At 38.3% G+C, this 118,397-nt stretch overlaps 2 protein-coding genes across 5 annotated transcripts; both read right to left on the bottom strand.

Moving 5' to 3' along the window:
* Window positions 1-273: 273 nt before the first annotated feature.
* Window positions 274-72,080, bottom strand: UBAP1 (ubiquitin associated protein 1). 4 transcript variants are annotated; one of them, XM_056805987.1, is made up of 8 exons: window positions 71,826-72,036; window positions 57,150-57,259; window positions 29,952-29,992; window positions 23,962-24,086; window positions 16,023-16,949; window positions 3,079-3,279; window positions 2,408-2,509; window positions 274-1,557 (listed from the first exon to the last, which is right to left on the bottom strand). In XM_056805987.1, the coding sequence occupies exons 3-8, from the start codon at window positions 29,983-29,985 to the stop codon at window positions 1,417-1,419; spliced, it is 1,530 nt and encodes a 509-aa protein (XP_056661965.1). In that variant the 5' UTR covers window positions 29,986-29,992; window positions 57,150-57,259; window positions 71,826-72,036; the 3' UTR covers window positions 274-1,416. The 4 variants fall into 4 exon arrangements, with proteins under 4 accessions (XP_056661965.1, XP_056661966.1, XP_056661967.1 ...); XM_056805988.1 differs by lacking the exon at window positions 57,150-57,259 and having other exon boundaries at window positions 71,826-72,080; XM_056805989.1 differs by lacking the exons at window positions 57,150-57,259; window positions 71,826-72,036 and adding an exon at window positions 63,182-63,524.
* Window positions 72,081-111,488: 39,408 nt separating this feature from the next.
* LOC100619937 (cysteine-rich and transmembrane domain-containing protein 1-like) lies at window positions 111,489-111,881 on the bottom strand. The gene has a single exon (XM_056804448.1). The coding sequence runs from the start codon at window positions 111,814-111,816 to the stop codon at window positions 111,496-111,498; it is 321 nt and encodes a 106-aa protein (XP_056660426.1). The 5' UTR covers window positions 111,817-111,881; the 3' UTR covers window positions 111,489-111,495.
* Between the last annotated feature and the right edge of the window lie 6,516 nt (window positions 111,882-118,397).

Below are 118,397 nucleotides of genomic sequence, written 5' to 3'. Positions count from 1 at the left end.
TTCTCTCATCAAGGCTGCCAACCTTACCCAAGAAAATGCCAGTGAGTTGGGTGGGACTGGAAGCCTCTGGGGACAGACTATATACATTTTCACTTCAACAGTCAGGAATGAAAGACTAGAGGAATGCTAGACCTTGGCCATCTATGAATAGGAGGGGGGAGGGGAGCCCTACAGAGTATGGGCAGAACCAAAGAACAACAGTTCTTTACCTGGCAGACCTATAGGTTTAAAAAAAAAAAACACCAACCTGAGGAAACCAATTCAACAGAAAGAAACCTTTTAAACTTTTTATTAGTAGTTGTTTCCGAAGAATCAAAATAGTTAGCAAATTACTTTAGATTCATCAAGACTGTATTTTTTTGTATTTAGAGCTTTAACAATGTACAACATAATACAAAATAAACCAAAGAGATGGATTTCTATTCCTAGATGTTATCAGATGTATCATTCTAAAGTAGTGAATCTATACCCCAAGAATGATGCAGAAAGTAAAACTGAAAAGAATTTGTGAGTTAGGGCTGGGCCAATGGATTGTGAGCTCATTCCCCCAACCCTATTTGAAAGTGCTTGCAAAGGGTTTCTTGTTTCACACTGAATATTAAAATGTCAATTGAATAGTTTCCTAGAACCAACAAGATCCAGGATTTAGCCAAGACTTGCGAGTGGGTAAGTAGAATTGCTGCCTGACAGAAAGGGCAGAACAAAGCCCAAACTCAACGGCATTCTTCACGCCTTTAAAAGTTTAGGAACCAGTGTTACACTAAGTTAGAGTCTAACATGGAGCTCATTTTTAAGAGGAGAAAAAAAAGTAAAATCAAATAAACACCCTAAAAACCCTTTCCATTGCACTAGACGTGGATTCAGTTCAGCCAGTCTAACAGTGAGGGATGGGTGAGGGTTGAACACACAACATTCAAAGCAGCACTGACAACCTAAGAGTCTCTTCCCTCCACAACACCCACAGATCCCCTACCCATGGCAAGGGTGAGAATACCAACAAAGTTTGGTCTTGAATATATATATATACAATTCCCCAGAATCACCAGGGCCAAGCTGGGAAGGGCACTTCTTAAAATACAAATAAAATTGGATGGGGGGGGGGGGGGGGGGGAGAACAGGACTTATTTGAGGTCCCAACATTCCTAGGGCTTTACCATCCTCCTCCCCATCTCCCACAGATCAATGTGTGGCAATAGGCCTTCATGAGGTACAGAAAATACCTCTTCCTGTCTCTTCCCCTCCCACCCCCAACAATAATATCAACAAACCCAAACAACATTCTCTCTTCTTCCTAAGGAGGGTGGGAAGCCACCAGAGTGGGAGGGGGCCTCCAGAGACTGATGGGAATACTTGGGGCCTCCCAGAGGAAGAGATGCTCCGTGGCAGGGTGGATGGAGGTGGGCAGGGAGCCTGTTCTCAGCTGGCTCCTGCCCGAGCCATAAGGTCTTCCAATGCATTGTCCTGGTCGTTGTTGTGTAATAATAAAACTTCCTTAATGTCTTTCAGTTCAAAGCCCATTTCCTTAAATTTGCTCATTAACTGAAGAAATTCGGTTGTCTGAAAGAGAAATGGGAGAAGGGAAGAAAATGAAAGGTTAGAAGAGCCCAACAACATATCCCAGAGGGAGCATCAAAATAAGCTCTGGAAGTACATCTTTGTTTATGGGACAGTCGGGGAAGTGACATCACCTAAGAGTTCTAACAGATTCTGTGGCTCCAGTTAAAGTCAGGAAAGTAAAGGAGCCTCAAAAGTAGGAGTGGTTAGACAAAGTGACTCAGGAGGGTGGCCAAAGCTAGCCCAAGTTCATCATCTCCCTTAGCTACCAAGGTCTTCAGCATCCCTCTGAGGCTCTCTTACAACTTGTAGGCCCCAGTCATAAAGACACAACATAAATGAGGCTCACACTTATAGATAGCCACAAACTGCTGCTACTGGGACATTTCTCAGAATACCCAGCAAGGCAGTTTCCCACAGTCTCCTTCAAGCCTTTTCAGTTACCCATACCACCCCCAAATCAACTGCAGCTCTGCCCAAGTCTACTGGCAAAGATACCTCATTTTTAAACCTTGGAAATAATAAACAACCTTGCGAAGCCACATAATTCTCAGTTCTGTCATGACAGAAACATAACTTGCTAGAGGGAAGCTGCAGGGAAGGACTGAGGTGGCTTTTACTTACACCTCAGCCTTATCTACCCCATCATCCCTTTGGCAAACCATTGAATCAGTGTCTCTAACTGCCAAAAGGGGAAGAAAAGTGGTGAGAAGGTCCGACTTCAAGGACTGTAGTGGTTGGGACTATAATAGAATGAATTCCAGGAATTCCTAGTTCCTGGGAAGACCAGTCTAACATCTCTCTACTGGACTCTCTTATCTTTGCCCCAAATCCCACAAACTGGCAGCCTCACCTTTTCCTCTGAACACTGGTACATTTCCAAAGCTTCTTCTACCAGAATGGGGTCAAAGCCCTTTTCACAGAGCTGTCCATGTGCAAACAAATAGTCAAGAACCTAAAAAAAACCAACAAAAAAGTCAATTCTCCTCCTTGAGCAGACCTTGAGGTTTTGCAATCATTCAGAATGGCTCAATCCAATCTGAGAGTTCCCAAAAGAAGCACAGAAAACAAAGTAGGGAGTATGAAAGTCCACTCAATACACACCTCTAACCACCATGAATTTAAAGACTAGCTTTGCTGGAGGAAGAAGCTGTGATTACTCAAGAAAGTTAACACTACCTGGAGCCTTGCCCAACTGGAAACACAAACCAGTCTATCCCAGCATTCCCACTTCCTACAGGAGTATTTCCCACAAACATGCATATTTTGATGAGGCTGGAAGTAGAATGGAGTTGTTGGTGCCTATCTGTATCCCACTTATATTTTCCTGAAGTATTAGGGGGGTTCGAGGAGGGTTGGGGAGGAAAGAGTGAGGGAGAGGGGGAGGGGGGTGAAGAACCTGCCTGTTTCAGTCTGTGGTTCCAGACAGAGCAGTGACAGAAGATCAGTTAACAAGGACCCTGCCATCTGCAAGAATAAGTCCTACCCACTTCCTTCTCCCTTTCCTATGCTCCAGCCTCTCACCTGCTCTATATTTTCTCCTTTCTTCTTCATGGCTTTCAAGACACTATCATAGGAGTAGCCCATGTTGACCACAGTCTCCACACACTGCCGCTCGCTGGGGGACAGTGCTTGCAGGTCCGAATAAGTTGGTGTAGTTGAAGAACCCGGGGGACAGCTGGGGGTGTTGGGCACTTGCGTTGTCCTGACATCGTGAGGCATGACCTGGTGGTGGAGACACATGCAGGGTTATGCTACATCAACACTCTGGACAAAGAGAAGGACATGGAAGGGACGCCATGCTCTACCTTTACCCCAAGGCCTATGACCAAGTCTGCAGTTACTGTAGTGTCAGCTCAGGGAGAACATCCAATCTATATATACAGCTGAATCCAGCCAAGAGAAGGCAGATGGTTCAAGTGGAAAACTTCAGCTTCATGCTGAGCTAACTTATCCTATCCTCCCAGGGACTGCAAATAAGACAAAGTAACAGGGAAGAAATCATGGGACCATAGAGCGTATTTATAATGAAAACACATCTTAGTGGTGGTGAACTTTCCCAAAAGGCAGATTTTTACATTTCTATTAGTCATCTGGCTCCTATTTCAAGTGAGCTAACACTATTTTCAGTTGGAAGTGATTTTATAATGAGTAATATTATCAAATGTTTGCTCCCTGGCATCCAAATGTTTTACAAACTGCAGTTTATTAAAGACTGACAGAGACTTCCGGTCAAGATGGCGGCTTAGAGAAAGCTAAAGTTCAGATCTCCGGAAAACCCTTCCCGACCGATCTCAAACTATAAGCTCCTAAGGCGCCGAAATTCAAAACGATCAACAGCACAGACCCTGGGAATCCTCCTCCTGGACCTGGACCCGGATCAAAAGGTACGGCCCCCCTCAAAAGCCAGAACCCCACATCACTCGGACCTAAGGGGTAGGAGCGCAGAGTCCAAAGCTCTGGGAAGCCGCGGCCCCGCCCCCCTCAGAGAGCAGGGTCATCTGAAACAACAGCAACCCTCAGGGCAGGCAAGACAGCCGCACGGGCCAGATTCTTCTATCCAAGTCTCAGTGAAAGTCACTGCCCTCAGAGCTCCGGGAAGCTGCGGCCCCTAACCCGCAGAGAGCAGGGTCCTCTGAAACAAGAGCAACCCTCAGGGCCGACAAAACTGCCTCAAGGCCAGCTATTCTGAAGGCAACTTCCGGAAAGCAACCCGACCCAGTCGAGGGGGCACCTTAGCAGCAGGGAAACGGAGAGAACCGGGGTAAAGTGTGGCCCCCTGGTCCGACCCTTCCATTCCAGTTCCAGTGAAAGTCATTGCCTGAAGGCATATTCAGTTTAACCCAGGGAAAGCTTATAGAACCGACAATCTGCCCAAGACTAAAGCCTCTGAACACCAGACAGAGATAAGAAAAGCTAATCCTCCCCATTCAGAGATGGCAAACTCAACAGAGGCACAGAAACCCCAAAATCCCAAGAAAAATAAGAAGAAAGGGGCAACTTTGGACACATTCTATGGAACCAAAATACAAAATACAGAGGAGATAGAAGACGATGAACAAGAAAATGCTCCGAAACCTTCCAAAGGAAATGGAAACTCTCCACAAACACATGAAGAATTTGAATCAGAAATGACCAAAAAGATGGAAGCCTTCTGGAAGGAAAAGTGGGAAATAATGCAAAAGAAATTCACGCATCTACAAAACCAGTTTGACCAAAGTGAAAAGGAAAACCAGGCTTTAAAGGCCAGAATCAGGCAGCTGGAAGACAATGATCGTGTAAAAGAGCAAGAATTAATAAAGCAAAGCCAAAATACCAAGAAATTAGAAGAGAACATAAAATATCTCACCGACAAGGTGACAGATCTGGAAAATAGAGGGAGAAGAGATAATTTAAGAATAATTGGACTTCCAGAAAAGCCAGAAATAAACACCACACTCGACATCGTGATACAAGATATAATCAAAGAAAATTGCCCAGAGATTCTAGAACAAGGGGGTAATACAGCCACTGACAGAGCTCACAGAACACCTTCTACACTAAACCCCCAAAAGACGACTCCCAGGAATGTAATTGCCAAATACCAAAGCTCTCAAACAAAAGAAAAAATCCTACAGGAAGCCAGAAAAAGACAATTTAGATATAAAGGAATGCCAATCAGGGTCACACAAGACCTTGCAAGTTCTACTCTGAATGATCGTAAGGCATGGAACATGATCTTCAGAAAGGCAAGAGAGCAGGGTCTTCAACCAAGAATCAGCTACCCAGCAAAACTGACTATATACTTCCAAGGGAAAGTATGGGCATTCAACAAAATAGAAGACTTCCAACTTTTTGCAAAGAAAAGACCAGAGCTCTGTGGAAAGTTTGATACCGAAAATCAAAGAGCAAGGAATACCTGAAAAGGTAAATATTAAGGAAAGGGGAAAGGAGAAAAATGTTATCTTCTTGTTTACTCAAACTCTCTTCTATAAGGACTACATTTCTATCAATCTATGTATACTAACATGTGGGGAAAATGTAATGTATAAATAGGGGGTAAAGAAAGACCAAATAGAATAATCGTTCTCACACAAAGATTCACATGGGAAGGGGAGGGGAAGAAAACTCCTATAAGAAGGAGAGGAAGAGAGGGTTTTTTACTTAAACCTTAATCTCAGGGAAATCAACTCTGAGAGGGAAAAACATCCAGATCCATTGGGATCTTGAATTCTATCTCACCCAACAAGGGTAGGGAGAAGGGAAAACCAAGGGGGGGAGGGGGAGAGGGAAAACAAAAAGGGAGGGAAAGAGAGGGGGGAGGGGGAGGGAACAAAAAGGGAGGGACTAAAAAGGGAAACATCAAGGGAGGGGACAAGGGGGACTGATTCAAAGTAAATCACTGGACTAAAAGGTAGAGCCGAAGAAGAAAAGGTTAGACTTAGAGAAGGATATCAAAATGCCAGGGAGTCCACAAATGACAATCATAACTTTGAATGTGAATGGGATGAACTAACCCATAAAACGTAGATGAATAGCAGAATGGATTAGAATCCAAAACCCTACCATATGTTGTCTTCAAGAAACACACATGAGATGGGTTGACACCCACAAGGTCAGAATTAAAGGATGGAGTAAGACCTTCTGGGCCTCAACTGACAGAAAGAAGGCAGGAGTGGTAATCATGATATCTGATAAAGCCAAAGCAAAAATAGACCTGATCAAAAGGGATAGGGAAGGTAATTATATTTTGTTAAAAGGGACTTTAGACAATGAGGAAATATCATTAATCAACATGTATGCACCAAATAATATAGCACCCAAATTTCTAATGGAGAAACTAGGAGAATTGAAGGAAGAAATAGACAGTAAAACCATATTAGTGGGAGACTTAAACCAATCATTATCAAATTTAGATAAATCAAATCAAAAAATAAATAAGAAAGAGGTAAAAGAAGTGAATGAAATCTTAGAAAAATTAGAATTAATAGACATATGGAGAAAAATAAATAGGGATAAAAAGGAATACACCTTCTTCTCAGCACCACATGGCACATTCACAAAAATTGACCATACATTAGGTCACAGAAACATAGCACACAAATACAGAAAAGCAGAAATAATGAATGCAGCCTTCTCAGATCACAAGGCAATAAAAATAATGATTAGTAATGGTACATGGAAAACCAAATCTAAAACCAATTGGAAATTAAACAATATGATACTCCAAAATCGTTTAGTTAAAGAAGAAATCATAGAAACAATTAATAATTTCATCGAGGAAAATGACAATGGCGAGACATCCTTTCAAACCTTTTGGGATGCAGCCAAAGCGGTAATCAGAGGTAAATTCATATCCCTGAATGCTTATATCAACAAACTAGGGAGAGCAGAGATCAATCAATTGGAAATGCAAATGAAAAAACTCAAAAGCGATCAAATTAAAACCCCCCAGCAGAAAACCAAACTAGAAATCCTAAAAATTAAGGGAGAAATTAATAAAATCGAAAGTGATAGAACTATTGATTTAATAAATAAGACAAGAAGCTGGTACTTTGAAAAAACAAACAAAATAGACAAAGTACTGGTCAATCTAATTAAAAAAAGGAAGGAAGAAAAGCAAATTCACAGCATTAAAGATGAAAAGGGGGACAGCACCTCTGATGAAGAGGAAATTAAGGCAATCATTAGAAATTACTTTGCCCAATTATATGGCAATAAATACACTAATTTAGGGGATATGGATGAATATATACAAAAATACAAACTGCCTAGACTAACAGAAGAGGAAATAGAATTCTTAAATAACCCCATATCAGAAAATGAAATCCAACAAGCCATCAAAGAACTTCGTAAGAAAAAATCCCCAGGGCCAGATGGATTCACCAGTGAATTCTATCAAACATTCAGAGAACAGTTAATCCCAATACTATACAAACTATTTGACATAATAAGCAAAGAGGGAGTTCTACCAAACTCCTTTTACGACCCAAACATGGTACTGATTCCAAAACCAGGCAGGTCAAAAACAGAGAAAGAAAACTATAGACCAATCTCCCTAATGAATATAGATGCAAAAATCTTAAATAGGATACTAGCAAAAAGACTCCAGCAAGTGATCAGAAGGATCATCCACCATGATCAAGTAGGATTTATACCAGGGATGCAGGGCTGGTTCAATATTAGGAAAACCATCCACATAATTGACCATGTCAACAAGCAAACCAGCAAGAATCACATGATTATCTCAATAGACGCAGAAAAAGCATTTGATAAAATACAACACCCATTCCTATTAAAAACACTAGAAAGCATAGGAATAGAAGGGTCATTCCTAAAAATAATAAACAGTATATATCTAAAACCATCAGCTAATATCATCTGCAATGGGGATAAACTAGACGCATTCCCAATAAGATCAGGAGTGAAACAAGGATGCCCATTAGCACCTCTACTATTTGACATTGTACTAGAAACACTAGCAGTTGCAATTAGAAGAAAAAGAAATTGAAGGCATCAAAATAGACAAGGAGGAGACCAAGTTATCACTCTTTGCGGATGACATGATGGTCTACTTAAAGAATCCTAGAGATTCAACCAAAAAGCTAATTGAAATAATCAACAACTTTAGCAAAGTTGCAGGATACAAAATAAACCCACATAAATCATCAACTTTTCTATATATCTCCAACACAGCTCAGCAGCAAGAACTAGAAAGAGAAATCCCATTCAAAATCACCTAAGACAAAATAAAATACCTAGGAATCTACCTCCCAAGACAAACACAGGAACTATATGAACACAACTACAAAACGCTCTCCACACAACTAAAACTAGACTTGAGCAATTGGAAAAACATTAACTGCTCATGGATAGGACGAGCCAATATAATAAAAATGACCATCCTACCCAAACTTATTTATCTATTTAGTGCCATACCCATTGAACTACCAAAATACTTCTTCACTGATTTAGAAAAAACCATAACAAAGTTCATTTGGAAGAACAAAAGATCAAGGATATCCAGGGAAATAATGAAAAAAAAAACACATATGATGGGGGCCTTGCAGTCCCTGACCTTAAACTATATTACAAAGCAGCAGTCATCAAAACAATTTTGTACTGGCTAAGAAACAGAAAGGAAGATCAGTGGAATAGACTGGGGGAAAGCGACCTCAGCAAGACAGTATACGATAAATCCAAAGATCCCAGCTTTTGGGACAAAAATCCACTATTCAATAAAAACTGTTGGGAAAATTGGAAGACAGTGTGGAAGAGACTAGGAATAGATCAACACCTCACACCCTACACCAAGATAAATTCAAAATGGGTGAGTGACTTAAACATAAAGAAGGAAACCATAAGTAAATTGGGTAAACACAGAATAGTATACATGTCAGACCTTTGGGAGGGGAAAGACTTTAAAACCAAGCAAGACATAGAAAGAATCACAAAATGTAAAATAAATAATTTTGACTACATCAAATTTAAAAAGCTTTTGCACAAACAAAACCAATGTAACTAAAATCAGAAGGAAAACAACAAACTGGGAAAAAATCTTCATAGAAACCTCTGACAAAGGTTTAATTACTCAAATTTATAAAGAGCTAAATCAACTGTACAAAAAATCAAGCCATTCTCCAATTGATAAATGGGCAAGGGACATGGATAGGCAGTTCTCAGATAAAGAAATCAAAACTATTAATAAGCACATGAAGAAGTGTTCTAAATCTCTTATAATCAGAGAGATGCAAATAAAAACAACTCTGAGGCATCACCTCACACCTAGCAGATTGGCTAACATAACAGCAAAGGAAAGTAATGAATTTTGGAGGGGATGTGGCAAAGTGGGGACATTAATTCATTGCTGGTGGAGTTGTGAACTGATCCAACCATTCTGGAGGGCAATTTGGAACTATGCCCAAAGGGTGACAAAAGAATATGTACCCTTTGATCCAGCCATAGCACTGCTGGGTCTATACCCCAAAGAGATAATGGACAAAAAGACTTGTACAAAAATATTCATAGCAGCACTCTTTGTGGTGGCCCAAAACTGGAAAACGAGGGGATGCCCATCAATTGGGGAATGGCTGAGCAAATTGTGGTATATGTTGGTGATGGAATACTATTGTGCTAAAAGGAATAATAAAGTGGAGGAGTTCCATGGAGAATGGAACAACCTCCAGGAAGTGATGCAGAGCGAGAGGAGCAGAACCAGGAGAACATTGTACACAGAGACTGTACACTGTGGTATAATCGAACTTAATGGACTTCTCCATTAGTGGCGGTGTAATGTCCCTGAACAATTTGCAGGGATCTAGGAGAAAAAAACACTATTCATGAGCAAAGGATAAACTATGGGAGTAGAAACACCGAGGAAAAGCAACTGCCTGAATACAGCGGTTGAGGGGACATGACAGAGGAGAGACTCTAAATGAACACTCTAATGCAAATATTATCAACATAGCAATGGGTTCAAATCAAGAAAACATGTAATGCCCAGTGGATTTACGCGTCAGCTATGGGGGAAGGGGGAGAGGAAAAGAAAATGATCTATGTCTTTAACGAATAATGCTTGGAAATGATCAAATAAAATATAAAAAAAAAAGACTGACAGAATTTTCAGGTAAAAGTTTACGGCTCCAAAGTGATTAACTGGAACAAGAACTATACTGACTAAGAATTGGAAAGGAACTCAGCAGCAGCCATCTAGTCCAACCATCAACCATACAAGAAAGGAATCCCCACTACAGCATACTCAAAAAATGGTTAACTGAGTCTCTGCTCAAAAAACTTCCAAGAAGAGGGAACCCAGCACTTCTCTACACAACACATTCAACTTTATTTTTTTTTAAACCCTTACCTTCCATCTTAGAATTAATACTGTGTATTGGTTCCAAGGCAGAAGAGTGGTAAGGGCTAGGCAATGGGGGTCAAGTGACTTGCCCAGGGTCACACAGCTGGGAAGGGTCTGAGGGCAGATTTGAACCTAGGACCTACCATCTCTAGGCCTGACTCTCAGTTCACTGAGCTACCCAGCTGCCAACACATTCCACATTTATACTTTTCTGCTAACAAATTTTTGAGAAACTGAGCCTAAATTTTCCTCATTAAAGCTCCCACCCACTAGTCCAGATTCCGTCCTTTGAGGACAAAAAGAATAAATTTAGTCCCTTTCTCTACATTACAGCCCTTCAGATATTTGAGGACAGTGGTTGTGCCCTTCCTCATCCCCATGTTTTCTCTTCAGGCTAAAATTCTCCAATTCCTTTGCTAGGGTAAAAAAGATGCCATCATCTGGCTAAATTCCTACTGGCTCTTAAAATAATCTCTGTCCCAATTTGTACAGGTACAACTCTAGCTGAGGCTGAGGAAAATCTCTCAGGATGAAGACTCCCAGACTTCAAAAGTGAGCATCACTCCATCAACTTAAGTCACACAGACACATAGTAGACTGTTACCTCAGAACTTATGTTTAACCCTTGAAAGACTGATCTGGCCCACAACAAACTTGAGCAATAGGACTGGGAGGACAAAGTAGTGTTCTATCTGGCAGGGACTGGACTATGAGCTCCTCAGACTCTGGTTCTGTCCTACTCCCTGGCAGGACTTCAAGGCCCCCAGAAATGACCAGTGTTCTCTGTGCTACTACCATTTAGACTATTCATGACTTTCACGTACACAAGAAGGATAGCTCAATAACCAGTATGTTATACTGATTTAATTCAATTCATTCCTTCATAAAACATGTACTTTAGGACTTGTATGCAAAGATTGTGCTACATGGAAGGGGAAAGACATGTATAGCCAGTACAACTACTCTCCAACAACATCCCTCTGTCTCTGGTTCTGTTAAGGCTAATGACCCTCACCCACAAATGTAATTACTTAAAAGTCTCATTCATGCAACAAGAGTCTACTACCTTAAATATACAAGTCCCTCTAGAAGAATTTAGGAGTCTCCTTTAAGATGCTTCTCCTTCAATAAGCTACTTTCACCCTAAATGCCTCTCCTCTTTTTTTTAAGCCCTTACCTTCCACCTTAGAATCAATACTGTGTATCGATTCCAAGGCAAAAGAGTGGTATGGGCGAGGCAATGTGGGTGACTTGCCCAGTATCACACAGCTAGGAAGTGCCTGAGGCCAGATTTGAACCTAGGACCTCCTGTCTCTCAGGTCTGGCTCTCAATCCACTGAGCCACCCAGCAGCCCTTGCCCATCCTCCTTTTTATGCCACCCTACCAAAAGCAAATAGAGGAGCAGATATATATAGTTTGAATTTTCATTCCCTCCCTCAGCCTAATTCAGTAAATGCCTTCATGAGATCAAAACATATCTTTTCCTCTCACCAATGTGACCTGAAGTACTACCTCAAAATGCTTGTTTAACTTTATTTACTAGGAGGGGGGAAAGTTCCAATAATGGTAATTCCTGTGAAGGGGGATCAAGGACTACAGACAGCACATACCAACTGAACCATTACTGTTCCTTTTATTCCTGAATCACAAAGACTCGGTGCTAAAAAAAACCAATAAACTACTTCTGAGGTCAACCTAAGTTAATTCTTTGGCAGCTGGGACTATGACTACTCGTGACTGTAGGTCCCATATATGTCTCAAACTCCTGTCCAATACAAGTCACTATCTTTTCTCCTCAATCTCATTTTTCTTCCAACTTTATTTCTCTCTAGGATGTCTTCCCAGACATTCAGGTTCACAACACTGCTCTTAGTTCAGTTCTCAAATTCCTATTCCTCAAGTCATACCTAATCAGCTACCAAATCTTGTCATTTCCACCAACCCAACCTGTTTCTCATCTATCTCCTTAACCTCAAAGAACAACAATCTTTGAGCATGACTGGAATACTTAAGTTCCTCTGCTTTAAGTGTCTCACTGTTCTAATCCATCTTCTATACATCCCCCAAAGTAGTTTTCCTAAAGTACAATCAACAGGTAATTTATTAAGCACCTATTTCTTGCCAGGCATCGTGCTAAGTCCTAAGGGCAAAATATCTGCACATAAAAGTCTCATTGTTCTACCAAGGGATAGAGCATGTGCATATATATCAATATATACAAAATGAACAAATGGTAATCATATGAAAGAGAAGGCACTAGAAGCTAAAACATTTCAAAAAAGTCTTTTTGTAGAAGATATTTGAAATGTCAAAGAAAAATAGGAGTACCAAGAAGCGGAGGTAAAAAGAGAAGTAAGTACTCTAGGAATAAGAGATAGCCAATACAAAGGCCAGAAAAAGACTGGAGGGTTATGGGTAATATACAGCAAGTGGAGGGGGGAAAGACTAAAAAGACAGAAAAAAGGCCAAGCTGTTAAGTGCTTGAAATACCAAATATAGAAGTTTATATTTGATCCTAGAAGAGATAATAAGCCAATGGAGTTTACTGAAGAGGTGCAGGAGGTAACATGGTCAGACTAGCACTTTAATCACTTTGGTGGTTGTGCAGAGGACAGCCTGGAATGAGAAAAGATTTGATATAGGAAAACTAATATTCCAGACAAGAAGTGTTGAGGACCCAAAATATGGTAGTGATTGTAAATAGAGAAAAGAGAATGTAAAATAAAGAGATTCTCAAAGCTATCAATAAGCAGATGAAAACATGTTCTAAATCTCTATAATTAGAGAGGTGCAAATCAAAACAACTCTGAGGTACCAACTCACACCTAGCAGATTGGCCAAAATGACAGTAAAGGAAAATAATAAATGTTGGGGGGATGTGGCAAAATCGGGACACTAATGCATTGCTGGTGGAGTTGTAAATTGATCCAACCATTCTGGAAGGCAATTTGGAACTATGCCCAAAGGGCTTTAAAAGAATGCCTACCCTTTGATCCAGAAATACCAAAACTACTAAGTTTGTACCCTAAAAGAGATAATAATGAAAACCATTTGTACAAAAATATTCATGGCTGTGCTTTGTGGTGGCAAAAAAATGGAAAATGAGGGGGTGTCCCTTGATTGGGGAATGGCTAAACAAATTGTGGAATGTGATAGTGATGGAATGCTACTGTGCTGTAAGGAATGAAGAACTTGATGATTTCTATATGAACTTGGAGAACCTCCAGGAACTGATGCAGCAAAGTAAAATGAGCAGAGCTAAGAGAACATTATACACAGAAAGTAAAACACTATAACAATGCAATGCAATAGACTTTGCTAATACAAGACAATCCCAAGGGACTTACGAGAAAGAAAGCTATCCACATTGAGAGAAAGAACTGTGGGAGTAGAAACACAAGAAAAACAAATAACATCATTTGTTTGTATGGGTAAATGATTTGGGTGTTTGGTTTTAAAAGATTGCTCTATTGAAAAAATGAATAATATGGAAATAGGTATAATTGATAACATTTTTATAACCCAGTAGAAGTGTTTGTTTGATCCAGGAAGGGGAAGGGTAGAGGGGAGGGAAAGAAAATTTAATATGTAAACACAGGAAAATATTTTTTCATTTACTTAACTAATTCATGGAAAAATACTTAAAAAAAATTTTTTTAATAAAAAACTTTTTTTTAAAATTCTGTGGAGTTTATAGAACCTATACGATTTGGCAAGAGAATGAATATAAGGGGTGAAAATGAGGAAACCAAAACAACATAAAGTTTGTGAACCTGGGTGGTCCTGACAGTAACAGGGAAATTAAAGAAAAGGGTGGTTCTAGGGGGAAATATAACGAGTTCTATTCTGGACATGTCAAGTTTAGGGTATCTCCAGGATATTTAGTTTGAAAGGTCCAACAGGCAGCTTGTAGGTCACAGGACTAGAGACTGAAATGCTTGGTTCTGATATATATATATATATATATATATATATATATATATATATATATATATATATATATATATATATAAGATGATCATATACAGAAATGACCAGGTGAGAGTGTATAGAGAAAAGAGACAAGGGGCCCAGGATGGCCAATACACCCCCCCAATTTAAGGGAGCATGATGTGGATGAAGATCCAACAAGACACAGTGAGAAGGGTTAGTCTGACCAAATGTAGTTTTACAAATTGTGGTCAACAGTGTCAAATGTGGCAGAGAATTAAGACACTAAATTGGATCATTAATAGAAGATTAGAAACTTTAGAGAAAGTAATTTCAACTAAATGACATCATCATAAGCCAGATTAAAAGGGGGTTAGAAAAAGTAAGCAAAGGAAGTGGATGGAGGCACAGAATGTAGACAGCTTTTTCCAAGGATTCTGGCAGAGAAAGAGGAGGGAAAGATATAGGATAGCTAACAGAAGCAACAGATTTTCTAAAGATTGTTTAAAGATAGAGGAAACCACTTAGACATGTCTGAAGGCAGCAGCAAAGGTCAAGCAGAAATAAGGATCAGAAAAAGGTGAAGAATGATGATGACAGGAATCTACTAAAGATAAGATGGGATAAGGGCTCAATTTTGACAAGGAAATCCATCTCTTCCATCAGGATATAGTGAGGCTGAAAGAAAAGAGCAAACGTGACAAGTAACTATCTCATTCCTTTATCCAAGAAACTCCAGTGACTCCCAATTATCTCTAGATTCAAATATCTGTCATTTAAAGTCCTTTAAACACACACATTTCTAGTTCAAAATTAGTAAGACCTTGTTCTATTAAGTATTTTCCCTGTTGATAGCCTAAGGAAAAGGCAACACACAAAGATGCTTCTCAGAACATACCTAAACTCAAGTTAATCAAAAGATCCACAAAAGAGGAAATCATGCCTAGGAAAATCAAGACAGGAAATGAGTTGAAAGAATGCCAAAAGATGATAGAAAAAATGGAAAGGATATGTATGAAAAAAGGGAAAAAATAAAGGTTAACCTTGCAAAAAGCAAAGAAATTCTTATATTTACCAGAGGACAAACAATGCAAATAAAGGAATATACTGGGCACCAAAGTGGCAGGGTACCCACAGATAGCCTCAATCCAGAATATGCCTGATTCAGAATAGTGGTCAAGGTTAACACAAAACTGAGAATGAAATTGATCCCAAATGCTCTCATCCTCACAAACCATCTCAGAAAAATCATAACCCTTCTTAATGTCACCCCTACAAGCTCAAAACTAATTCCTGTGGACTTTATGAGAAAGAATGCTATCCACATCCAGAGAAAGGGAGTAGAAATACAGAAGAAAAACAACTGCTTGATCACATGGGTCGATAGGGATATGATTGGGAATGTAGACTCTAAACGATCACTCTAGTGCAAATACTAATAATTTGGATATAGTTCTTGTTCAATGACACATGCAAAACCCAGTGGAATTGCTCATTGGCTACAGGGGAGTGGAGGGGGGAGGGGAGAACATAATCCATGTAACTATGGAAAAATATTCTAAATCAATTAATTAAATAAACTAAAAAAAAAAACCCTAATTCCTGTGGTTCCTTACTCTCACAGGAAAGGTAGAAGTAGAAAAGTGTTCATTTATTAATCTTTTTTGGGCCTTGTCTTAAAAACAATCAAAAAACTCTCACCGTCAGCACTGTATTTGGAGGTGATGACTCTTCTGTACATACTGACAAAACAGACAAGGAAGGCAGCTGGGATGAGGGGGATAGTGCTGGTGTCTCCTTGCCACTGTCCAAGTTTAAAGCTGAAAGTCCCACCCCAAGGTATCCATTGAGTTCACTAGCATTGTTCTGGGAGCAGGGCTTTAAAGAATTCAAGAAAGTGCCATTGCGGAGGCAGGTGGTGCTGTGAAAAGTGCTTGCGAGTTTTGCTGTCTTCTGCTCACTGTCATCGGAGTCAAGTTTGGGGAAGGAAAGAGACTTGATATTGCTCACAGCAGTGACAGGAGGGAGGGACACTTTGGAAGACAGTGACATCTTTTCACAGTTACCTAACTGTGGTAAAGTAATAAAGCCATTGGGTTTGTGAAGGGGCTTGAAATCCAGTGCAGCCCGTTCCAGAGATGCCAAGACTTCCTGGTCCTGTAACACAGACCCAGACCCTCCTTTGGGCAAGTTATTATCTAGGATCTGGGCCACAATAGGCCCAGTTGTACCAACAAGAATGTTTCTCAGTTCTTCCTTTTCATCAATAGTTTTTAATTCCATGTTATCAAATGGGTCCTCTTCACATTCAAAGTCAGCGGGATTGAAGTCTGCCTTTGTATGGGGGGGGCTGAGAACGTTCTGTTTTATGGCACTGCTGCTGACACGGGTTGGGGTGAGAATATTGTTGTGCTGTAAGCTGGCAAGGATGGGGTTAATGGGAGGTGGCATTGTGGTTGGGCAATGTGTCTTTGAGAAACCCATATTGCTGTCACCCTCTGGGCCACTTTTGGAATTCACTTTGGCTTCTGTTTCTTCAGCCTTTTGCTCAGCTTCCCGTTGAGCTTCTTGGATTTTCTTAAGGTCTTCTGCCCACTCAATTGTTTTTCTTTCCAAGGAAAAGTCATACTGCAAAACATTTATATATAAAATGAGAAAGACATCAAAAGTATATGAATATCATTCTTCCATTCTTTAGACACAGTTTTAACTGACAGCTTTGATACCAACACTCCATCATACACTCTTTCCTTTCATATAGTATGATACCTGGATTGGTGATGTAAAAAGCAAGATTAGTTTCTTTCCTATATACAAACAGATTATGACATCAAATTCTTTTATATTACTTGACCAAATAAATTTTTGTATTCCTTCCAGAAAATCCTACTATAAACAAGAACTCTACTGTCATTATCATATACCATAAAATTGATCTTACTGTTACCCAAAACACTGTGCCTGTTCACAATATTTCCCCTGAATGAAACAAACTCCACATTTCTTTCCTGTCCTTTGAGGCCTGGATCAGGTTTAACACACGTCTTCCATAATAAAGCCTTCCAAACTACCCTAACTCCTATGTATAATCATCTCCTTCTTTGAACCTATTGTCTGTATCACTTATCTGACACTTAACACATGCAGTTTTAGACTGCTACTTGCTTTTTTGTATACATAACTCAGAATGGGGCAGGGGAAAGAGTGTTGAACTAGAGTCAAAAGACCAGTGTTTGAATGTACTACTTCCTACAGATGTGACCTTGGTCAAGACACCTAATATCCAATAAAATCAAGGATCTCTTAATCTCTTTTAGGTCTAAGTGTATAATTTCTAAGTCTTGTACCTCCTACTAGAATTGAAGCTCTTCAAGAGTACAAACTGTAATTTGTTTCCTAGTATCCCCAATATCTGTCAGATAATACATGGTCAACAAAATAAAGAGTATCTACTGATGATGCTAATCAGTTCACCTTTTATAAATAGAGATCTACTTTTACTTTTAAAAAAATTAATGTATACAGATCAGAATTTAAAAACAAACTTAAAAGTAATTGTTCATATCACAAATGGACTTATTTCAGGGTTCTCTTCAACATAAAGGTCTACTAGTGTATTTTAAATGATTTGTGTTGCAAAGATTAAATTCACAAATGATTTTTCAAGAAAACATATTATGTGAACTGGCAGAATTCCAAATGAACTGGAACGACCTCCAAGAATTGATCAGAGTGAAGGGAGCAAAACCAAGAGAACCTTGTACACAGAGAGGGATACACTGTGACACAATTGAATGTAATGGACTTTTCTACTAGGAGCAGTGCAATGATCCAGGGCAATTCTGAGAGATTTATGAGAAAGAACACTATCCACATTCAGAGAAAGAACTGTGGGAGTAGAAACAAGAAAAGCATGATTGATCACATGGGTCGCTGTGAGACATGACTGGGGATATAGACTCTAAATGATCACTCTAGTGCAAATATTAAATATATGAAAATAGTTCTTGATCAGTGGCACATGTGAAACCCAGTGGAATTGCTCATTGGCTACAGGAGGGGGTGGGAGGAGGGGAGGGAAAGAACATGATTCATCTAACCATGGGAAAATACCCAATTAATTAAATAAACTTAAATAACATTTAAAAACATTATGTTAAGAGGTTTACCTTGAATAATATATAATAAAAGTCATTAATATCCTTGGTAAAACCAAGATTAGGCAAATGATTTGTGTCCACTACTGATATATCTTTTAAGATTAAAAGGGAAAAGGAAAACAGAAAGACAATATATGGCCTAAGGAAATGAAAGAGATTAAGGGATGGTCTCCTGGAATACTGGAACAAAGGACTAGAGTAACAGAGAACTGAACTGGTTCCTATGCTGAGTCTAGTATGAATTACCCCATCTTGACTTTTTCAGCTCTGAGAAAAGCTTGTACATAGATGGAAGATATATTCCCAAAACAATAAAGTCTTTTATCTTGAGAAGAATCCTAAAACCCTAGCTGAAGAAATATATTTGACTTTATATATATTCATGATCCATATTACTGGTAGAATTAAAATTAGGTTTTAGATCTCTACTCACTGAAACGTGGCAGGCAAGTTGAATATTTTAAACACAATGACCTATTCTAAAAAGTGCAGGCTCTCTATGAAATATAAAATAAATATTAAAACTAATGCTTCTTGGAAGCAATTTTGAACTTTGCAAGCAAAAATGACTAAAATGTCTATACCTTTTGACCCAGAAATTGCACTAATAGGTTATACCCCCAGGAGAACATTTTTACATTGTATTGTCCCTATACACAAAAATGGGGCAGCTAGGAGATGGAGTGGATGTAATACTGCACCGTTAGATTTATCTAGGCAAGTCATTTAACCCTGTTTGCCTAAGTTTCCTCAATCTGTAAAATGAGCTGTAAAATGAAGGAAATGGCAAATTACTCCAGAATCTCTGCCAAGAAAACCCCAAATGGCACAAAGACTCAAATATGACTATAATAACCAAACAACAACAAAAACACTAAAATATTGATAGCAGTACTTGATGAGGTAGCAAAGAATGGGATCTTAAGACTACTGTACAATGCTATAAAATAATGTACAGTGAGTTTTATTTGTTGTACTTAATGTTGGTAATGTCTTCCTATGTGCTTACTTTGTTAAACTCTATTATATGTATATATGTTCAAGAAAATAATGTTATATTTGGAGTCAGTAGGTGTTCCCTTTTAGCCATCCATGGTGGATCTTGGATATCCCCCAAGGATTTGAAGGTCCTACTGTACATTAATATAATGAAATATTACTATGCTGCAAGAAATAATATACTACTATGCTGATCTGATATATAGCAAAATGAACTAGAGTCAAGAAAATAATACACAAAATTATTATAGTAATGTAAACAGAAGGACAAGTATAAAACAATCAAAAGAGAATGCTGCAAAATTACAAAAAAATAAGCATGACTCCAAAGAAACGCCATAAGATGACAACCACCCCAATTCCTTGTATAGGTAGGAGGCTCCATGGATATAAATGCGTTCCACATATTTTCTGCCTTTTGAAGTACTGATCACTTTTATGAGTTTTTTCTCTTTTGTTTTTCTTTGCAATTAAAAAAAATCCTTGCCAACTGTCTCAGAATGAATACTAAATACTGCTTTCTAAAGCAGAAGAAGATCAGTAAGGGCTAAGCAACTGGGATTAAATGACTTGCCCAGGATCACACAGCTAGAAAGTATCTGAGGCCACATTTGAACTCAAGACTTCCTATCTCCAGGCCTGACTATTTACTGAGCCATCTAGCTTCCCCTTTATAAATTATTTTTAACCTAGGAAGTAAATGGGAAGGGTTGGGGTTACTTTTTTAAAGAAATAATTTTTTTAACTCAGCCTTCATTCATTTTCAGCAGAAAATAATCTGCCAGCACAAGTTTCTTAATGTAGGTAATCTATGCACAGGGAAGTGACCCTGGAAAAATCCATGCTTAAGGAGAGACTCATGACACAGGAAGATCTAAAAAGATGAAAATACTTTCTAGGAAAACTACTGAATGACCCCAAAGTCTAAAGCCTCATCACTCCAATATGCAATAAATATATATCACAGTCCAAAGGCAATGAATTCAAATTAAGCAAGTTTGTAGTCACCTCCCCAAAAATGTAAATTCCCAAACTATCTTGCTATGCATCAGAAGTACAATAGTTTCTTTTCCTTTTAATTAATGAAAGTAAGTAAAAATATTCTGTCACTTTACTGAAACTCAGTTAGGGAGAAAATAAAATATAGTAATTTAGTTTCTATTCCTCCCCTCTCCCACAAACCCAAAATGGCAAAAAAAAAAAAAATCTATGCAAGATAGGCAACATTACTTTTCTCCTGAAAATAAATGAACACAGATATTAAGTCAAACAGAAAATTGGTGTGGAAAACTAGGTAACTTTCAAATTTCAGGATGTAGCCTCCTGTGGGGCAGGTGCTCTGTGTCTATTACAGTTAGTTTTGTCTCTTTATATAGGAAGATAACATTACTGACCCACAATCATCAAGGGACATGGTTCTGAAGTGCTTTCCCTTTAGTGAGGATTGGTTGCACTGATGTTTCCCTCTTGTTCCAGGCAGGGTAAGCTTACTATCTGTAGCCAAAAAACAGAGTAAAGCTAACTAGTATGTACATGAATTGAATAATCATGTCCTCATTAGCACCATGGCCTAATCCCAAGAGCTAACCAACTATATTTTGATAAAATAAATGAAGCACCATATCATGCACTTAAGTACAAAGCTAAGTACTACAACTACTACATGATGACTGAAAAACCACTGGATCAGGCTTGTAATTTTCTTCTTAAGTTAAATTAGTTAACAAAATAACTGGTTTTATGGTTGTGTCTAGTATATTTAGTAAACATTTGTAGCTCTGCTACTAATTAAAAAGTGGCTATGCAACTCTAAGGGCAATTTGTTTTGTAGATAAATACTTATTTCTGTATTAAGTTGTCTTCTCCAATAGAATATAAGCTCCTTGAGGGCAGGGACTGTTTCATTTTTGATTGTTACCCCAGTTCCAAGCATAGGGCTTACTACATATAGCTGAGTAATGAAAGTTTGTTGATTGACAAATAAAGGGAATTTTCATTTTAATCTTAAATCTATAAAATACTGAACAAATGAGATGATAAAGGTCTATCACTGAGAAAATTTTATAAGGTAAATTTACTTCCTTTCTGATTCCTAAAACCTATGCCTCAAAGAGAAACCAAAGGGAACTGAAAAACTCTTATCTCAGAGTCATTGCTCAACTCTACCAATGAGACCATTTACTATTATTAAGCTTTAGTTAGTAATAATGAAATGAAAGAGGCCTATCTTACAGAAAAAGTATCATGGTACCAAGATTAACAAATGAAAACTCTTTTATAATAAAGTTATTGCTTCCAAAATAAATTAAAAACGCATGTGTACACAGACACATATGCACAGTCTCATAAATGAGAGGAGAAAATAGATGGTCAATATCGGTATTTAACCTCTTTAAGTAGCAGTTTATAAAATTTAACTGAAAGGCTGCTAAAATAGTTTTTAAGAACATAGATTAATGGGAACATGGACCTGAAAAGGACTTTAGAGAAGACTTGCCTGCTTCATTTTACAAATAAGGAAACTTTGACTCAGAAATGCAGGAAATAACTTGCTCAAGATCACATAGATAATTTGAACACAGTTAACAAGATCATAGCCCTACAGCTAAAAGGGATCTCAAAGACTATCATTTTGCAGAAAAGAACACAAAAGTCGAAAGTCTATGAAGGTCAAATGACTTGCCCAAAGTTACCCAGGAAGTAAACATCAGAGATGGGATTTAGATGGAAGAACTCAAGCCTCTTTCCACCATACTATGTCATTGACATTCACTATCCAACACTTTCTTGCTATTTGACATGAGCATTTTTACATTTTTATACCATCTCAGGCTTCAATGGCAAGGAAGCTGAGAAATTTGTTTTCTGCCTCCACCTGCCTTCAACCACAAGTAGAGTAGTTAAATCTTAGGCAATGTGTCTATCTCAAAAGTAGCCTGACTGGGGGCAGCTGGGTAGTTCAGTGGATTGAGAGCCAGGTCTAGAGACAGGAGATCCTAGGTTCAAATCTGGCCTCAGACACTTCCTAGCTATGTGACCCTGGGCAAGTTACTTAACCCCCATAACACTCTTCTGCCTTGGAATCAATATATATAGTATTGATCCCAAACTGGAAGGTAAGGGTTTTTAAATTAAAAAAAAAAGTAGCTTGACTACATAATACAAAAAAGGAGATGTGAAGTAAACACTCTGGAATGTTACTACTAATATATTTTACTCAAAGGAAAAGTTCTGTTATGGTTTGGGTGTTTTTTGGCTTAAATTTCAAATATCATACTGAGATATATTATACTCTTGTTCAAACTTCTAGAATTGTGCAGAACTGCCTTCCACATCAACTTCTCCCAAACTGGCACTATTTTCTTACTTCTAACATAGTTCTTATCTTTACTCTATATACCTTTTAAAATGTTGTTCTTTCCTCCCTGTCCCTCTCTAAAACCTCACTTCTTTATAGGTTAAGATTTGAACTTTGATCCTCCGACTATTTATCTATTATAATACGATGGTACTCTCTATAGTAATATGTACATAAACAGGGATGATGGTACAAATATCAAAGCTTTTTTTTAATTATAGGAAAAGGGGGCAGCTGGGTGGCTCAGTGGATTGAGAGCCAGGCCCAGAGATAAGAGGTCCTGGGTTCAAATCTGGCCTCAGATACTTCCTAGCTGTGTGACCCTGGGCAAGTCACATAACCCCCATTGCCTAGCCCTTACCACTCTTCTGCCTTGGAGCCAATACACAGTATTGATTCTAAGACGGAAAGTAAGGGTTTCTAATAATAATAATAATTATAATTAATTAAATTATAGGAAAAGCACTGGCCTACAAGTTAGAACATTTAAGTTCCAGTCTTTATTCTATTATTCATATAACCTTAAGCAATTAACATATCAATGAATTTTTCATAAATATCTTCCAGCTGGAATTGGTAGCCTCAGATGAATCTAAAGCAAACCATATTATAGGCACATACTTCTCAATAGAATGACTAGCTCAGATTCAAATCTAGGCTATATAGAATAATAAAAATAATTTATTTGTAAAGCATATGATGATTATAAACACATTTTCTTTTGTGAGCCTCATAACTACCTTAGGAGAAAGGATGCACAAGTATTACTATCAACATTTTATAAAACTAAGTTTTAAAGAGAAATTAAAATTATTTGCCTGAGGCCACCTAAACTTTACCAGTGGTAAAGTTAGGATTTATTATTAAGGACACTTGGATAAAGATAGGGAAAATGCAGACTGAAAGAGGTAAGGTGTATTGTATAATCCTCCAAATCAACTGTAGGATCCAGTAGCTATTTCTTGAAACTTAGAAAAATTATAAAGAGCTGAATTTAACTCAAAGCTAGAAAGTACTTACGATTATGGCAGAAATAAATAAAAATTTCCCATTTTGTCATATAATATTAAAAAGTTTAAATCCTGAAACCCAGCAACAAAATGTACAAAAAAGAAATACTTACTTGTGTTTCCCTGACAGCTTGTAAACTATCAGGCAAGGAGAATCCAATAGGCAGACCAACTTTAGCTGGTGTTTTGAATTTGTCTCCTATCTTAAATGGGACATCATCAAGGTAACTGAAAGTCCCTACAATGAAAAATTAAGTAAAAAAATTAATTCATTTCTTCTGCCATTATCTCATCTGTGCTAATCAAAAGCAAATTAATTCTTGATCATTCAAAGATTATTTGTGACAAGAAGCTACATTTTAAAGGGCTTATCTACCATTTATTTTAATATCTCCTTGACTGACTGCTCCCTCTGTTCCTAAATTCTAAGCAAAGCAGGAGACAAAGGTTTTCTCAAAATTCCAAATTATATCTGTATCTAATCAATAGAGGTCTAATCTTCAACAGGTATTGGACTCACAAAAGAAAATCCTCTAACTAAAGGCTATACCTTTCTAGTTGAAATCAAGTTTATACAACAACAACAAAAAAAAAATCAGAAAAGATACCATATTTTATTTCTGGTACAAATGTAGATTTTTCAAAAGGTAAAGTAAGTTATAAGAAGGGAAAGATAAAGCAAAATCATTGAAATAAATGCAAAATTGTGGAAGATATTCGGTTTCACTGAACTCATTATAGACTATTATTCAGGGTTTGTTTTGGTTGCTGATGACTGTAAGTTAAACTATACCACATTTTGTACCTGACCTGCTAATTTCAAAGGCTGGGGGGGGGGGGGGGGGGGGGGCCTAAAAACATTTTCATTATCTCCTGATAGTAAGAAGTAAATTGTTAAATAAGACCAAATAGAATCTTCAAGGTCTAAACTAAATACCACAGCCAATTTTTTTAGGGTCAGATTAGTGAAAGTTTGCCTACTAACAAAAAAATATTAATGTAGTGGCTGAAAAACAGTTTAGTTATCCACTGCTATTGAGAAATTATTCCAGCTGAGTCATGGGTAAGAAGATCTAAAAGTTGTAAATCACTGTGCTTCTTATAGACCATTTTACCTGAATGGTCTAAACTAAATCATGGTCATTTTTTGTTGAAAAATATTTTAGTTATAGGCTGCTAGTAAAAAGTTATGTTGAATATTCATAGCTGTACTCTTTGTGGTGGCCAAAAATTGGAAAATTAAGGGATGCCCTTCAATTGGGGAATGGCTGAACAAATTGTGGTATATGTTGATGATGGAATGCTATTGTGCTAAAAGGAATAATAAAGTGGAAGAGTTCCATGGAGACTGGAACAACCTCCAGGAGGTGATGCAGAGCTAAAGGAGCAGAACCAGGAAAACATTGTACACAGAGACTGATACATTGTGGTACAATCAAAGGTAATGGACTTCTCCATTGGTGTCAATGCAATGTCCCTGAACAATCTGCAGGGATCTAAAAAACACTATCCACAAGCAGAAGATAAACTGTGGGAGTAAAAATACCGATGTAAAGCAACTGCTTGATTACAGGGGTGGAGGGGATATGACTGAGGAGAGACTCTAAATGAACACTCTAATGCAAATACCAACAACATGGAAATGGGTTTGAATCAAGAACACATGTGATACCCAGTGGAATCACGCGTCAGCTATGGGAGGGGTGGTGGGAGGGAGGGGAGGGAAGAAAAGAAAATGATCTTTGTTTCCAATGAATAATGTTTGGAAATGACCAAATAAAATTAAAAATAAATAAAAATAATGAATGAATGAATGAATGAATGAATGAATGAATGAATAAAAAGTTGTGTTGTTCCCTCTGAATGTTAGGAGGGAGGGAAGATGGTAAAGAATGTACTGAACAAGGAATAAGTGTGTATGTGTGTGTTTTCATATTCCAGTACACAATGATCCCATCCTTCCCTGAATTTCTACTAAAGAATTTGTACTATACAGCGTAGCATTTTCTTATAATACTTTGCATTGTTTACTACTTAATAAGTGCAAGTTGTTTCCCTAATTGGCCATATTCTTTTTGCTGTTTTGTATTTCCTGGCACAATTTTTTAAAAAAACTTTTTGGGCTGAGTGAATTTGTTCAGGTGCCAAGTCCATTAAGGATTTTTATCATCAAGCATTGGTACTGGTCCAGTGTTTCCCCATATTGCAATAATTTAGGGTACAACCTAAATCATCAATACATTTTACATACAAAAGGTCACAGAAGCACAAACTTCTTGGAAATAACACCCAAAAAAGAAGCAGTCTAGTATTTCCTTTACTAATTTTTAAATTTCAACTAAAATATTCTAGGAATTTATTTTTCTAACTTAATAAAAAGAACTGAATAGGTTACAGTGTCTGCTGGTCATCCATCTGAATATTCATTCTGATAATAGAGTGGTATAAGAAACTGGGTATAAAAAAATCTGAGCTAGGAATTTCCTATTTTTGCCTAAAATCATTTCTCTAAGAGCCTTTCTTAGGATTTGTCTCTTTCCTGATTAAAAAAAAAAGGCAAACTGGGCAGTGGCAAAATTACAGCTAAGATTTACATTTTGAAAGTATCTACCTAACTGAAGTTTTCTTTGTTTCCTACAGCATTTAAACAGATTGTAGAGGAATGAGACTTATTAATGAGATGCCACAGAGCAATGTGATATAGTGGAAAGACACTAGAACCAAAAGACCTGGTTTAAATTCCAAATATGCTACCTACTTACTATCCACTTGATTTGAATCTTTTTTTTTTTAACCCTTTATCTTCTATCTCAGAATCAATACTGTATATTAGTTCTAAGGCAGAAAAATGGTAAGGGCTAGGCAATTGGGGGCAGGGGTGACTTGCTCAGGGTCACACAGCTAGGAAGTGTCTGAGATCAGATTTGAACCTAGGACCTCTCATCTCTAGGCCTGGCTCTGAATCCAATGAGCCACCTCAGCTGTCTCTATCAAGTTGAATCTTGAGCAAAATAAATTACTTCTAGTTTTCCCTTCCTGAGGTTCACAATTGAGGTCCAAAGTTATGTAGTTATATTCTGAAGCACATAATTTAAGATTATTTGTATAACTATGGGTACTTTAGCCTCTTGGATAGTTTTCCTCATATCAAAAATGATGGGGGTTAAACTAATATGGTTATTTCAAGCTCTGACTAATTTTTAAGAGATTAAGACCCACCAATCAAGACACTTTCTTAAATCTATAAACCAGATGCCACCTGCAAAAGTGTGTGTGTGTGGGGGGGGGGCATTAAATCATGTTAAATGAGCAATTAATGATTAATAAGGGGGAAATCACAATACACATGAAAACAGCTCCCAGTAGGCAATTGGTATAGTATGTCAATTGAAAAGGGGTTTTTAATTACATACAAATTTTTAAACTATTTAGATTTCAGGACATATTTCTCTCAAGTTATAAAAATGAATTTTCAATTATGTAAATGCTGGGCATAAGGTAGTACAATAAAAAGCCAAGTATTTTTTCCAACCAGAAAAACCAGCATTTCTGACAGCAATCCCCCATTACAAATATTCACTCTATTAACCTGAAGAATTTCATTAAAAGTCAGCATTACTCCAAAAGAGGACAAATAAAAATGCAAAGCCAAGGTTGCATCTGGTGATAACCCCTCAAAATTTTGTAAAATTAAGAAAGCAAAAAGCTTTGGAAGCCCATGACACTAAAATGGTTCTGAAAAGCAAGGGGATTTTTTTTTTTAAGGATTTGCCATCTCCTATCTCCATGCCTTTGCACTGGCTAGCCCCCATATGTAATAGAGAGGGAATCTGCTCCCTTCTTATCCCTATATCTCAAAATCCCTTTCTTCTCTTAAAATAAAGTTCCACTTTCTAAATTTAGCCTTTCTTGATTTCCTCCCAACTGTTGGGTCTTACTCTCCCCCATTACTTCATATTTAATTATCTTGTATTTATTATGTATATATTTATACATGGTATAACTTGTTTCCCTTGAAAATAGATTGTTTTAAGTGGATCTCATTGCCTATAGCACTACATGCTTTTAAAATGCTTGCTGATTTCCAAGAAAGCTTGGAAAGGTTACCTAGAAAATCTCAAGTTACGCCTCTGGATTGCTTAAACTGACAAAATAAAAGCAGAATGTGGATTATTTTCTCTTAGCTCTCCTCTTTTATTTTCTCTACAGTTTCAATGAGATGAAAGCACCAAATTGTAAAACCTAGCTTCTGGTCTTTTTGAAGGGTACAAGTTCAAAGTTTTTACATTTACTAGGTTATCTTTCTTTACTCCTTTTCCTTTTTCTATCATCCATCATGTAAAATGGAGATTTGAACCCCAGACTTCAATTCCCAGAAGTCCTTGGTAGTTCCCAGAATTCCCTATAATATCCCCCTGACTCCTCACCTGAGTGAGAGAACACAATTTGTATTTAAACTGACTCTCCACCTACTTCGCCCCTCTCCCTGCTTCTGCTTCTAAGCACACGTGTCTCTCAAGATGTAGTAAGTGAAATTGAATGGGATTTTCAGCCCTCCTAGACACGTGATTTTCTTATTTTGTATCTTCTTTATTTCTTAATCTTTAAGAAATCTCACAAAAATATAATACTTTTGGCAGAGAAACTAAATTTAACTGTTACAATCATTACTCTTTTTTAAGGTTTGATTGACCTAGGCTCAAGTATCCTAGCTAAGAGATCCAAAGGCAATTTCAAATATCTACTTATCATTCTTTCTCTAGGCCTGACTTAACATTTACTTTTCAACCTCACTATAGTAATTCACAGAGCAAAAAAATTTTTTTAATAGTAGGGGGTTACAAGTACACCAACCTATTCATTTTAAAAATGGCATAAGGCAAATTAAATGGCTTGCCCCAAATCACACAATATCCAGGTCCTCAACTCCAAATCCAGTACTCTTTCCAGCACTACATACTTTTTTCCTATGGAAAGTATATTCCTATTCCTAGACAACTTTATTCCCATCATAGAGGATAGCAAAATTGTCTCTACTGCTTTTCAAGTTTTAAGTCTTCCCCTTAAAAGCTGTATAATGTTAAGCAAATACTTTGTAGCACGCTTAAAGCCCAGGCTCCTTATCTATAAAATGGGATTAATAAAAAAATAATAAAAATATATTACCTTCCTCACAGGTTTAGTGAGGATTAAATACTTATATATAAAGCTCTCTGTAAATCATATAAGTTTAGAAGCTACTGTCATCATTATTAGCCATAATTAAGTAAACCAATGGGCAAAACACTAAGATACAAACTGGTTAGTATGTTTCTATATAATTCTTTTGACATTTATTTAGCATAATTAGATAACCATTATTAATTTAATCATTATTAAATCAATTTAATTATTTTATTAACTTTTTTAAATTTATTACTTTGCTATATCAAGAGATATGGCCCTGGAGTTAGGAAGACTAAATCCTCAGACACTTATTAACTTGTGTGACATTGGGGCAAGTCACTTAATTTGTTTCCCTTGATTTTCTCATCTGTAAAATGGGAATAATAAAGCATATCTTGCAGGGTTGTTATGAATATCAAATATTATAATAATTGTTGTGAATTTCACATAGTACCTAGCACATAGCAAGTAGTATAGTAGTGTTAGCCATCATTACATTAATTTAATTATTTATTTTGCTTGTTGTATCAGAACAGTATGAGATTTAATCAAGTGAAAATTCATAATATAGATTACAGTGGAAAATATTTTACAGAATGTGTAGTACTTGTGAAGGAAAGCTGGAGAACCAGTTGTGAATAAAACCATTCACTTAAAAAAACAAGATTTAATGTTGAACATTGACCAAAAACATTTACTTCCACCCCATGTCTAAGTTTCACATATCAAATGCCCAAAATTAAGTAGATATATTCTGAGGCAAAAAAAGCAGACTCTGAGGGAATAAGTATCTCTAATTTGTTTTATGTTACTGGGTGAAACTTCCCATTTTTCAAACTATCTCTTTTAAAGAAAACAGAAAAATAACTGAACTATATATACTAAATAATTACAAAATCTCTGACCAACTCAAGGTAGAAATAAAAATCCCACTTACCATGAAAATCTGAACCCGACTTCTTAGAAGCCATTTAGAATCTGAAAAACAAAAATTAAGCATATTATACACTTAAATATATAAATATACAATAGGATATCTAAATATAGTTTGTAAGAGAAATCAAGACATCAAAAAGAAAGCAAATAGGAAAACAGGTTCTCATCAAAGACAACAATCCCTGTTAATGAGTTAATAAGGCACAACCTGCCAAGCAAAAAATAAATAAATAAATCTTGGACTATAGACGGGGAGGTCCTAGGTTCAAATCTGAACTCAAGACACTTCCTAGGTGGGTGACCCTGAGCAAGTCACTTAACCCTCACTGCCTAGCCCTTATCACTCTTCTGCCTTGGAACCAAGATGGAAGGTATTGGGGGGGGGGGGGGGCAGCGGGGGGGGAGAGACAGAGACAGAGACAGAGAGAGACAGAGAGACAGAGAGAAAGAGAGAGACAGAGAGACAAAGAGACAGAGAGACAGAGAGACTAGGCCTAGGGATAAAAATATGCATTAAAAAAATTCCACATGCTTTGAAATAAAAATAATATCTAGCATATACATAGCACAGTTTGAGAGATACTTTGCATATTATCTCATGACTTGATACTCTAAACAACCCTATAAAGGTAGGTGCTAATTATCCTCTTCATCTTAACAAATGAGCCTGAGAGAATTTATGTCTTAGTCAGTCCTTCATCACAGCTACTAAATGTCCAAGTCAGAATTTGATCTCTGGTCATTCTGACTCCAAATCCAGCATCTTATCACCCTACCACATAGCTACTTATTAATAATTAAGCATCTGCAGAGCACATTATCCATACATGGACAAATATCTATCGTCAATATCTAAAGGAAGATTTCATTTATTGGCATATGGCTATTTTTAAAGCTTAAATTGCAGTTATTTCATTCTGAATTTGAAAACCTAATTTAGTTTGTTAAGAAATATACGTAAGTAGAAGATCTTCAATCCTTACTAACAGTTTATTAAAAATGAAATTTCTTCAGCAGGAAATTAACAGGTATGTAACACTATAAAAATAGGTAGCTCACTAAGGATCTGAGTGCATTCAAATCCTGGAAGTAAGCAGGTACAAAGTCCTTTCCTACACAAATAAAATCAGTTCAGATTTCACTAAAGATGTTTACTTCTTGCACACTTCCTAATTTACCAGAGCAAGAAACTTTAATCAAACCACCTGATCATTCTACAAATCTGTTCAGTTCTCTCAGTTCTAAATCAATGTATTAATATACTTTAGCCTGAAACAATTCAATTTTCTTCAAGAAATATCATTTGTTACAAGATTAACAAATTGAAGACATACAGTTTAATAAGAAATTTCTGGTTAATAATTCACTTTCTCCTACTCATACCTACCTCAAACCATTATTTACTTCATTCTACATCTTTCACTAATACTGTATCACACAAACTCACAGGTTTAAAAATTGTCTTTGCTATATTCTCTTACCATTAGTCAGACATCCCCCAAATTCAGAACAGGTCTGTACACTTCTCTTTAGAGCTATAGGACTCTAAAATGATTTAGGTTTGAAATACACCTGAAACATCACATAGGCCATCCCCAACTCCCTTCGCCTTTCCAGAGATTTTTGAAGAGAGAACAAAGGTGACACAGTAAAAGTAGCACAGTTGGAATATGAGCCCAGGTTCTCTGAGATAACAAATCCATCATTCTCAGCCATAGATGCTGAACAAATACTATAGAATGAATTTAAGATTAACATGGATACAAAACTTGCATACAGTTCATCCTATGTGCAAAGTAATGGAAATATGAAGATGAAAATCAAATAGTCCATGCCTTTGAGAATACATTGTCTTTGACAGCTATAACATGTGTATAGATAAGAAACTGAATTTTAATTTTTTTTTTAAAGCCTAAACCTGTGTTTTCATCAGTGTAGCAGATTCGTGGTGAAAAAACTCTCTTGATCAATATAGATCTGCAACTGTTTTGTAACTCAAGTCTTGGATGGCACCAATGGGTTGTGACTTGCCTCAAGTCACAAAGTCAGGATAAAGCAATAGCCAGACAACCTGGTTGTTTTGACTCCAAAGCTAGTCCTTTATCCACTATGCCATGTTGTCTCTCACTTAACAAATACAAAGGCCATGTAGCATTGAGGAGAGTGCTGGTCTTAGAGGCAGGATAGCCTTGGTGAAAATCCTGGCTGACTAGTTGTTTATATGCTTCATGCAACCCCCTGGAACTTATTAAGTCTTAGGTGGGTTTCTGGTGTGCTTTGGTGAAAGGAGAATATAAACTCTTGGAGGGTATGTTATTTTTATATTTGTATCCCCCCTGAACCTAGCACAGTAATTGACATACACATAATAGATCCTTCACAAATGTTTATAGATTATTTACACGTCATACTAGCAATCCCTTAGTCCAATTTAGAATCTTTCATTTATTTCATATCTTATGTGCACTAACAATTTAGGGGGTTAAGAAAAGGATCCTTGAGATTGGCCACGAGGGGAGCAAGATTCTAAGAGATGTTAGGGTTAGAATCATAAGAAAGGGAACAATCTATACAAGATTTGAGCTTGAAGGGCCCTTAGAGGTTATCTAGCCCAACTCTAACTTTACAGAGGAGGAAACCAAGACAGAAAAAGATAAGAGACTTGTTCAATGTCACAGAAGAGAGAGTGAGTACCAGAAGCACAGGAAAACATAGAACAGATACAGACGAAAATAAGTAAACCAGAAAAACAATATATACAATAATCACAATGGAAATGGAAAGAACAGTAACAACAAAAATCTCATTATTTAATCATAATAACCAAGTCTGACACCAAAGAAGAGATGTGAGAATGAACCTCCTTCCTCCATTTGCAGAGGTGATGTGAAGTGATTATGGAGGTAAAATATAATATATATACCATTGGACTTAATTGATTCTTGTTATTATTATTCAGTCACTTTAGTCATTTTCAACTCTGACTGCATTTGGCATTTTCATAATCAAAAATACTGGAATGGTTTGAAATTTCCTTCTCCAGTTTATTTTACAGATGAGGAAACTGGGGCAAACAGAGTTTAATGACTTGTCCAAAGTCATCTAGCTAGTAAGTATCTGAAACTAGACTTTCATTCAGGTCTTCCTGACTCCAGGCTTGGTAGTCTGTCCATTGTACCACCCAGTTGTCCCCTGGGATTTGACTAATATTGCCTGTTTTTACCTCATCTTTTCTTTTTTTATTCTTGAGGGGAGAGGATATGTTGGAAAACAAAGGGGTTATGAAACAAATTATTTCAATAAAAATGCTTTTTAAGAGCAAGAATAACATTAACTGCTCATGGGTAGGACGAGCCAATATAATAAAAATGAACATCCTACCCAAACTCATTTATCTATTTAGTGTCATACCCATTGAACGTCCAAAAATTTTTTTTACTGAATTAGGAAAAAAAAAACTTCATTTGGAAGGACAAAGGATCAAGGATATCCAGGGAAATAATGAAAAAGATACAAAGGAAGGAGGCCTTGTAGTCCCAGATCTCAAACTATACTATAAAGCAGTGGTCATCAAAACAATTTAGTACTGGCTAAGAGACAGAAAGGAGGATCAGTGGAATAGACTTGGGGTAAATGACCTCAGCAAGACAGTCTATGACAAACCCAAAGACCCCAGCTTTTGGGACAATCCACTATTTGACAAAAACTGCTGGGAAAACTGGAAGACAGTGTGGGAGAGATTAGGTCTGGATCAACACCTCACACCCTACACCAAGATAAACTCAGAATGGGTGAATGACCTGAATATAAAGAAGGAAACTATTAGTAAATTAGGTGAACACAGAATAATATACATGTCAGACCTTTGAGAAGGGAAAGATTTTAAAACCAAGCAAGACATAGAAAAAGTCACAAAATGTAAAATGAATAATTTTGACAAATCAAATTAAAAAGGTTTTGTACAAACAAAACCAATATAACCAAAATGAGAAGGGAAGCAATCTTCATAGCAAAAACCTCTGACAAAGGTCTAATTACTCAAATTTACAAAGAGCTAAATCAATTGTACAAAAAATCAAGCCATTCTCCAATTGATAAATGGGCAAGGGACATGGATAGGCAGTTTTCAGCCAAAGAAATCAAAACTATTAATAAGCACATGAAAAAGTGTTCTAAATCTCTGATAATCAGCGAAGATGCAAATCAAAACAACTCTGAGGTATCACTTCACACCCAGCAGATTGGTTAACATGACAGTGAAGGAAAGTAATGAATGCTGGAGGGGATGTGGCCAAATAGGGACATTAATTCATTGCTGGTGGAGTTGTGAACTGATCCAACCATTCTGGAGGGCAATTTGGAACTATGCCCAAAGGGCGCTAAAAGACTGTCTGCCCTTTGATCCAGCCAAAACACTGCTGGGTTTGTACCCCAAAGAAATAATAAGGGAAAAGACTTGTACAAGAATATTCATAGCAGCGCTCTTTGTGGTGGCCAAAAATTTGAAAATGAGGGGCTGCCCTTCAATTGGGGAATGGCTGAATAAATTGTGGTATCTGTTGGTGATGGAATACTATTGTGCTCAAAGGAATAATAAAGTGGAGGAATTCCATGGAGACTGGAACAACCTCCAGGAAGTGATGCAGAGCTAAAGGAACAGAACCAGGAAAACATTGTACACAGAGACTGATACATTGTGGTACAATCAAAGGTAATGGACTTCTCCATTGGTGTCAATACAGTGTCCCTGAACAATCTGCAGGGATCTAAAAAACACTATCCACAAGCAGAAGATAAACTGTGGGAGTAAAAATACCGATGAATAGCAACTGCTTGACTACAGGGGTGGAGGGGATATGACTGAGGAGAGACTCTAAATGAACACTCTAATGCAAATACCAACAACATGGAAATGGGTTTGAATCAAGAACACATGTGATACCCAGTGGAATCACGCGTCAGCTATGGGAGGGGTGGTGGGAGGGGGGGGGGGGAAGAAAATGATCTTTTTTTCCCAATGAATAATGTTTGAAAATGACCAAATAAAATAATATTTAAAAGGGGGGAAAAAAAGAGCAAGAATAATTGGCATTGGGAAAAGACAAGAAGAGATGGATAACATCCAGAGCCAAAAGTAGAGGAGTTAGGAAAACCTTAACTGTCAATCAATCAATAACCATTTATTAAGCACTTACTACTATTTATGCAGACACTGTACTAAGCAACAGGAACACAAAAAAGACAAAAGATCCTGTCCTCAGGGACTATCAGTCTAATGGAGACAATGTTCAAACACCTTGAATATAAACAAGGTATAGATAGGATAAATTTGAAAGAATCAATAGAGGGAAAGCATTAGAATTAAGAGGGATTAAGAAAGGCATTCTGTAGGTTAGGAACTTTAGCCAAGGCAAAGAAAATTAGGGAAGCTAGAAGGTAGAGATGAGGGAGAACATTCCAGATATGGGAGTGGGGGTGAAGAAGCCAGTAAAAAATGCCTATAGCTAAAAGATGGAGTGTCTTGTTCAAAGAACAATAAGGGGACCAGTGTTGCTGTATTAAGAACTGGAGCTTGAAGGGGAGGGCACCCTCAGGCTAAAAGTAAAACACTGAAAAAGTCATTGAGAAGAGCAAGTTATGAAGGGCACTGAACTACAAAAGATTTTTTATTTGATCCTGGAGATGATAACAAGCCATTAATTTACTAGGGTGACATGGTTAGACTGGCAACAACCAGTAAGATAACTAACAGTTGAATGGCATTATGAACTGGAGTGAGGAGAGATTTGTGGCAAGAGTTCAAAGGGCTTCTTGAAGGCTAGAAATAAACTGACTTAAAATTTTCTGTTGATAGCTTTTATTTTTATATTGCTTTCATCTCCAAATTATGTCCTCCTCCCCTGTCCAAATAGTTCATCTCTTGTAATAAATTTTAAAAAGGATAAAAATCAGCTCGTGAAATTTAACCAATGTATCAACTGAGTCTGATATTGAATGCCTCCATTCTCAAGAGTCTCTCTCCTCTATGACATTCATGTATTCCTAGATAATGCTTTAACCTATGAACCTAGGATCTCCTGTCTCTAGGTCTGGCTCTCAATCCACTGAGCCATCCAGCTGCTCCTTTGACAGTTTTCAATGAACAAATTTATTTTTTCTCAATTCTTATCTTTAAAAAAGTGGAAAGATGAGCTAAATTTTAGACATATTGAGTTTAAGATGTTACTGATTCGTCTAGTTTCAAACAACCAGTAGACAGTTGTTGATGAGGTTGCTGAGAGAGTGTAGAGAAAGAAACAAGTGGATCTTGGATGAAACCTTATGGATCATCCAAGTTAGAGGGAGTTATAGATGAGCTAGCAAAAGGGACTGAGGTTCAAATCTGGCCTCAGATACTTCCTAGCTGTTTGACTCTAGGCAAGTCACTTAACCCCCAATTGCCTATTCCTTACCTCTCTTCTGCCTTGGAACCAATATGAAATATTAATTCTAAGACAGAATGTTAAGAGGTTTTTTAAAAAAAACTACTCTCAACTTTGAAGACAGCTACTTCAATTGAGTGAGTCAGATGACATCAGAAACCAGACTACAAGGAGTTAATGAGTAAATGAGAAAGGAGTTTGAGGCACTTCGAGTAGATAAGCTTTTTTTCTAGAATTTTTTTCCAGAATTCCAGAATTTTACTTATGAATGAGAGGAAATATAACTCTAAAGGGGACAATAGTTCCTAATGTAGGTTCTTATAGGCTAGTGAAAATTTAATTGATAAGGACAAAGGGAGGGAAACAAATCAATCAACATCTAAGTATTACACATACAATGTGAAAGTCAGTGTGCTAAGCACAGGAGCTATATGAAAGGCCAGTCCAATTTGAAGCCTGTAATGGAATAAGCAGGGCAGGAATCAAAGACCAAAGAGAAACCTACAGAGTTCTTGCTGAGTCCAGCAGCAATCTAATGTTGCTCAGATCAAAACCAAGTTAGGAACTTGGCACAGCTCAGACCAAGGGATCAATGATCAGACTCTGCCCTAGATCAAAACTGCTTTGGGAGCACAGGAATAACACAATATTCAATAGCTTCCCTAAAAAGCAGAACCAGTGCTAACATTGACCTTCCAGAAATGGCCACAGCCCAATCCTAACATGAAACTTCAAAAATCAGAAAAGTAGGCTGAAAGATGAGCAAGCAAACAAAAAAGAATGTCACCATAAAAAGCTATTATTGTGACAGGAAGGCTCAAAACAAACTCAGAAGATGTGAAAGACTCCAATACACCTAGAAGCAAAATCTTAAAGAAAAACAGTCTAGATATAAATTCAACTAGAATTTCCAGATGAACCAAAGTTTAATAATAAGAACTAGAAGTAAATAAGAAAACTAGAAGGGAAAAAAACCAAAGAAATAAAAGATATAGAAGAAAATTTGGAAAGGTAATTTAAAGGTTGGAATAAAAAAGTATAAAAAGAAAAAAAGGGAGACAGAAGGGAGGACAAAATCTTACCCTAACAACAAATTCTCTGAAAATTAAGAATTAGCCAAATAGTAGAAGCCAATGACTCCATGAGATGAGAAGAAATATTAAAACAAATAGACAAAAATAGAAGAAAATTCTATCTACATCAGGGAAAAAAAAACATAAAAGCCAGAAAGAAGAAAAAAAAAGTGTCTAGCACATAACACAATGAGAATGTAATAATAAATGTTTGTTCAATGACTGGTTTAAAGATATTCCTTTCAGGATTCTTCATTATCTATGGTTGTACTACTACCTTATCACTAGACATTGCAAATCAGCATATTTGGCAGATGATGTTTCGCATTATAAGGTCAAGAGTACACTGACTAAGACTTAGCAGCATTTCAAATATCACCTGTATGAACATTTCTTCTACTCACTTTATGTATTGCTGTTTCTTTCAGCTTAGAAGCAAGAGAGCATTGTCAATGTTTTGTAAAATGCCTAATGGTGGCAAGAGCCCTAAAAAAATTAGAGCAGGAACCAAAGAAAGAACAGGGTAAAAAAAGCAAATGAGAATCCTTAACATGAATAAATGGAAAAGATGGACTGATACAACCAAATGAAGTAATTAAGTTATACTAATGCTAAATCATTCAGAATATAATTTAATCACAGATCTAGAGGTAAAAAGAATCTTAGGTCATCTAATGTAAATTTCTTATTTTATAAGTGAAGAAAATGAGGCTCAAGAAGTAAAGTTGCTTGTAAAGATCACAGAGTCAACGAACATTATTAAACATCCTTTGTGCACCAGGTACTGTATTAAGTACTGAAACAAATAACAGCAAGTCTTCAAATACAGGTCCTCTAACCTTAAATCTATTGCTCTTAACATCTTGCTGCATTTAACAGTTTCTTAAATAAATGAATCATCCAATTGGGTATTTTCAAGAAAGAAACAAAAAGTATATCCCCATTTATATGTGCATACACAAATATAGATTCACATTCAGAGAAAATGCTAAGAGAACAGTATAAGCAAAGAGCATGAAATTTGAAAGGAAAGCCATCTGTGAAGATGAAGTCACTGCTCTGTAAAGTGTAGCTGCCTGCACCCACAAATTAATATATTCATGGGTGGACACCTGAGAAGGGAAGTTAGAAATCGTTGGAAACTGGGTGAAGGGGATAGAGAGAGAGGGAACACAATAAAGGAAGAAAGACTCAGAAATGAAGAGTTCAACAACATGGGCTCCAGCATGCATGCTCCTCTGATAGTGGAAAAGAGAGAGCTACACATGTCCCTAGTCTTTTATTGGAGAATCAAGGAATGGGAAATGGGAAGTAATTAATGAACATGTGACATGGCATTGGATTTGTCATTGGCTCAACTGGCAACCACAAGATCAAAGAGGAGGCTAATCAAACATGTGTCCTGGTAAGGAATCTGGTTTGTCAAGGTAGGAGCTAGGACCCTGTAGCAGCTAACACCCAGCCCCAGGAATTCTCTTGACCTTTGGGCTGTATGTAGGTTTGGAGAGTGGTCAGAATTAATAGAGTGCCAATTAAATACAATGATCAAGAAATAATATGGCCATGAGTTTGGTCACAGGTTACAATATTAATACATCAACAATACTTTCAATATTAGACTATACCTGGGATGCCACAGAAATGATGCTGTAAAACAAAGAGTAAGCCAATCCTTCCAGTATAAGGGAGCCATCCCTTCTTCCTCATAAAGTTTCAAGGACAGAAAGCAGTCTTCCAGAAAAACAAAACGGTACACAAAGAGAGCTAAGGAGATTAAGGGCTCAAAAAAGAGTCTGGGGGTATAGAAGAGAAGGATCTAAATTTTTTCAATAGTGAATCTTACATGACCTTTACATGATCTTTATGTATAGGAGGCCACATGAAATTTGATTTCATCAAATTTATTAAGAAAAATGTACTTTCAGCAAGTCATGTAGTCCTAAATATTGCCTAAAGAGTTTTTTCATAGATAGAAAATTTAGGTGGTTGGTGCCCTAGTTCTTTTATGTTAGGTCCAGCTGTTCAAGAGGGCTGAACTGGTCAGGTGAGATCGCATTTGGCCAAGAAACCACACAATGGAAACAAAACATAGGGGCTGGTGTTGACAGAGAGAATAGATAACATATATGTATGTAATAGGATTGCAGCAATGCCAATAATGTCAACTTAAATATGTCATTAAATGGGGAAACGCTGACTCCAATAAATTATTTTCCCAAGGTCACACAAGTTTGTGGAATAGTGGATATTCACACCTAGATCTCCTGAAGTCCACAGCTAAACTCTTTGTTGTTCTGGCACTCACAAGTACTAGAGGCCATCAGTTTATTAACATTAGGCTACCACAACAGCCCAAGTATTCTGTTGCAGTTTTCAAGTCTTCTCTAAAATGTGATGTTTGGGCCTAACCACAATGACCTTTAATAACCTGGTTAGGGTATAATATAGGATGATTGCCAATTCTCTCTTTCCAAACACTGTATCTTCTTGTTTATTTATTTTAAAACATTACCTTCTGTCTTAGAATCAATACTGTGTAATTGATTCCAAGGGCTAGGTGATGGGGGTTAAGTGACTTGCCTAGAGTCCCAATGCTAGGAAGTGTCTGAGGCCAGATTTGAACTTGGGTTCTGGTAGGCCTAGCTCTGAATCCACTGAGCCACTACATCTTTTTAAACACCAACTGTATATATGTATTTAAGAAGTTAACAATGTTGTAAGGGATTTAGCAGAAGCAAGCTAAAAGCAGGAGACCCTGCAGGCCAACATTCTGAAACACTCAGGAGCTGAGAGTGAGTACAGAGTGACAGTTGGCTGTCTCCGGGAAGAAGGCAAGTAGTGAGTGGTGGTGTCTCTCTCTGAAGGAAAAGACTTTGAAGCTGTCAGGAAATTGGACCATCCTGAAGGAGTGGCTGAGTGAGTGATTACCTCACACTGGGGGACACTGTGTGTGTGCTAATCATCATTCCCCTCTATGTGGACCTGTGTGGACCTGCAGAGCTACTCATCTTACTGGGACTTCATCTTAGCCCAAGAGGACTCCAGTTGTGTGAGATTCTTTGGCCCTTGGCTTCTGCTCCTATCAAATCCTCTCAAATCTTATTTAATAATTTAAGGAGTTAGTTTAGTATAGTTATAAGTAGTTATAAGCGTTTTAATATGTTTTGGGTTGAGTTAGTTATTCCCTAATTCCCCTTCCTCTCTCCCTTTAGCTAAATAAACCTGTTTTATATATATATTTTTTGAACCCTTATTTAACCCTCCCCCTTATTTCACAATATAAAAACAATCATACGGTGAAGTTAAATGAAAGGGGAAAAACAATGACCTACATTTTAAAAATTTATGACACAATTCTTTATGAAACCTATAAACAGAATGGAACCCAGAAAAGTATATTCAAAAAAGTTCCCAAGTCTGACAAAGGCTAAATATTTATTACTTGGTTCAAAAATGATAATATCAGTTGCTATACATGCAAGAACTTGTTTGCTCTAAGTTCTTTTGTCTGCTAAATACAAGTTTTAAATTATTCTGCAAATCTTGAAGGGACAGTAAAAAATATCTAATATGGTACTATATAAAATCAGTTTTATACTTGTATTTTTTAAATTATAAGTGTTTTCTATATAAAGGTTAAGAAACTAAAGAACCAAAGGGGAAAGACTAGTGCTGCTGCAATCTGCTACAGGGAAATTCTTCAGGGAGGCTGTCTTAGTCATGTCTATTTTCCAGACAAATAATGTTGTTCAGATGACAAGAATCATGGAAGTGGAGGTCAAGGTTGGAGATCTATTCTAAATAGTAAAACAAAATCCCCATACTTTTTAGCAAATCTTTCCCTTGATGTCCTTTTTTAATATTTCATCATATTAAAGAGGTGATCTTGAGTTTTCAAAAATGGAACACAATCTCTGAGACTACCAAACTGGAAAGACTTCAAAAACAGTCAAATGACTCTGGAGAACTAAATCCAGATAGGGTTATCACTAGATTGATAAATTTTCAGCCCAGCAGCACATGAATACCTCCATTATGGCAAAGAAGGATTGTAGTAAAGGGAGTATATATAGTGATATGGACCCCTTAAAAATACTCAAGGATATTTCTTATGCTTGTTAAAATAATGAAACTGTCCTACCAATACATTTCAAGTTCACATGCCAAGTTTTTACCTTGTAAAAAACTACAAAGTAATATGTCGCTTTGAATTTTTTGGGAGAGGTGAGGGAAGGGGTGAGTACCTCATACCAAAAACATTAGTGGTACTTAAAAGTCTCCTTAAAAACTCAGCTTAAATATTTAAATATAATCAATCATTCAAGAAAACTTATTAGGTTCTGATCAAGGACACATGTAATACCCAATGAAATTGCATGTCAGCTACAGGAAGGGGGAGGGGGAGGGGAGGGAGGGAAATAATGATTCTTGTAACCAAGGAATGATGTTCTAAATTGACTAAATAAATTAATTTGAAAAAGAAAAGAATAAAGAAAATTTACTCGGTATCTACTATGTTAGGCATTGTGCTAGATGCTGAGAATACAAAGACACAAACTAAGTCAGACCCTGCATTCAAGGTAAATATATTGTTTAGGGGGAGAAAAAGCACTAGAATTTGGGAGGAATCAGAAAAGGCTTCATGAAGGAGGTGAGCTTTGAAGGAAATGAGTTCTAAGACATAACAGGCAATCTCATTTATGTCTTTTTATTCCAGTTCCTAACTTGCACACAGTGCCTATCAGGCATTTAATAAATGCTTGGTGAATAACTGGTTATATGAGAATAACAATCAAGGCTTACAAGTGTACAAGGGATTGGGGGTCAATAAAATTTCCACATCTATAATAATTGTTTCTACTCATTTGAATTCATAAGAACTGCAAAAACTATATTCATGAAAATGTCAGTATCTAGACATTCATTTCTAATTTTGGAAAAAAATATCAAATTCATTTCTCCTCCCATTCTTAACCTCTAAAGTCAAAAAGTCAACAGAAAATACCACAAAATATCTGTTAATTGCAAATGCAGCAATACAAAATAATGTAATTAAGACCAGAAAATAAATAATTCTTCAATAATACTGGCAATGTTTAATATGGACATATGTTTTATGTAATATATGTATAATCCAGATCAAATTGCTTACCCATTTTTGGGAGGAAAGATGGAAGGGAGAGAAGGAGGCAATGTGAATCTTATAAGTTCAGAAAACTTATGTTGAAAATTGTTATTGGGAATTGGGAAAATAAAATATTTAAATAAAAACAATACTGATAAAACTGAATTTGTCAACTCGACTGTAAGTATAATACAGTTAAAGCAATATGGTTATTATATATTCATATAAATATACATTAATGACAGCAAATTGGCAATTTCTTATTCTTAGTAGCAGCTAAAGTTGAAACCACTCTGAGGATCCTTCCAAAACAATCTTTAAAAAGCACCTCATAATGGCAGGAGTCAAAAACCAACAGCAAGACTGAGTGAGGGGTTCTCCTGCTGAACACAACTTAAAAGGTAGGCAGAGAGTTGATTTTCAGGGAATATGGGGGAACCAGAAGCAAAACTGTACACGGAAGAGTGTTGGCCTACCCCCCACATGCTATACCAGGTTTCAAACCTGGGCATTGTGAAGATTGGATTTAGCTACCTCCTGATTGTAACAATGAAGGTATTTAGCTCCTCCTTTATAGTGAAGCTAGAATTGTAATCCTTAGGAACTTTGGGATCCTGGGACCCAGACTACACTAAAAATAGAGCACCCCAGACCTATCCTTTGAAGTCCCAGGCCCTTTTAAGCCTGCACTGCTGTGGTGAAGACCTAGCCACAGGGCAAAATAGCTCACATTGCCAAGCTCTACAAGCCAGCAGCAGAGGAGACAGAATCAGCAGCTTTCAGAATTCCTAGTCCAGAGGGCAGTTGGGTAGCTCAGTGGATTGAGAGCCAGGCCTAGAGATGGGAGATCCTAGGTTCAAATCTGGCCTCAGACACTTCCTAGCTGTGTGACCCTGTGCAAGTCACTTGACCACCATTGCCTAGCCCTTATCATTCTTCTCTACACAGTATTGACTCCAAGATGGAAGGTAAGGTTTAAAAAAAAAAAGAACTGACTGGATTACCTGAAAATCAAGCAAAAAAAAAAGCAAACTGGCAATTTCAAGTCAGTATCTTCACCAATAAATACCAGCTAATTTCAACATCACTGAAATTTGAGGGAACACTGCTGTGTGCTCATGATGAGATCCCTTTATCCCTCTGTACCTTCGGTTTCCTCCCTGTAAAATGAAGATAATACTGGCATGCTCTAACTTATCAGGCCATAGATAAAGGATCTTAAAAGATAAGCACTTTACAATTATTATCTCTTTTGATCTTCACAACTCTGAAAGGTAGGAGCTATTATTATCCCCATTCTAAAAATGAGGAAACTGAGGCAAGAGGTCAAATGACTTGCCAAGGGACACACAGCTAATAAAAGTCTCTGAAAGCTGAATTTGAAATCAGATGATCCTGAGTTCAGACCCAATTCTCTATCCATTGCTGCACTTCACTGCCTCTATGTAAACGTGAGCTATTAATATACTATACAGCAGCATCCTCTCACTAATAAATGTATTGAGAAAACATAGAGAAACACTTTATAGGAGAAAAAGTTACAAGGAGATGCCTGGAATGAGAAAATATCACCCCTACCTTGAATTTCTCTCTCCCCCACCAAAAACAAAACAAAACAAAACAAAACAAAACAAAACAAAACAAAACAAAACAAAACAAAACAAAAAGAAAAGCATATACCAAAAAGAATGGTGTAGTGGAAAGAAATACTACTGAGCACTGGGAGACCTGAGTTCCAGTCTCTACTTTTGATTCTATACTGTGAATTTTAAAAATATTCCACCCTAATCAGACCATACTTTATAAGATCTGATTTAGTTATTTCCTGATCAATAATAGAGATACTTGGACTAACAGAATCAGGTGTTGGGAAGTCTTGGGAACCCTACATTTCTCCACCCTCCTTAGTTTAACAAAATTAGGAAAGTCTGCACCAAACTCAAAATTGAATTATCTGAGGAACTGGCCTTCAACAGACATGTGAAGAAAAAGCAAACAGTCCCCTGGGCTGTCCTAAGTCAAGCTAAGCTATTATTGGTACAGATGAGACACAGGAAAGTGACATAATACCATCTTTATAAGGCATGTCACATCCTCTCTCTTCCTCTTTCCCTGGAGAGGAAATGTGCTCTCTGGTTGACAATGTGCTAGGCGTTCTGACAATCTTGGAGTGGTGGCAGTTATTTTGCCTGGGTTTGGTGGTGAGTTTGCCCTGGAGCCGATTTCAGGTTCGGGAATCTTGGCTTAGCCCTTTCCTTTTTGGAGTTCAAGCTGACTCCTTCCTCCTTCATATTCCAAAACCTTATCTCCTAATTTCCCCACTTGGTACAAGTCAAGCAGGAGATGGGCAGAGGGAGAAACCTACTCCTTTCCTTCTTCCTTCTCCTTAATCTCCTCCACTATCAATTAAATCACCATAAAATTTCCAGCTGACTTGGGTGTTTCATTAGGATTTTATAAATAAAATCCTTGGTGACCAAAAATAATTATTACATTCAGTCTCAACCATAATTATAACCTTTTACAATACAGAGAGTAAGAATTCTAAAATCTGTACCAAGTCTACACTTCTGTCCCTATATTAATGTATTGGTATTATAGTTCACACCCAATGATTTTATTTGAAGGAAATGGAAAGGCTGTTTGCCTTAAGTGACTATATGTTAACACGTTCCCTTATTACACTTACTACAGAGAACATCAACAATAATAAGTAATCTGAAACCTAAGAAAACTAACAGTTTTACTTAAAGTATTGAAAAACATATGAAAGAGACAGCTAGGTGGTTCAGTGGATTGGGAGCTAGGCCAAGAGATGGGGGTCCTGGGTTCAAATCTAGCCTCAAGAGACTTTCTGGCTAAATGACCATGGGCAGATGTCACTTAACCCTCCACTGCTTAGTCCTAACTACTCTTTTGTTGTCAAATCAATTTATAGTATTGATTCTAAGATGGAAGGTAAGAGTTAAAAAAAAAAATAAATGTAAGCTGTTTAATTTCAATGTATGTTCTTGACAAAATTAACAAACTAAATACTCTGGAACAATAGTTATATTCTCAACCAACGGTCTGATGCTCAACTTTTAATTAAAGTATTAGAATATTAATTACTCAAAGAAAGTATATAAAATTTACCACAAAAACTAAATTTAATAAATTATACATTATATGCTTGTATGCTACAATGTATTAAGACATTTATAAACCAATTACACAAAACAATATGGTAACCAGTCAGATAACTCTTTCATAATTCTTTACTTAAAGCCCTCTGAGATCATTATGTCACAGAACCGACCCTGGGTCCCAAAGGCTATGGAAACAGGACAAAACCAAGGTAGATCCTGGAATGGCTAAGAACCCACCAACCTAAAGAATGAATATTTGTCATTTGAGAGCCAACGCTACAGGCTCAACATCACATTAGCTACAGGGTGATAAAAGTTTCAGGCATGGCAACTCAAAACAAGAATGAAGACTAATAAGTTGCCAAGTGTCCTGGTAAAAGGAATATTTTCACCAACAAAATCACAGATTCTTTAAGTATTGAAGTAAATGGTTCTTTTGTTTTTTTAATTTTAAAATATCAGAAGATGAAGGAACCATTCAGAAGAATTTTTCTGGGTTCATTTTGATAGGTTTTTTAAACTTTTCAGCAGACTTTGGGCTATATGAATTTTTTAACTACTATATATACATATAAAATATACTTCAAAACATATGTATCATAAAGTCATAGGATCACATTTAAAACTGAAAAGGAATCTAATAGGCCTCTATCTCAGTATCTTTGTTTTACAAAAGAAAACTAAGAATGTTAAATGACTTGCTCAAAGTCAAAAACATACTTATTACCACATAAGAGTGAGAATCTCAAATGATGGCTACTCAAGGCACTTTACTATTCTATTCTGTTTTCCCTCCAATGAATGTCCTTCTTAAACTGTGGATCCTAGAACTGAATATTAAACTTCAGATAATGGTCTAAGGGAGCAGAGCATGGAAGTTCTATTATCTCCTAATTACTGGAAACTAAGCTTGTTAATGCAATCCAAGACCAGATTTTCAAAAAATCTAATGAAGATATGTAATAAGCTGATATTCATTCCCTAAAATTGAAGGTAAAAGGAGAGAGCAATTTTTTTTTTTAAAGCCACTTACCTTCTGTCTAATAGATAGTAAATATTGATTCTAAGGCAGAAGAGCAGTTATGGGCTAAGCAGTTGCAATAAAGTAACTTGCCCAGTCACACACCTAGGAGTGTCTGGAGGCCAGAGGAAATCATTCTTATTGTAAAATTCAAAGTTTAAAAACAACATAGCTGCAACTTTCTCTTTTTTTAAATTGAGCCTTCAATTTTTATAAATTTTGAAGGCTCCAAGAGATACTGAGAGATTAAGTGAGGTTACATAGCCAATATCCATTCAAGGTCAATTTGAATCCAGGTGGAAGTTGGCTTTCCATAGACTATACCACTCTGCCATTAGTTTTATTTAACTGGCAAACATTTGCATTTTTTTTCAATCAGATCACTAGTTAAATTAACCCAGTCCTATCTTCATGTTTATGCAAAACCTTGTGTGTAATTCTTAATTATTAAATAAAATTTTATTAATATCAGAAGACTGACAACTAATTAACCAATTTTTGACCATTTTCTTGTGATTAGCAGTCCAAATACCTTGATCCACATTGGCTTCCCCTAAAGCAAATTTAACCTAATCAAAGAATTAAAAGTATTCCAAAATGCCACAAGAATCAAATGGCTGATAGAATTCCATGCTAAATGTAGGAGCCTATCTAAGAAAAATGAGAAAGGTGGTAAAAGAAACAAAAGAACACAATCCACAACTGCTATGCTTCCTAATTCTTTCTAGGAACAACAAAATTTCTTCTCAACAAATGTATCTATTAAACAATGCTGAGGATGCTTCAGTCATGTAAAAAATCTTGGTAGCTGGTAACAATTGAATCGATTTCAAAATCTGGTTGTGACCACAGTCTCTTAATCCTACAGTGTCTCCTCCAAAATACTCTTTCCTCATCCTTTAGACTTTAACCATTCCTCCTCAAATTTGGTCCAAACATTTGAAGATCTACCTACAGAGTGCCTTACTTTATACATAGCAGATTTAGCGCATTCCCTCAAACCTAAATAAATCAAAGCAAAATACAAAAAAAATTAAAGATAAATGTAAATGTCACTAAGAATCATATAATTCAGCCAAATCTTATGATTATGCTTTCATAATCACAAAGAGTAGAAAACTATATCATAACCGGGCAACTTGAATATAATGACCTACTTGGTATATAAATTGAATTATAAATTCAACTGTCTAAAATTATTGCCAAGTCTTGCACATGTATTTGTTTCTTCTACCACAAAAGTACCTATGTCTGCTATGGTTTTAGGGAAATTCTGAAAATCAGGATTACATTTATCCATGTTGAGCAAAGGACTCTACAGTATCAAACTTCACACAAATTACTAGCATTTTTCATATCAACTCATTTTTATGACACCTTTCACAAATTAAAATTGAATTCAAAAGCAAAAACAAATAATAAATGAATTATTTATTAAGCACTTCATATGTGCAAAGCATTGGGCTAAGTGCTAAGGACTCAAATAGAAAAGTAACAAAGTCACTGTTTTCAAGGAGCTCACATTCTAATGGGAGAGACAACACATTATTGAAAGTTTCAGCTGTAAATTAGATGGAAGGGTTCTTATAGGGTAACATCAAAGTAGATGTTAATGTCTTTTCTTTAATGTCATTTCCACTAATGAAAATCATGTCAGTTTCAGATGCTGAACTTTCTTTTCTGAATCTTTAATAGCTGTAACTGTAGCATCTGAGGGAGTTACCAAATGCTAGGATGCTTTCCATAGCAGTTGCTTCCCAGGATGATGTCTTAGGACATTCATATATTGCTATTGCTGAGGTTATTGGGGTCAGAGTCCTGGGCTGTCTCCATCAGTCATAAGGGGAGAAGGTGGTAAGGCTGATGGTGGTTTGACTTGCCTGGCACATGGTGCTTTCCCATCTCCCCCCTCAGGGTGCCTGGCTGCTTCAACTAGGATGGTTTGCCTGCTCTTTATGTGGCAGTTGAATGGCAGTTAGTGGGGATAGCTGGCCCTTTCTCCAAAGGAGTACCTTCTCCAGATAATGGCTGTAAGGACAGAATATGGTAGTATGGCTTATTCTAACGCTTCCAGGGTTCCTATGCCTAATTTATTTTTGGTGGCAGTTGTTGTTAGTGGAGGAAGATGGGCCCCTTTTCCAAAATGATTTTTCTACTCAAAGATGACTATGAGATCAGGCTCAAACAACTGGTATCTTAAATGAAGTAGAAGTGCTGTACATAAATTCAGTAAAACAGAAACAGAAAAGCTTGACAAAGTTGACAAATTTTCATTCGAACTCTGTTCATAAGGAAGCATTACAAATAATACCTAAAATCTTTTAAAAATACATTTTAGGATTCTAGGTGGAATCAAGATTGTGGTGTAGAGGCAGCAAAAGTTCAGACTTCTGAAAACCCTTCCTAACCAATTAAAAACCAAAAGCTCCTAGGGGAGTGAAAACCAAACCTCACAACAGGACAGAGTCAAGGAACCCTCTTGCTGGACTCAACTTAAAAGGTACGCCCCCAAAAAGCCTGAATTTGAGAATACTCAGGTTTAAGGGGAAGGAAGCAGGAAGGTCCCAGGACCCCCACCTACAGTACTGAGCCTCCAGCAGTGGCTGGAATCTCTGGACAGGCAAAGGCACTAGTTTGGAGGGAGTACTTTGTGGGCAAAGTTGTGTCAGGCTCAGGGCTTTGAACACAGGTGGTGGGGAAGCAGTTGAAGAAGCTCAGAGCAGGCAGCCTAGTCGCAGCCTAAACACTACATATTGCCCCCCTTCTTCCTGAAGTTTTAGGCTCAGGAAACATGCAGCTCTGCAAGTTCAACTCCCCTGGGCTTAATCTTATCAATCCTTCAGAGGGCAGGGAAGCTCAAGCACCGACACCCCTCCCCCACAGACCACTCTGAGAACCTCCAAGGGTGAAGGTTGACAGAAAAGCCCAAACTCACAGATCCAACACATAATGAGAGGAGCACGAGTGCAGGCAACTACAGGGGGGAAAGAAGGGGCAAATATGAGCAAACAACAGAAAAAGAAAAAAGAAATTACAATCAACAGCTTCTATACAGGCAATGAACAAAGAGCAAATGAAACAGAGGAGGGTCAAGGAACACCAAGCAAAAACACAGAAACTCCAGCAAATTGGGCACAGACTTTGGAAGAACTCAAAATAAATTCAAAACACAATTAAAAGAGGCAGAAGACAACTGGGAAAAGAACTTAAAAAGCAAGATAACTCATCTGGAAACAGAAAATAGTGTCTTGAAAGCCAAAATTAATCAGCTTGAAAATAAGGCAAAGGGGATGAAAGATGAGGCAATTCAGAAGATGAAAGATGACCTCCAAAGAAAATCAGACCAGAAGGAGAAAGATGACCAAAGTACAGGGAAGAAATTCAGTCTTTAAAAACCAGAATACAATTAGAAGCAAGCGACTTCACAAGGCAGCAGGAACTATAAAACAAAATCAAAAGAATGAAAGAATTGAGGAAAATACAAACACCTCATTCCCAAAACCGAAGATTTAGAAAACCTTTCCAGGAGAGACAACTTAAGAATCATTGGTCTACCTGAAGACCATGACAAAATATAATGCCTGGACATCATCCTACAGGAAATTATCCAAGAAAACTGCCCTGATATTCTAGAACAAGAGGGAAAAGTGGAGATTGAAAGAATCCACAGATCACCTCCAGTACTTAATCCCCAACTGACAACACCCAAGAATCTTATACCCAAATTCAAGAACCATCAGACCAAGGAAAAAAGATTACAAGCTGCTAAGAAGAAGTCATTCAGATACCATGGAACCACAGTGAGGATAACACAGGATCTGGCTCCATCTACACTGAAGGACCAAAAGGCATGGAATATGATATTCCAGAAAGCAAGGGAACTAGGTCTACAACCCAGAATCAACTACCCAGCAAAACTGACTATATGCTTACAAGGGAAAGGTATGGTCATTTAATAGAAGAATTCCAAGCATTTGTAAAGACCAGACCTGAACAGAAAATTTGATGCCCAAACACAGAACCTACAAGAATCCTCAAAAGGTAATTAAGAAAGTGAGAAAAACAAAACAAAACAAAACAAACCCCCCCCCCAAAACCTTTTCTTTAAGGGACCCAATAAGTTAAAATGATATGTATCCCTATAAGAAAATAGGTTATTGGTAACTCTTAAAAATTGTATTATCATCACCTGGTAGTTAGAAGAATTATACCTAGAGAGAACAGTGACAAACTGTATAGGATGAAATGCCAAGACATAAATATGTATATAGATACATGTATGCATAAATATATATATGCATATATATGACTAGAGTGAAAAAAGAGGTTAATATTAAGAGAAATGGGAGAAGAAACAAAAATTTATATGTCACAAAGAAGAGCATGGCAGGAAGAGGGAGAACATCAATACACTGAAAGGGTTAAGAGGTTGGAGATAGGAAATACTCAACTCTTACATCATTGAAATTGACTCAAAGAGAGAACAATCAAATACATTGGGGCAGAGAATTGATTTGCACCCTATAGAGAAGTAGAAGGGTAACAAATCAATACGGGGGGGGGGGTAGTTTAAAAAGACTAAAGAAAATAAGAGAGGAATTAGAAGGGAAGGGGGGGTAGAAAGGGAAGTAAAATAAGGGTGGGAATTAGAGGGACTGATTAAAAACAAAAGATTGGTGTAGAAGGAAATAGTGAAAGAAGAAAGGCAGGATTAGGACTAGAAATCAAAATGCTGGGAAATACACAGCTAATAACTCTGAATGTGAATGGAATGAACTCACCCATAAAACACAAGCGAAGAGCAGAGTGGCCAAAACTCTACCATATTCCGTCTACAAGAAACACACATGAGGAAGGTAGACACACATAGGGTAAAAGTAAGAGGATGGAGCCAAATCTATTAGGCCTCAATTGATAAAAAGAAGGCAGGAGTCACAATCATGATATCTGACAAAGCCAAAGTAAAAATAGAATTAGTCAAAAGAGATAGGAAAGGTAATTACATCCTGATAAAAGGCAGTATAGACAATGAGGAAATATCAGTATTCAACATGTATGCACCAAATGGCATAGCATCCAAATTTCTAAAGGAGAAACTAGTGGAGCTCAAGGATGAAATATAGAAAAACTATACTAGTGGGAGACCTGGGCCTTCCTCTATCAGAACTAGATAAATCAAACCAAAAAATTAATAAGAGGTAAGAGAAATGAATGAAATCTTAGAAAAATCAGAGTTAGTAGATATGTGGAGAAAAATAAATAGGGACAAAAAGGAATACATCTTTTCAGCAGCACATGGTACATTCACAAGGATTGACCATGTACTAGGGCATAAAAACATTGCAAACAAGTGCAAAAGAGCAGAAATAATAAATGCAACCTTCTCAGACCACAATGCAATGAAATAACAATTAGTAAGGGTACATGGAGAGGCAATCAAAAATTAACTGGAAACTAAACAATAGGATTCTCCAAAATCGGTTAATTTCACTGAAGAAAATGACAATGATGAGACATCCTTTCAAAACCTATGGGATGTAGCCAAAGCAGTACTTAGGGGGAAATTGATATCTTTGAGTTCATATATTAACAAATTAGGGAGGGCAAAGGGCAATGAATTGGGCATTGTAACAATTAAAATTTGTTTCTCTGCTAAAAGTATTATATTTTATGAGGTTTATTAAAGATTATTAGAATTAAAAAATAAAGAAAATACAAAATAAGAAAGCATGTGCCTAGGAGGGTTGAAAACCCATTCAATTTCACTTACTCTACATCTTGAGACACGTGTGCTTAGAAGCGGAAGCAGGGAGAGCAAGTATGCGGTACAGTCAGTTTAAATACCCATTGTGTTCTCGAACTCAGGTGAGGACTCAGGGAGATTATAGGACAATATGGGAACTAGCAAGGACTTCTGGGGATTGAAGTCTGGGGTTCAAATCTCCATTTCTTACATTCCGCCGTTTGATCGTTATTGGGAAGTTTCCCCAAAAAGGATCATGAAAACACGATCAACTTAAAGATTACAATAATTTGAGGATAAGAGGGAAAAAAGAACAAAACCAATTTGTTCGAGAAAAATCTTCAGAGAAGAAGCTTGCTAACTCCTGAATCCAGAGAATGAACTGTTTGCAGAAAGATACCTAAACCCTTACACTACAGGAAGATCCAGAATGAACCTTGGGATGCGGTTGATTGAACTGAAGGTTGATTGAACATTTAATTTGAATGTACACTCTTATGCTAAAAGGGACTGCTCCCTAATTGGCTTTTGTCAATGCACCCAGCAAAACATTGGTTTTGCTGTCTCTCTCTCTCCTCTATTTCCCCTTATCTACAACTATTGAAGTTTTCCTCTTACAGGGTAAAATTTTATATACACCGGCAGTTAGAAATTTTGGGGGTGCAGGATGCTTATGTTTAGTGATCAATTGGGGAGACTAGTCCCCCAGTCATCATCAGGGGGATTGTGATTTTTTTAAATTTCTTCCATCTTGCTTGGTCTAGCACCCAAGAATGTGCACATCCACACTACACAGGCATGTGCTAGCTAATGACAAATCAGAAACAACTAACTGCCCCCCCTGGACTGTCCTAAGCCAAGCTTGAGCCACCATTGGTACATGTGAGGTGCAGGAAGTGAGGTAGAGAACAGCCTCTAGAGTTCGCTCACTTCCTGTGGACAGGGCTAGACGCCAGTTTGATCCTAGAGCTCGAGCTGGGAGGAAGCCCGCAGGCAGCTTTCCTTCAGATCAGTCACGTGAGTGAAAGGACTGATTCCCTTCCCTGCCTTGGCCCTCCAAGGCCTAAAACTCCCTCTGGCTCAGCCAGAAGGTTGAGTTAACCTCTTTTCTTCTCTCGCTCTAATAATTTCTTACTCATGTTAAAATTAAATTACCATGGGGCAGCTGGGTGGTTCAGTGGATTGAGAGCCAGGCCTAGAGACGGGAGGTCCTAGGTTCAAATCTGGCCTCAGACACTTCCCAGCTGTGTGACCCTGGGCAAGTCACTTGACCCCCATTGCCTAGCCCTTACCTCTCTTCTGCCTTGGAACCAATACACAGTATTTATTGATTCCAAGATGGAAGGTAAGGGTTTAAAGAAAAATTTTTTTAATTACCATAAAACTCCATTCTGACTTGAGTGTTTCATTCAGGATTTCATAAGTGAAATCCTTGGCAACCTTTAGTTAATATATTCAGTCTTAAATTGCAAATTAAAAAACTAGAAAGTAAACAAATTAAAAATCCTCAGATGAAGACTAGAGATCCTAAAAATCAAAGGAGAAATTAATAAAATTGAAAGTCAAAGAACTATTGATTTAATAAGACTAGAAGCTGATACTTTGAAAAAACAAATAAAATAGACAAAGTACTGGTCAATCTAATTAAAAAAAGGAAAGAAAACCAAATTGACAGTATCCAAGATGAAAAGGGAGACCTCACCTCTAATGAAGAGGAAATTAAGGCAATCATTAAAAATTATGCCCAATTATATGGCAATAAATATAGCAATCTAGGTGATATGGATGAATATTTACAAAAATATAAATTGCCTAGACTAACAGGAAAAAATAGAATACCTAAACAACCCCATATCAGAAAAAGAAATTGAACAAGCCATCAAAGAACTCCCTAAGAAAAATACATTTTAGGGGGCAGCTGGGTGGCTCAATGAATTGAGAGCCAGGCTTAGAAATGGGGAAAAGTCCTGTATTCAAATCTGGCCTCAGTTACTTCCTAGCTATGTGACCCTGGGCAGGTGACTTAAACCCCATTGCCTAGCCCTCACCACTATTTTGCCTTGGGGCCAATACACAGTATAAATTCGAAGACAAAAGGTAAAGGTTCTATAAATAAATAAATAAATAAATAAATGAATGAATGAATAAAAGTAAAAATACATTTTAGTGATGTCTTCTGTCTTTGTATCAGCCATTTCAATCTTCTCTTCCTCTGGACTAAAACCTCCCTTGTGACAAAAACAATTAAGCAAAAATACAGGGAGGGCCTCCACCTTCAGTAATCATACTTCTACACTGAAGACTGGAAAAGCAAAAAGAAACACTATCAGCTTTAATAGCAAAACATTAATTTTCTTTCAATAATAGCATGAACAAAAACCTAGGGTTATCTCATGAAATCTTTTTTAAATGCATTTTTCAATTTAGGGAATTCTACTTTGGAGGCAGAAAAATATAGAGGAAACAGCAAAGAACAGATTTCAGTCTCAGCTCTACAATTAACCTTCCCTGAGCCTCTGCTTCTTCATCTATCAAATGAGAAGTTTGGACTAGACTTCCTTCAAACTCTAAAATTCTAAGACTGTAACAGAAGGTCTGCTAGGATAATACTATTGAAGTTTTTTAGTTTTCTATTACCTTTAAGGGAAAGCATTAAATGTTTTTAAAAAGTAAGATCCTAATAGACTGGAACTGGAGAATAATGACTTACTAATAGTCCAACATCTAATTCCACTCCATTAACTTACTCTTCTATGTATTATATAAAGTTATCTTCTCAAATACTGGCCCAGTAAGCTAGAACTATAGATATAGAGTAAGGCTCCCAATCTTTTTGTGAGGAGGAAGTATTTGTCACTTCCCTGAAGCTTTGGAAATCAGTGAAAGAGGGAAGGAGATTCAAGTCATTGCCAACCAAAATGTTCAACAGCAGGCTGTTTTCTTCTCAATGATAAGAATTCCCCCCAAACAACTAACATCCCATGAGTTTGGATTCATACTACTTTCCATCCAAATGTAATAGATCATTTGCTAGGCATGGAAAAAAAAAAGAATAACTAGATAAATACTCTAGAGAATAAAAGTGCTTCCAGTTGTAAAGAGAAAAGTACCATTTCCCCAAGAGATAAATGGGCCAAAAAATACGAAGTTTTCAAATTATCTACCATATGAAAAAAGTTCCACATTACTAAAAAATTTGCTTCAAAATTTGTGTTTTGAAAGGATAATCTCCAAGTTTCCATCCAGCTCTAAATCTATGAAATGACATAATTTATATTCATTCAATGCTCTATCACTTTTGCATACATGATTATGTTGTTCAGTCCTGTCCTACTCTTTGTAACCCCATTTGAGATTTTCTTGGCAAAGATACTGGAACAGTTTACTATTACCTTCTCCAGCAAAATGACTTGCCCAGTCACCTAGTTAATGTCTGAGGTCAAATTTAAACTTGGGTCTTTCTGAATCCAGCTCAGCACTCTATTCATCATATCACCTAGCTGCCCTACATTATTATGAACCATTACATAAGTAGTTTCTAAACTAGGTATTCTCCCCAGATGAGGGGAGCAAGAGGGTGGTGGACTACACCAAGCAGACATATAAGGAACAATAGATTACATTTTCCATTCATGGATCGTGAAATTCATCTCATTATTTTATGACAACCCCATATACACTGAGGACTTTTTAAGTCTCCAATGATTATAAGATTCCTATTAATTAAATGAAAGGCTTATGCCAACGTCCTATTATTCCAGCTACTACTATAAAACAATGCAAATACAATCTCTCTTAAGAAGGAGCAAGCATGTGCCAAGGATTATAAGATTACAGATTTAGAGCTCAATAGGACCTTGTAGGTCCTTCTGAGTACAAAGATTTTAAAACCTGGGATCTATGAAATTGTTTTTCCATGTATTTTGATAATTGTGCTTCAATAATTATTTCCTTTGTAATCTATGTATTTACATCTTGAGAAACATTATACTGAGAAGAGATCCATAGGCTTTCTCCAGACTACCAAAGGGATCAGTGGCACAAAAAGTTAGACCCCCTACAATGATCCAACCTCCTTATTTTACAGGAAACCAAGGCCTAGTGATTATATAACTCACATCTTTTTGACTCTAAATCCAGAGTTCTTTCCAGTTCATCAAGTTCCCTTTCCAAAAGGTTAAAAATTTTCCCCAAGGTTATAGCTAATAAGTGGCAAAGGTGGGATTCTAACATAAGTTTTCTAGTCTCCAAGTTCAACAATCTACTATCCCATGGAATCATTCAATACACAAAAATGAAAATCTAAGTACAGCAAGGCCATTCAGGGGAGTGCACTACTAAAAGCAATGTTATTGATTTGATAGGGCAGAACAATGATACATAAGGACCACAGCCTGAAGCTCCATTCTCTAGAAAATAGTTTTAAGTGACAAGATATCCAAAGATTTAGGCAGTCAAGAAATAAAATTAAACTCTTCCAATATCATGTAAGTGAATTCCCTTCCTATAATTATTTCTGTGGTAAGGGGGGAGGGGGGGGGCCAACACTGAAAAAAACCATTTTAAGGACATCAAAAATCATTCTGGTTATATTTAAGAATTCTAACAGCTGTGGCTGAGTCATAAAATGAATCCAATACTATCAACACATGGAAATTCTCTAACCAGATGCCAATAAAATACATACCATTTTACCATTTAACAAAAATACACTGAAGAATCCTGCCCAGACGCTTACTTGCTGTGTGTGACCTAGTACAAGTCACTTAAGTTTTCTCAGCCTCAGTTCCTCAGCTTCTGCAAAAGGAAAGCCAAGAATCTGCAAAATGGGGATGATAATAATAGCAACGATCTCACAGCCTAATACCTAAAATTTAATGTCAAACTAAGCCAACCAACTAACTTGTTTCTCACACACTTCTCTGACTCTGTACCTTTGTACTCCTGACTGATTCAGAATGAATAAATTCCTTCAAGACAGCTCATATGACACCTTCTGAAGGATACCCTTTACCAGCTCCCTTAGCTGCTAAGACCCTTTTCCTCAAAGCCAGGGATTCTGAAACTTTTTATGTATCAAAGTCCCCTTTGGAAATCTAGTAAAGTCAATTGGCATTTAGTAGAATTTTAAAAATTCATAACTAAAGGAAAAGATCTAATTTTCCCTTCATCCAAGTTCACTCAACCCCAAGAACATGATGTTTCTCCATTAAACAGAATTACCTTCCATCTAATACATATCTATTCATTTATAGGTTGCCTCTCTGAGTGGGCTGTAAGCTCCTCTGAGACTAGGGCTTGTTATGACTTACTTTGTATTCCCAGCACAATGCTTAACATATAAGTGCTTAATAAATAAATGCTTGTTTGACTTATCTTCTATCTTTTCCTAACTGCTCCAATATATCAACCATTACCTGGAAGTCATTTGTGATTTTTTTTCACCATCCTATAACTCATGCCCTATACCTTTCCCCACTTTCTATACTCAATCCAGCCAATCACAGAACTTCTGCTTGGTGAGAAATGCAAAAGGTAAGTAAGCGAAGTTCCACTCCAGATCCTACCTTCCCACTTGACTATCATATATGACATTCTACCTTTTGCCTTTATCTTCATTCTATACAGAGCAGTAAGAAATTTACACTGTGATCACAAACCTTTTCTTCTACTACGAATTAGCTTATATTAAATTTAAACTTTAGGTTATCAGTTTTAAACAAATGCTTATTATCAGTTGGTACCTCTAACTCTTTTTTTCATCTGCTACATCTCATTTCATGTTTTCCACTCAAGTTTGACAACCTCTTTACCATTGTAATTGTGTCAAATGGCATAAGGGAATGTCTTATTTTGAAGTAAAGAATATGAAATACAGTAACACATTTTTCATTACTTACAGGAAGAACAAAGTAATTCATAAGTAAATGTTACTTTTTCCTCCAGGAACATGGTATACTAGTTTTCTTTAATATTTTAAATTAATTCTCTAATTACTAAAATTCTAGCTTCTTTTTTCCACTCTCATTGAAAAAGGAAAAACAAAACCTTTGTAACAAATATGTATAGGTAGACAAAACAAATTCTCAAATTGGCCATGTTCAAAAAAATGTCAATGAAATATATTTTTAAAACTGGGATTAAGGACTAAAATTATTATTTTTTTTTTACCAAAAGCATTTTTGAAAGGTAATCAGATATTTGTTACCTGGGCTCAGAGGAAATGAAGGCTATATAAAAAGAAGATAAACATTCTTAAAAAGAAATAAAAATAGGGGGCAGCTGGGTAGCTCAGTGGATTGAGAGCCAGGCCTAGAGATGGGAGGTTCTAGGTTCAAATGTGGCCTCAGACACTTCCCACCTATTTGACCCTGGGCAAGTCACTTAACCTCCATTGCCTAGCCCTTACCACTCTTCTGCCTTGGAGCCAATACACAGTATTGATTCCAAGAGGGAAGGTAAGGGTTTAAAAAAAATAAAAATAAAATAGATCATATAAAACTCACTTGGAGAAAAAAAATCTTTGCATCACATCTGATAATTATTTAAAGAAAAAAATTCTGTCTGCTATCCAAGATATATAGGGAATTTACACTAACAGATAAGACCAACAGCTATGCCTCCATAAAGAATATAAAGTTACTCTGAAAACTCTCAACCACAGGAATAAATGAAACAAAAAAAAAAAATAAAGAGAAAGAGAGGGAGGGAGGGAGGAAAGAAGGAAGGAAGGAAAAGAGGATCAACTTCAACATTGGAGAAGCTGCAGGAATATGTGCATGCTGATACATTGTTGGTGGTACTATGAACTGATTCAACCATTCAAAAAATAATTTGAAATTATATAAGAAAATTATTTAACCATTTTTATGATACCACCTTGTCTCAAAGATCCTATTACTGTGCATTTATCAAAAGGACCAAATGTTGGAAATATTCTATACATTATAAAATATTCTAACACTTTCTTGTAGCAGCAAAAACTAGACAAAGTAGATGACCATCAACTGGTGAATAAATGATAACTATACAAAACGAAGTGTATGAATGTAATGAGGGTAGAGATTACTGAACTGAACTTATATAATAAAAAACAATGAAGCCTACACCCAGAGAGATAAAAAAAAAAGAAACACTTAGAGCAGCTCTTTTAGGGTCTTTTAAGAACTAGAAACTAAGGGAATGCCATTTAATTGGAGAATGGCTGAAGAAATTATGGTATATGAAAGCAATTGAATATTACTGCACAAAAATGAGTTTCAGAGAAATCTTGGAAGATCTGTATGAACGAATGTCAGAGTAAACAGAATCAGAACAATTTAAACAACACTGTAAATAACAATTTTGAAAAATGACTATCACTAATTCAGCAGACCAATATAATATTCCATTTACCTCCTACAGAGGTGACAAGCTGAAAATGCAGACGAAGACGTTCATTTTGGAGACAGCCAATGTGCAATAGCTGCTATAAAACTGGGACTTTTTTCTCCTAGCAGAATTTGGGAGTTGGGAGTGGAGAAGATGGTAAATGGGTTAGAGGGTTCCTGTACCCTTCCTGGCCTCAAAAAAAGAAAGACCAAACAAAATCACAAACAAGACAACTTTGGAAGGAGGGAAGGAGGGAAGAAAGGAGGAAGGTAGGAAAGAAGGAAGGAAGGAAGGAAGGAAGGAAGGAAGGAAGGAAGGAAGGAAGGAAGGAAGGAAGGAAGGAAGGAAGGAAGGAAGGAAGGAAGGAAGGAAGGAAGGAAGGAAGGAAGGAAGGAAGGAAGGAAGGAAGGAAGGAAGAGCTCTATATAATGATTCATAGCTTTATGTATAACCCTCTACTTCTATTCCACAATGTATATGAAAAACTTTTTATTTGATGAAGTTAATAATAAAATCAGAAAGATATAATAAGAAATGATGAATGAGAAATTCAAATTTGGAGAAACCTAGTAAGTCCTGAGTGAAATGATAGAATAAAGAAAGTAGAACCAAGAGAACAATGACATAAAAGCATCTGAATTAATGATCAATTTTGATTCTAGAAAATGGATGAGTACTTCATTTGGGGAAGGATATGGGGATTAAGGTAAAGTGTTAGAATGTTACATAAGTTATCAGAAATAGTTGGTGTGCCGGTTTGTTTACTAAACAAGAGTTCTGGGGGCAGCCAGATGGCTCAGTGGATTGAAAGCCAGGCCTGTAGATGGGAAGTCCTAGGTTCACATCTGGCCTCAGACACTTTGTAGTTGTGATCCTGGGCAAGTCCCTTAATCCCCAATGCCTAGCCTTTATCACTCTTCTGCCTTGAAACCAATATACAGTATTGATTTGCAGACAGACCATAAGGGTTTAAAAAAACAAAATAAAACGGGAGTTCTAGGTGGTACACTAGAATGCAACAAGTGAAGTAAACATTAATATATGAACATGTTGATAAAATGTACACTGCCTTGCTTTCCTAAACAGATTATACTAAACATAATTTAACCTTTTTTTCTTGATAATTAGGGACACTTTTCTGACCAGTGTCCCAGCAGTATGGTGCAATGGTCCAAACTTTCAACAAGACAACATGAGGCTCCAGTTCTAGTTTAGTCTTAGCTTCACCACTAACTAGATATGTCACTTTGAGGAAGTAACCTGCTTTGACCTTTATTATCTTTTTTGTATAAAATGAGATTGAAATAGATGAACTCTGAAGTTCCTTCAAATTCGAATGTTCTATGAAAAATATCCTCCATCCTTAGGAATCATCTATATGATCCTAATCACCTCTCTCTACAAAACCTGTTCTTTTCCTACTTGAAAACCGACAGGGAATAGAATTGTGATTTCACTGGTCTAGGGCAGTGATGGTGAATCTTTTAGAAAAGCAGGCGATGTCCTCAGGCACACATGGAGAGGGAGAGGGGAGCAGCTTAGCTCCATGTCCCTCTAGTTTTCTAGTAATGACCTCTATACTGGGGTAATGGTGCACGTGACCACAGAGAGAGCTGAGTGCTGCCCCAGGGATGCATGCCATAGGTTCCCCACCACAGGTCTAAGGGAAATCATGATGAAGAAACTATTAATTGTGGTTTTAAAAAAGTTCTTAGAATCCACTTCCATCCCAGTCTCTCAGGCATTATCTGAATGAGTTCCTATGGTAAAAAAGCCTGCCATCCCCACCAACTACCAACCAACTGTCACATAAAAGGCAGGCAAACCAGCCTAGCTGAAGCAGCCAGGCACCCTGAGCGGGCAGATGGGAAGCACCATGTGCCAGGCAAGTCAAACCACCACCAGTCTGACCACCATCTCCCCTTAATACCCTGATGGAGACAGCCCAGGACTCTGAACCCAAAAACCTCAGCAATAGCAATGCTTCCAGCCCAATGAATGCCTCTATGGAAAGCAGCCTGGCATCTGGTACTCGCTCAAGTGCTATAGTCACAGCTATTAAAGATTCAGAAAAGAAAGTTCTTGTCATTAAAGTCTTTGGCCCAGTCCAAATGGTTCAGCAACTGGACATGATTTTCATTAGTAGAAATGACATTAAAGAAAAAACATTAACATCTACTGTGACGTTACCCTAAAACAGGGGTCCCCAAACTGCAGCCCCCTGAGGCCATTTACCTGGCCCCCACTGCACTTCTGGAAGAGGCACCTCTTTCATTGGTGGTCAGTGAGAGGAGCACAGGATGCATGCCTGGAGTACTGTATGTGGCAGCACCACAAAGCACAGTGTCACTCACATACAGTACTACTTCAGGTGACATAATCTTTTCTGTGGCACCTTGATCTGAAGGAGAATGAGGCGCAGCACAAAGGATTAATTGGCTGCATAATGGAAGACATCAGCATGGTGAGGGGTGTTCTGGGGGAGGGGATTCCGCACTGTGTATACTGCTGCCCAGTACAGTGGTGGCAGTGATGGGGCTGTGCAAGGTGTGACAGGCCCATCACAGCCAGCACTGCAGCCTCTGCTATCCCAGACAGCGGTATACAGATTTGTTCAGTTTTTTAATAGTCCAGCCCTCCAACAGTCTGAGGGACAGTGAACGAAAAAGTTTGGGGACCCCTGCCCTAAAAGGACCCTTCCATCTGATTTACAGCTGAAACTTTCAAAAATGTTGTGTTGTCTTTCCCATTAGAATGTGAGCTCCTTGGAAAACAGTGACTTTGTTACTTTTCTGGGTACTCAGCAATTAAGACATATTAAGTGATTAATAAATCTTGCTTGATTTATTCATTTGTTCATTAAATAGTTCAGTGACTTGTCCAAGATCACGATCACCAGAATGTGTCAGAGCCAGAACTTGAACCCAGGACCTTCCTATCCAAAACAACTACACTTCATTTACCTCAACTTGAAAAGTATTCAAGAATAAACACCTTCATAGTGCCTTCCTAAATTAAACAGCAACTCTATTCCTTTATCTTGAGTCTTTCCAACTCCTCTCAAAGCTTGCCTCTTAATTATCCTCCCTTTCACCTTCAATCTTTTCTTATACATTGGCTTCTCTTCTGCTTATAATAAACATTCCCAGATGTCCCTTAACCATAAAAAAAACCTTCACTTGACCCTGACAACCAGTCAAATCAGTGTCCCTTCTCCCCTATATTGCTTCATTTCCCATCTAGCTGTGTACTCTCCTTTTGGGACTGTTCTACCTTGCCCTTGGAAAGCTCATCATCCTACACAATCCAATCAGTATATTGATATCTAAACACAATCCTGATACTCACACTTCATCATTTGATAGCTCCTCCTGGAATATTCTCTTCTTTCTTGGTTTTTGGGGGCAATCACTCTCTCTTCTGGTTCTCTTCCTGTCTGACTACTTCTCTTGTATCTTTTACTAGACCGTCTTCCAGATCATGCCCACTAACCATAGGTGTCCCTCAAGGTTCTGTCCAGGGCCCTCTTCTCTTCCCCTGTATGCTACTTCACTTAGTGATCTCATTGGCTCCCATGGATTCAATTATTATCTCTATGCTGATGATTCTTATATCTACCTGTCCTGCCCCAACCCCTCTGCTGACCTCCAATATACCATTTCTAACTACCTTTCAGTCTTCTCATACTGGATGGTTCCAGTAGCCATTTTAATACCAATGTAGCCAAAACATAACCATTATCTTTCCCAAAAAAACTCTCTCTGCTGTTATGATTAAAATTCACTGGAGAGTGTATCTTAATTTATTAAATAATTAAAAAATAGGCCAAAGGAAAAAGAAGGCATCAGCCACATGTGGTCAGCCACCTTCCTTTTAAGATCTGGGACCTGATCTTACACCTACTCACTCAGATTCCAGCCCCTATGTCCTCTGGGAGCTACAATTTATGCTCGGTGAAATCCCAAGCCTCTTTGGAGCACTCAGACCTCACTCTGGGCAAGAGGAAGGTCTTCTAGATGCCAAAAGTCAGGAGATCTTTAGACTGGCTGCACAGTACTTAGTGTTGACTTTTCTCTACCACAACTATCTTAAGAGTCTTGTTTACAGATAAACAAAAAGTGTCTCCACCCTTACTCAGCAAAGAGGTGAGAAGCATTTGGTAGTTATAAACTTATGATTAAACTTTTTTTCCATTTAAAATCCATGTTATCTTGGGGTGCCAAAAAATAGGGTACAAGCTAGTGTTAAATTTCCACACCACCTACCTCACCCTCCTCACTTCCTTATTAGTGTAAAGAGAAATAATATCCTCCCTCCCAGCCCCTAAGGTTAGCAATCTAGGAATCTTCTTAGACTACTCTCTTTCATATCCCATAGACAATCTAATGACAATGTCTATAGATTTAGCCTTTGCAATCAATCTCTTCTCTAATGTTACCATTCTGGTACAAGTCTTCATAACCTCACTTCTGGACTACTGTATGAACCTGCTGGTGGATCTGCCTGCCTCTCCCCACTCCAAACCATCCTCCCTTCAGTCATTACAGTGATTTTACTAAAAAAAAGATCTGGTCATGTCACCACTACTTCCACTCAATAAACTACACTGGTTCCCTACTGCCTCCAGGAACAAATACAAAATGCTATTTGACATTCAGAGACCTCATAACCAAACTCCCTCCTATCTTTCCAGTCCTACACATTACTCCCAGATAAGTATTCTTAGATCCAGTGACATGGATAATCTATCCCTTGGCTCAATCTCTAGAGAGATCTTCCCTCCTCTATTCTGACTACAAACCTCTGAAAGATTCTAAGGCAACTAAACTTTTATCTTTTATTGAAAGCCTTCCTTAAACCCTCTTAATTTAAGTGCCTTCCCTCTTTTAATTTTTTCCTGTTTATCTTGTACATACCTTAATTTTTATAAATTTGTCTGCTTGTTGTCCTCATAATGATTAGAAGACAAAGCTATGAACTCCAAAACCTCTACTTAAGGTGCACTTAGCAGCAACATCTCATTTCTGACCTGGCTATACCACTTTGGGACTTTTCTGACTTCACCATCATGCTCCAAATGCTTTCCCCACTTCCCCACTCTACAGTTTTCTTTTGTAGCATCTTCTCCCAGTGGACTTGCAAGCTCCTTGAGGATAAGGATTATCTTTTTTTCCTTCTAATTTATATCCCCAGCATTTAGCAGAGTACCTGGCACACAGTAAGCCCTAAAGAAATATTTATTACTTATTGACTTATTTCAGAGCCAACCTCTTAGAAAAAGCTATCATGGGGAGCTAGGTAGCACAGTGGACAGTGCTGGCCTGGAGATGAGACCTGGTTTCAAATCTGGCTTCAAGCATTTCCAAGCTTTGTGACTTTGGACAAGTCACAACTTCTCAGTGCTCAAGTGGTGTCAATTTCAAACAGAATTAGATTCTGGTGTACCATACTGCCTTAGAAAACCACAAATCAACCTTAACTTTGTTGTACTGTACTTCCATTTATTTTCTTAAATATTTAAAAAGTCACATTTTAGTACAGTTTAGGCAGCACTTGAGAAAGTTTGACACCTCTACTCTAGGCTACTAAGATCCTGGGCAAGTCATTTAACCTTCCTCAGTTCCTGTTTCCTCACCTATAAAAATGAGACTAATAGCACCCCCTTCACATGGTTGTGATAATCATATGAGAATTATGTATATAAAGCACTCTGGAAACTTTAAAGTACCATACAAATACTATTATTATTCAAGCTAGTTGCAAAACCTGCCTGGATAAAAAAATTTCCTAATCTAGAACTCCCTATTCTCATGATGGCAAACCTATGGCACACAGAGACCTCTCTGTGGGCACATGCAGGCCCTGGCTTAACCAGCTAGGAGCCTGGCCCCACCCCCAAACACAGGGGGTGGGTCATTCAAGGCAGAGAGTTCAGTCCTGGCTTGACCACCTAGGCAGCCTGCCTAGGTCCTAGGGCCTGCAGCCAGGAGAAGGAATAGGGCGCTCAAGTCTCTCTCTACACTTTGCTGTGGAGCTCAGCCCTAGCTTGGCCAACCTACAGCCTAGCTCTGCCCCCCAACACAGGGTGGTGGGGCACTGCATGGAGTCAGGAGTGGGACACACAGTTGGTGGTGGGGCATAGCACAGGGTCCCTAAAAAGTTCTAAAAGATTCACCATCACTGCCCTATACCAATGAAATCACAGATCTAGTCCTAATCCCTAAAATGATTCTAGGACATCCACTTTAGAAGGATGGTATTTACAGCAAACATTTGTTTTCCAGCATATTCAAAGCTTTGTCATGAATTCCTGGTGTTCTTTAAAAAAAAAAAAACCTTCAACAATGATATTTTCCCATCTAAAATATTAAACTTACAATTATGCTTATATCAAACATCAATAATACGTATCACTTCTTGGATGTGAAAAGTTTTATTTCCTCCAAAATGCTGTCAACCAGGAAGTGTTTCCCTGGATCCATACTTATAGGTTTATCAATATAACTCACGCCCAAATATTTTCCATGGCAAAATTAAGAGAAATGATGTTTTTTAGACCATTAGTGAAAATTAAGAGTTCAGGTCCCCTATGAGATTGTAGTTTTAATTCAAGGAAACAGTGGACCCTCTGGAGAAAGGGAAAATGGGTAGTACAACTTCTCAAGCTTCCTCAAATTGAACCTATAGCAGTAGTTACCCAGGTGCCTTTGGGAAATTTCCCTCCAACCCTATATCTAATTTCTGTCTCACAGGTCTCCTCCTGGTTGTGGCAAGCTAATAGGCTCTTGACCTATGAGTAAAGTAAGAGTCCCACCTTATCTCTTTATTTCCACTGGAACAAATGAGTTACACAGGATAAGTAAGCACCTGGATCGGTTGCAATTTGCAATAAAAATCTTTTTACATTCTTTCCCCCTTAACTCACCCCTCTTCCCAATCTCCCTATTTCCATCAAGGGCAAAACATCTTTCTTGTCCAGGTTGCCTTTTTTTAATGGGTCATCATCTTTAGTGTATTCTCAGTCATATTCCAATTCTTATCTTCCTTATACATTTACCCAATCAGTAGACAAATCTGACTCCACAACACTTCTCTCATACCCATCTCCTCACTACTCAAAAAGCCAACTCCCTAGTTCAAGTCTTCATTATCTCTTAACAGAATTAGGATTTGCAAGGGCCTCCTATTCAGTCTTCCTGCTAAGTCTCTTCCTTCTCCAATTCATTTTCCACTCAGAAAAGTGATTTTCCCAAAGAAAAGGGCTGATCACTGTCCTACTCAATAAATTCTAGTGGCTTCCTCCTTATTCTAGAAAGATAGAAAGTATTTCATTTTTGGTTCATCTTTTTTCTTTCTTTTGAAACCTTTACTTTCTTTCTTAGAACAACTCTTAAGACAGAAGGGGGGTGAGCGCTAGGCAAACAGAATTAAATGACTTGCCCACTGGGGGCAGCTGGGTGGCTCAGTGGATTGAGAGTTAGGCCTAGAGACAGGAGGTCCTAGGTTCTCATTCATTCATTTATTTATTTATTCATTTATTTATTGAAAAAACCTTACCTTCGGTCTTGGAGTCAATACTGTGTATTGGCTCCAAGGCAGAAGAGTGGTAAGGGCTAGGCAATGGAGGTTAAGTGACTTGCCCAGGGTCATACTGCTAGGAAGTATCTGAGGATAGTTTTGAACCTAGGTCCTCCTGAATGCAGGCCTAAATCTCTATCCACTGTGCCACCTACTTTATCCTTTTTTAAACTTTACTTTTGGATAAACTTTAGGATATAGGTAATTATATGCACAATAGTATATACAAAAAAATAAGCAAAAGCTCACATATTGTGAGCATATGCTCAAATATTTCTTACTCTTAGGGATGTAACAAAAATAATTTGGAGACCACTATACTAGACCATTCAAAAGTAGGTCATTACATAAGCAAGTAATATATATCTGAATTTTCAGTAAATGTTAATATATTCGGATTTCACTGAAGGTTGTTATAGAAGTCACAAGTATTTACATATTGCATTAGTATAAATCATTGCTATACTATAAATTTTAATCAAATTACATAGCACTCAAAGGCTGATTTCTCACCCGGAATAAGAATTCAAGTGATCAGGCCAAAAAACACTTGTTTATAATTAGTAGATTCTCTAATATTAAAAACAGATTCCAAAGACATTATTAGGCCCTTCAAAATAGTCAACAGTATACTGGTAAGCACCTGTCACTTCTTAGTCATTCATTTTGAATATTTTGTTATTACAGGTGATGTCAAAAACAATGTCAGCAGTGAAAGAAATTGTAATATATAGAGAAAAAGCAGGGGTAAGCTAGGTGATTCAGTGGATTTTAAGACAAACCTAAAAACTAGAGGTCCTGAATTCAAATCTAGCCTCAAGATACTTCCTAGCTATGTGACCCTAGGCAAGTCACTTAACCCCCACTGTATAATCCTTACCACTCTTTAGCCTGAAAATACACAGTATAAATCCTAAAATGGAAGGTAAGGGTTTTTTTTAAAAAGGTAATATAAAAATAAGCTACCTAAAAAATTTATTCATGACTATAACCCTTTCTAACAATTCTGATGTAGGGGATATCCTACATATAGAAAGATATAAGCTACTAAATGTAAGTCTCTGATGAAATCACAATCTTTTGGGACCTTAGATTCCTTACCTTTAAAATTAGAGGGGGCAACTAAGTGATTTTTATAAGGTTAATTAAATTCTATTATTAAACTGCAGGTCTAAATGCCTTCAGCCTCCCTTACCTCTACCTTCTATATGCAAAAAAATTATCAAGAGGAAACTATCCAGAATTTTTACATTTTACAATATTCTATGTACCTTTGAGTGATTCTACAAGTCAGTATCTATAAAAATTCTATTCCACAGATTAGGCTAATAAAATGTGCTCCTGACTGTTATGCACTGACTGTTATACATACTATTGCAGACATATATCATCATATAAAGACATGCCAAATCTTAAAAATATTTCAAGACAACTGAAAGTGAAACTAAAAAGGAAAGATCTTAAGTATTTTTTCAATGGGTTTATACCATAGGTACAAAAGCTTGGTAAGACAAATTTCTACCACTTTCAAAACTATTAGTCAGCTATTATGATTTGAAATTCCCTATTTATTAATTTTACATTAAAATTTTCCCCTCGTAAGATATGGAGTATAAAACACATTATCTGATTCTAAATTATCATTTAGAAGACAAAAAAGTTCATATTCAAAATGATTTCTCAGTACTGCTCATAAGTAACTATTAAAAGTAATCATGGTAGGGGGCAGCTAAGTAGCTCAGTGGATTAAGAGCTAGGCCTAGAGACAGGAGATCCTAGGTTCAAATGTGGCCTCAGACACTTCCCAGTTGTGTGACCCTGGGCAAGTCACTTGACCCCCATTGCCTAGCCCTTACCACTCTTCTGCCTTGGTGCCAATACACAGTATTGATTCCAAGATGGAAGGTAAGGGTTTAAAAAAAAAAGTAAGCTTGGTACATGTAACAAGTGTAAACCTCAAAATTCCTTAGACTTATAAATGTTGGAAATTTCACCATTGGGATATTTCATACTTGGAAAATTTCTTACTGATAGTCTATTGGAATGGGACAGAATCAATCATGATTCAAAGAAATTCCTGTTCTATGCTTAAGCATAGGTCAAAGTCCTTTCCATTGTTCAGCAAAAGGTTTCTGTCCTAAAGTAATCTGAAGAAGGGAAGAGAAGGAACCTCCCATGCCAATGGGGTTCCCATTCCAATAGACTATCAGTAAGAAATTTTCCAAGTATGAAATATCCCAATGGTGAAATTTCCAACATTTATAAGTCTAAGGAATTTTGAGGTTTACACAAGAAAATAATTACTTCTACTGCTATATAATCTATAGTCAGTCTATAATCAGGTTCAGGAAGTTGAATGTCACTTTTTTACCTATAATCCTCCATACAAAAAAACATAGGGGGCAACTGAGTAGCTCAGTGGATTGAGAGCCAGGCCTAGAGACAGGAGGTCCTAGGTTCAAATGTGGCCTCAGACACATCCCACCTGTGTGACCCTGGGCAACTCACTAAATACCCCCGCCCCCCAGTGCCTAACCCTTACCACTCCTCTGCCTTGGAACCAAAACACAGTATTGATTCCAAGAGGGAAGGTAAGAGTTTAAAAACAACCACCACAACAAACATACATATACCATTAGGCTAGAATCTAACCACTGAATGGATGAACTTCATTAACACATTGCCTAAGAAATAAAAAAGAAAAAGCAGAATGGTTGGTAACTTGACAATCAAAGGACAAAGAGAAGGTAATAATTCCTAATATCTATTCAAAAGAATCTGCCCATAATCTAACATTACACTCACTAGTATGTTGCTACTGTCTCCTTCAAGACAAGGAAAATATGTGAAATAAAAAGATGTCATGTTGAAGCAACAAGTTTTGGACTAAACAGAACTGAAATTCAGGAAGCACTTAAATTCTTTTGTCATATATAAATCTCTCTACCCCAACTTCCCCTTTTGTAAAAATGACACTTTGTATTTCTAAATCTCACAGAATATCAGAGTATTTGCAAATCTACTATACAGGGAATCCCAAGAGTCATGGTGCAGTTTGTAAGATTTTAAAGCCTAAAAATATACCAAGACTTTTGGGACACCTACATGACAAAATGCTAAATCAACAAAAATGTAGAAATGTTGAAAACATCTTTATCCTTTTGAGTAGGAGCTCTTACTAATAATATGGAATGCTTTTTCAGCGATATAATTTTATGGTTTCTTTAAAGGAAAGGAGCAGTAAATTAATGAGTTAATTGATACTTTCCAAATTCTGTGGGATGTTTCATATTCTTGAACTTTAAATAACGTCTTTACTGGACTTAACAGTTTCAATTTGCATATCTCAAAAGGTAGTGGCTACTAAAGACTACTCTATTTTGTATTTTCTATCCTCAACTTAAACTTATGAGATATACTTTGACTTTTTCTTTATGGCCAAATCTAGAGATAATAATGAACAGAAAGAGGAGATGAGGGAAGGGGAAAAAAAGCAAAGCTTACAAATGAGTGACAGATCAATAATAAATCTAAGAATCTAACCAATGATTTGGTCCAGTCTTGGTTTTACAACTCAGGAGCATCCCCAATTATCTTACTGTTTCTAAGATAAAATTTCAAAATCCTATGGCGTTAACTTTTTTAATAGCTTTCTATGCTTAAGGAAATTTTTACATAGCCTTCGAAACAAGTGTGTGGCAACACCAGAAAGTTTAGGAAAAGAGTCCTCCATGAAATGGAATCTGATCCTCAAAAGTCACAAGAGATTCTAAATTTCTCTTCAGATTCATTTAGGGAAAAGTATTCTAAGCGGCAGGCAGGCAGGAGAGAGACCAAATGATATAGGTAGGATGTTAGGAAAAAAGACAACGAGCCAAATTATTCCAAATCTTAACTGGGTACCTCCTGCCTCCTCTTATCCTTTTCCTCCCCCTCTCTTCTTTACAAGTCCTGGGCTTCCCCTTGGATTTAATTCGGGTTCAGTCTTCCCCATCCCTACCTCCCCACGTCTCATCTCAACCTATCTTTCTCCTTCCTTCAATCCCTCCCTTCCCCAACTCCAGGCACCTCTATTCGACACTTATCCCCTCGCGGTCTCCTCCCCCTTCCTCCCTGCCCAAAACATTCTCTCTTCCTCCATCTCTTTTACCCCATACTCACTTCCCATGATACCCTTTACCCTCAACCCCGCGGCCCCTCCAGGACCTCACCCTTAGACCTCACCAGTCTAAACCGAAGGTCAGGAAAGCCCTGGAGCCCCTCACCCTGCCCCTCCGTTCAAGCCTCAGGATCTCGCCGCTCAACCCGCGCCCCTCACCCCGCCCCTCAACTCGCGCCCCAAAGCTTTCCCCTCCCCCTCGCCCCCAGCTAGCTCTCAGGAAAAGGGAGGCCCCAGAGCCCGGTGACTACTTACCCGAGCGCCGCCGCCGTCGCTGAGGCTTGAAAGGTGTCGCCGCCAGCCGACCGGCCGTCGGTTCCGGCTCGGTCGCAGCAGCGCTTACAGCAGCCCCTAGGGAGAGTAAACGGCGGCGCCGCCTCCGGCTCTGCCCTCCCCGGGCCCAGCAGCCACCACCGCCGCCGCCATATTGTGCGCTTCCTTCCCTCCTCCCTTCGCTCTCCTCCCCTTAGGGCGTCCTTCGTCATTACGTCGCGCTCCAGGACCTCCCCTAACCAATGGGAGGAGCTGACGATGACATAATCTCTTCCTCCCTAACCTGGGGTGTTCTGGGTAGACTAGGATTTGTAGAAGTGTGTTGATAACTTCAATTCTATTTAAAAACATTAAGCAAAATTGAATAAAAAAATACTCCTGCCCTCAAGAAGTGTATAGTCTAGTAAGATGTACAAATGTCATGTGACAATGTGATAGACTCCCATTTTGTTTTGTGAACTTTGGTGGTGACCTGTATGTGAGATTGAATTCTCCCAAATCTGTATTTCCACCTTCAACCCTTCTCAGAGCTCCAGTCCTGTATTTACATGCAGGATATCTCCACCTGGATTTCCACAAACTCAGCATGTCCAAACCTAAACTCATCTAGAAGTTGGGAAACCTAAGTTCAAAGATTTTCTCTGGCAATAGCCATAGGACAATGAATGAATGAATGAATGAATGGGGTATTAAGTGTTTATTATTACTTACTTTTAAGAGCCTTGTTTTCATCATCTGTAAAATGAAGAGAAGTGGCCTGATTGGAATAATATTAAAGAATGAAAAATATCCTTAAATATCAGACATGGGTGTATCTATACTGTCAACTGTGTTTATGGAACCCCCAAGTTTGCCTTTGTCACTTGGGAACTTGCCTTTAGGGAAGTCCCAGGCAGACCATGTCTTAGACAGAACAATAAACCTTAAAGTACCCACTGAGCTCATCTTAGATAGGATTGAAGAGTCGCTCTAACCAATCGGTGGTCTGTCCAGCATTCAGCTCCTCTCATGGCTCTGGTGATCTTTACATTCTGGATGTCTAGATGCCACTGTTTTGATCTTGGGTGCATCCACGTTGTTTTATATTTGTTCGCCATTCTGAACATAGTGTTCGGGATGGTGAGTTCGAACTCTGAGCATTTGCTGAGTAGCAGTAGGCCGTTGTTGTTCATTTTGCCCATGCCGTGTTTGCCGAGCACTCCTTTCCATCTTTCATGGTCCTGTCCAAAGTCATCATTGAAGTCTCCCAGTAGTATCAGCTTGTCATTGGTGGGCACTGAGTGCAGGATGGCACTCAGGTCAGAGTAGAACTGCTCGATGGTCTCCTCTGTGCTGGTCAGTGTAGGGGCATATGCGCTGATGATTGTGGCATACCGGTCTTTGCTGTGAGGTAGGCGGATCTTCATGAGCCTCTTGCTGATGCCCACAGGCAAGTCTGGCAGCTGTTTGAGCAAACTGGTCTTGATGGCCAGGCCAACACCGTGGATTCTGTCTTCATTTGAGGCTATGCCTTTCCAGAAGAAGGTGTATCCAGTGGTGGGTTCGCTGAGTGATCCCTCTTCTGGTAAGCATGTTTCGCTTAATGCTGCGATGTCGATGTTATATCGTGCCAGTTCTTTACCAATTAGAGCTGCTCTTCTCTCAGGGCTGGGGTATTCTCTCTGTCAAGTAATGTCCTGATGTTCCATGCTCCCAGTAGGAATTTCTTTGTATTTTTTCTTTGATTTCGATGGCTTAAAGGGAATGACCCGCCAGCCGTGGTGTGCTGACTGGGTGTTTGTAGGGCAGGCAATGTTTGGGACACCTTTTCTAGTCCCCTCCCTTTATTAGGGTGAGCAGTGCTGTCCTAGAGAGGGCTGCTCAGTCACCCAGGATGCTGCCGAACGTCCCTGCTGCCCACAGGGCCAAGTGACCACTGGTCCATGGGCCTCCTACGTGCAGGATCGTGACTACAACTGCCAGTGGTCACCTCCACCTGTTGCGTCACCACTCCCCCATCGCCGCAGGTCTTGAAGAGGGTGGACGGGGTTAGGATAGATGAGTGTGCACAAAGACACTTGTGCGTGAAGGAGATTTAAGTGGAAAATCCGATGCACAGAGACAGTCCCACTCTCTCTGCATTGGAAGCCTGGGTCCAGTGGTACGAAAAGTCGTTACACCTGGAGACTTCCTCAGCTGCATTGGATGGCCGTGTTGTCTTTTGTGCTCCAACACGCCCTGAGCACTCCACAGTGCTTTGCTGCGTCGCCCTCTCAGCCGTTGAACCTTCTTGTTGGTTTCTTCCGTCTGTTCTGCCAAAGCAGTCTTCACATGCTGGGTGAGCAAAGCCCTGGTTCACCAGGGGTCTACGACCCAATGGCTACCCTCATAAGGTTTGGCCGGCCTGTTGAAGCCGTTGCCCGGGGTGTGGCCACTGCTGCATACTAGCAGCTACTGGGAGCCACAAGTGAGAGCTGGGTGTCAGGTGAGGGTCAGAGGCTGGAGAGCTGCCCTAGGAGGGCACGACAAGCCCTCCATACCAGAGATACCACCCCTCCCTGAGAACCCCATACACCCCGGATTAGTAGATATAATCAAATTTTTTTGGATTTTTGGATTAGTAGATATAATCAAATTTTAAGTACCCTTTTGTCTTAGAAATTTCTTCCATTGTATCAGAAGGCTCTCCCAGGTAGTCCAGCCCCTGCCCTTGTGTCCATTGTAAAACCTATTAATTGAACCTTAAGGTCCTTTATTCCCAAAAGGTATATGTTTAGCTCTTTGGAAAATGGCCTTTGGAGGTTCATTTTCCCAGAGATGTTCCCAGAGTCCCAGAGCTTTGGCTCTGTGTAGTATTCTAGTGCTTGATTCTTTGTAGTAGCAAAATCTGAGCATTGTCTTCCTTGTCCTGAATGAAGACTTGTTCTTTCTAACTACTTTTGTGGTTTTGTGTTTTTCAAGGTTGACAATACTGATGGAAATTAGGCATAAGTATATTAGTCTTGGCAACTTGCCCCTGTTCAAGAATATGTCAAAGGTGATGGGGTATGGTAGAAAGAATATGGCTCTGGAGCAAAGAAGACAGGTTCAAGTCCTACTTTCGACATTACCTAAACTTTGAACAAGTCACTTAATCTCCCTGTGCCCAAGATTCTTCCTATGGGCAATGAAGTAGTTGAACTCAATGCTCCCTAAAGCTTCTTCATTAAACCTAAATCTACGATCATATTGGGGAGAAGGGAGGACTGTCCCATGTTTTTCAACAACTTTTTTCTTAAAAAAAAAAAAGATTTATACATGCTTTATTTTTATTTCTGCCACTTCTCCATGATCCTGTAGGAACTTTCCCATATAACAAAGAAGCATATTTAAGTAAAACAAAGCAACACATTAATCATATCTGATAATTTATATCTCCACATATCCACACCCACAGTTCACATTTCATTGCTGAGAGGAAGTAGGTCATCTTTGGTCTTCTAAAATCAAGATCTTCAATCCATTCTTCCCTCTGTTGCCTGAGTAATCTTTCTGACTGTTGCTCTGATCATGTTACTTCTCTACTCAAAAAATATTTAATAGAACCCATTTGCCAAACCAATATTTTGCTCCTTCCAGTATCAGTGTTTTTGCTCATGATATCCCCTATGCTTAGAACAGACTCCTCCTTTTACCTTATTTCTATTTAAGTTCCTTTGTCTCCAGGTCCAACTCAGAAACCACCTCTTCCATGAAACTTTTTCCCTGATATGCTCCTTTCCACCCCTCACCAGGGATGAAAATAATCTTTCCTTCTATAAATTTCCCATAGTACTTTGCCTGGCTCCCCTTTATCCCCAGTATAATCTACCTTGTATTTTTGTGTTCATGTTATTTCCTTAACCCTTTAGACTTAAAGTTTATTATAGCAAAGATGCTATTATTTTCAGTCTCTACATCTAGGCATCCAGCTTTGCATATAGAAGCTGACTACTAAATGGAATGGCTTGTTTGTTTTTATTGAATTTCCTTCTTCAGAAGGTTCTAAGATAATGAATATAATGAAAATAAGAGTATAAGAGTATAAGAGTATAAAATAAGAGTATAATGAAAATAAGAGTATAACAGGAATAACTGTAAGCAGAATGATACATCATCTAAGTTGGAATACAGAATGGAAAACAAGGGACACATCTTCATATTACTTTTTTATAAATATACATTTTAATGTAAGAAAATTTCAGTCTTTATGGTATATTATTAAATTGTGATTGTACTTGTACATAAGTAATTATAGTCTTGTTATACTTCTATTGCTATATCTCTAAATGGGAATAAACTATTCTTTTAGAGGATAGAATTGAAATTGACCATTAATTTCATGGAAGAGATGGAAGGAAACTACAATTTCTAAACCTTAGCTAGGGAGCTCCTAATTCCAAGTTATACATAAGAGGTCCTGGAATCTCCCTAATTGAATCCCCTTATAAAGTATTAACTCATTTTATGCTTTCAGGTGTACAAAAACCACTTTCCTCAAATCATCCAGTAGGGTAAACAGATCCAGACCTCTGATTTCTTTGTTGTAGAGAAGGAAATGTTGGTGAAGAAATTCCTCTATCAATGCAGACTGGTGACCTTTCTACCTTGAGGGCACTAAGAGGTTAAAACAAAACCCTCATTGCTAGGAATCTTGTCTAAGATCTAGAGTTAGTAAAATGCAGAGCATAAGTAAACAAATATTCATCAGACAACAGAACCTACTAAGGCATTATCTTTATTGAACAGTCTATGCAGTGTTTTATATCCATATCTGCAAAGAAGGGAAGGAAGTACATTTTCACAATTTTTCTCTTGACCACATTTGGTCATTATAACAATACTCAGCTTCCTTTTTTTATTCTTTCCACTTAACAATTTGCATTGTGCATATGGCTTTGAGCTTTATCTCCCAGAGTGAGGCAGGCCCCAGCAGAATTCTAGGTATGATGGACAGGTTGGGGTTGATTCTTCTCTAATGGGATCAGTTCAAGCCCCCACCAATATGTTCTTTCCCCAGATGTTAGCTGCCAGAAATTAATTCCCTGTTTCCTTTTAACCAATTAACATAAACTAGTTTTCACAAGGGGATATTTACTTTGGTGACATTGCAAGAACACTTATTAATCTCCCAACATCTAGAAAGTATGCTAAACCCCTCAGACTCTGTGAAAAATAGAATTTCTACATAGTATACAAAGTTCACTTCCTAACGTGGCATAGCATATGTATGGATGAGGCCATATCTGTTACTGGTGGATTGATTGGAGAAGATTGCTTAGGTCATCCCTTCTTCCTATGTCTTCTGGCAAATCCTACCATGGACTCCAGCTCCCAACTATTGCATGGCTTTCTCTCCTGACTTGACAAGCTCACAAACTCGCAGATATCTCCAGTCACCCTCACATACATGAGAGACAAAAGCAACACCTGTGTGCTCAGGAGTCAGAGATCATAGACCTGAGATCTTTCCCCTGACCTCCACCGGCTAGATGACCCAGTGGTTAGAACACTGGCTCTGGAGTCAGTCAAAAAATTCAATTTCAAATCTGTCCTCAGAGATTTATTAGTAGTGTGATCCTGGAAAAGTTATTCAACCTCTGTCTGCCTCAATTTCCCCAACTGTAAAAGGAGACAAGAATAGCACTTTCTTCCCAGGATTGGTGTGAGGATCAAATGAGATGATATTTGTATAGTGAGGCACAGCACCTGTCCTATAGTAGGAGCTTAATAAATTCAAATTCCCTTCCCCGTATGAAAGTTTAGTGTTTGCCTCCTCACAGCCAAATAAGACCAACTTCCAGGAGGCTCATTTTTTTTCTTTGGAAGATATCCTAGTTCCATACTTCATAGGCAATCAAAAAAGGTCTTTTTTAAACATAAAATGAACCTATTCCAGAATGCTGGCACATGTTTCAAATCAGAAAGCAAAGACCTCCCGTTACATGTCATCGTGCCTATCTAGAATCAAATTCCCCAGGCACTTCCACACAGGTGAGCCTGTTCGCCAGATTTCTCAAGGGTACAGAGATCATTTTCTGGGTTCTATTTACTTCACCCTACATCTATTGCTGTAAATTTTTCAGATAAAGTCTTTCTTAGGGTACTGTAATCCAACCCAAGTCTTTGGATTCCAAGAGTTTATGAAGACTGCACAGTTTATACAAATAAAACCATCTCTGGCACTGCCTTACTGAATTCCTATGATAAATAGGAAACCACTGCCCTATCCATTCACACATGGGTAAAACTGGATATGGCCTCAGAAATTTATATTCCCCCTCTGGTCCATTTTCATGCAGAGAAACAGATCCAGAGACATAAAATGATTTGTCAAGGACTAGGAGATAGAATTAGAATATGATTCCAATTCCAGCCAGTTTGACTGTCCTCTGTCTTTTCTATCTGTAGATGAAGGGGATTAGAAATGGCTACACCTCATTGTTTCTAGATTAGAAATCCAGTTCACTTTTACTACAATAAAGCTTTTCATTTTTGGGAAGGAAAGTTTAGCATAGTGACACCTTAGGTATAATCCACTCACCTCAGAATTTTCCCTGACTCTTGAGTTTATATCTGAATTCATTTCCTTAGGTTTATTTGTCATTTTTGTCTGTAGTTTGAGACCATTTCATATGAATATCAGTATGTGCTTAGATATCCTGTTTTCTCCATCAAACAAATTTCTCTCAGTGTAGGGGTTGTATCTCTCCCAATCAGCAGTGGGTCTCTATGGAGTTTCCCATTGCACCTGAGAAAAAGCCCTTCATGTCTGAAAGTGACTTTTCCTTTATCTGATCTCATTATTTTCTATGCACTTATCCTATTGGAATTTAAATTCTATTTATCAGAAATACATGGCCTTCCTTCTCCATCCCAGAATCCCCAGATTGTAAGCTCTTTGAGGACTAGAACATGTCTTCTTCATCATTATAGTTCCAATCTTGTACAGTGCTTTATATATATATATATATATATACATATATATGCATATATATGTGATTAAATTAAATTAATTAAATTAATTTATTAAATTAAATTAAATTAAATTAAATCCTGTAAGGAAGGCCTGTCTCTTCCACCCAGTTTCAAACCTCTTAGTCCAAATAGTTTTTCTGCCTGAAAGCCATCTTTTCTGGGGGGAACCCAAGAAAAGTCACTAGAAATTCAACAGCCTTGAAACTTCCACATCATCTAAGAAGTGACAAATCCTACCAAAGAATGAATCCCAGGAGTGTGACTCATGATGAGCCTAAGAACCTACTTAGCAGGATGAGATCACTCACTGCCTCTAACTGACTCCTTTTCCCACCCTCCTAGAATTCCCTTTAGGCCAGGAAGGGTGGTTTTCAATGATGTGTTAACTCTTCTCTTAAAGGAGCGATGTAATGCTAGCTCCCTTCCCAAGCCCAGTTCTTTCGGTATTCCCTGGGAAAGGCTGGAAAACACTGGAAAACAAGAAATGGGGTAGCAATCACACTTTAACACGGAAGGCTTAGAGACAAAGAGCACAGAAAAGCAGAAACAAGCAGCAAAAAGTGGTACAGAGCCAGCCATGGAGGGGTGGTGAAGGCAAGCATCTTAGGGAAGAGGGCGGGGAAGGGATGAGGCAAAGCCTATCACTCAAGCAACCACAAATTAGAGATGGGCACACTAAACTGATGGAGATGGAAGAATGGGAGGGAGGTGGTTTTTTATAGGATCTGGGGGGAAACAGGACAACTTCTATTTGTGCTACCTTAGGGTGAATTCATTAACATATCTAAATCATCTCAAAATTATTGATAAAACTTCAAAGTTACACCTCAAAGTTATCAGCATTTTAAAAAAATTTTAAACATTATTTTATTTGGTCATTTTCAAACATTATTCATTAAAAACAAAGATCACTTTTTTTTTCCTCCTCCCTCCCCCCCCCCCCCATTGGCGATGTCGTGATTCCTCTAGGTGTCACATGCGTCCTCAATCAGAGCCCATTTCCTTGTTATTGGTTTCAATAGTAGGGTGTTCATTCAGAGTCTCTCCTCCTTCATATCCCCTCCACCCCTGTAGTCAGCTGTTGTCCTTCCTCGTGTTTTTACTCCCACAGTTTGTCCTCTGCTTGTGGATAGTGTTTTTTTCTCCTTGGCCCTTGCAGGTTGTTCAGGGACATTGCATTGAGACTAATGGAGAAGTCCATCACCTTCAATTGTACCACAGTATCAATCTCTGTGCATAATGTTTTCCTGGTTCTGCTCCTCTCGCTCTGCATCACTTCCTGGAGGTTTTTCCAGTCTCCATGGAATTCCTCTACTTTATTATTCCTTTGAGCACAATAGGATTCCATCACCAACATATACCACAATTTGTTCAGCCATTCCCCAATTGAAGGGCATCCCCTCATTTTCCAATTTTTGGCCACCACAAAGAGTGCAGCTATGAATATTCTTGTACAAGTCTTTTTCCTTATTATCTCTTTGGGGTACAGACCCAGCAGTGCGATGGCTGGATCAAAGGGCAGACAGTCTTTTGTCACCCTTTGGGCATAGTTCCAAATTGCCCTCCAGAATGGTTGGATCAGTTCACAACTCCACCAGCAATGAATTAGTGTCCCTACTTTGCTACATCCCCTCCAGCATTCATTACTTTCCTTTGCTGCCATGTTAGCCAATCTACTGGGTGTGAGGTGATACCTCAGAGTTGTTTTGATTAGCATCTCTCTGATTATAAGAGATGTAGAACACTTTTTCATGTGCTTATTAATAGTTTTGATTTCTTTGGCTGAAAACTGCCTATTCATGTCCACAGCATTTTTTTGATGTTCTGCTGCTCTGGAACCGAGGAGGTCTGGAATTTACATACCGTAGGACCAGAAACCTTGACAGGCAACACCTCGATGGTTTCCTCTGGTTTAGCACATATTACCAGGTTGTGAGTTTTGGTTAAAATATGCTAGTTTGTGAATTAAGTTCCTTTGATCTTTAGGACAATTTGTACCAACTTCCAAGTTCCCTCCCTCCACTCTCTTATTTCTTGTTATTGTTCCTTTATACTAGCTACTTATAAACTTACTATACTGACTAGAACCATGTGTTTGGGGTAGGAGGCAGGTGGTCAGAGAGACCAGAAGAAGATACACATGATGCCTATACTTGTATCCAGTCATTTAAATGGGAAATATGCAAATATATAGTGCTTGAAAAGGCGGATATAACCTATATCAGACTATTTACCACCTTGGGGGATGGGAGGAGGAAGGAAGGAGACAATCTTAATTGCACAATGTCAGAAAACAATTGTCAAAAGGTGTCTCTACATATAATTGGGGAAAAAAACTCAATGAAAAATAAAAATAAATAAATAAATGTTTGTGGGCTCTTTACTGTGTGAAAAGAATGAGTCTTCTAAATGATCACCCTAGTGCAATTATCAATAATATGGAAATAGATCTTGATCAATGATGCATGTAAAACCCAGTGAAATTGCTTGTGGCTATGGGAGGGGAGGAGGGGAGGGAAAGAACATGAATCATGGAACCATGGAAAAATATTCTAAATTAATTAATGAAATAAAAAATTTCAATTCAAAACAAAAAAACAAAGAATGAGTCTTAAGATACAGTGATGAGGATCACTTAGTGTTCCTGTTCTCAAGAAGTTCACAGTCTTCATAGAGGGGTGTGGGGGAGCAGTATGTGAAAAGATATATTCAAATAACCTAGAAAACAAAGATGATTCTGGTAACTGACATAAGATGTATAGGCTAAGTAGTATGGGAGGGGAAGAGAGATCCCTGGGGAGGGGAATCAGAGATGGCTTAATGAACACGGTGGGATCCAAAATGGACCTTGAAGGATGAGTAGAACTTAAGTTGAGATGGAGTAAGGACATTCCAAGCAGCCGAAATAGCCTGAGCAAAGGAAAGTATATCTAATTAAATAGAACTTTCTCAAGGACTGAGACTTTTTTATTATTGTAACTCATAGTAGCTTAATAATAAAGTTTTGCTGAACTGAATTCATTTTGTGAGATTAATTAGAAAAATGATGAGTCATTTCCTTCTGCTTAGCTTAGGGCACTATGATTACTGGAAACCTACTTTGCTCATAGAATAGTATAGTAGAAAGAGTGATGGATTTAGAGTCAGAGTTTCTAGGTTCTAACTCCAGTTCCTTCAAGACTGATGAATCACTTCCTTTTTTTTAACCTTTACCTTCCATTTTAGAATCAATATTGTGTACTTGTTCCAAGGCAGAAGAGCGGTAAATGGGGGTTAAGTGACTTGCCCAGGGTCACACAGTTAGGAAATGTCTGAAGCCAAATTTGAACCCTAGACCTCCTGTTTCTAGGCCTGGCTCTCAATCCACTGAACCACCTAGCTGCCCCCATCAAATCACCTCCAAAAACATCTCTGAGTTATAATTTCCTTATTTCTAAAATGAGGGAATTACAGTGGAATTGCGTGTTGACTATGGGAGGGGGATAGGAGGAGGAGAGGGAAAGAAGATGAATCATGTAACCATGGAAAAATTTTCTTAATTAATCAATAATGTTTTTTTAATGAGGGAATTCGACTAAATTAGCTTTAAGGTTCCTTCCAGTTCTAATTCTATTATTTTATTTTGTCTCTGCCTATCTCTCTCCTCTCCTGGCCCTGCCACAAAACCATATTCCCCTCCTACCTTGTCTGAAATTGCAACCAAAAGTAATTACTTTGGTTTAAGGCAGTATCTACAGAAAAGGCTTCCTATAGTAACACATCAACAAGTAGTACCTTATTAAAATTATCTTATTATCAAATTAGCTCATTATCATTTGGGAGTGCCAAGAGTAGATCCTGGAGGGTAAGGAATATTGGACAGGTATGTGTAAGCAGGCATTAAGAAGGCAGGAAAGTTCTGGAGAATGATATGCTTCTGGGGAAAGATTGTCCTAGATATAGGGTCTCCTGAGGGGATGCTAAACATCTGAGAGTTGTATGTCTTTATGGTGTTGCATGGTCTTTAGGTATCATAGAGAGTATAGAGAAGAATACTGACAGAGACATTTTCTTGCTTCATTATTTTGTGGTAGGCCAAGCCTGCTATAAACATTTACTCTATGCAAAGTACATACTGGATTAGGCCCTGAGGGACATACAAATAAAAGGAGGATGTAGTCCCTGTCCTCGAGTAACCTATAATCAAATAGGGTAGACAGACACATAAATATTCATAATAGAAAATATAATATTCTAGCTAAGGCAGCATGACATTATTCAAAAGTCACTGGATGTCATATATAAAACTGAGTCCTGCTTCTGCCACATATTAGATGTGTGAACCTAGACAAGAAACTAAATACTCTAATCCTTGGTTCCCTCATCTTTAAAATGTAGATAACATTGTTCTTAACTCACAAGATTATTGTAAGGTTTAAATAGCATAATTTACAGCAAACACTTTGCAAAACTTTAAACACTATATAAATGTTAGTTATTATGACAGTAAATAAGCCTAGTATTTGCTGACAGTCCCCTCTATTTCCTTCTGAATTGCCTCCCTAATGCTCTGGCACCCCGAGTATCATTTGTGTGTATAGCCCCACCCCTTGAGGATAGGCATGTGACTGTTTCATACATGTAGTCTGTACTCTTTGGGTCAGAGACTTCTGAGAGGGAAAGAGAGAAAAAAAAGTGATATGGGGCAAGAAGAGAAGGCATGAACTTTGATTGGTAAACAAAAGACCTTATAACAATAGACAAATGCGCAAAAACTGGCTCCCTAACATCTATTTTTATTCCCAGGATCTCCATCCTCAATGAATGCTAAAAGTGGACTCAGCAGTTCTCTCTCTATTTGAGGGACAATTTCATCTCCCTTTGATGTACCAAAGGCTCCCTAACTCTTGTGTATTCTATATGACTTCCCCATTACTGTTTTAATTGCTTGCTTTGGTAAATATGTTCATTCAATATTTATAATGGTCATCTGTTTCATCATTGTTTGATAGGGAATGGAAACAAACTGGATGAAACTAAACTAGCTGTTATTCTCCAGTTCTGAAATGGAACTATGTCCCTCCTTTCCCTGGAATGACTAAGGAAAGCGATTTTTATCCTGAACATTAACAACAAAAAAATAATCATTACTAGACTTCAAATATTGACTTGGATCTCATGGGAAACCAAATCTGATACCAATTCCAAAGACAGAAAAATGAAGGAGTAATAATCACTCAGGCATGGCCATCTGCCTACTCCCCACAAAGGTGTAACTCCTGTCTCCTTAAAGATATGGAGTGGAGCATCCCAGATCTATATATGTATGTCCCTGTTACATGAGGACCACTCTGGTCTTTATAACATGGTCCATTTGAGGCTGGAAAGAGTCTCTCTGGACACCTGAAATTTGCTGATTTGGATCTGGACAAGTTAACATATGCAATAAGGTGAGACAGTAGGAAAAGTGAGTGATAGGCACTTTTTGGGACTAAGTACAAGTCATATCCTCTGCCTTAAATTACTCAGAACCTAGCAACAAGATGACAAATAGTATCAAGAATACTCACAGAAGGGCAGCTACATGGCTCAGTGGATTGAGAACCAGGACTATAAACTGGAGGTCCTGAATTCAAATAGGACTTCAGATACTTTGTAGCTGTGTGACACTGGGCAAGTCACTTATCCCCCACTTCCTAGCCCTTACCACTCTTCTACCTTGGAAGCAATAAACAGTATTGATTCTGAGATGGAGGTAAGAGTGAAAAAAAAAAAGGTATCATGTTAACCTATCTCTGACCCCAAGAATAGTCATGGAAGATAAGGCAGTATCACCTCTTTCCCCACGTATATGTCATTATTAGTGGAGACAAGGTCTGGGGAGAGTGCCTTACAATTGTCCTCTTAGACAATAGTCTAAATTAACCTAGTCCAATGACTTGTTTTCATTTTAGGCACCTATCCAAACAACCTAAACAGTTCAACTCATTTCCACCCCTTCCACAAATCTTTTCTGACCAAACAAAGTTTGACAGAGGACTTCCCATTCCCTTACCTCTTCCTTCCTGTAGACTCTCCCTTACCCAACCTGTTTTTCCAGGAACACAAAGACATATCATATTTCCTTTGTCCCAGTGCCAAAGACTGGAGTTACATCTTTGTATAGAGTAGGAAGATGATCATGTCAAAATGATTACTCCCTCATTCTTCTGCCTTTGGTAGGGATATCAGGTTTGGTATTCCATGAGTTCTATATCAAATATTTGAAGTCTAGGTAAATGACTATTTTTCTGTTGTTATTTTTTTCAGGAAAAAAGTCATTTTCCCTCATCTACCCAGAGGAAGGAACACAAAAATCAAAGGATCAGGTGAAGAAACCCTATCTAGTGTAATATTTAATTTAATATCAATACTCCAAATATTATATTGTATAAAGTTTATTAATAATCACTTGAAGTGAAAGAATAAAAAGGTAATTATCTAACAAAATACAAGGCCACATAAATAGATTCTCCTACTACTCACCTCACACCACCTCCACCAAATTGATCAGATTAAGAGAGCATGAGATGTGTGACTACATGCCCGCATTGAGCATAGTGTGGATGAACCCCATATTGGATGTGTTACAGAGACTGAGCAGGCCAAAATGACAAGAGATGTAGGAGATGAATCTCCCCCTTGAATCTCAGGATTACTCAAGCTAATCACAAGGTCAAGTGCACCCAGTAACAGTAGTAAGAAAAGGCATCTCAAAACTTTGAGCTGTGTGAGCTCTATAATGCTTTTCTAGAATGGGAGCTGTTTGAGATAGGCAGGAAACTGGGCCATGCTTGCAATTCTACTTATTAAATTGGTTGCAAATCTACTTCCTGTCTGTAGGTACCGCTAGCCTAGTTATGTACTGGTTAGGAGTAAAGATCTCACAAGGCTAGTAGATGGAGACACACCCCAGTCAGCCTTTGAATGGAGGGCTATGAAAGGCTTTTGCCCAAGGCTAAGTTAGTGAGGGAAACCAAAAGCTATCAATTCTAGGCACAATGAAGGTAAAATAGAAAACTCCTCAGAGCTGCTTAGCTGAACTGGTCTGGGAGAGCAAAAGGGGTGTTTCAGTATAGAATATAGGCTGTACCAGATGTTTGGGTCAGGAAACCAGAGCCTAATTTCCAAAAATCTGGCTTTCAATTCACTGATTCACAATTCAATTCAATTCACTTTCAATTCCTAGCTGCCCCCCTACTACGCTGGGTTTTAGGGTCTAGAGGGTGGCATGGGAGACCTACATGTGGGCTAAATCCTCAGTTTCCATCCTCTCAGTCAGGAGTGTGAAAACCCCCAGGGTCAGTTTAAAATAGACCTGGGAGGTAAATGGGGTAGACAGTCTATGCTTCACTGTTAGATTGTCGCTAGTCTAAAAGATTCACAGTCTTAAGCTACTACATGTTTAAGACCCATGTGGGAAGGGGAGTTAAGAGGGTAGAAGCGTCTTCTCAGGTAAAAGCCTGTAGGAGGTTGATTGTTGCCTAAAAGAAACAACCAGGCTTTCAAGGCACTCAGTTGTTGGCATTGTAAGGGAAACAGGGATTTATACTTTACAAGCCCCAAGGAAAGTGGCTCACAAGAACTCCCAGCTTGTGTGTTTAAGAGACGTGGCAGGAACAGGAGCAGCACCAGGAAATCTTGAAGAGAGTTGGGGGGGAGGGGAAGGAGAGAGTGGGGTTGTGAAAGGCTACTGCAGGAGAAATGTAGTTTCTTTTTAAACTAATCTACTCAGAGAGAATTAAGGATTCTAAACTCCACTTCTGATCACTATAAATGTAAGACTTAAATTAATACCCAACACTCCAAGTATTATATTTTATAAAGTTTATTAATAATCACTTGAAGTAAAAGAATAAAAAAGGTAATTATCTAACAAAATATAAGACCATGTGAATAGATTCTCCTGACACCTCACGCCACCTTCATCAAACTGCTCAGAGAGAGCACTAGAGATGGGGCTTCACAAAATTTATAACCTCCCTATGTCAGCACGTAACATGAGAAGGAGAGTGGGATTCTGGAAATCATAGTTTTTAGGGTAATGGATTCTAATTACAAACTAGAGAATTACAGTTTCCATTCTAGAAAATGCTCTTTGCCGTGCCCTATGAGAAGAGGAGAAGAGGGTTCAGTGGTAACCAGTATTCTAGCACCAGAACCTACCATGACAGTAGTTAAAAGATATGAGTGATTCCTGGGGTGAGTAGTGCCTAACAGACAGCCTGGTTTTAGCTGTTTCATGTTAACAAGTCAACAAGCCTTTATTTAGTATCTTCTATGTGTCAGGAGGAGGCATCTACAAATCATTTAAATCTCTCTAAACTAGATGGCAATGGATAGAATGCTGTTTCTGGAGTCAGGAAAACCATCTTCTTGAGTTCAAATCTGATCTGACACTTATTAACTGTGTGAATGAGCAATTCACTTCATCCTTTTTTTTTTTCAGTTTCCTCATTTATAAAAATGAGCTTGAGAAGGAAATGTGTAATATTTTTAGGGAAAGATATACTGGATAGGAACAACAGGGGATATGGAAGGTTTATAGCAAGGAATGGAGGAGTTGAAGGGAGAGAGGGAATATGGCTGCCGGTGAGGAGGAGAGAGATTCCCCCTGCTGAGAGGCTATTTTGAAGAAAATGGGGTATCCAAACAATGAGCCACTTATGATAGCCTGCAGGGATGTCTTCTTACTGGATTGCTGCAGAAGTTGCCCCAGAGCAGGTAAATACAGACCCTCTTGAGGGACAAGCCTTTCCCCAGAATTTGGTCTCCTAGCAGGGGTCCGATAAAGAATATTTGTAATGGGATGACTGAATTGAGGTTCAGCTCCCTCTATGCCCCAGAAAAGATAGTCCACTTATCTGACTGCAATATTCAAATAAGATAAATTTTAATAAGCAGTTCAGATTGGAGAGGTATCAGGGAAAGGGGAAGAGGGATGTCCCTAAATAAGGTCGGAGTCTTTTCTCAACTTTGAAACTGAGGCCAGGCCACCTCACAGCCTGGTGGAGGGTTTCTCTTATTCCTGTCTACACTATATCTATGCTAGTTTTCTTAATTTCAGAATCTTAGCAGTAGACAGCACACAATAAGAAAAATTCCGACCTTCAGACCTGGTTGGGCCTGTCTCTTCAGGCTGAAGAAATGGAAGCACTCCTATCCAGACTGGGAAGCCAAAGCCCCTCTCCCTACCCAGGCCAGGAAGGAAGTGCTCCTTACAAGACCCACTGCCACTCCCAGTTGCCCCTTCCCCCACCAACTGTCAGTCTTGACAATTTCTTCTCTCTCTAATATTCTCCTTGTTGCCTGTTCCAGTACAGCGGCAGAAAGTTCTAGTTTCCTTTCCACAATCATCCCCTCTTTTTGTTGTGACCTTCCCAAGGTCACTTATTTTTATTATCATTACCAATTTACTAAATCTACTCTAAGGAATTCTATGCAGGAAAGTTTGGGTAAGGGTAGTTTTAGGGTTTTACAATAAATTCAGTACAATAAATGTTTACACAAAACCATTACAAGAAATTTGAATCTTAGTGCTAATACTACTTACTCTTGCTAAGTTAACTAAAACAGTTTTCCTATTTTATATATATATTATTATTTGTAGATTATCTTATCTATATATATTTCCATTAAACACAATTTCAGCATCAGCTTTACAATAAACAATTAAAAGTTTAGTATCTGCAAATGCAGCGTAAGTCTATTCCTATGTATAACATTGTCCATGCTATGTTTAACTTAACTTACTCCTAATCTATTCCCTACTTATTATAACTATTATCTAAGTCTCTAATCTAATCTATAACCTAATCTTATGTACAACATATATACATGCTATACTAAATATTTACAGTCTATCACTATGTTACTAACCTCATTATAATATATATATTATTTATAGAGATTATTTAAATATAATACAATAATATACATTGTTCCACATCCTGACATCAGTCACATAGAAACATCTATTGATCTTTCTATTTGCCTAAGACCTAATGGAACTAACTATATACATATTTACATTTTGCATAAATACAATTTCAGACACTTGTTTATTTAAACAAGGTCTCCCAATATGTCAGTTTGTGATTTTGTGTTTGGTGTCTAATAGTATTGTGTTGAATTAATACTTATCAAGTTTCTTCAGGTTTCCACTTCTCATGTTGACTGATGGATCTCTTCTTTCTTCCAAGTTATGTAGTAATGCATGCTATTTCCCCAATATGTGAAATCACTTTTTAAAAATTATTTCAACACACTCCATCTTACATATGTCTCATTTTCCGTCTGTCCTCTTCTTATATAAACAAATTTACAAAGTTCAAAGTTTTAGCTGTCCATTTCAACTTTTTTGTTTCTTCTCTCTAGTAGCTATTAAACAAATTTTACAAAGTTCAAAGTCTTAGCTGTCCATTTCAGCTTTTCCTCTTTGTTTCTTCTCTCTAGCAGCTTTTCTTGATGCTTTTCCTCTGGGCTGGTTTAACATCTTTTCCTCTGGGCTGGTTTAAAATCTTTTCCTCTGGGATGCTTTTCCTCTGGGCTGGAAAGTTGTCTTCTCGCTGCAGCATACTTGACTCCTGGGATCTTGTTGTCTTGAACATTATGTGTCATGATTACTTCTTTGTGGTGTACTTTTTGATGTTAAGCAGTTTTTGTTGTCATTTCTCAGCACTATCTTTTGTCTAATTATCTTCTATGTCTCTCTTCTATGTCTCATAGACTTCCTATGTTACAGTGATGTTGAATTTTTCTGGTTTTACATGGGAACAGTGGAACCATGAGTGTTTCCCTGCAATTTTTATAGCTGTTGACATAGTAATTAATACTTCATGTGGTTCAGTCCATTTTATGTCTGTAGCCAATTTTCTATTGAAATTTTTTAAGTATACTAGGTCTCTTGGTTTGAGGTTGTGCAAATTGTAATCCAGGGGTACTGTTTGTTGTATCAAGCCCATTTCATGCAACTCTGCTATTCTTGTTTGTAAAGCTTGTATATATTTTGTTAATTGGCATTCTAGTTTGTGAGAAGTTCTAAGTCAGAGAAAGGAAGGTGTGATAGGATCATTACGTTATTTGCTTCTTCTGTGTATGTAAAGGCTGACTTCTTTCCTTGCCCTTTCTGGAGTTGTGAACCTCTGAGAAAGGCCCGTCGTCTTGAGACTCCTTACTCCTGACTGGTGTTACCCCTAACTGGTGCTTTAAAATTTTTAACTGGTTCCGAGGAAGCCAGAGCTCACTCTCTCTCTCTCTCTCTCTCTCTCTCTCTCTCTCTCTCTCTCTCTCTCTCTCTCTCTCTCTCTCTCTCTCTCTCTCCCTCCCTCCTTAATATCTTCCCTCTATTGTAAAATAAACTACCATAAATTTCATTTACTTAAGTAATTCATTTTGGGATTTAGACATTAAATCCCTGGTGACCACTAATTAAATATTTGGTCCAACCATATAAAAGTAACATTACATATTAAATCACCTTTCCTATATAGTACCATCAAAACCTAACAGGAAGAAATAGATAATCCCATTAAAAATAACTACAGAATATACAAAATATTTGAGAGCCACGTACAAAGACACACAGGAATTATATGATTATAAATATAAAAACAAAATGATTTTAAATAATTGGAATGATATAAATTGCTCATGGTTAGGCCATGCTTATGGGAGCCATCAAAGACCATGCTGCTTGACACAGTCATATGTGGAAACCAGGGACTGCAAAGCAGCCCCCAGGAAGGATGGAAACATCCACTGAAAGCCCCCTAAGTGACTTTCCTTATTAACATCTCCTTATTATTGGAATTGCTATGATTATTCCCCAGGAAAAACAGATGAGAGCAACATGCTTGCACAGTTAATACAGATGTCCACTCTGTCCCCCCAGAATATCACCAGGAGATCCCACTCACAATATTAAACCTAAGGATTCTCATGTACCCTCTTAGATAGGACCCTATTTTCTAGGCATAAAAATTCTGACAAATCTGTGCTCAGAATTCCCCAAGCTAAATGTGGATCATGTTGATTCTACCCTCTGACCCCACACTTAGCCACATTATTTTTATTGACTATCTCCTTAGGTTTTGCATCTGTTGTTAGGTTCTATGGAAACATGTATGTTGAAAAATGGTTGTGTGCCAGAAAAGCATGTATTCACTGAAGCTATATAATAAACAAACCCTGTGCAATGGCAGAACACTGAATGATGCCTAAGCACAGGTCTGAGCACTCAGTTGTCTCTCATCTCTTATTCTCCTGATCGCTCCACCTAGTCAGAAAGACCCTCCTCTTTAAGAGACTGCAGGCTTGGCTCTCAAAACCATGCCAATATACTGAAATCAATATAAGAAAAACAACAATACTACTTATTTTGTTGTTGTTCAGTAATGTCTGACTCTTCATGATCCCATCTGAGATTTCTTCACAAAGATCCTGGAGTGGTTTGTCATTTTCTTCTCCATCTCATTGTAAAGGGTAAAATTATGGCTGAGACTGAATGCATAATTAATTTAGGTCACCAGGGGTTTTGTTTATTTAAAAAATCCTAATGAAAAACCCAAGTAATAAAATACCCACATCAGCTGCCAAATTTTATGGTGATTTAATTGATATAGTAGAGAAGATTTAAGAAGAAGAAAGAAGGAGTAGTTTTTTTTTTCTCTCCCTCTCCCCCCACCTGATTAATATTGGGTGGGGAGATCAAGAGATAAGGGAGTAAGGGTTTGGAGTAGGAAGGAGGAAAGAATCAGCCTGACCTCCAAATGGGCTCAGCTAAGATGTCCGAACCTGAAATCAGCTCCAGGGCAAAACTCACCACCCAACACTCCAAGATGTTGGAACGCTTAGCACTGTAAACCTTAAAATTTCTTAGACTTATAAATGTTGGAAATTTCACCATTGGGAAATTTCATACTTGAAAAATTTCCTATTGAGAGTGGGAACTCTATTGGAATGTGAACCCCATTGGCATGGGAGGTTCCTCCTCCTCCCTTCTTAAGATTACTTTAGGACAGAAACCTTTTGCTGAACAATGGAAAGGGCTTTGACCTATGCTTAAGCATAGAACAGGAATTTCTTTGAGTCATGATTGATTTTAGAATTGATACAATGGAGATACTTGGAATGACAGAACCAGGTCTTGGAAATTGGAATCTCCACCCTACTCAGTCCTAACAGGATTTAGGAAGGGCTGCAGCATAGATCAAAATTTAATTATTCCAATCTCTACCCTACTCAGGGTAACAGGATTTAGGAAGGGCTGTAGCAAAAGATCAAGATTTAATTATTTGAGAATATGACCTTCAACAGACATGTGCAAAACCACAGACCTCTGGGCAGTCCTGGGTTAAGCTAGAGCCACCATTGGCACAGGGAAAATGATGGACAGTGATTGGTAGGTGTGAGAACTGAGGGGAGGGAACTTGGATGGTTTCCTTAAAGATAGAGGGGTCTGAGGACTGAAGGGGGTTGGAGAGTTTTGGCTCTGGTTGGTTGGAGAGTTTTTTGGCTCTGAGAGGTTGTGCTGCTCTAAAGGAAGCTGGAGGTGGAGGCCGCTGAGACTGTTTCTCCATTTTGGTCACGTGAGTAATAGGGACTGATCTCCTTTCTTTGCCTCAGCTATCTAAGGGCTTGGGCCTTTTGGCCCAGCCTAAACAGAAGGGGTATTTAAGCCCTATTCCCTTCTCTCCCCTTTCTCTCTCCCTCTCTCTCTATATCTCTAATTCCTTTCTTCCTCCTGTTTGTAATTAAACTCTATAAAATGTTGACGGCTGACTTGAGTTTTCATTTAGGAATTACATAGCTGAATTCCTTGGCGACCTTAAATTAATATATATCAGTCTTTTAAAGTGATTTCCTTGTCACAGCACACTGCCAGCCAGAGTCATCTTTATAGGGAAAGAGAAAGAGGCAGGAAGTGACGCGCCTTATGTGGACGTTTTTACATCATTTTTCTGTGTCTCATCTGTACCAATGAGGACTTAGATTGGCTTAGGACATCCCAGAGGTCTGTCCTTTTTTTTTTGCACATGTCTGTTGAAGGCCATCTCCTCAGATAATTAAATCTTGAGTTTGATGCAGACCTTTCAAAATCTTGTTAAACTGAGTAGAGGTGGAGAATGTAGAGTTTCCAAGACCTGATTCTGTTATTCCAAGTATCTCCATTGTTATTGATCAGGAAATAGCTAAATCAGATCTTCTAAAGAATGGTCTAATTAGGGTTGAATAGTTTTAAAATTCACATCATTTTATAGAGGAGGAAACTAAAGCAAAACAGAGTTCAAATTTGGCCTCAGACACTTACTAGTTATGTGAACCTGGGCAAATAATTTTACATAAATATCTAAAGCCAAATTTGAACTCAGGTCATCCCAACTCCAGGGCTGGAGTTCTATCAACTGTGCTACCTAGTTGCTGCTAAGTTTATTTATTAAAAGGGAAGTCTTTTATTGGAGGGGGAGAAGAATTAATGGAGCAAGAGAAGGGTTGAGGATAGCCATACTTTAAAAAAAAAAAAGGAGTGATAATGAAATAACTGAAAAAATTTCACAAAAGAGAACAAAAGGAAGTTCAGAGGGAAACAGAGAAGCAGACAACTTTGGAAATAATTTGTTGAATCTATTGTCAAGAATCTTTGGACTATTCTGTACACAGACCCTGTATCTAATCACCCTCCTTTCCCTAGGTACACTTTTGGGGAATATCTTCTAAGATCAGTTTCTGCCTGCCTCAGTAAAACCCCTACGAGGTTCTGGGGTTTCTGGTTGACTCTATTTTGGAACAAATATAATTTGTAGGTGGCTATTCTGTAACTGTGAGGAATTTGAGGAATGTGAAGCTGAATTGAGATAGCTGAATCAGAACTATTGTGACTCTCCCTGCTCTGGGCCTGAACTGTGTTATCAGAACATTCAAATTTAACAGAACTATGTCAAAACTACTTCCAGAACTTTCACTCCACCCCCAATATAAAAAACCTTGTAAATTTTCTCCTTTGGACACTTTAGTACTCAGGTATATGGCTGGGCCACAGGCTCAAACAATCTTGATTAAAGACACCTTTTTCTTTATATGTGAGTTTGATTTATTTCAGGAACTGACACTACAATCCAGCTATATTTGACAGAGCTTTATGGCCACATATACAATTCTCCTTATATCTGGAAAGGTTTATGTTTATTGATGTTCACAAGTTAAGAATAATAAAAAAATAAAATCCTGGAAAAATTGGTTAATTAGGCCAATGATTTCATTTTTAAAATGTTTCTGTATGACTATTTAAGGGAGGTAAGTTTCTCCTTTTACTTCTTTCTATTGTAATGTGAAACATGAAGCTGACTGACAGAACTAGGGCAAATATGCTAGGCTGTCAGAGATCCTAGTAGCTAGGGTAAAGGGAAAAACCTGCCTCAGTCATAGGTGTGATCAGAAAGGGAAGCAAAAACTTCAAGGAAATGTTGTTGGGTATAGAGGTGAAGCCCTGGGGTTCAGGAAGGATACCTTTTGCAAGAATGCAAGACTCTGAAACAGCTTAAAAATAAAAAGAAATTTATTAATTTAGAAAGTAATGGGGGTAGCTGGGTATCTCAGTGGATTGAGACCGAGGTCTAGAGAGATGGGAGGTCCTAGGTTCAAATTTGACCTGAGACACTTCCCAGCTGTGTGACCCTGGGCAAGTCACTTAACCCCCATTGCCTAGCCCTTACCACTCTTCTACCTTGGAGCCAAAACACAGTATTGATTCCAAGATGGAAGGTAAGGGTTTAAAAAAAGAAAGAAAGAAAGAAAGAAAGAAAGAAAGTAATGTTGAGTATGGCCAGGAGGATACTACATATGGAACAGCAAGATGGAAGGCTGCTCCTTGGGAGGACAGCAGGAATGTAAAAGCTATCCCCAGCAACATCAATTCTGGGGATTTTATACTCTTTACAACAGATGCTGTGTCATGGTGAGGATGTGACTCTTGTTAAATTTAATTGTAGTTGGACTCTGAATATTTATATAGGTGATAGCAAGGGATTTCATTTCTAAATCCCAAAATGAATTAATAAAGTAAAATGGAATTTATGGTAGTTTATTTACAATAGATTCTAAGATATTAAATAAGTGAGAAAAGGGTAGAGAGGGAGACAGAGCTCTGGCTTCCTCACAGCCAGGTAGAAATTCTAAGGCCCTAATCAGCAAAAAGGAGTCTCAAGATGATGGGTCTTTCTCAGAGGTTTATACTGCCAAGAAAAGGCAGGGTCACTAAGTCAGTCTTTCATTCATCAATGGTGACCATCTAAAATGGAAAAAGCAGTCGAGGTCTCCTGCACCAGTTCCTCCTGGGGTCCAGTTCCTCCAGTCCAACTCTGAGTCAGAGAATCCTCCATCCAACTCGAATCTTGAATTGAATATGAATTATCTTCTTCTGGCCTCTGATCCTCTTTTTAAAGATCTTTTCTCTTGTGTCACCTCCCCTAAATTTCATGTCTACCAATCACAGTGTCATGGGTATTGTACTCCCAGAAATTCAGACAAACTATTATCAGGGAAATTCCTTTGCTTTTAAACCCTCTGCCTCCCAACCCAAAACATCTGACCCTGAGAGGATTATCCTCCTTTGACTGTCCCATTGATCCAAATCATGAGAACTATCCCCATGCCTTCAGGGAAAACTCCTCCCCAACCCCTTGCCCCAGAGTCAAATCCTCATTGAATATAAAAACCCCAGAACTGAGGCATTCAGGGAGCAACCTCCCAGGTTACTCCACTCATACTATCTTGCTTGCCAAAAATTCAACATTACTAATAAATATCTCTTTACTTTTAAGTTAAGTTTTGGAGTCTTGCATTCTTGCAAAAGGTATCCTTCTTGAACCCCAGGAGTACACATCTGCACCCCACAACATCAGCAGATGCTTTTCTCCAGGACTACCCATTCTTTTAGTTCACATCTTCTTTGGTTAGATTATGTCTTTTGGGTTACTTAACACCTTTTTCAGTTAATTGTGGATTACATTTCAATCTTTCCAATAAAGGAAGAGCTAAGTACCTTCATTGTTATAATCAGGGAATTATAATTTAATTATCACAATAAAGGAAGAGCTAAATATCTTCATTGTTACAATCAGGAGATAGCTAAATCCAATCTTCACACTCCAGAGTGGTAAACCTTTAGGCGAATGCCTGAAGGTGAGGAGTTTGGTCATCTGACCAGGGTTGGCCTGGAGACATAGAGGATGACCCTCATAAAAGATTCTTTAGCTTAGGGAGCAGATGGATGTCTAAGACACAGCCAGATGGTATCCAGGTGTAGCCTGGAGACGCATCTCTCTGTCCATCTTAAATCTAAAGGAGGATCAAAGAGGGTAATCCTCTCAGGGTTTTATAGGGATTATTAGATGTTTTCAGCTAGGAGTCAGGAGGATGTAAGAGAGCAAGGGAATTTCCCTGATGAGTTTCTGGGGGTACAATGCCCATGCCAGAAGAAGGCAAGTAATAGATCTCTTCAGGAGGAAGGAGAGCTAAGTCTGAAAAGACAAAAAAAGATTTCCAAAATGCCAAGGAGGCTGGAATGAAGAAGTTGAATCAAGTTTCCTGGTCTTCATTCCAGAGACCTGGTCCTTAAGCCAATCTAAGGTAAGCAGTGTTGAACTGGAAAAAAAAACACAGAACTATTAAATAGTCAGAAAAACCATGTCTTTAATTAAGGAGAAGGGTTTGACATAATTCCTAAAGACCTCCACAGAGAGCTGTGTGCTACAAACCCACACAGAGCCCCGAGAATCTGACTGCTCTGGCCACCAAACCTTGGGAGTGCCAACCACGCTAGACTGAGAGTTCCAAAGAATAAAAGATTTTGGGAAGCTAATACACTTTTTGGGGAACTGAGATACAGGGAAATATGATTGATTGACATTACCATGGTTAAAAGGAAATGGGAGTCTTCAAACTACACTGACAGGCTTGGGAAAGGAATGCTAGGCTGCCCCTAGGGTGTCTGGGAGTGTACTCCTTACAAAGGACAATAAAAAGTGTGGTCTCTGCAGGGGTGTGGGCCTTCTTGGGAAAGGATCTCTGATACAATGGGAGAAGCTACTAGGATAAAAGAGAACTTAGCATTTGATTAAAATTTGCTAACCTCACCTAGCTAGGTTTATTAAATATCTTAAGGTCTATTATTCAGTCTCAAACTGCCCGCCAAGTCTGAAACTTCCCTGGGGCAAACTCTCACAAAACTTGGGGGTCTCCAGCTTACAAGCTAACCCTAAAACTTGGAGTTTTCTTAGATTTCATGTTAACAGCAGAAATTAGAAACTGGTTTTCCTTTTGAGAATCAACCAGCATTTATTAAAAATCTACTGTCAAATGGATTTTGGGGGAGCCCCAAGTTTGCCCCTGTCCCTTGAGAGCTCACCCCTGGAGAGAAGTCCCAGACTCACCCATTTCAGACTGAACAATAGACCTTAAAGTACTTAATGATCCCAGTTTAGGTGGGAATAGTAGACAGTAGACATTACTTGACAGAGAGAATACCCCAAGACCTGAGAGAAGAACAGCTCTTAATCGGTAAAGAACTGGCGCGATATAACATCGACATCGCAGCCTTAAGCGAAACACGCTTACCAGAAGAGGGATCACTCAGTGAACTCACCACTGGATACACCTTCTTCTGGAAAGGCAGAGCCTCAAATGAAGACAGAATCCATGGTGTTGGCCTAGCCATCAAGACCAGTTTGCTCAAACAGCTGCCAGACTTGCCTGTGGGCATCAGCAAGAGGCTCATGAAGATCTGTTTGCCTCTCAGCAAAGACCGGTATGCCACAATCATCAGCGCATATGCCCCTACACTGACCAGCACAGAGGAGACCATCCAGCAGTTCTACTCTGACCCGAATGTTGTCCTGCACTCAGTGCCCACAAATGACAAGCTGATACTACTGAGAGACTTCAATGACGGCTTTGGACAGAACCATGAAAGATGGAAAGGAGTACTCTGCAAACATGGCGTGGGCAAAATGAACAACAACAGCCTACTGTTACTCAGCAAATGCTCAGAGTTCGAACTCACCATCCCGAACACTGTGTTCAGAATGGCGAACAAATATAAAACAACGTGGATGCACCCAAGATCAAAACAGTGGCATCTCATTGACTACATCATTGTACGCCAGCGAGACATCCAGTATGTAAAGATCACCAGAGCCATGAGAGGAGCTGAATGCTGGACAGACCACTGATTGGTTAGAGCGACTCTTCAAATGCGCATTGCGCCTTGCCATCCAAAATGTGCCCAGACAGTTTGCGCATTTTACAACGTGAGTCGTCTTAGAGATCCATCTTATTTGCAAACATTCCAGTCCTGCCTGGACGACAAGCTGTCTGCCAAGGGACCACTCACTGGAAGCTCAACGGAGAAATGAAACCAGTTCAGAGATGCAGTGAAGGAAACATCAAAGGCAGTCCTAGGCCCCAAACAACGCAACCACCAGGACTGTTTTGACGAGAACAACACTGCTATTGAAGACCTATTGAGCAAGAAGAACAAAGCCTTTATGGAGTGGCAAAATAACTCAAACTCTGCTCCTAAAAGGACAGATTCAAGTCTCTCCAAGCCACAGCACAGCGTGAGATCAGGAAGATGCAAGACCGATGGTGGGAAAAAAAGGCAGAAGAAATCCAGAGGTTTGCTGATACGAAAAACTACAAACAATTTTTCAGTGCCCTCAAGACTGTCTATGGGTCATGAAAACCCACCACCACTCCCTTGCTATCCTCTGATGGTGACACTCTCATAAAAGATAAAAAAGGCATCAGCAACAGGTGGAAAGAAAACTTCAGTCAGCTTCTCAACCGACCCTCTTCAGTCGACCAAAGCGCCCTTGACCAGATCCCCCAAAACCGCACCATTGAACAACTTGACGTCCCTCCTTCAATAGAGGAAGTCCAAAAAGCCATTAAACAAATGAGTACAGGCAAGGCACCTGGTAAAGACGGGATCCCAACCGAGGTGTACAAGGCCTTAAATGGAAAGGCACTCCAGGCATTCCACATAGTGCTGACCAGCATATGGGAAGAGGAAGACATGCCCCCAGAACTCAGAGATGCCTCCATTGTAGCCCTATACAAGAACAAAGGCTCACGAGCAGCCTGTGACAACTACAGAGGCATCTCACTACTCTCCACTGCTGGAAAGATCCTTGCCCGTGTTATACTCAACAGACTCCTGTCATCTGTTTCAGAGCAGATCCTGCCTGAATCACAATGTGGCTTCCGACCAGATCGCAGCACCATTGACATGGTATTCACGGTGAGGCAAATGCAGGAAAAATGCCTTGAGCAGAACCTGAGTCTCTACATTGTCTTCATAGACCTGACAAAGGCGTTCGACACAGTGAACAGGGACGCATTGTGGGTGATCCTCAGCAAGCTCGGTTGCCCAGCAAAATTCGTCAAACTGATCCAGCTCTTTCATGTCGACATGACAGGGAATGTCCTATCTGGTGGAGAGACTTCCGATCGCTTCAACATCTCCAATGGTGTGAAACAAGGCTGTGTCCTCACTCTGGTACTATTCAACCTATTTTTCACCCAAGTATTAAGACATGCTGTGATGGATCTAGACCTGGGCGTCTACATCAAATACCGACTGGATAGCTCACTATTCGGCCTTTGCCGCCTGACTGCAAAAACAAAAACAACAGAGACACTCATCCTGAAAGCTCTCTTTGCAGATGACTGTGCTCTCATGGCCCACCAAGAAAATCATCTTCAAACCATTGTGGACAGGTTCTCTACTGCAACAAAACTGTTTGGCCTGACTATCAGCCTCAGCAAAACAGAGGTGCTGTTCCAACCTGCACCAGGGAGGCCAATGAACCAGCCGTGCATTACAATCGATGGCACGCAGTTTTCTAATGTCAACACTTTCAAGTACCTGGGCAGCACCATCGCCAACGACGGGTCCCTAGACCACGAGATTAATGCCAGGATCCAAAAGGCCAGCCAGGCACTCGGGCGGCTGCGCTGCAAAGTCCTCCAACACAGAGGTGTAAGCACTGCGACGAAGCTCAAAGTGTATAATGCAGTGGTCCTCAGCTCGCTCCTGTATGGTTGCGAGACATGGACACTGTACCGGAAGCACATGAAACAGCTGGAGCAATTCCACCAATGCTCTCTCAGGTCAATCATGAGGATACGATGGCAGGACCGAATCACCAACCAGGAAGTCCTCGACAGAGCCAACTCCACCAGCATCGAAGTCATGGTCCTCCAAACCCAGCTATGATGGTCTGGACACGTCATCCGCATGGACCCACAGCGAATACCAAGACAGGTATTCTATGGTGAGCTGTCAGCTGGACTCAGGAAACAAGGCCGACCAAAGAAAAGATACAAGGATCAGCTAAAGTCAAACTTGAAGTGGGCTGGCATGACACCAAAGCAACTAGAACTCGCTGCCTCTGACAGAAGCAGCTGGCGAACCCACATTCACCATGCCGCCACCACCTTTGAAGATGAGCGACATCTACGTCTTGCTGCTGTGCGTGAACGCCGACACCAGGCCACATCTGCACCTCCCTTAACAACTGGCGTCCCAGGCCCCATGTGCCACAAACTCTGCGCCTCAGCCTTTGGACTCCAAAGCCACATGAGGGTACATCAATAGATGATAATGCACAAAGACAATCGTCATTCTCGGTCACCGAGAGACTACCACTAAACTAAACTACATATATCCAAAACAAGATATATTCAGGATAAATAGGAGATAGGTAAGAAGGAAGGCACTAGAATTAAGAGGGGCTAGGAAGGGCTTCTTATTAAAAAATAAGAATTAAGTTGAGACTTAAGCCAGGGAAGCCAGTAAGTGTAATTGAGGAGGGAGAGCATTCCATTGTTAACTGGAATTTAAAATAATAACAGAGTATAATTGCAAGGAATGTATTATATCCCTGCCCTTTCAAATCTCCTGGCATCCCTGATAAGATCAGTTGAATAGTCAATGCCCAACTAGATAGTCTAATGCAGGTCTTGTGGAAGAGCTTTGAAGGTGAAACTGCAGTTTAGGACAGGTTCCCCTTTGTAAGAGTACAAGACTCCAAAACTTAGCTTAAAAATAAAAAGAGAAATTTATTCATCTGGAAGTCAAAGTGAAAGGCCGAGAGATAGTATGCATGTGGGACATTGCCTCCTTGAGGAGATGGGGTATGGGGATTTTATACCTTTTTGACAACAAGGTCTACATGACTAGAGAAAGGATGATGATGGCATGTTACTGGGTCTCTGGAACCCAACATGGGTTATGTGGTTATGCCCTATGCCTCAAATTCAAAAGGGGATGAACATACTGACATGGGCACTGTACCCCCAGAAACCCAGGCTATTATCAGGAAAACTCCCTTGCTCCCTTGCATCCTTGTGACTCTTAACCTAGAAACACCCAATGACCTCCCCCCAGGGTCCTGAGATGTTTATCCTCCCTGATTGTCCTCTAGATTTAAGGTGGACAAAGAGATGAATCTTTATGCCTCTAGGCAGACCCCAGTCAGATGACCACCTCACCCCACCAAATGCCTGAGGGACTAATACTCTATAGGTCACATCCACACCAGGACATAGCATCTGTTGTAAAAAGTATAAAATCCCCAGAACTGGTGTCCTCTGAGGGACAGCCTTTCCACCCATGCTGTCCCCATGGAGAAACAGCCTTTCCAGTCATGCCGTCCTTCCAGGAGCTGCTCCCCATCTTGCTGGCCCACCTTGCTATCCTCCTGGCCATTATCAACATTACTCCCTAAATTAATAAATTTCTCTTTTTGTTTTTAATCTAAGTTTTGGAGTCTTGCATTCTTGCAAAAGGTATCCTTCCTGAACCCCAGGGATACACATCCACCCCATAGCACTTACCAGTTTAGAGGATAATCAGATATCTGGGATATAAAATAGATGCTTATCAGGGGCAAGCTGGGAAGTACATATCTGTGCTCATCAAGAATGAGGGGAGAGGCAGAGGGGCTCAAAGTTACTTTCCCCAGCACTGAAGGAGTACAAGGAAAAATGAGTCTTATATGTACTTTCTGACTGGGTCACAATCTGTGGGATTGGGGTGTCTAGGGGAAATGTGTACCCCCATATCATAGAAACCCTACAGACATTTTGCTGTCCAGTTACTCTTTCTGAGCTGATCAAGAGCCCATCTTTCCTTTTCCTGCTTGTAGCTGAAACTTTTTAAAAGCTTCTCACAGCCCCCTCAGTGAGCAGTTTCTTCTTTGGGGAAGGACTTAGCCCCATATGCATGCTTAATTTTCTCTCTCAATAAATCTCTCCAATTTTAAGACAGATTTATTTCCTCCAAGCAACCAGATCAAATGTCTAGCACTAAGAGAACCTTGATGCTTAAAGACAGATTGTTTTGATTTTTTTCTTTATAATACATTAATTTTTTAAACCCTTTTGTTGTTTATTGTTCAGACAGTTCAGTCCTGTCCAACTCTTATTTTCCCCTTTTTTAAAAATTTAAATTAATTTAACTTTATTTAGTCAGTCTCTGTATACAGTGTTCTCCTGGTTCTGCTCCTTTCGCTCTGCATCACTTCATGGAGGTTGTTCCAGTCTCCATGGAATTCTTCCACTTTATTATTCCTTTGAGCACAATAGTACTCCATCACCAACATATACCACAATTTGTTCAGCCATTCCCCAATTGAAGGGCAGCCCCTCATTTTCCAATTTGTTGCCACCACAAAGAATGCAGCTATGAATATTCTTGTACAAGTCTTTTTCCTTATTATCTCTTTGGGGTACAAACCCAGAAGTGCTATGGCTGGATCAAAGGGCAGACAGTCTTTTATTGCCCTTTGGGCATAGTTCCAAATTGCCCTCCAGAATGATTGGATCAATTCACAATTCCACCAGCAATGAATTAGTGCCCCTACTTTGCCACATCCCCTCCAGCATTTATTACTTTCCTTTGCTGTCATATTAGTCAGTCTGCTAGATGTGAGGTGATACCTCAGAGTTGTTTTGATTTGCATCTCTCTGATTATCAGAGATTTAGAACACTTTTTTATGTTTTTATTAATAGTTTTGATTTCTTTAACTGAAAACTGCCTATTCATGTCCCTTGCCCATTTTTCAATTGGAGAAGGGTTTGATTTTTTGTACAATTGATTTAGCTCTTTATAAATTTGAGTAATTAGACCTTTGTCAAAGGTTTTTGTTATGAAGATTGTTTCTAATTTGTTGCTTCCCTTCTAATTTTGATTGCATTGGTTTTGTTTGTTCAAAAACTTTTTAATTTGATGTAATCAAAATTATTTCTTTTACATTTTGTGATTTTTTTCTAGCTCTTGCTTGGTTTTAAAATCTTTCCTTTCCCAAATATCTGACATATATACTATTCTATGTTCACCTAATTTACTTACAGTTTCCTTCTTTATGTTCAAGTCATTCACCCATTCTGAGTTTATCTTTGTGTAGGGTGTGAGATGTTAATCTATACCTAATCTCTCCCATAATGTCTTCCAATTTTCCCAGCAGTTTTTATCAAATAGTGGATTTTAGTCCCCAAAGCTGGAATCTTTGGGCTTATCATAGACTGTCTTGCTGAGGTCACTTACCCCAAGTCTATTCCACTGATCCTCCTTTCTGTCTCTTAGCCAGTACCATATTGTTTTGATGACCACTGTTTTATAATAGAGTTTAAGATCTGGTACTGCAAGGCCACCTTCTTTTGTATTTTTTTTCATTATTTCCCTGGATATCCTTGACCCTTTATTCTTCCAAATGAACTTTGTTATGGTTTTTTCTAATTCAGTAAAAAAGTTTTTTGGTAGTTTGATGGGTATGGCACTAAATAAGTGAATAAGTTTGGGTAGGATGGTCATTTTTATTATGTTAGCTCATCCTACCCATGAGCAGTTAATGTTTTTCCAATTGTTTAGATCTACTTTTAATTGTATAGAAAGTGTTTTGTAGTTGTGTTCATATAGTTCCTGTGTTTGTCTCAGCAGATAGATTCCCAAGTATTTTGTACTGTCTAGGGTGATTTTAAATGGAATTTCTCTTTCTAATTCTTGCTGCTGAGATGCATTGGAGATATATAGAAATGCTGATGACTTATGTGGGTTTATTTTGTATCCTGCAACTTTGCTAAAGTTGTTCATTATTTCTACTAGCTTTTAGTTGCTTCTCTAGGATTCTTTAAGTAGACTATATCATCCGCAGAGTGAAAACTTGGTCTCCTCATTGCAATTTTTAATACCTTCAATTTCTTTTTCTTCTCTAATTGCTACTGATAGTGTTTCTAGTGGTAGTAGTAGTAGTCTCTCAGTAACCGAGGATGACAATTGTCTTTGTGTGTTTTTATGCACAAAGACACTTGTGCATGAAGATTTAAGTGGAAAAGTCGATGCACAGACAGTCCCACTCTCTCGGCATTGGAAGCCTGGGTCCATTGGCATGAAAAGTCGTTACACTTGGAGACTTCCTCAGCTGCATTGGATGGCCGTGTTGTTCTTTGTGCTCCAACACGCCCTAAGCACTCCACAGTGCTTTGCTGCGTCACCCTCTCAGCCATTGAACCTTCTTGTTGGTTTCTTCCACCTGTTCCGCCAAAACAGTCTTCACATGCTGGGTGAGCAAAGCCCTGGTTCACCAGGGGTCTACGACCCGATGGCTACCCTCACAAAGTTTAGCCGGCCTGTCAAAGCCGTTTCTCGGGGTGTGGCCGCTGCCGCATGGTAGCAGCTACTGGGAGCCACAAGTGAGAGCTGGGTGTCAGGTGAGGGTCAGAGGCTGGATTGCTGCCTTAGGAGGGCACGACAAGCCCTCCATACAAAAGATATTACTCCTCCCTGAGCACCCCATACACCCCAGTGTTTCTAATACAATGTTAAATAATAGAGGTGATAATAGGCATCCTTCTTTGACTCCTGATCTTATTGGGAATGCATCCAGTTTATCCCCATTGCAGATGATGTTGGCTGATGGTTTTATATAAATACTGTTTATTTTCAGGAAAGAGTCTTCTGATCCTATACTTTCTAGTGTTTTCAATAGGAATGGGTGTTGTATTTTGTCAAAAGCTTTTTCTGCATCTATTGAGATAATCATGTGATTTTTCTTGGTTTGCTTCTTGATATGGTCAATTATGTGGATGGTTTTCCTAATATTGAACCATCCTTGCATTCCTGGTATAAATCTTACTTCATCATACTGAATAACCCTCATGATGATTTGCTGGAGTCTTTTTGTTAGTATTCTATTTAAGATTTTTGCATCTATGTTCATTAAGGAGATTGGTTTATAGTTGTCTTTCTCTGTTTTTGACCTGCATGGCTTTGGAATTGTAAAAATGGAGATTTGAACTCTGGACTCCACTCCCCAGAAGTCCTTGCTCACTTCCCAAAATGGCTTCTGGGGTCTCTTTTCTACTTCCGCTTCAGAGCAGATACGTCTCTTATGATATGAGTGAAATTGAATTGGGCCTCTCGGTCCACCTAGCATGTGCCTTTCTTACTTGTATTTTCTTAAATTCTCAACCTTTAATAAACCTCTAAAAATATAATACTCCTTGCAGAGAGAAACTAATTTCTACCTGCCTCAGTTTCCCCTAAATTTTAATCATAACAGTTGAATTTTAACTGTTACAAAATCAGTACCATATTTGTGTCATAAAAGGAATTTGGTAAAACTCCCTCTTTGCTTATTATGCAAATAGTTTATGTAATATTGGGATTAGTTGTTCTTTGAATGTTTGATAGAATTAACTTGTGAATCCATCTTGACATGGTGATTTTTTCTTAGGGAGTTCTTTGATGGCTTGTTCAATTTCTTTTTCTGATATGGGATTATTTAAGAATTCTATTTCTTCTTCTGTTAATCTAGGCAATTTATATATTTTTGTAAATATTCATCCATATCACCTAGATTGCCACATTTGTTGCCATATAATTGGGCAAAATAGTTTTTAATGATTGCCTTAATTTCCTCTTCATTGGAGGTGAGGTCTCCCTTTTCATCAATGATACTGATAATTTGGTTTTTTCTTTCCTTTTATTTCATTAGATTGACCAGCACATTGTGTATTTGTTTTTTTTTTCCAAAATACCTGCTTCTAGTCTTATTTATTAGTTCAATTTTTCTTTCACTTTTGATTTTATTAATTTCTCCCTTAATTTTTAGGATCTCTAATTTAGTTTTCATTTGGGGTTTTTTTATTTGTTCTCTTTTAAGTTTTTTGATTTGCATGTCCAATTCATTGACCTCTGCCCTCTCTAATTTGTTAATATATGCACTCAAGGATATAAATTTCCCCCTGAGTACTGCTTTGGCTGCATCCCATAGATTTAGAAAGGATGTCTCATCATTGTCATTTTCTTCAATAAAACTATTAATTGTTTTTATGATTTATTCTCTAACTAATTGATTTTGGAGAATCATATTATTTAATTTCCAATTAATTTTTGATTTTCCTCTCCATGTACCCTTACTGATTATTATTTTGATTGCATTATGATCTGAAGAGGTTGCATTTATTATTTCTGCTTTTCTGCATTTTTTTGCCATGTTTTTATGCCCTAGTACATGGTCAATCTTTGTGAATGTGCCATGTGCTGCTGAAAAGAAAGTGTATTCCTTTTTGTCCCTATTTATTTTTCTCCATAATATATCTATGAATTCCAATTTTTCTAAGATTTCATTTATCTCTCTTACCTCTTTCTTATTCATTTTTTGATTTGATTTATCTAAATTTGATAGTGGTAAGTTCAGGTCTCCCACTAGTATAATTTTACTATCTATTTCCTTCTTGAACTCCACCAGTTTCTCCTTTAGAAATTTGGATTCTATACCATTTTGTGCATACATGTTGATTATCCTGTCCAACTCTTGACCCCATTTGGGATTTTCTTTGCAAAGATAAGGATTAGTTTGCCATTTCCTTCTCCAACTCATTTTACCGACAAAGAAACTGAAGCAAACAATGTTAAGTGACTTGTCTGAGATCACAGAGCTACTAAGTATCTGAGACTGGATTTAAACTCAGGTTTTCTTGACTCCAGGCTCACTATTTTATTTGCTGTGCCACCAACTGCCCCCTAATTCTTTGCCTTAGATCCCAGTCCATAATCTCTTCAGTAGTCCACCTTATCTCATTGTGGTAGGGACTTGTGAAAGAATTTATTTTAATATATTGAATAATTTCTATACCTGGGTTTTGAATTACAGGCTCAAATCAATTCTTTGACCTTTGTACTCCTTCCTTCTTTCCTAGGAACTTTAAGAAACACCCCCACTAGATAGAAAAGGGAGATTATGGGTTCAACTTGCTCAGTAAATAAGAACCAGTTTAAGCTTAGAGAATCTGTCAGAAGCAGAACTAAGTCCTTCGATTCCTCATTAAGAAACACTTCATGAGGACAATCCTGACTGGGCAGAACTTGATTTCTCTCCTTAGTTGTTGGGGACACAAGCTCAAGTACATGATTAACCACTATCACCCAGGGGGATGGGAAAGGGTTAAAAGATTTGTTGGACTATTTCCTCATTAGTCATTCACCAATTAGAGATGTCTTGGGATATACGAGGGAGGGGCTGAATACTGAGTTACCCAAATTGTATTTATAGATCTATACAAGATTGCCACACTAGATCACTGATAAGTTAATTTATTAATTATTGTTAGCTTGATCAATAAATTGTTTTTCTTGCCCAGAAGCCAGGCTATCAGGATTATTAATCATCATTCTTTGGTTTAAATCTCTGATCTAACATATACTATCTATATGTTTGTAGAAAAATTTCTTAACTTCCTTTTCTTGTTTCTTCATCATTGGAATTAGTCTCTAAAGTCCTTTTCAGCTCTAGATCAATGATCCAATGTCACTTAAGTGAAAATTGAAAGATAGATTTTCATTTTGTATAATTGAAAATCTGTTACCCTAAAAAATCGACTTTTCCACTTAAATCTCCTTCATGCACAAGTGTCTTTGTGCACACTCATCTATCATAGATGAAAACGCACAAAGACAATCGTTATCCTCGGTTACCGAGAGACTACTACTACCCTAAAAAAGAACTACATTTCCTGGGAGCCCACTGACTTCCTGTCCTTATGTACTTCCTGTGGACAGAGGATATTAGTGAGTGGGCAGTCCTCTTGGGTTTCTTTCTTGGGCTTGTAGCCAGCATGGTGGTGGTGGTAAGCTAAGCAAGGGGATTTTGAAATGGCTAATCAGCCATGACCATGTGGTCTTTATTTTGTATCCTCTGTATTCCTTGATTTCTAATGATCATTAATAAATCTCCTAAAATGTAATATTTTATTATTTGAGATTTAATTTTAATTTTTACAATTTTTAGCTAATATGTGCATTTGTTTTGCTTGACTATTGTGATTTTTTAATTTCCTCCATCTTGCTTGGTCTAGCACCCAAGAATGTGCACAACCATACTACACGGGCATGTGCTAGTTAATGACAAATCAGAAATAACTAACTGCCCACCTGGGCTGACCTAAGCCAAGCTTGAGCCACCATTGACACATGTAAGGCATAGGAAGTGAGGTAGAGAACAGCCTCTGGAGTTCGCTCACTTCCTGTGGACAGAGCTAGGCACCAGTTCAATTTTGGAGCTCAGGCTGGGTGGAGATAGTATTCCTTCAAATCGGTCATGTGAGTGAAAAGACTGACTCCCTTCCTTGCCTTGGCCCTCCAAGGCCTAAAACTCCCTCTGCCTCTTCCAGGAGGTTGAGTTAACCTCTTCTTTCTCTCCCTCTTCCCTTCTCTCCCTCTAATAATTTCTTACTCCTGTTGTAATTAAATTACCAAAAAACTCCATTCTGACTTGAGTGTTTCATTTAGGAATTTCATAAGTGAATTCCTTGGTGACCTTAAATTAATATATATCAGTCTTTAAAAGTGATTTCAATATCACACTATGTTTATTTTTTACAATGGAGAGCTATCTCAAAGGTTCAAGAGGGAGAGAAGTGAGTGGAGCTACTGATAATGATATTTCCATCTTAAAAAAAGAAAAGTAAGAAAAGAGAATAAAAGACATTTTGTTAAGGCACAGAAGAAAACAGTGAGAAGTTCAGAGGGAAACATGTACAATCAGGATAGTTTTGAACCAATGTTTTGAATTTATGTATTATAAAAAATAGGTTTTTCATGATAGAGATTTATTGTTTCATCTGCAATCTTCTTTCTCTTTTTCTGTTCTCCTTTGTACATGGAAATTCTTGTGTTTGTTGAGGTTTGTCAAGTTCAGAATAACAAAAAACTAAAATTGAAATTCTGGGGGAAAACGGTCTCAGAGAGGTTAAATAAATTACCCAAAGTCAAGTGACAAGTAAAGGGTGTAATTGATTCTCAAACCCAAAGACTTCTCCTTCTAAGTTCAGTGGTCTTTCTAGTACTCTATACAACTTAGTCACTTCAAATCTTCAAGCTTCAATTTCTTCATCTCAAAAACAGAGATAATAATTCTTACATGTTCTATTATAAAAGACAGTACTTTATATATCTTAAAACCTAGTAGCATGGTCTTGATCAATGATACATGTAAAACCCAGTGGAATTATTCATATGCTAAGGGAGGGGAGGAAGGGAGGGAAAGAATATGAATCAGGTAACTATGGAAAAATATTCTAAATTAAATAAAAAATAAAACCCCCAAACCCAAAGCCCTATATCAAATGAAGAGGAAAATGGCAAACCACTCCAATATCTTTGCCAAGAAAACTCCAAATGGGCACACAACAACACCATATTAATATGAATTATCATTGTTAATGGTTATTATAAACCAGGTCTTTCCATCTATTCTACAACTAGACTCTCCTCTATGTGTTGTCTCTCACATTCAAAATATAGGACTGTCTCAATTTTCAGGACTTAGCTCAGTGGTTCATATATAGTAAGTAAGAATTTAATAAATGTTTTTTCATTCATTCATTTACTCATTAGCTCTTTATTCTATCAAAGAGGAAAAGGAGAATGAACTTGAGGGATGACTTTCTACACATCTGGGTGTTAGGGAAGATGAATTGCTCTTTAAAAGAATTAAAAATAATCTAAGGGGAAAAACAGGAAGAAAAAGTATCTGAGAAGGCAGAATTAGTACACAGATCAAGAAGTGGGTAAATAAAACATAATATTGTGTCTAAAAGAAAAAGAAGAATCTTTAAACCCCCATTGGCATTACTTCTATGAGGGCTATACAGGAGGTAGAATGATCTTCCTATAAGGGATGGATCTTCTGAAGATTATATTAGTGTACGAGGTGTTCAGGAAAGATTAGTTGCTCTAATGTGAGGGCTTGCTGAGCCTTTTTCAAGGCTGCTTTTCTGCTTAGGTATCTATCTGCCACCCAGCTCTCATCTGTGGTTTTAAGAAGTTAAAGCATGTGCAGTAGTCACACTCTGGCAAACCATCTCACAGATGAGCTAAAACAGGTTGAAGGTAACTGGCAAGCCTTAAATCCATTAGTTGGGGGGTGTCTAACCCAAGCATGTGGAATCTTCCAGGGGAAATGAGAACAGTTTGTTTTAATGGACCATGAAGGCGGCAGAAGCTCACTCCGTGGAGTGCATAGAGTCTGGTTAGACATCAAAGAAGTCAAAGATCTATGCATCCCAAGCCATCACCAGAACGTCTTGACTTTTGTCTTGCTCCTGGACTTGGATGATCCTAGAAGAGCATGAGACTGATGACTTTGTACAATTCTTCTTCACTTAAATCAAATTTATGCATGAGTCAAAAGACATTATCAAAGAGATCATAAAAAGGGAAAAGAATTTATTTGTAAAAAATATTCATAGCTGTGCTCTTTGTGGTGGCAAAAAGTTGGAAAATGAGGGGATGCCCTTAGATTGGGGAATGGCTGAACAAATTGTGGTATAGGATGGTGATGGAATACTATTGTGCTCAAAGGAATGATAAGCAAGATGATTTCAACAAAAGCTGGAAAGACATAAATGAACTGATGGAGAGCAAAATAAATAGAACTGGGAGAACACTGTACACAGTAACAGCAATATTGTAATGATGATCAATTGTGAAAGACTTAGCTACTCTAAGCAATACAATAATCCAGGACAATTCTGAAGGACTTATGACAAAGAATGCTTTTCATTTTCAGAGAAACAACTATTAGATTCAGATGCATATCAAAGAATATTTTCCACATTCAATTATTTATGTTTTTATTTTGGAGTTTTGGTTTTATAGGAGTATTCTTTTACAACAATGGCCAATATGGAAGTATGGTTTTTTGTCTTTTTTTTTTACTTTTGAAAAGTTTATTGACAAGGGAGTAGTGAAACATAATCAGGGAATTAGGAAATAAATCATCCAGCGGCTTGTTTGTTGCATATTTGCCACCGCCACAAACAGTGCAATTTAATATGATAAATATAAATTTCATATCCAAGCCTTTGGCCAAAAAATCATTTAGCACATTATTAAAGTACAAGAAAATTAGAAAATGAACATTAAAAAGATTGTTACTAAATTAAACAGTCAAAAAAAATCACTACTAATCTAGGATTTGATCATTGTTGTGGTTGAGATATCTGTGCAGAACTAGTCATTCATTATAGCAATAGAAAGAGATCAAGAATCAGAACTCCCATCAATCAGTAGAGGATACAGGTTGAGGCTGGTCAAGTGAGCATGTCCCAAAGGCAACAGCAACAGAGAGCAGTCCAGCAAGCTGTGAGGCAGGTAGTTTGGTCTGAGTCATCCCTTCTTTGGTCTTCCACCACATACACTGTGGTTTGGGGAGCTTCTGGAGGGGGTCCGCCCTGCCAGCAATATTGTGGATAGCCTTGGTATGGGTACCCTGCATTAGGGGGTGGATACGGTCCTGGAGGCCCAGGAGGATAAGGCCCAGAAGAAGGATATCCTTGAGGTTGCTGTGGATATGGTGGATATGGGGCAGTTGGGCCTGGGTCCGAGTAAGGTGGAGGATTTCCATAATTCATTTCGGAATGAAAATTTTTCCTCCGGCAGAGCAGCAGCCACTCGATACCTCCTTCCCACGGAGGCGGAATGAGAGACCGAAGAACGACTGGAGTGCACACGGCACCTGCCGCCTTTAACGCCAGGAGCAGGGGGGAGGTGGGGCTGACATCAGCCTTGAAGTATTTGAATGATAATACATGTATAATGCTCAGATCAGATTGCTTACTATCTCCAAGAGGGGGAAGGGAATGGAGGGAGGGAAACAATTTGAATCTTATAATGTCAGAAAATGTATGTTGAAAATTGTTATTGTAATTAGGAAAATAAAATATCTTTGAATAATAACAAAAAATAAAGAACGAAGCTCTCCCAGCTAACTAATAAAATATATAGATAAATTAATGCTTGTTTCCTTGAAAAAAAAAACAAAAAGACATCACCAGTAATAGATTTACTAGTCTTCCCTGAACACCCCGTAGACTTATATGGAATTTTTTAGTACTCAGAAGATACATCCCTTTTTAGGAAGATCATTCTACCTGCTGTACAGCCTTCACAAAAGTAATGGCAATGGGAGTCCAGAGATTCTTTTTTCTTTTAGACACAGTATTATAATGTTCTATTTACCCACTTCTTGATCTGTGTTTGTTTCAATTCTGTCTTAGATACTTTTTCTTCCTTTTTTTTCTTTCATAATTTTATTTGGTAAATGTTCAAGATCTGTGTAGAAGATTTGTGGTGGGGAATTCTTCTTGCTACTCTGATACTCCTCCAGTCATTTATATTTCTATAGTACTTTTGTATTTTTTAGTCTGTTTTATTTTGCTTTTTTAATTAAAAATTTTGGAGGAATTGGAACTGTTCATTGTAAACACCAAGGCAGGCATAAACTTAACTCTATTTGTTAAATTTATACATTTATGTATTTTGGGGTTGCATCTATGCTCCAGCCTCATCCACAAATTGAGTCTGAACCCTCACATAGTTAATTTTGGGAATGTCAGGAGAGCCTGGCCCAGAGGTGAGAGGTTTGGGATTCAAATCTATCCTCAGATACTTCTTAGCTGTGTGACCCTGGGAAAGTCATTTAACCCCCATTGTCTAGCCCTTATTGCTCTTCTGCCTTAGAACTGTGTGGAGTAAGAAATTAGTGTGTTATTTTCAAGGTAATAGTTATTAATATCTCTAAGATCAATAACCCTAGGATCCCAGTAGAAGTTAGTAAAGCTGTTCCCATCCCATCATTCTCCCTGCAGGACTGGATTAACCCACCTCATTGGAAATACAAAGGCCTCTTAATCCTCTTTGGTCTGAAGGACATAGAAACAACTAGTGTCTTTACAGTAGGAAATGTTTTAGGACTTTAAAATATTAATAAGTTTGCCCTTCCTCCCAGTTTCTGTAAACCTTACTCCATTCACTTCAATCTGCATTCAAAAGGAAAAATCTGCCTCCAATCCTTGACCATTTCTTAAAAATGTTGATTTGAAGGATATTCCTTTCTGGGAGGCTTTAATGTATTAGGATTTTCCTATAAATAAAGGGCTTTTTGACGAATTTCTGGGCAGTTGTCTCAGGTCAATGATCTGAGCCCCACATTTCTCTCTGTCTCTCTGTCTCTCTCTGTCTCTCTCTGTCTCTCCCTCTCTCTCCCTCTCTCTGTCTCTGTCTCTGTCTCTGTCTCTGTCTCTGTCTCTGTTTCTCTCTCTCTCTCTGTCTCTGTCTCTCCCTCTCCCTCTCTGTCTCTGTCTCTCTCTGTCTCTGTCTCTGTCTCTCTCTCTCTGTCTCTGTCTCTGTCTCTGTCTCTCTCTCTCCCTCTCTGTCTCTCTGTCTCTCTCTCTCTCTCCCAAAAAAGCATAGCATTTTAATTGATGGTTTTCCCTGGTCTCATTTTGAATAGTGACTAAAAAGGGTATATCTAATTATTTCAATAATTAAACTTAATTCAAAACTTAAACTTCCACTTCACCCATAACCAATACACAGTATTGATTCTAGGACGGAAGGTAAGGGTTTAAAAAAAAATTTGAGGAATCTCTAAGAACTATGCTTTGTGGATACTACTAGAACTTAGTACAAGATAGTGAGGAAGGCAATTAAAAAGAGAACAGTCACTAGAGCCATCTCAGGTCCCTACAAAATTACTGAGAATTGAAGAGATTGATTAATGAGCCAAAACGTCTCCTGGTTTGATTTGCTGGGACAGTAAGTTGCTTTTTTTTTTTTAAACCCTCACCTTCCATCTTGGAGTCAATTCTGTGTATTGGTTCCAAGACAGAAGAGTGGTAAGGGCTGGGCAATGGGGTTTAAGTGACTTGCCCAGGGTCACACAGCTGGGAAGTGTCTGAGGCCACATTTGAACCTAGGACCTCCCATCTCTAGGCTTAGCTCTCCATCCACTGAGGCACCCAGCTGTCCCCAATAAGGATCTTTAATGGAGGCAATGGAATTATAGTTCTGGGTCATCCCACACCACTAGAATGCAAGAATGCCTGAAGAAGGGCACAAGGGAGAGGATTTAAATACATTTCATCAGGGAAGAGTGATTAGGAAGGGAACAACTGGGAGGAGTTATTAACATCAGATTAGCTCAAAGGTTCTACATGTGATCTGATCAGACAAAGGGCTTGAATTAAGAGTTTCCAGAGTTATTACAAGACATCCATGAAGATATTAAGGTCAAGGGAGACCCTTCTCATTGCTTCATTTGACAGGTCTGACTCCAAATCTAATTCTCTTTCCAATGTAATCTGCTACCTCTCATTGCCCTAGAAGGTTGGATCCAGGAACTCAGTGTTTAGGGGCACAAATCCCCCTCCTTTCCCTTGGCACGTGCATCCAGGAGTTCTTCAGGTTCCTTTTCTGCCTCTGGCTACTACCATTCTATGACTGATTGGCTCTCCAGAGAGGGGCAGCTAAGTAACTCAGCAGATAGAGCCCAACCCTGGAATCAGGAGTTGAGTTCAAAGCAGACCTAAGACACTTCCTAGTTCTATAAGCCTGGATGAATCATTTAACTGCTTGTCAGCCTCAATCTTCTCATCTGTAAAATGGGGATAATAATAACACTTACCTTTTAGTGTTGTTGTGAGGATAAAATAATACATGTAAAGTGCTTTATAAACCTTAAAGTGCTATATAAATTGCTATTATTATTATTATTTTACAATTATTACTATTAAGGAGACCTTCCTTCCATTGGAAACCAGGTCCACTTTCTAGATGTAGTTCTTCCCCAGTGATGTTATCTCTCTGTTTTTATGTTAGTTTTAGGTCTCTGAACTCTTTTAAAAGCCAAGAGTGTATCTCAGATCTGTGATAATCATGACTCAATCGAGGACGAAGTGATGATATCTATAAAGCTCTTAGCACAATGTCTGGCTCATATTTTGACATTATGTCAATGTTAACTACTATTTTTATTATCATCTCAGTCATATCCTCAGTGAGGTGTCTATAGTCTACAGTTCTACAGTCAGTTATGTATTCCTCAATAGGGGTGTTTGAGGTGCTCAGGGAGGACTAGCACCCTTGGCATGAGGGCCTACTGAACCCTCCTCAGGGCTGCTCATCCCCCTTTGGTATCCACCTCTCATCCAACTATCCCTGGTGGCTCCAAGAAGCTATAGCATGCTCAGTGGCCAGACCCCAGTAAACTATTTTGGCAGGAGAACTAAATCTGGATGAAGGCAACCAACAGACCTCAAGCCTGTCATGTATGAGGGGGTTGTCTGTTACATGCATGTGAAGACTTCCCTTGGTGGAATGGGTGGATAAAAATAATTTATTTCAATAGCCATGAAGATGGCTGATGTAGGTGCTACAGAGCTCTTAGAACTTGGTCAGATGTTAAAGATGCCCAGGTCATTCATTGCATCTTGGGACAGCCTTCCAGTCATCTTGACTTTTGTCTTGCCACTGGACTTTGACGACTCTAGAGAGAGTCAATGACTTTGTGTAACTCTGCTTTACTTTAACCCAACTCATTCACAAGTCAAGACATCACTCCTTGATATCATTGGTCCTCTTCAAAGCAAGGATGAACTATTCCTCAGTACAACAAGGAAATGCCAGTTAGTCATCTCAAAGTGGCTTCAGTAAGTATGTCAATAATCAATATTAATCAATAGGCATTTATTAAGTGCCTACTGTGTACAGACACAATACTAAGCATATCCACACTTTGTATGAGATGCTAAAACAAAGTTCTTATCCTTTAAGCTTATTAAGCTTTTCCAAGTTATACTCTCTACAGATAGTCCTGGATTCCAGCAAGCACTTATCAGTATTGGAATGGAGAGATGTGAGTGGAATGATAATGGTTATGTAATTCAGAACTGGTTGAAAGACATTTAAAAAAAAGCTAATTAAAGAGTCTGTGTCAACATGTGGGAATTTGTATTTGTCTCTGTTCTGTTCATTATTTTTGCTAATTATTCCTACATAGACATACATTTGGGATTTCAATTTGATTTAACAAACATTTACTACATATGTTGTATAAATGCTCATCAAATTAAGTCATGATTTTCAGGTCACTTCTTGATCGTGTTTTTTAGGCAAATAGTTTTTGATAGAAAATACATTTGCCTATAGTTTTTTTAATCATTTGATTTTGTCCTAGTCTTTCCTATTGTCCCATAGAGTGATTAATTTATGTTTGATCCACCCTAATTTTCAGGGAAGTTTCTTGTGTGAGATTGACCATCTTTTTTTTTTCCAAGCCACTAATTCTTCTAAGTCTTTCCTGGATAAATTTCACTACTTTTATAATTTCCCTCTTCACTTTTTTTTAAAGCTTACCTTCTGTCTTATTATCAATAGTGATTTTTAAAAAATAAGTTTATTTAATTAATGAATTTAGAATATTTTTACATGGTTACATGATTCATGTTCTTTCCCTCCCCTCTTCCTACCCCACTCCCATAACCAATGAGCAATTCCACTGGGTTTTACATGCAATACTGTGCATTGACTCCAAGGTAGAAAAGTGGTAAGGGCTAGGCAATGGGAGTTAAGTGACTTTCCCAGGGTCACACAGCTAGGAAGTGTCTGAGGACAGATTTGAACCCAGATCCTCCCAACTGTAGGCCTGGCACTCTATCTACTAAGCTACATAGGTGCCCCATCATATTTCTTTATCATATTAGTTATCTTCTGTTTACTTTTATCTCTAGCCTCAGTATATTATTTGAGATTTAGTGCCAAGGTCAGCCTCTACCATCTCCCACACACTCTTGGATGGAGTAGTCAGGTGATTGGTCCTATCTTTGATGACATGGGTTCCTAGCAATCATTTCCCTTGATTGAATCTGTGCTCAGAGCACTGGCAGGTTTCAACATTTCTGGTTAGAACTCCATGGTGAGCTGTCTCTGAGTAGAGGATTGGGTTGTTTTTACTCATCCCTCATGCTTCATTTGGTCCCCTTCTGTGTCCCCTGCATCCCCCTGGCTCAGATGTTACTGTGGTCTGCTTCTCCAGGGTTTTCCCAGTCAGGGAGACTTCCTCTTCTGTATCCTCTAGGGCCTCACCATGAGGAAATGATGCCTACCATATTTCAGATGACTTGAAACTTGTGATGACAATTAATATATTGAATGAATATATATAATTTCCTCTCCTTGATTCCTTCATTCCCCCGTTAGAATGTAATCTCTTCTAGGGCACTTTTATCTTTGTATCCCCATGACTTGGAACACAGTGGGTCCTTAATGTTCCTTTTTGATTAAATGGGAAAATGGTGATCTAGAAAGGCCATGATGGTCTAGAACAATGGGACAATTCTATTATGATAAAATGTAACAGGGATAAACAAAAAATCCTAAGTAGTTCAACATGGCAGCCCCAAAAAGTCAATGTGAGACCACATCTTGAGTTTTTTGTTTTTGTTTAATTTTCGGCACAGTACTTTTTTTTTGGGGTGATTCTTGAAATGTCATTAAGCATTGATTCCAAAATGGGATGTGAGGGTTTAAAAAAAAAGAAAAGAAAAGGTAAGAAATGTTTAAAGGGTCATTGTCAAGCTAGAGTAGAGAAGAGCAACCAATTTGAAATGGGAACTTGACTCTCTGCAAAAGGCAGATGAATTGAAGGACTTTGGAATGTTTATTCTAGGGAAAGGATTTGTGGTAGAGAGGGGAACCCTTCTCAAAATAATAGTTGTGTTACTTATCTTCATAAATGAAGGATATACTAAAATTTCAGTTGAGAGCTTAGTAAAAATAAAGATGCAACTTTTTTTTTTTCTCATCCAAGTTCACAGACCCCTTTAAATCTCTCCATCGACCTCTTAGGGCAGTGATGGGCAACCTTTTGAGCTCGGTGTGTCAAAATTTGCCAAAAAACGGAGCATAACTTGGGTGGTGTGTCACTTAGAGAAAAAAACAACATAATTTTGCAATATTTATAGTTTAAGTAACAAAACATGTGTGATTGTAATATATAACTATCTAATAAACCAAAAACTAATTATTTAACTTACCTGCTTAGTGAGTTCTTTCTTTTTGTCTGTCAGTCAGTTTCTTTTGTTGGTCTTGATATTATTTAACTTGTGTGGGGTGCCCTGAACTAAGATAAGTGAGGGGGAAGGGGGATTCTTTA

Source organism: Monodelphis domestica, chromosome 7 (genome assembly GCF_027887165.1).
Source record: "Monodelphis domestica isolate mMonDom1 chromosome 7, mMonDom1.pri, whole genome shotgun sequence".
Taxonomy (NCBI): domain Eukaryota; kingdom Metazoa; phylum Chordata; class Mammalia; order Didelphimorphia; family Didelphidae; genus Monodelphis; species Monodelphis domestica.
Note: the sequence above shows the minus strand (reverse complement) of the source record. Positions and strands in the feature narration are given on the sequence as shown.

Coding starts and splice junctions, on each gene's coding strand:
- UBAP1 (XM_056805988.1), bottom strand. CDS start 29,985: ATGGCTTCTAAGAAGTCGGGTTCAGATTTTCATG. Junction 24,087..29,951: donor GTCGGGTTCAGATTTTCATG/GTAAGTGGGATT, acceptor TTTTCATTGTAG/GGACTTTCAGTTACCTTGAT. Junction 2,510..3,078: donor AAGGAGAAAATATAGAGCAG/GTGAGAGGCTGG, acceptor GGTTTTTTTTAG/GTTCTTGACTATTTGTTTGC.
- LOC100619937 (XM_056804448.1), bottom strand. CDS start 111,816: ATGAATTATGGAAATCCTCCACCTTACTCGGACCCAGGCCCAACTGCC.